The sequence below is a fragment of the Dermacentor albipictus genome, chromosome 5 (genome assembly GCF_038994185.2).
Source record: "Dermacentor albipictus isolate Rhodes 1998 colony chromosome 5, USDA_Dalb.pri_finalv2, whole genome shotgun sequence".
Taxonomy (NCBI): Eukaryota; Metazoa; Arthropoda; class Arachnida; order Ixodida; family Ixodidae; genus Dermacentor; species Dermacentor albipictus.
Window position 1 is genome coordinate 65,095,694 of NC_091825.1, and position 144,179 is coordinate 65,239,872.

At 46.9% G+C, this 144,179-nt stretch overlaps 3 protein-coding genes and 1 non-coding gene across 6 annotated transcripts in view; 2 read left to right on the forward strand and 2 right to left on the reverse strand.

Moving 5' to 3' along the window:
- The window catches only part of LOC135911731 (kell blood group glycoprotein-like), an 8,154-nt gene extending 3,304 nt beyond the window's left edge, over nucleotides 1-4,850 (reverse strand). Inside the window, exon 1 of the mRNA XM_065444080.2 lies at nucleotides 4,566-4,850. Coding sequence (XP_065300152.2) covers nucleotides 4,566-4,676 — 111 coding nt within the window. The 5' untranslated portion in view covers nucleotides 4,677-4,850. The remainder of the gene's footprint in view (nucleotides 1-4,565) is intronic.
- A 17,936-nt stretch (nucleotides 4,851-22,786) lies between these two features.
- LOC139060472 (uncharacterized) lies at nucleotides 22,787-24,120 on the forward strand. Its single transcript, XM_070539608.1, has one exon. It carries the CDS (start codon nucleotides 22,787-22,789, stop codon nucleotides 24,005-24,007), a length of 1,221 nt encoding a protein of 406 aa, XP_070395709.1. The 3' UTR covers nucleotides 24,008-24,120.
- A 10,886-nt stretch (nucleotides 24,121-35,006) lies between these two features.
- On the forward strand, nucleotides 35,007-35,079 carry TRNAR-UCG (transfer RNA arginine (anticodon UCG)). Its single transcript has one exon. It is a non-coding gene; the product is annotated as a tRNA-Arg (tRNA).
- A 7,051-nt stretch (nucleotides 35,080-42,130) lies between these two features.
- On the reverse strand, nucleotides 42,131-114,808 carry LOC135911746 (solute carrier family 41 member 1-like). Of its 3 annotated transcripts, none has more exons than XM_070538442.1 (13): nucleotides 114,679-114,808; nucleotides 104,924-104,969; nucleotides 103,837-103,985; nucleotides 101,463-101,694; nucleotides 100,425-100,565; nucleotides 89,480-89,728; nucleotides 85,418-85,562; nucleotides 75,848-75,994; nucleotides 72,233-72,377; nucleotides 71,395-71,468; nucleotides 67,062-67,196; nucleotides 55,695-55,843; nucleotides 42,131-54,264 (listed from the first exon to the last, which is right to left on the reverse strand). In XM_070538442.1, the coding sequence occupies exons 3-13, from the start codon at nucleotides 103,902-103,904 to the stop codon at nucleotides 54,016-54,018; spliced, it is 1,734 nt and encodes a 577-aa protein (XP_070394543.1). In that variant the 5' UTR covers nucleotides 103,905-103,985; nucleotides 104,924-104,969; nucleotides 114,679-114,808; the 3' UTR covers nucleotides 42,131-54,015. The 3 variants fall into 3 exon arrangements, with proteins under 3 accessions (XP_070394543.1, XP_065300175.2, XP_065300176.2); XM_065444103.2 differs by lacking the exon at nucleotides 114,679-114,808 and adding an exon at nucleotides 111,205-111,319; XM_065444104.2 differs by lacking the exon at nucleotides 114,679-114,808 and adding an exon at nucleotides 110,645-110,787.
- Between the last annotated feature and the right edge of the window lie 29,371 nt (nucleotides 114,809-144,179).

Here is a 144,179-nt window from a genome sequence, read left to right on the forward strand (position 1 = left end):
CTCTATTAATACTTTTCTTTCTAAACATAGATCCATGGCGCTAAACATTGTCGTAATCGCCTTCATTGAATCAGTAAATGTAATCTATTCGCATTAACATTTGTCTATTCTAGCCTTGTTAGCAAGCAGATGACGTAAGGAAACGAGCCGATATAATACGGTTCTTCAAAATACAGGTGGAAGGCAATTCAACGTCTAAGTGAGGTCAACGAAAGACTCTTCCTGCGCAAGTTGGGTGTGAGAATAGCGTGTATTAACGGTGTAATTTATTGTGAGAGTCGCGCTTAAGCGACAATGTTAAATGGTTAAATCGCATTCCAACTTTTCTCCTCAGTTTTCATCATCGTCATAATAACCGTGTCAATATCGCAATAGTCTCATCATCATAAGCAGTATCATATTAAATGCGTCATCGTGAATATTATTACCATCATCATCATCATAGTCTTAACATATCCAGTGGGTAGGGTTGTGCGCATAGTAGTTTCTGAAACCGAATCGAATAGTGGCAGGACATAATCAAATGTTCATTATTATTTTTTAAGGTACTGCCAGTCCAACATCGAACCTAGATAGGAGTGGTGAGCAGAACATATGAGTGCGTCACTAACCAGATAGTCCTGTTTACTTTCCGTGCAACCGTCAATAAATTTTGGGAGAAAAGTAACGCACAAGTAATCGATTACATTTCAGTAATCGCTGAGGTACTTTCTTTGGGCAATAATTGGTCAGTAATATATAGTTTTATTGGAGTACTTGTAAATGTAACTGGTTAATTGCTTTTCTGCAACGTGAACAATTCCGTCTGAAACTGCCGCATTTCGCTGCAACTCTTAAGGAAACACACGATGAACACTTGCGGCTTTCTGGTTGCGATGTGGGCAAAGCGCTCTTCTGCCGAACACAAGGTTACGGGTGCGATACCTGACGGCTGCGGCCGCCGCATTTTGATGGGAGCGATAAGCAAAACCATTCATGTACTTAGATTAAGGTGCACGTTAAAGAACCCCAGGGGTCAAAATGAATCCAGAGCCGCCACCTACGGCTCCCCACATAACCCACAGTGCAGTTTATAAACGATAATCCACCCCCCCCCCCCCACTTCCTATATATCTGCACCACCACCACAGATTGCCTCGCAAATGCGCAAAATTATCTGGTGACAGTGCCCTTAAAACCCTGTAATGTCCACTGTATCGTACATGATACGCTCTAAAGAAAGTTCCGGGGAAAACGAGAGTAACTGCACCGTTAGTCCTGTAGAGGGCACATTTGTCTCAAAATATGATATGAAGAGACGAGCAATTACGACATGTCAATTCAACAGCAAGTCATAGCCATATTCAAGTAATATGAATACCTCGGCGTATACATAAACGAATGAGACTTACTCAAGCACCTACCAACATAATTTGAAAGTGAAGGGGTAGCGGAAAACAGCAATAATCAAACATAGAGCGCATTGGGCCCACAATAACTATGGGGTGGTGCGTCAAATTTGGAAAGGAATAATGGTGCCAGCGCTAACATTCACAGGTGCCATTCTATGCTTAAAATTGGACATCTTGTAGGGGTTGGAAGTTAATCAAATATCGGTAGGCCCGTTGGCTTCGGGAGCTCATGGTAAAAGCACAAATGAGGCAGTACAAGGGGACATGTGTTGGGCTTCGTTTGAAGCCAAAGAAGCACAGAGCGAAATTAGTTTTGAAGAAATATTCAGGAACATGGATGGAAAATGGGCGGCTAAAGTGCACAAGTATCTGCACCTGAAGAGGGTGGACACAGCTTGGAGGAAAAGGTCAAGAAAGCTGGCAACTAAGTACAGGGCAAATAAAAGTATGAATAGGCGACCAGGACTCATCAGAAAGAAAGTGACAGAAGCGGAGACAGCGAATTGGATGCAAAGAATGGAAACAAAAAAGACCATGGAGAATTACAAGAATGGGAAGAAAGAAATTATAAGGGAAAATTTGTACGATGACACAAACGCCGATGTCTTGTCATTTGAGGCTCGAGCTGGTTGTTTAAGGACAAAAAACATACCCGAGCAAATATACGCAACAACATGAGACATGTGTACGCTGCAGTAAAAATCAGGAGACCCCTCAGCACATCCTTATGGAATGCGAATGAATTCATCCAGTGAGACCTCTGGGTAACATACACCTTCCAGAAGCTTGGATTTAAAGTGGACGGAAGCATGCAGCGGTCGCCAGTCGAGATAAGCAGACATATGTTTTGAGTATTGGTGGGAAAAATTGCAGGGAAGATATTGATACGAATGGATTTGGTACAGGCGTAGGTAGCGATGTAATGCAAATAGAGAAGTTTTGAGGGAAAAATAGAATAAGGAGATGTCTACAAAAAGCTTAGGATGAAAAGCATGTTTAGCATACCTGATAAATCAAGCAGGCAAGGGACTGTCACTGCCCCGCCCCGTTTGAAAGGGGATGACAATAAATCATTATAGTGACAATTTGGACTATTGTAATGTTTTTTTTACTTTTTTGTTTCTTTCTATTCTTTTGTGACACTGCTATTTTGTTGTTTTAATTCTTGTTATCATGGCTAGGACGGAGCACTAGCATTCACCTGTTCCAAAGGGCGAAACGAAATCAAAATTATCGACCATCGACTAACTGGACGAGTATGCGTGCCATGTGCAAATTACGGAGGGCAAGGGTTAAGTCCTTTGTAGGAAAGAGAGCACTGGGAGTATGAATGACCGTAGTCAGTCGCCATGCACCACGCTGTCTTACATCGTGTCATCAAGTGAAGTGGAGGAAACGGAATTGCCATCCAGAAAACAAAGTTTGTGCCCAATCTAGGACTACATGCAGGGCAGCACTTTGTCTTGGTGAGAAAATTACACGGTACTAATTGGTACCTCAAAATTCTTATTTATGCGCAGGAAGCTAAACGCACGGCCTATAGTGGTGTTTATGATATACAGGAGTGAGTCTCCTCCCTCCCCCCTCAGTTGTGGATGGTTCAGCAAACCAATTAAAGTTATTGTACTAAATAGGTTCAAATAGAAATACCATATCAGTGTATTCTTGTTTTGGTACTACCCATCACCCGAAATAAAGCTGAACGATTTGTTCTAATTTTCCTTGATGTCGAATTACGTTTGCGCCTTACAGGCTTGTAGGCTCCTGGAAACGATTTGGGCAAACATTGTAGACGTGTAGATTATAGCTACAGTAAAACATTCACGCCACAATTTCAGTGAAGCGTCTCCTATTAAGCGAGCTACGGACGATTACAAGTTACCCATGCTTTTCCTCCTCAACTCGTGTGCCGACCGATGGGGGCTAAGCTCGACCTTCACTCGCTCTGCGTCCTGATGTGATGTCGTGTTGTCTACTTCCGGTGTATTGGAGCCAGCGTGCGAAACTATATATGGATAGCGAAGTCTCTCCGACCTCTCCACTAGCCGCCTGGCCGTCGATCCCCAGCGAGAGCTATCCAAGCAGCCTGCGTTGCGAGAGTCATGTAGCAACGCCCAGCGTGTCCGGTATTCCCAATGCGAGCTGTGCGTTTTGGCGGATGGGCGGAAACAAACGTGAGTGCCCGGCACGGTGCAACCACCTAGTGGTGCAGAGCTCAACCAGCCGAACAGAGACACGGCCGCCTGGATTGACACGGAGATATTTTTATAGCATGTGTAAAACATTTTAAACATGTAAAAAGACAATGTGTTTCTGATTATGCTGATGCCAAAAATTTAGACCAGCAGCAAAGTAGAATACACTTGGTTACTGGTATATTAGATACGTGTTTGTCTCGTATCTAGACGCCACAAGGTTGCTGCACCCTGCAGGACGTTCAAGTTTGCGCTTCCGCCAATCTGGCAAAACGCCCAGTCCACCTGTGCTTACCGGAACACCAGACACGCTAAAACTCTCTATTGCGGTAGAAATCCTCCGGCGTGAAGTGACGGCCGCAAGCGTGTAGCTATCGGATACCTAAAGCCCGATGCGCTGCAACCACTCCGCTCGCCTGTTGCCTTGCAGATGGGCACGATGACGCAGCTTGAGAAGTCGCTAATTGCTAGGTTTGCAGCCCACAACGCAACAACAGTGATTCATGGTGCTCGCGAACAGAAGGCTCGAGACCAGCGCTGAGCGCGTAACTCGCGTCAGCACAGAGCACGTCACATGCAGACGACGCTTCCTGTGTGCCAGAAGTGCTAAAGTGTAGTGAGAAATTGTCGTCTATTCGCTTCAGGTTACATTATTTATAGAAACAAATTAGCCAACATTTTAACTATTACAAACAAAATTATTGATGACGCAACATGAGCAGCCAACCTAACAGCTCGATATAGCTCGACCGACCGATGTCACGCCAGACTGAATATTCAGGGGAGCGGCGTGCTCGGTAGACATACACATTTTTAAATATTCATACTAAGTTACGCGCTTTACGCGGAGCGCCTACATATGTGCCACTTATTGGAAGGGCCTACCCTAACGACTCAGCACGTTTGCACCAAACCTTTTCAGTGTCCCTTGGGCGCTCCCGGATCGAAGAGCGGTCAACAGGGGGCCGTGTGTACTCACGCTGGAAGACACTTCGTCGGGGCCAGTTTGAACTCGGTCGGACCTCTTGCGCGAGGAGTCGACGAGTATGGACCGCAGTGTGGCCGGAGAAGCCGGTTGGCCGACGGACATGGCGTCGGCAGCAGTCGCAGTTGAGGGTTCTTCCCGACGAGCCACGGGTCCTCTCGCGTTCTCCTTCCACGGGGAATCCTCGGGGGCACTCGAACAAGGGGGTGGAAGGGTTATCGCCGTGCTCAGCCACTGCGCATGGAGCTCGCGACGGCGTTTCTTCTTCTTCTGAGTGCACGCCGCACGCTCACGCCCGCATTTCGTTTCGTTTTCTTTCCTCGATGACGCCCACCCACTACGGGGGGATAGGCCGAGATTTGGGGTGGTATTAGGAAATCGCAGTTATTACTGAAATCGGTAAAACATTTCAGGAAGAAATAAAAGAAACATAGGTTATGAAGAACGTAGGAAAACCACCCTGAATCTAAAAAAAAAAAGAATTCATCCAAGGCTGAGCATACATGCCGTCACTAAGGCAGTTTCCAAGAAAAAAAAATTTGCAGCAGGATTAAAAAATAGACGTGTAAATCATGATTCTAGAGCGTATTTAATTAAAGAGGAGAAACGGCGACACAATAAGGAAACGAGATTTATAGACGTCTACACCACAGATTGGGCACAAAGGAGAGGGCACCAGACCAGCCCTGTGACGGTGAATGTTTTACACAGGCATACGACAACGTAGTCGGGTAAAAATTACTTCTTGTTTGCTGGTGTGTAAGAAATTTTTGTGCCAAGGGAATAGTAGGTGTCTCTATACACTGGAAACTTACGTATAGCTTTGTTTGGAAAATCATAAATAATAGCATGTCTATTGAATCTAGCAGTCGTCAGGTAAGCTTACGTAGGTAGTGTTGATAGTGCAAAACCACTGAGGGCGAGACTGGCGTCCGCGTTCAGCGCGATATCTTTTCTTGCAAACGATGGCTTTTACCCACTATTGGAGATTGGCCAAAAACTTGTAAAGTGTTCGTGGGTGTATATCGATAGATGGTATTGTCTTGTTGTTCACTGTTCTTATTTTATTAATGCGTTAGCATTCTAAGGGTACATCACGCACTACCCGGTGCTATCTATCTATCTATCTATCTATCTATCTATCTATCTATCTATCTATCTATCTATCTATCTATCTATCTATCTATCTATCTATCTATCTATGTTGATGTCTAACCGTTTTCCCGCCTATCTAGGTCACTGGGTGTCAGTGCCGAACAGATAGAGCATCGGGCTACTGTGATGAGGTAACAGTGTTCAAAACCAACCATCGTGCCTACTTGAGTCAGTGGTGGTGGTGAAAACTTTATTGAAATGCAGAAGGTTAAAGGGGGACGTGGCTGAGGGATCGGGCTCAAGTAAGGCCCTGGGCCTGCTTGGCCTTCTCCACCCAGTACGCCAGTTCAAGTTGGCGAGAGGTTCATTGAAGAGCGGCACGCATGTGCACATTGGCACGTACATGCCGCTCTTCAACGAACCGCTCGCCAACTTGGGTTACCTTGTTTGTGCCACTGGGTGTGCGGCAAGCAAGGGAACAACCCTCAGCGTTCGCACGCACCGCTGCCCCACGCCTCTCGTCTCGGAGGCGACGCGCGTGCTTCGCGACAGTGACACTAGATGGCGCGGCATGTCAAGAAAGAAGCGCGAAAGAGGAGACTCGTTGCCACATGGCGCTTTGCGCAGCGTTTGCATGCATTGGTGCACCATGCATTTCGGAGGCCACATGGTGGCTTCGCAGCGGCGGCGCTGGGTGGAACCGAGTGTTCATAGGTACGGCGCGAAAGAGAACTCCCACTGCAGTATACACGCCTCTACACACCTCGTTTCGGCAGTGGCAATACGCTGGGTCGCTATATTGATTCAGCGCTAATGCATTACCGTCGACAGTCATCGTGAGGTGGGTGCTGTCGCAATTTTTTTTAATTAGTAATGTATTTGCAATCTTAGGTTAGCCGAATATGACGAAGCATAGCTTCCAACTTTTCTGGGACCCGTAAGCGGTATGTGTTTTCACGGCATCCTGAAAGAAGTGGGTCACACACCGAGTTTATAGTTAGAGCAAGTGGGGGACGCGTTAGAGGTTATGCGCAAGGAGATTTTAAAGTGTGCGGGCTACTTGGGGGCGCAATTAAAATAAAATATTCGTTTTCTGCTTGTTTAGAGATGTTATGTATGAAACGCTTTCAAGTTTTCCCCGCTGCCATCAGAGAACCAAAAGGGGAATCAATTTTATATTTGCAACCAAGGGGGTTCAAGATATGCGTCACGAGCCCTGATGGTTCGAAGTGTGCAGGTTGATTACGTGCCTCGAAAATATTTACTGAATGCTACTTTTCTCATTATTTTCATGTGTTATACGAGGCCGTGTGTTCCTTTTCCCAGTCCTTCTGGTGAATTGCACCACGCAAGTTGTTTATATTTCGTATATAGTGTATCGGAGAGCGTTGCCAGACGACATACTTCTGGAGTCCTGGTGCATCCCAGTAAAGGACCCCAAACATTAGCTCTTCGGAAGCTCGCCCGAGAATTCGTGTGCAACGTCTGAGACAGATCGCCGAACCCCTGCCGCCACCAGGAGCAAGCAGGAAACACTTATAAGCACCGCTCCACCTTTAGACACCTCATCCTTGAGGAAGGAGCCGGACCGGCTCCAAAACGTCCGTTATTTAATAAATATTGACTGGAATTCTACATGAGCTTTAATTCATATATACACGGTGTTTCTACGAACACGTCAACTAATATTTAAATATAGCCGTCTGAAATAAAATGATCGTTCCTTCGGAGACTTGCCGTCAGTAGTGGCGACCGCGGGGTTACGGGTGATACGTGGTAATTGACGTTAATTAACGAAAATTCATTCATTTACTTTTAAACTTTTAGTTTCACCGGGCTCACCGTGATTGGGAAATTGCAGTGAGCTATGCCCCCGTACAAGGCAGATCAACTTTTGGATACCGAGAAATGGGATTACCCGGGGGACTGTGGCGCGAATATATGGGGTGTCAGTGTGCGCGAAGACGAAACACTGTGAGGCTGCAGCGAAAGCAAAGCCGTGCCCTTCGACGCGACGTTCTGCTTACGTCGCCCAGCAGCGGGCAGCAAGCGCGCTGCGTTTCCGTGCCCCGGCCTATAGCAGAACACGGAGGAAGGAAAAAAAACTGGAGAGGCCCTACCCAGTACGCTCGTTAGGAGATAAGTGTGTACGAAGTAACGTGATATTTGTTGTTGTTGCTGTTGTCGTCGTCATCGGGGCACAATGGCGGTTTTGTTATGGTGGTGCGAGCTCGTGTATGGGTTGCTCCGGACATCTCGTACCACGGCAAAGGCGTCGTATGTGTAGGTTTGCATTAGCCTCCGTGTTTCGTGCCGCCGTGTTAGCCAGACGGTGCTCTCCCGGCTGTTGCGCGTCCAGAAAGTACGACTGGAAGTAAAAAGACGCAGTTTCGCCCGAAAGGCGAAGCATCGATTGCGAGAGCAAGTTAATGGACACCTATACGAAGTAAGCATAGTAGTTTTATCGGCCGTATACACTTGTAAACATGGACATATACTAGCTAAATTAACAACCATGGTGTCCCTCACGCACAATCAAACATGAGCACATCTCACTCGATGACCGTGGAAACTCGCTGCTAAAACGCTGGAGCAACGAAGTGCGGCAGCAACATCGAGCGAATTGACCGTCGTGCTGCGTCCCGCATCAACGCGAACTAAGCCGCGGAAACAAAGCGCGCGGTGATGTGATGAAATTTCCTAATTTCGTCACACCACCTCGTTATCTGCCTTCCTCAACTGCATTTTCATTCTCTTGGCACCCATTCCGCAACTACACCACCGGCTATCCCCCCTACGCATTACATGGCCTACGTAGCTCTTCACTGGACAATCGCCCCTTGACGGAGGAACATACACGCAGAAACTCCTCTGGGGAGCAATGCCATGGCTAGGGAAGTTCTGAACAGATTCTCAGGCTGGGGAAAAGCAGCTTTCTAGATGTGCACCGATTATCGCAACGACTAAAGTATGTGTAGGCTAGCAGTACAGAGTGTCATAGGCATATATGCACATATACTGGGAGGAGGGTTTCCACTTTTGAAACTGAGCACTGTTACGAACGGCCTGCAAGGGTACCGACCTACAAAATTTTCCCAGCTAGCTGCAGCTGCGGAGGTGGCGAGCTTCCCAGAAGCGACCATGGAACCCTTTTCCACCTGCTGCGGCGACTCGTACTGTAGGGGTGGCGATGTGCCGCATCAACACCTCCTCGGCGCCGCTATGACTAAACGCGGTCGGCGGACCATGTATTGTTAGTGGATTCACCGTCGCCGTAACAGCTTGTTAGAAGCGGTGGAAATCCTGCGAGATGTCTTGCGGCCGTCTCATGGGGCTTAGAAGTCATGGACAGACATGGCGGTCATTGTCTCCAGGGTCAACACTGGGATGAAGAGGCGCCTGCTCGGGGCAGGACCCGTGTCTGCGAGAACCCTCTCACCTCGGTGTGGTCAGTGAAACCTGTGCGGAAGTGAGTGCGTAAACCCTCCCCTACTATAACTTTGAACGCTCCGTTTGGTCGAGTGCAGGTCGTCCGTTGTCTACTGTTTGCCCATATCATGTGGAGAAGTATACATCGGCCACACGGTTCGGTGTGTAAACACAAGAATTTTGGAACACAAAAGGTCACTGGGGGGAAACACTCATTCCCACATTAAAGGGCATTGCTCACAACATGGGTGCTGGCCGCTTTACAATGACACTACAGTTTTATCGCACCATAAGGATCAGCTGGCCAGGGAAATAACCGAAGCCTTTCACATTCACAACAGGGGAGAGGGTTGTATCAGTCAGCCATCTGTACATCTAAGCCATGGTGAGGTTGCCTTTTTGGAAGTACACTAAAGGAAAAGAATTGTGTAAAAAAATGTGTGTTAAGGGGTGCAACAAATACGATAGGATATCACACCACGATAGGTAAGTGCCATATCTTTGACGCTCGAGTATGCGCGGGCAAATAATTTTTCTAAAAATGCCTTTAATCTGGCCTTGATTTTCTTTGACGCCTGAGGGTGCGGTGCTCAAGTATATAAATATGAAGTATGTGTTCTGAAGTAAAAAAAAATGGCTGTGGCTTAGCTAAGGTTAAGCCCAGGATGCGAAGCATACTAGCCTTTATTTTAGTTGTTGAACCACGGTTTAGGCTGGTGAACTGCTGTTGCTTGGCTATATTTGGTTCGGCTAGACGAAGAAACAACTCATGCGTTACTCTGCTTCGCCTTCAAGAGTGGAACGCGACAGCGTTCCCGTCGACCCGCCAAGGGGTGTAAGACAATGGGCTACGGCGCAGCGACTACGCGCCCCGCATTGGACGCGGCGAGCGTCGAGCAACGCAGCGTTCGGCGCGGCAACGAAATGTGCGCCTGAGCAAGCGACGCACGCCTGAGCCTTAGAAACAGCTCGTTTCTAAGGCAACACCGCATTCACTAGAGGCGCTTTTGTACCGCTTTGAAGCATCGTACTCGTGGCTCAGTGGTAGCGTCTCCGTCTCACACTCCGGAGACCCTGGTTCGATTCCCACCCAGCCCATCTTGCAAGAGTTGAGCCAAAGCCACCCAGAAAATCAGTCTCTGTAGCACGCCGCAACCTTCGCTTCTCATTCCAACGAGCAGCTCTGTCTCCAGGAGGCATCTCACCTCGTGAGTGTCTAGCAGAGGCAAGCGCAGCTGCTTATATACCGCCGCGACGCCGCAAGCGACGGCGCGAGTTGGAGCCCCGTTTCTCCTCTGTCGTGACGTCACGGTGTCACGTGGTATTGAAGGCGACACCGCCGCGCCTGAGGAGCTGGGTTGAGCTCTCGTAATATGCTTCGCATAAAAAGTTACGAGTGCAAAGAGTGTCGTCTTGCGTGTCTTCTATGTGTCCGTGTCGGTGAGCTGCTTCGCCGGCAAGGTATGATGATCAATCACCAACTTTCCACATTACTGAAATTCTCTTTTGCACTTTCTCGGGACGCACTGTTAAGTACGACACGCGGGATTTGCCGTACACGCTCACATTGCAGAGGAAGCCTGGCGCTACACAGCTCGCGCCCTAACAAATTTCCGCTTGCGCTACTTGGTAAACTGTGCGGGTTACGGTGTTTATATCTGGTCAAAGTACGAAGCAATGTTTTGAGGAACGGGCGAATAATGTTTACTCTGTGTAGGTTCATTAAATCATTCGCAGAAAGTTTCTCATTCAAGCGTTCCAGGGTGTCATACTGTCAATTTTCGAAATGTTTCCCAGACTCCTAAAACAACAGCACGAGATACGGACTTGAAATTGCGTGAAAATAGGGAAAATATTAAGCGCAGTGCGTTGCAAAACTTTCATTTTTCCGCTTTAGGTGCACGTGCTGCATATTAATTGGGAAACCATCGTTTTTCCATGTGCATTGGTGGGAATGGCCAATAGCGTTTTGTAGAAGACATTGTAGCAGTAAAAAGAATGATTTAAAGCGCATTTTGTAGCAATCAACAATGATAATTTTGAATGTTTGCCGGCCGGTCACTATTCCTGAGTGTCAAAAAAGGCTCCAGAGTACCAGCGTACATCATTGCAAATATCGCCTATCAATCTCTCTTATTATTCTATCTTAGAGACATAGTATGTGCATATGCCTTTTCAATATTACAGTACCTCTTCTGATTTGTTTTTTAATTCCGTTGTACACGTATTAGAACTACCTGCCATACTTCCCAGCCTTGCACACAAGCTGTTGCTTATGCGGGCTGGATATGTAATCGTGAAGAAAGTGGATGTAATAAAGATTATTATTATTATTATTATTATTATTATTATTATTATTATTATTATTATTATTATTATTATTATTATTATTATTATTATTATTATTATTATTATTATTATTATTATTATTACAAAGGATAACCTACGTACGCGACCACATACGAACAAATTACAAACGTGAAGCAGCCACACTGAGTCTACCAGAACGCTCGCAAAAGAAACTACTACTGCGCGTTCCCAGCGATAAAGCGAGCCACACAAACGCACAAAAAAAACTCACCGCAGTACAGCCACGTGGTATGCGGCCTAAACATCACATTAGTACTGAATACATATACCCTAGTAAAATGGCCAAGCTACAAATCCGCTGCCTTACGAGAACACGCATGCAGATAAACGCGACACCACAAAGCAGCTAATAACGCGCAAATGGATAAGTTTCACTTTTTCCGAATGCCCCGTGACACATCTACCTTACCGAATGCGCGAAGTTCGCATCATCAGTTTAAGATCAAGACCACGTACACCAACGGTATACAAACTGCGAATGCAGTACATGCCACCAATGCCTAATAGGCAAAGCGCGCACAACAGGTCCGACGGAACGTCATGCTAAACGTATCCCCACAAACCGCGAATAGACTTTCCATACGACTGATCGTGGACACGCGCGAGCTTGCACTGGACTGGACTAGCTCAGCGACCCTTAAGCCCATTTACCTTTACGAGTGGCAGGAGATGCAATGGCACACTTCGCATTAAACTTCGTAAAGTAGTGCTACGCTTTGAAGAATGCCGCATCCTCCTCGCGCGCTCTGGCCGAGGCCGACGCCGCGTCGCTATTGGCCTAATAGCATCACGTGGGCCCTCGCGCCATGCATCAGCGCCATTTTTGCTCGAGAAGCGTCTACGGAGGGGCGAGGAGCACATGTTGGCGCCGTTGCTACGCTCGAGCAATGTAGGCGGCGCTACGGTCGAGGAGGGAGCGTAAAAGAGAGGAGAAACGAGGAGGAGTGAAGGCCGAGGAGGAGAGTGTCGTTACTTTATTAATGTTAAGGGGCTTTAGCATTAGGAGGTCACGACTGCCAACAGATGTTCAGTACAACTCCTCTTCGCCGTGGCCTGAGAGATTCCGAGGCGTACGTGGCTCCTCCTGGAGCAGTTTTGGAGCAGTATCTCTCAATTATGTGGAAAGTGTGGCGAGTTGGTGATTAATTATCACACCTTGGTGGTGAAGCAGCGCACTGACCAGGGCACCGCGAGGACACACAAGAAAACACAACACGAGGGTGCGCATATTGGTATGTAAATATGAAGTGTTTGTTCTGAAATAAAGTATAGTTGCGAGTGCAGCGAGTGTCGTGTTGTGTGTTTTGCGGTTTTCTTGCCACTGCGCTGCTTCACCACTAAGGTATGATGATCTCTCATATTTAAGCATGAATTGAGCAACTTTAACAGAATGTAACAGATATTCACACCACTGCATATGTTTTCTTGCATCATACGAGATTCGAAGTTTGTTTCTCCGGTGTCCTCGGTGAGCCAAGCAATGTATCTTATCTATATCTGGGGAAAATGATGGGCACGGTATTGGTAAAGCGTAGGCAATGTTCCAAATGGGTCGCTTAAATGCGCTTTCTTTTTCAGCAGAATACATATCCAAGCGGTCCATAGCGTTATTAGTGTGTTTTAAGACCGGTGTAAAGCGCAGACTGGTGCGTTGGCATATTAACAACTACAACTCAGTTGAAATTTCGGGAACATTTCGTACGATGGGAAATGCGTGTTAATCAAATACAACATTAAAGAAATCATACGCAGGTGATCGAACATATATCATGCTGTTGTTGTTAGCCAGGTTTCCCAATGTCCCAAGAGAAATCTTCTTTTCAGAAATTTTATACTTTGAAGGAATAGGCAGCATTTTAAGTACAACTTGTCGCGAAGTTTTTACGTTCCCGGCTTATTTAGATGCGGTACGAATAATTATTGAACCCTCAATCTTTTCTTCTTTTTTTCATTTTTAGGTGTGATATGCCAAGGCTGTTAGAAAAGTATCCGACCTTTGGCCGAAGAAAAAAAAAACTGGCATAACTGGAGCGTTGGAAACCTAATCGCCCTCAAAGTAGTCTCCATGGGACTCCACACACTTGTCCCAGTGGTGCTGCCATTGTTGGAAGCATTCCAAGAGGCTTCTTTCGGAATGGAGTTTAGTTCAGCTGTCGCTGCAGCCATAATGTCTTCTCTTGTCTAAAATCGCGCTCCTTTGAATGGCCTCTTTATTTTGGGAAACAGCCAGAAGTTGCAGGGGGCCATATCAATAGATTAAGGAGCCTGCTGAACTGCAGGAGTCTGCTTTTTCCCCAAAACATGTCTGGATCAAGTGCGAGGAATGTGCAGGAGCATTGTCGTGATGGATGATGCCAATTTCCTGTTGACAACAATTCCGGTCTTTTGCGCCGCACAGCATCACGTAGGTGACGGAGGACATCCCTGTAGTACTGTTTGGTGACTGTTTGACCCTGTGGTGCGTACTCGTGGTGTACCACACCGCGAGAATCAAAGAAAGCAGTCAGCATCACTTTGACGTAGCTGCGCACTTGGCTTTGGCCACGTCGCCAAGACCATCTTTGGTTTTGGTGACGTGGAATGCTTCCACTGTGACGGCTGGGATTTGGTTTCCGGGTCGTACCCGTACACCCAAGACTCGTCACCAGTGATTATGGTGTTCATGAAGTCGGGGTCACTGTTTGTGGAATCCAGCATGTCCTGTGAGACTTCAACACGAAGTTGCTTTTGCTCCCCCGTGAGCAGCTTCGGCACGAATTTCGACGCAACTCTCTTCATGGCGAAATATTGGGTCATAATGGAGTGTGCGGAAAAGGTACTGATGCCCACCTCTTCTGCAATTTCTCGGACAATCACACGATGGTCCCGCATCACCGCAGCGTTCACTTCGGCATGTTGATGGTGTTAGGAATGGCCGTACGGGGTGGCAACGTGCCAGCTTTCAGCCCGCTGCACGTGTTCCAAGCCCACCAGACGAGGCGCCCTTCCGAGAACTGCGGATGACCGGCAGCCACGTGGCGCGCGGTCAGCTCAGGAATGTGGTACGGAGCAGAGTTCCACGAAGCCCTCTGACGTCAACACCGAGAGCTGTGCGGCACTGAAACCTGTGTGGGTGTGCAGGCCGAACATTTGCGTCCACGGGGCACTCGAACGTGTGAGCCTTTGTGTGTGTAGGCTCGAATGTGTGTGCCTTTGTGTGTGTGGGCCGTACTGCGGGGCGGCGGCTAGTTTACAATGACAACACGAACATTTCCGTCCACTCCGTCCACGCCGTCCACGCCGAACGATGACGTCGAACTATGACGTCAAGCGAAGAGCTTGTAAGCAGCGTTTGCCGGTGGCTAGAGTGTGCTCGTGTCGTGCTCGTCGTCGGGAGCTGAGTGCTCGTTGTCATGCTCGAAATGTAGTAGTGAGCTGTGTGCTCGTAAGCTGTTTGCTGTATGTTAGTCTTGCGGGCTCCGTATGGGAGTCGCGCTAGACTGCCAATGTATGTCTTGCCTAAAATGTAAAATATGTAAATAAATCCTGTTCACCGAGTTTCTCTCTACGACCTTCAACTCCTTCAAATGGTGGCAGCGGCGAGATAGTCCGACGAGTCCTACATCTGCTTGACAGCGGTGGGATCGTCCGACGAATCTTACAATGGCCGACCCGAGCGTGGCTCGCTCTTCAGCGATGCGCGCCGTCTTTAAACCGGCTGTACCACTCCTTAATCTGTGTGCTGATCATAGCATCATCGCCAAAAGCCGTCTGAATCTTCGCAATGGTTTTCATTTTGCTGTCGTTCAGTTTCTGGCAAAATTTGATGCAGTAGCGCTGCTCCAGTCGGTCGGTCATTTCCCTTGCAATAAAAAACTACCTCACACAAACGCTGCGTCCCAGCGACTGACGCTATCGGCAGGCGGGAAAGAAATTCGCGCATGCGCACAAAGGTTCAAGGTCGGCTGATGCAAGCGCGCTTGTTTCATATCCATTAGGCGTTTGCAAAAAAAAAAAAAAGTCGGATACTTTTCTAACAGACCTCGTATAAGGTTCGCCTGATATTCTCACTGAACTAAAGGAGGCATCTTCTTTATGTTTGGTGACTGTAAGGACCAGGTAATGGGTGATCTGTAGGTAAAGTTCGAAATGGATAAGTAATTAGGGCTTTGACACTAAATCACGTATGCAAGCGCTCTATAGAGCGTTATGAGCAGGTCTAACGAGCGGGGCAGGGCAAATAAAGCCCGCTGCCGTGGTGGAACTGTAAATGCCACAAAAAACAAACTAAGCGAACATTTGGTGGTACACTATGCAAACTCTCTGCGCGAAGTTAAATGCGGGTGGTTCAAACACAGCCTCTCTGAACAATCCTTATTGAAGTGCTGGAGCGTGTGATGTGACCGCTATCAGCTATGCTTCCCTGTGTCGCGATATCGATGTAGGTGGTTACAACAGATTTATATTTCGTGGAAGGAGGAGGAGGTTGATCTCAAGTACAATGTGCGACAAGATTTTTGCTTTCCTGCATGGTCCAGTTAGAAGCTTTGCGAATAATTAGTCAGCCATCGTTTTTCCCCCTTAATGTCATATGCGCCGTAAGAGTTGGTTTCAGCGATGTCCTCGGTGAACTACACACAGCACGTTATCTTCGGCGAAAATAAAGGGAGCCTTTTTACAAACATAGGTAAACTTCAAAGTCAGGGGTCTAAGTATGACATTCACAGTGTAGCGAAGAGAGACGCTAGTGGGTTCAGCGCTACTGGCTCTAAACGCTAGTGGGTCGAGCGCTCCTGCTCAGCAACGGCTCTCGTGCTTGAAAGTTCTGACTGCCCTGCCCGTCGACGTTGCGCTGCTCCCGAGCTCTGCCAAATAAACACCTTTAGAATTGGTGGAGGTGCGGGGTAAAGTCAGAGGCAAAAACAACAACGTCGTCGAGATAACATAAGCACGTGTTCGACTTCAAACCGCGGAGAACTATGTCCATCATGCGTTCAAAGGTTGCTGGCGCATTACAAAGTCCAAACGGCATGACATTAAATTCGTATAAGCCGTCGAGTGTGACAAAGGCTGTCTTCGGCCTACGCGCCGTGGTTGCTCAGTGGCTATGGTGTTGGGCTGCTGAGCACGAGGTCGCGGGATCGAATCCCGGCCATGGCGGCCGCATTTCGATGGGGGTGAAATGCGAAAACACCCGTGTGCTTAGATTTAGGTGCCCGTTAAAGAACCCCAGGTGGTCAAAATTTCCGGAGCCCTCCACTACGGCGTGCCTCATAATCAGAAAGTGGTTTTGGCACCTAAAACCCCAAATATTATTATTATTGTCTTCGGCCTATCGACGTCAGCCATGGGCACTTGCCAATAGCCGAAGCGTAAATCTAGAGATGAAAAGAATTCTGCTCCTTGTAGGCTATCGATGGCGTCATCGATTCGCGGCAGAGGGTGTACGTACATCTTTGCGAGTGATCTTGTTCAGGCGCCGATAGTCTACGCAGAACCGTACCGAGCCGTCTTTTTATGCGAAGCATATTACGAGAGCTCAACCCAGCTCCTCAGGCGCGGTGGTGTCGCCTTCAATGACCTTTGACCCCATGCCATACCACGTGACACCGTAACGTCACGACAGAGGAGAAACGGGGCTCCAACTCACGCCGTCACTCGCGGCGTCGCGGCGGTATATAAGCAGCTGCGCTTGTTTCTAGGTAGCTTTGGCTCAACTCTTGCAAGATGGGCTGGGTGGGAATCGAACCAGGGTCTCCGGAGTGTGAGACGGAGACGCTACCACTGAGCCACGAGTACGATGCTTCAAAGCGGTACAAAAGCGCCTCTAGTGAATGCGGTGTTGCCTTAGAAACGAGCTGTTTCTAAGGCTCAGGCGTGCGTCGCTTGCTCAGGCGCACATTTCGTTGCCGCGCCGAACGCCGCGTTGCTCGACGCTCACCGCGTCCAATGCGGGGCGCGTAGTCGCTGCGCCGTAGCCCATTGTCTTATACACCCCTTGGCGGGTCGACGGGAACGCTTTCGCGTTCCACTCTTCAAGGCGAAGCAGAGTAACGCATGAGTTGTTTCTTCGTCTAGCCGAACCAAATATAGCCAAGCAACAGCAGTTCACCAGGCTAAACAGTGGTTCAACAACTAAAATAAAGGCTAGTATGCTTCGCATCCTGGGCTTAACCTTAGCTAAGCCACAGCCATTTTTTTTAGAGCGCAGCTCTTTGGCGTCCGTTCCTGGGTTTCGCGTCGTCGTCGGCGTTGTCGTCGGCCTCGTAACCAGCTCCGCCCCCCTTTCATCCCCCCAGCGCTAGCAGCGACCGACTGATACCGCTGGATGCCGCTGACGCCACTAGAGAGTCAAGATAACGTGACTGCATAGAACACCGTCGCCGCCATGCAGAAAGAGGAGGAAAGGGTCCCCCCCCCCCCCCTGTTCTTGTGTGGCGGATAGGGTGCTCTTCAGTTGCCGACGCGCCGGTTATTTCACGTAGGCCCCGGCACGTCGACGAATACGTGACCACCTTCCCACGGCTAGACCTGGTTCTTAGCGCTGCGGAAGCGAAGGTATCATATTGTTTGTGTCGGCATCGGCGGCGTTGTCCCTGAAACCAACTCCGCAGCTGGGGTTGACTCACTATCGGCGTCAGCGGCATCAGTCAGTCGCTGCTATCTCTTCCCTCCTCCCTTTATCGTGTTGTCCGCTTGCTGCGCGCGCTTCTGCCCCCATCGTTTGCCGCTGGGTGTACACGCCGCCCCCCTCCCCCCTCTTCCTGCGAGTCTCCGGTTGTCAAAGCGCCGGCTCGAACTTAATTCCTTTCTTCGCTCCTCCTCCAATGCAACCCCTGTGCGGTGGCAATCAGAGAGCCAGATCGGTGGCGGCGGATCTGTATATGTGCACCGCCCGAGCCGAAATTGCCGCTGCCGTTCGCCCTGTGCGGTGGCAATCAGAGAGCCAGATCGGTGGCGGCGGATCTGTATATGTGCACCGCCCGAGCCGAAATTGCCGCTGCCGTTCGCCACTGCGAAATTATCTGCCAGTTCTTTCTGAGCCATGAGCGAGACGACCGATGGAAGTCCTCCGTCTGCTGCTGCTGCTGCTGCTGCTGCTGCTGCTAAACGAGCTGCCAGAGCAGAGGCCCAGCGCCGTCGCCGTCAGAATCCAGAGGTGCGTGCCGCCGAAGCAGAAGCTTACCGTCGCCGCCGTCGAGATGATCCAGGAGTACGCGTCGCCGAAGCAGAGGCTAAGCGCCGCCACCGAGAAGACCCTGCCGTTCGCGCCGCCGAAGCGGAGGCTCATCGCCGCCGTCGAGAGCAACCAGCAGTAAGCGAGGCTGAAGCAGAAGCTCATCGCCGCCGCCGAGAAGACCCTGCCGTTCGCACCGCCGAAGCGGAGGCTCATCGCCGCCGTCGAGAGCAACCAGCAGTAAGCGAGGCTGAAGCAGAAGCTCATCGCCGCCGCCGAGAAGACCCTGCCGTTCGCACCGCCGAAGCGGAGGCTCATCGCCGCCGTCGAGAGCAACCAGCAGTAAGCGAGGCTGAAGCAGAAGCTCATCGCCGTCGCAGAGAAGACTCTACCGTTCGGGCGGCCGAGGCCGAGGCCAAACGCAAACAAAGGCTCGCAAACAGTCAGGGTGCAACAAATGCTTTCCGGCGACAGTTTACAGACAATCCGTTTGGAAGTGTGTGTTCAGTGTGTGATCGGCTCTGGTTCCAAAATGACGTGAAACCGCTTCCGGATACGTGCCGTGAGAATCTCCGGTGTGCGTTTCCCAACTCGGACTTGTGTCAATTCAGACTGTGTTCTTCATGCATGCAATCTGTGCGGAAAGGTGACATTCCTCATTTTTCGACAACAAACGGTTACAAATATCCCTCGAGGCCAGCGCACCTTCCACAACTTAATGCGGTGAGTGTAAGACTCGTATCTCCGCGAATCCCATTCATGCAAGTGCGACGACTGATGCACGGCGGAGGCCAATATGGCATTAAGGGTCCAGTTGTGAACGTTTGCGTTGACGTGGACGAGATGGTTACGTCGTTGCTCCGTGCCATCGAACAAGACCGCGCTCTCAATGTGCATCTGAAGCGGCGTATTCTCGCGAAGACGACCTACTTGGCGGGGGCAGTGAGAAAATGTGATTTGCTGCCGTGGCTCAAGGTGCTTTGCGATAGCACACTATACAAGCACTACAACATCAAGTGCGACTTTGCCCGTTTGGGTGATATCACTGAAGTGGACAAGCAGGACGAAATTGAGTCGCTCCCGGAATGCGCGGACCTCAACGATCCCATCCAGGCGGCCACAGCCATGACGTTGGCTCAGCACACCTTGATATGGGATGAAGACAAGTTTCTTGTCATTGCTCCCGGTGAGGGAAAGAAGCCCCTGAGCATTCTTTACGACGAACATGCGGAGTAGCTCTCATTCCCACAGATTTACCTCGGTGAACCACGCCGAGTGGACGCCAGTGCCAAACCAACCGTCTTCACGCACGCCATGAGCGAGATCCGCAGGTCTGATCGTCGAGGTGCCACCCCACAACACGTACTGTACATGGCCATGAAAGTGTTTAGGCACCGAGTAGCCAGCGACATGTCTGTGGCCTTCCACAACGTCAGAGCGGTGGAAACCCTAACGAAACAACAGCTACTCGACAAGGACTTCGTTCAGGAAGCGGTAGAACATGACATGGCTTTTATGCATGGCATACCCAATACCGTGCAGTACTGGGCCAGGCGCAAGAAAGACCTCTTTGCCATGATCCGCCAACTGGGTAAGCCTACGGCGTTCCTCACACTGTCTGCCTCGGAATTGCACTGGCCCGAGCTGTTAGTGTTGCTTCAGCGACTTCGCCTACAACCTGATGAGACTGCGCTTGCCGTAGAGGAAATGAACAGCATTTATCGTGCCCAGCTAGTAAATGACGATCCCGTAGTCTGTGCCATCTACTTCGACCGCCTGGTGCGCATCATTCTAAACATACTCCAGAATACCCGGATATCCCCCTTCAGACCATACGTAGTGGTCGACTACTTTAAACGCATCGAATTTCAACATCGCGGGTCGGCACACGCGCACATTCTTCTCTGGCTTGATAATGCCCCCGATGAGGACCTCTCCATGCACATGCCCCGAACTCTGGAAATGGCCACTACTCTGCTTTCGCTGGACACCACGTACTTGAAGCGGGAGCGCACGCAGGTGCACCAACACACCCACACCTGCTACAAGCGCAACAGCCCCAAGTGCCGCTTTAACGTCCCCTTCATGCCCATTGATGAACCCATGGTCGTAGTGCCTTTCCCGAGTGTGGAGAGTGAGGCGCAGAAGAAACTCATCGAGATGCTCCAAATCAAGTACCAAGCCATGCACCAGGCTTTGGAAACGACCAACCATGATTCACTACAGCAGTTCTGGGAACATCACGGCATCACGGACAGGGAGCAGTACATTTCGGTTCTCCGAGCAGGTACACCTCGTCCCACCGTCATGCTACCCCGTACCGTGCAGCAAAAGCGGGTTAATTACTTTAACCCATGGGTGGCGTCCGTTCTAGATTCAAACATGGATCTTCAGATCGTGCTCGACACGTACGCGTGTGCTGCCTACGTGGTAGAGTATGTAAATAAGGCCAATCGAGGTATGTCCAATCTGAACCGTGTGGTGCAAGAAATTGTCAAGGATAAGGGGGACATGGATTACACGCAGGCACTGAGACACTTGGGCGTGAAGATGCTCAATGCGATCGAGCTCTCAGCACAGGAGGCCGCCTGGTGTTTGCTCGAGCAGGACATGTCGCAGGCTAGTCGCAAAATTGTCTTTGTAAACACTGCCTGGCCTGAGGAAAGGACGCGCATCCGGAAGTCTAACGCTCAAATGGAGGAGGAACGCTTGCACGAATCTAGCACGGCCGTTTGGAAAAGGACGAGCGCTACGAAGACCGCGCGCCTGAATTGGAAGCCGTCACTCTGGCAGAGTTCGCTACAGACTACAACATCTACACCTGCAAGAAGAGAGTTCAGCGAGTGATACTTCGCTACCGCGGTTACTCCATCGACGATTCAGTTAACTTCAAGAGAGAACATGTCCTACTCTTCTTTCCGTTTCGTAAGGAGGTGGACATCTTAGACCAAAATTGTTTCGAGCGGCTATACGAGGAAAACACTGACGTCATTCGGGAGCACAAATCACGCTATCAGAGTGATGTAAATATTGAAGACCTCTGTGCGGTTTGTAATTTCGACCCAATAACGAGGAACGGGAGACGGCTTCTGAGATTTCCGATGTGACCGTGCACCCGGCAGCCATGGAGAACGACGACTCTGATCTCCTAGACATTGGTGCAGTCGAGTCCAATGCCCCGTTTAAACAATGCCCCGCCATGTGCACGCGCCAAGACGTCATGAGCAGAGATCAGTACCTGGACACCATGCGGAAGACAAATGATGAGCAGTACGAGATCGTCCGAGAAGTCCTACACCGACTGACAACTCCGAACTCTCCACCACTGCAAATATTCTTCACGGGAGTGGCTGGATGCGGCAAAACATTTGTACTGCGCCTGATCATGGACCTCTACAACAGGTACTGTAACCCTGCTGGCCCATACAATCTAAACGCATATGTGGCTTGCGCTACAACAGGAAAGGCGGCGGTGGCACTAGGCGGAGTAACTGTGCACGCAGCGTTCAAGCTTAGCCTCAAGAAAGACAGCGGACTCAGGGACAACGAGTTGAACACCTTCCGCTATGCTTTCAGGAATGTCAGATGCGTGATTATCGACGAAGTTAGCATGATGTCTGCTGATATACTTCACAGAATCGACTCGCGGCTCCGCTCCATCACCTGCAAATATCTGCAGCCCTTCGGAGGGTTGGACGTCATTCTCTGTGGGGACCTGCGTCAGCTTCCCCCCGTTCGTGCAGCTGAGGTGTTCAAGGGCGTCAAAACAGACGACGTGTTTAACACAGAAATCGCGTGGCACCATCTCGCCTACTTTGCACTCATTAAAGTGGTACGACAAAACAATCTCAGGTTCTCCACGTTGCTTTCCAAAATTGGAGATGGTGTCGAATTAGACCCCGAGGAAATCTCACTTATCGAGAGTCGGTTCGTTCCACAGCAGGAAGCAGAAGCTTCTTGCCCCGGTGGCATACGCTTGTTCTACTCCAACAAGGAATCTGATTACTACAACACAACAAAGGCCATAGTAGCACAGGATAATGCTGTACCATGCACGGCACAGGATACAATCGTTGGGTGTAGGTCTATGCAAGAGCAAACAGAGGCCATGCGTAAGGTCGAAACGTTACCCAAGGCCGAAATAGGAAATTTGCCAGCAAATATAATGCTGTGCATTGGCAAGCCTTACATGATCACCCTCAATGTGGATGTTTCCGATGGCCTTGTTAATGGATCGGTGGGAACACTGAAATTCATCGAAAACGACACCCATGGGAAACCGCTACGCATATGGTTGCAGTTCGGGGAGCTTGGCTCCAAACTTGCGATCGGAACCGTAGCGGCCGCAAAATCACACCAGTTACGCAAGCTCAACAGAAACATTCAACCGAACTGGATGCCGATTGAAAGGCGTACCGTCACCTGCGTTATCGATAAGAAGACGAAGGTATCGGTAAGAAGATGCCAGCTTCACGTTGTGCAGGCGAGCGCCATTACCATTCATAAATCCCAGGGTGGCACATATGATGAAGTCGTGTACTCCTACGCCAAGAATCATCCACAGAAGTTGGTATACGTGGCACTGAGTCGCGCTACAGACATCAACGGACTCTACCTGACCAATGTTGACAACGACTTCACATTCTACCACGGAAAAGCCAATCCGGACAGAAAGCTAGCCGATGAATTTCGTCGGTTGCAGTCCCACAAACTTGACACCATCACCGCCAAGTGCCTCGCCATGACTGAACAGCCGCACTACTTGTTGATCTCCGCTCTTAACGTACGCTCCCTTGCCGCACATGCCAAGGACGTACACCACGATCACATTCTGCGCCATTCCTCTGTACTTTGCTTTGCTGAAACCTGGATGGATCCCGAAGAGCCTCTCGAAATCATAGATTTCCTATACTGCTGTGGTGCTCGCAGAGACCACAACAGAGCGGCGGGAGTCGCTATCTACTTGCGCACAGGTCTCTCTGCAATACCAGTCGAAATGTTTGGCACGTCACATGAAGTTGTCGAACTGTGCGCCGCAAAGTTGCCCAACGGCTTGCTGGTAGTAGCTGCCTACTTCGCCCCTACCGCACTCACGAAAGACGTCGTGCACTGCCTGCAACTCGCATTAACCGTCCATCGATCCACACCGATGTTAGTAGTGGGGGACTTTAATGTTGACATAAAGACAAACAGCAATTTCCTAACACTTATGCGGGAGAACATCCCGTTCCTCTCGCTCGTAACGCGTCCCACGGCTGTGACAACCTCGCGAGGCACTTGTATAGATCTCGTCTTTGAGAATCAAGCATTGGTGTACCAAGTCGAACATATATCAGTCTATTTCTCCGACCACAAAGCTTCCTTCATGACTGTCAAGAACTGTTAGTGGAGTCTTTGTTAAAGGAATACGTGTGAAAAATAAAAAAAAATTCTGTGATAGCGCATACATGTGTTGCTCGATTTCTTTGCCTCAATCTATCGAAAAGGTGAAACAGCTTATTTGCTGCGCTCAAATTTCGCATTAGGAAGTAACGTAATCGTCGGTAATTTTTTGTAACAAGGACGACAGGGGATGCCCATGGACTGTTCGAGGGTCGGATCACTTCGCGGCGAATACAGCCATATCGTCCACTTGCTCATTAATCACACTGCGTTCTGCGGCAGAGCCGCGATATGGTCTGTTGCCGCAATGGCGGTTGGGAGTCAGTGTCGATATGGTGCGTGACAGCAGACGCCCGGCCCAGGGAAAGGTTCCCGACATCAAAATAAGAACGAAATTCTTCTAAGATGCGCAGAAGCTGCGAACGCTGAGGTGGGGTGAGGCCATCGGCAATAGATGAATCGAACACACCTGTGGGCAAAGGGTCCGACGTAGAGATAGAACCGAGCGTGTTGTAAATGGCGCAGGACGTGTCTTCGGGAACATCCGTAATTTGTACGGCGTCGATCACTTCCACGTGGCCAAGACATTCGCCTTGAAGCAGCATCACAGGGTATATGAGAAGGGGTTACAGACAAAAATAGCTGTGGAGCCCTGTTTGACGATCAGTCGCAAAAGGCAGCAGCAGTCCTTTTCGAGAATAAAAGTGGCCCGACGGAGAAAGTAGTGCGATGGCGTCACAGAGGCTGCTGCAATGCATTGATACAATTACTGACGAGTTGGGAGGAACGTTTGTGTCGTGCCTGACGAGTAGTTTGTTCGCAAAAGAAGCACTATCGGCAAGCGTCATATCTGAGATAAGCGACAATTCTAGTTCGGCCCGTGCGCAATGAATGACGGCATCGTGGCGGGCGAGAAAGTCCCACCCCCAGCATAACTTCGTGGGAGCACGAGGAAATCACAATAAATTCGACGGCGTATACAACGTCCTCGATGAGAACACGAGCGGTGCATGCCGCAATCGGGTGAATGCGCTGTGCTCAGGGGCGTAGCCAGGGGGGGGGGGTGGCTTATGGGGCTTCAGCCCCCCCCCCCAAATTTTTTCGTGCTGTCATGCGCCGCCGACCAAAACAACTCCCGGCGCCAGAAATCATGCTCGATTTTGTCTAGCATGTCCTTCATTCACGCTCGAAAAGACATTTTAGCGCGAACACTGCTAAATCGGGCTGGATTTCGGGGCAACGCCCATGCATCGGGAGTCACATATCGTAACGCAAGGAGCCCCACCGGGCACAAAATTTCAAGGGCGTTTTGAAGGCGAGCGGGCTCGTCTCGGCATCTCGCGGAGGCCGCGGAATCTACGGAGCGCTTGGATTTTAATTCTGAAACGTTGTGGGTATAAAGTTCTCATAACATTTTGATGCGAAAGGTCCATTGACATTTTCAAAGTCGTGCTCTAGATTTTCAATTCCGGAACTTTTTGGGTTTAATGCTGTTGTAAACATTTGACGCCAAAGGTGCATCGACTTTTCTAAAGTCGTACATCGGGCTATACAACGAGACAAGCCAAATCAACATACTATCAGACAAGTTGACAAAGCACGCAGCGATGTCCGATGAGACAAAGCGTTGTGGTGGTTCATTTGTGCCGTCAGGTCACAGAAAAGAATATATACATTTTTTTCACCTGCGCCAAAGCATCCATGTCAAGACACTAAAGCCACCATTGTAACTAAGTTCTTATTTATTTTTCTACCTGGACTTTTATTCGCGAGGATATATTGAGCCTCTTTCTCATTTCTTTTTCTTTTTTTTTTTTCTCGCAACCCGCGGGCTGCCGATCCAGCCAGAGTGCATGCGTTTTTTTCGTGCTGCATCGATAACCGCGCGGCCCACTTGGATGCGCGTTTGTTTTTCTCTGGCCGACTGCATTTTCGCTTGGCAGAGTTTTGGACGCTTTCTGGCTAGCAGACGAGAAAAAGAAACAATGCATAGTCGCTCGCCGCCAGCACTGCGGGGACTCGATGGATTGCAACGCGTTCGCTTGAGCTTGAGCGCAATTTTGTCTCGCCGGTCTAGGATACCGAGCAGTACGCGTATGGTTTTCTGTGGACCAAGCGTCACACATTTTCTTCGATATTCCTTCGGTAGCCACACTAGGGTGCCCAAAGTAGGCATTCGATTGTAGCTAACATGCTTTCCTTTGGGTTATTCTATTTCGCCGCCCCCCGCCCACAAAAAAAAAGAAGACATTGTTGCGGCGCAGCGAATTTTAGCATGGTGAAAGTTCGATTTTGTTACTTTTTTTGCGGAAAGTAATGGGCGACGGGACGCTTCAGTTGCCGGATACTATTTTATTATTGCAATAGCAGCTCTATGAAGAATCCAGGCGCATTCCTGTCGTTGCCCTCATGTTCCGTATAAATAGCGGCCAAGGGCGATAACATTGTGACCGCGCGCCGCATGCTCTATGTGCGAGTGAAAGCGTGCGGGGGGGCAGGGAAGGGGGTGAGCCGACGATGGTGGCTGATGAGTCTTGTGTGTGCAAGGGAGAAAAGCGGGTAGGAAGCGCGCCGCCTTCCGTCGCACGCGATACATTTTGGGAGTGGAGGGGGGGGGGGGGGGTGCTGTGATCTGTGAATCTATGGTTGCGCAAACTGTTTATTTGCCTTGTTTGACGCATTATATATAGTGACTTTTTCTTAGGTACGTAGATTTATTGGTGACTTATGCGTATATTTAAATATCTTGTTGCGAGGTTTTGTGCATATGCGCAGTGAACATTGCTTCCAGTGACAATTTTTTGCCATCAAGCTGTATCTTCACATTTGTGTATTCCATTGTATCTTCGCATTTCTAATGTGCGAAGGCGAGTCAAATGAAAGTTAGACAACCCGCCCAGCGCAATAATGGTTCAGTTCATTATTTTCGAGGCATGCGCGTAGCACATACGCATCTCATTTACAAGTGACATGCAGATGTGAGGTTAAATGTTCTTTAATGCTCTCATACACGGGGTTGAACATGGTTGCGTGACATAATGGACACTTCAAAAGTTGAACAGCTTGGTGCCGTGAGGTTTTTGACAAATGAAGATGTTTCCCAAAAACAAATTATTCGCCGTATGGCTGCCGTATGCGTTGAACATTGCGTGTCATTGGCTACTGTGAAGCGTTGTAGCAAACTGTTCAAAGAAGCACATAAAAGTTACAAAGACGATCCATGGCCGGGCCAAAGCCACCGTGCAATCACCCCCAACACAGTTGAAAAGGCCGTGGTTGCTCAGTGGCTATGATGTTCGGCTGCTGAGCACGAGGTCGGGGGAATAGAATCCCGGTCACGGCGGCTGCATTTCGATGGAGGCGAAATGCGAAAACACCCGTGTACTTAGATTTAAGTGCACGTCAAAGAACCCCAGATGAGGGTGACGACTTTTTGTCTGCAATTGTGACCGGGGATGACTCATGGTGCCGCTACTACTTGCCTGAAACACTACGGCAAAGCTTACAGTGGAAACATTTGAATTCACCACTCCCAAGGAAAACAAAGGCCGTCATTTATGCCGGAAAAGCACTGACTTCTTTTTAGATCGTTAGGGGCCACTATTGATCGAATTTTCTAAACCTGGAGAGACTCTAAATCGTTTCAGATATTGTGAAAGATCGGATCGGCTGCGTGTCGCAATTAAGAACAAACGACGTGGAAAATTGACCATTGGGGACATCTTGCTTCACGACATTGCCCGTTCCCACGTCGCTGATGTGGTTAATACAAAACTGGCAAAGTTCAAGTGGGAAATGCTGCAACATCCCTCATGCAGCCCATACCTGTTGCCATGCGTCTTCCACATTTGGTAAAATTTGAAGAAACTGCTCAAGGGAACCAGATTCATGGCGGAAGATGACGTGTAGTCATTTACAGATTTTCGAGGCAGCAACTCAAGGAGTTTTATGAGACGGGAATTACGCGACTCGTTAGTAGGACATGTGTCTAAATACTCATGGTGACTAATTTTAAATAAAGTACCCCGTTTGTCATATATTCGCATTGGCTCACTTTCATTTGACTCGCCCTCGTATATGTTGCAGAACTCCTGCTTTTTATATGTGCTCTCTGTTGCGACTATGATTTCGGAGCAATTACTCTCAATGCACAACCGGTGACAGCTGCTCCTGCGCAATACATTCTAACAAAGAAAAGCGTCATTGAGATTTTCCCCTGGTCGTTGCATATGTACCAAAATGTAAACAAGGTTGTTGAATGACAGACATATATATATATATATATATATATATATATATATATATATATATATATATATATATATATATATATGCTTTGCAGCTCGGCCTGCTCCTTATAAAATTAGTCGAGGGATCAACACACACACACACACACACACACACACACATATATATATATATGTGTGTGTGTGTGTGTGTGTGTGTGTGTGTGTGTGTGTGTGTTGATCCCTCGACTAATTTTATAAGGAGCAGGCCGAGCTGCAAAGTGAGCCCCCCCCCCCCCCCCCCCCCGAACGAAATTTCTGGCTACGCCACTGGCTGTGCGCTTGCTGTTCGGAGGGCGAGTCCAGCAATGGGCGTCGTAACCTTTCGAAGGAAGCGACGTAGCTTTGCGTCCATAACTGATACAGCGGCTCCAGTATCCACGAGGGCATATGTACGCACACCGTCAACACGTCTATCACATTGGTCGGGCTACGTTGAGGACTTCCGCGTTTCGACGGGGTCGCAGCCCTTGCCTCATGGACTGCGACGATTAATTTTCCTCATACCGAGCTTCGGGACGAGGCCGCATCGGTGATGGGGAGCGTCGGCGTGGAGAAGTTGAGCGGCGGATGTTGGCGGACCGGCGGAATGGTGGTGACGCAGCCCGAGGTTCGTCGCCGTAATAAGGGCGCGGAGAACCCGCCATAGAACTTGGCCCATTTGGTGTAGCGCTAGGCGACTGCAAGCGACTACAGTGGCGTGCGACGTGGCCTGCGTAGCCGCACGCAAAACATATCGGTCGATTGTCCGCTGTACGCTACCGAGTCGTTGCGGCAGGTCCCATCCATGTGGAAGGACGCGTTCGACGTGGTGGCTGGTGAAGTGATTGCATAGCAGGCTGTTGTCGGGGCATAGCGAGGACTTCGGCGTGCGTGAGAGGTCCCCGTTGAGGGAGTTGTTGAGGCTGGATGACGACTTCCGCGTAGCTGAGTGGCGCAGCTGTCGGGATCTGCTGGGGCCTGGCCATGACTTCGGCGTAGCTGTGAGGCGCAGCCGCAGGAACACGCTGGTGGTGCTCAGGCAAAACCTCGTGCAGTTCTTGCGCTGTGACGTGGCGAAGCGGAGGCACAAAACTTGGTGTATGCGCGTGTACCGACTGCGGCTGTGCAAAATCCATCAACGAGAGTTGCCGGGCAACTTCTTCGCGGACGAACGCCTTCATTTCTGCGAGCAACGCTGCCTGGTTGGGCATAGCAGCCAAACCAGCGAGGTGTTCGTCACGCGGTAGAGATCGACGGGTCAGTGACCGCTGCCTGCGGAGTTCTTCATAGCTCTGACACAGTGTGACAATTTCAGCTACAGAGCGTGGACTTTTGGCCAGCAACATGTTAAAGGCGTCGTCTTCTATGCCCTTCAGGATGTTTCGGATTCGATCAGACTCCGCCATGGTCGAATCGACTTTCCTGCATAGGTCCAGGACATATCTTCGATATAACTGGTGAATGTTTCGCCTGGCTGTTGAACTCGTTCTCGCAAACGTTGCTCGGCACGCAGCTTGCGAACAGCAGGGCAACCAAATACATCGGCGAGGGAAGTCTTAAATTCCGACCATGTCTGGAACTCTGCTTGATGGTTGTTATAGCACGGGCTGGCCACTCCAGCGAGGTAGAACAGAACATGGCTCAGTTTGGCCGCTTCGTCCCACTTGTTATGGTCGCCTACCCTGTCGTACGTCGTGAGCCATTCGTCCACGTCAGTGTCGTTCGCTCCAGTGTAGATAGGAGGGTCGCAATGACGAGGCACCTCGGGACACGTAGTGGGTGCAGGAGGAGGCGTTTGCTGGGAGGCGTCTTGGGGCATGGTAGATGGTAGGGTACGGGACCGGAGTTCCAGGATGATCGTCTGAGGGTACCCCGCACACTCCACCAATTCTAGTTCGTGTGGCTCCACTGAGAGCCACACGAACTGGGACGCCGTCCTGCCATTCGTCACCTACGCGTATAATACCGCTACGCAGAGCACCACTGGATTTTCACCCTATTTCTTGCTGTATGGTCGACACCCTTCGCACACCATGGACACCATTCTTCCGTACCGGCCGGATGCATCCGAGTGCGTGCCTATTTCTGCCACGGTCAGACATGCAGAAGAGTGCCGCGAGCTCGCACGGGCCTTTACTCCCGCTGATCAAGAGCGCCAGAGGAGCACTTGCGGTGACGCCACTGCCACGGTCACCTTCGATCCGGGAGCGCTCGTGCGGCTCTCAGTTCCTTTAACTGCCCCTGGCCTCTCATCAAAGCTGGTCCCTAAGTATGAAGGCCCTTATCGTGTTCTCGAACGCGCATCTCCTGTGAACTATGTCATAGAACCAGTTGAGCCATCTTCAGACATGCGCCGCCGTAGACGAAACATTGTCCATGTCGACCGTTTATAGCCTTACTACGACCCGCTCATCGTGACGAGCTGTTAGGTCGCCGGACGGCTCCCTTCTCGCTCCCGGGGGGTGATTGTAGCGAAGAGAGACGCTAGCGGGTTCAGCGCTACTGGCTCTAAACGCTAGTGGGTCGAGCGCTCCTGCTCAGCAACGGCTCTCGTGCTTGGAAGCTGTGACTGCCCTGCCCGTCGGCGTTGCGCTGCTCCGAGCTCTGCCAAATAAACACCTTTAGAATAGTACATTTTTCGTGCCCCCATGGTTCACCATTTGTGATTTATAAATAGGTCTACGCCTGTTAAATGTAAAAATAGGTGACAGACGCATTTCCAGGCCCTTTCACTCAATATAATAATAATAATTATTATTATTACTATTATTATTATTATTATTATTATTATTATTATTATTATTATTATTATTATTATTATTATTATTATTATTATTTCCACAAAATATACAAAACAACACAAGTAGGCCAGTCTAAGCCTCAGTTGGCTTGTAGGAACGTGCCTATGAATATGATAGACAAGGCAAAAAAAATATACATAAATTGATGAGACATGAAAAAAAATAAAACGAATGGCAAAAGAGATATTGAAAAGAACAAGATAACATTTGGTTATCTACTTACAACAAAAGAAGTTGAAGAGGTAAATACTGCGACGCAAAAATGTTCTAGAGGTTAATTTTACTATAGGTGCTTTAATAAGTGTTTCAGCGTGCTTTCTGATGTGGCGTTAAAAATTTCTTCTGGCAATTTGTTAAATATGTCAGGCACATACGCACAGCGTCTGGCCGTGTCATCCCTTGTGGCTGAACGAGGAACTACATAACGGACATGTTTTCTAAGTGATCTTGTGGCGGCACTTTTTTGTTTGAAAGCGGAATTCCAGAAATGTTTAACGACAACTGTTTCTACAATTAATGAATGAAAATACGGTAGACCAAGTACGCGGAAGATATTCGCGGATGTTACTATTGGGGAATTGTATGCAACGTACTTGAGAATGTTTTTTTTTTTACTATTATCCGGTCTACCTTGCATCTCCAGCGATCCGAACAGAAGCCAAAGACTGTAGTGCCGTATCTCAACACACTGTAACCTAGTGCGTGTGCTATAATCTTTTTTACAGACAAGGGTGCAATACTTCTGATGTTAGACAACAGCCAAGCTACTGACCTCAGTTTAGAACAAATAAGTGATAAGTGATGCTGCCACGATAAGTTACTATCGAAAGAGATTCCGAGATACTTCACATATTCCACGTATGGAATAGGCGCACATTTACAATAAACGCAGTCCGACTCATGTGAGTAGGGAGGCATGTTAATAACAGCAGTCTTGAGTGGGGAGCGAAAACAAACAAGTTGTGTTTTTTGGGCATTAACAACAATTCCGTTATTAGAGAACCAAAGCATTGCCTTGTACACGTCATTTTGCAACATTTCCGTGGACCTTCTGTAAGAGAGGTGTTTCGCCAATAATACAGTGCCGTCAGCATACTGGAATACTGAACATTTCGAAATTGCCAAAGGGAAGTCGTTAACGAAGGTATTAAACAACAATGGCGATAAAATGTACCCCTGAGGAACTCCAGCTTTCAGTGACAGCTTAGAACCAGAAACGCCCTTATCATTGGTAGCGACCACCTGAAATCTGTTGCTCAAGTAATTTTCGAGAACTTTGTAAAAAGGCACACGAAATCCCCAAAAATGCAGTTTAGTGAACAAGATATTTGATGATTCAGGGTGTCGAACGCCTTCGCTACATCTATGAACAGCGCACATGTGAAAAGATTCTGATCGAATGCCAAGAACAGTTCATCGGAAAATTCCTCAAGCAGTTCCACAGTACCACGCCCTGAAACAAAGCCAAACTGTCGATTGGTCAGGATAGAAAATTCGTTAAGAAAAGAAGGCATAGTGTGGAAAAGAATTTTTTCTAATACCCGAGAAATAACCGGCAATATAGAAATTGGCCGATAGTTTTCAATACTATCTTTCTTCCCTGACTTGTGTAGTCGTACAACAACTGCAGTTTTTAGGCATTCTGGAGTTTCGTCACCTTCCGAAAAACCATTCAATATATGCAGTATAATATCTGACAGCGCATTGAAATTCCTTCTGATGGTGTGTAAAGAAATTCCATCATATCCAGTGGGCTTGTTAGGACGGAAACTGAAAATAATTTCTTCCAGATCAACCCTCAGAATTCTCGGAACAAAAACTGACGCAGATACGGAATGCCCTAACGGCCGAGCGTTTGTGGATGGAGAGACAGCCCTCTGGGACGCTTTAACAAAGTGCCTGTTGAAAGCATCAGCCACTTCTGTGGGAGGTTGCTGAAAAGCACCGAAAACAGGTCGTTTAATTACTAGAATTCACTCCTCTGAGATGATTTACCAAAGACCAAGTTTTGCTTACATTATTTGAAGATTGTTGGAATTTTAAAAAAGATGTAACGGTGTTTGGCACCACGCAGAAGATCAGCAACTCTATTTCTTGCCGACTTGTATTCTAATCGCAGTGCTTGGTTTCTGGGATTTCTTTTGCAGCGTTTACACAAGCTGTCCCAATACGAAATGGAAGCAAGAATTTCCGTGTTCATCCAGCAGAGGCCCTTTCTTATCGGCGTAGCTATCAGCTGCGTGCAACGTAATTCAAATTTTTTCACTTGCGTACAGAACCTTTCATACACTTTGCCCGACGAAACTTCTTTGGTTAAGCATACCCAGTCAAACGAAATGATAAGGTTATCAAGCTTGGATTGATTAACAGTAGAGACGAGGCATTTACGCTGCCCAGATGCAGTTTTCACCGATGGCGTTCCAGACGCGTCTGGTAAAACAAGACGGCATGCTACAAAGTAGCGGTCAGCCCATCTTTGTAGAATAGTACATGACCTAAATGAGCAGCTGGGAGTTCTGACCGCTATGTGATATCTAAACAAGATTGCACTAGGGTATTATTAACTAATTCCGATCTAGTAGGAGCTACCATTGTACATTCCAGACCATAAGCGGACAACGTAGATAAATAGCCTTAAACGGTCACTTTTTCAGAGCATAAAATGTTGATATTCAAGTCTCCGATCAAGCAGAATTGGTCCACTGAGCTCCACAGACACAAAGTTTCATCAAGCTCTACAAGAAAGCGTGAAAGACTGTATGAGGGTGTTCGATAAATCGATAAGATATGCACATAAAATGACCTCTTACAAACTTTCGCCATCATAGATTCGGCATGCACAAAAGATGCATCAGCACAAGAAACTTCACATTTGTCGTTTATAAAGAGAGCAATATACCTCCGCCACGACGCCCGCTTCGTGTAACAAAATGTGCGGAAAAGCCCCGCAAGATAAACGTATCGAGGCAAGCCTGGGAAACATTGATTTCTGTTATTACAAAAACGTCAACAAAGCCAGCTGCCGATTCAGCCAGGAATTTAAATTCGTCCCAGTATTTACGCAGACTTCGAATATTACCGTTCACAACGGTGAAATCATTATCAGAGCTGCATGGAAATTCTGTTTTAAATGAATTGAAGTCCGGCAGTTCGGTGAAAGAAAAGGGAATGTTGTCAAGGCAGTCTTTTCCAGGTCTGTTTGTTTCCCGATTCGAACAAGAGACGCTGTTTCATTCTTTTTCACGAAGATCTTGCCTCCTTTCGTAGTTCTTGCCTCCTCTCTCTCAACAAAACCGATAACCTTTCTCCTTTGCCTTCGATCTAGCTTTCGAGAAACGATCACGGTTGACTTTGGTCAAGTTATCATCGAAGTAGATCTTTGGAAATGATACACCTTCACGTAGTTGCTTCAGCTTTCCCCGAGCTTCGAACCACTTTTTTCTTCGAAATGACAGATTTAAAGCGCACCAGGGTGACAGGTGTACCACCGATTTTGACTTTTAAGCGGTGTAGTGCCGCAAGATCGTCAGAGGAAAACCCCGACAGTTCCAGATTTGCTGCCATTTGCGTGATCGTTTGTTGAAGGAGATTGAATTGCACACACACGCGCTCTTATCCCACCGTGTGTCTGCTCCCTCCCCCTTCACCTTACTAGGGCGGAGGAAGTTTTGCTTAGGAGGCTTCGGGCCGGGGTGGCATAATTTATTTTCCCTGCTGCATAGCCGCATCGCTTTGTGGAACTCGGAAGAGCGCAATCGTGCAGCACGTTTCGGCGTCAACACAATTGTTGAGCCAGATGTCGTCCCTCTCGAAAAAAAAGAAATATATTAGGGTGAAAATAAAGAAAAAACCCAAAACTCGCCGAATAAATGCCGATCACGCTAACCACAGACATGAGACACGTGACTGGTCCATAATGTCCATCTCGCCAAGCGTCCGCGTGGCCTAATGGATAAGGCGTCTGACTTCGGATCAGAAGATTGCAGGTTCGAGTCCTGTCGCGGACGAACCTATTTTTTTTATTCTTTTTTTTTTCTTTTTTTAAATTCAGCAATTTGGACATCGTGCGCAAGCGAGAACGCGAAGTCTTTTCTTGGTGATGTTCAGCAGTCCTTCAATTGTGAAAGGCATGTCATTTTACTGGGTGATTGTAATTGTGATATGCTTTCCAGAAGATAAATCTAAGCTGACCATTGTTTGTGATAAAAGTGCCGTGCTTTTAAGTTCGATTGTAAGGGAACAAAATGCTGAAGACATTGGTTATGTGTTGTCTAGCAAAAATCATATGTATACGCACTACCAAGGTGATTGTCATAGCAGACTAGACAGAATGTATGTTCCATTAACCTTTGTACCTTCATTTTCAAATGATCAATTCTTACATGTTAGTTGTAGCGATAATTGCCTGGTCATGTCAACCATAGGAAAGAAACAAACAACATCAAAATTCAGCTGGGACTTATGGAAGCTAAATGATAAGCTTTTGCAAGACTAAAACTGTTTTCCAAGACAAGACTGTTTTCCAAAAGACAGTGCAAGAAAAGCTCGAAAATTTGCTCAGCACAACTACGTCAGCGTTCTTGATTTCAGAATGGGAACTCTTCAAAAGAGACGTTAAATTCACCGCAATTGAAAGAGCATGCGTAGTCGAGCATAAAGAAAGAGAGCATGAAAAGGAATCACACCATAGGTTAAAATACATGCTCTGCGCAGAAAGCTCTAATTATTTTCGAAAGCAATCAAAGACAAGTCTGAGCTTGAAGTCACGGATAAAGAAAAGTGCAGGGGTGCAGTATTAAGGGCATGGGGCCAGAGTTTATGGATGGGAGAGACACCTACCAAGCGAGCAATAAGCGACGAGAAGAAACAAGCGATTTACAAAGAAATAACAGAAATAAGGTATTAAGGGGAAGTAACTAATGATGTCGGAATGATAGAGCATGCATTTGAGTCTTATTATGAAAGTTTGATGGGGAAAACCCCATGTGATATTGAAAGCTTTAGGACTGACTTCTTGCCATTAATGCCAACATTTTTAGACGAGGTCTCTGAAGTGCTCAACAGACCAATAAACCTTTCGGAACTTGAGGATGCAATTGACGAACTTAGTCCCTGCAAGTAGCTGGGGCCTGATGGTCTTGGAGGGGCTTTCTATAAGAGCTTTAAAAGTGGAATAGATGTAGCATTACACCGAGTGATAAGGGAGATGTGCGCGAGAACAAAGAAGTGCCTCCTTCTTTTCGGGCATCGCACGCTATTTTAATACCTAAAGCGAAAGACCGTGCAAGACTTTTGGCACTTGAAGCATACAGACCAATAAGTTTGACAAATAAGGACTATAAGTTTACGCTGAAGTACTGGTGCATCGATTGCAGACTGTTATAAAAGAACTTGTGGACCCCCATCAGACATGCGGTTTCAATGGCAGATCAATCTTTTCGAATATACATACTGCAAGGGCCATACTGGAATGCTGCGATGAAAAGGTCACAGTCACCATGATATAAATTGACCTCGAAAAGGCTTGTGATAGAGTCGTCCATTATGTCATATTCTGGCTTTTAGCACATTTTAATTCCGGTGCAGTGATAATGGATAGAGTATAAGAATGGTGTACAAAGGTTACACTGCAAAGTTAGTAATTGATAGGAAATTAGGCGCCAGTATAAAAGTGGAATCATCAGTAAAATAAGGATGCTGTTTGTCGTCTCTTTCATTTGCCTTGTATTAAGAGCCCTTTTATTTGAAAATAATTAAAAGCCAACCTATTCATGGGTTCATCTATGCAGAAATTGAGACTAGTTTTGGCTCATGCAGATGACGTGGCAATTTTCTGCTGTGATACTGACAATGTGGATAAAACTACGAGAGGTTGTTTCTTTTTACGCCACAAGTGGAAGTGACATTGTCAGCTGGACTAAGTGTCTAGGTTTGTGGCACGGCAGCTGGCACCAGGCACCCGAGTATTTTCGCAACATGAACTGTACCCCTGGAAAATATCTTGGGGTGCCCTTGCAACATTATCGTGACAGTGCAATGTATAGGATCGAAGAACTAAAAAAAGTTAAGGATCAGACAGGGGGTGGGCGGGCATAATTCTTCGATGTGTTCGAGTTAGTGCTTGCAATTTGTTTTTAGCTACAAAAGTGTATTACGTACTGCAAGTGCTATGCATGGCAAGTATTTTGGTACAGAAATTTCACAGAGTGTGTGGGGTATACTATATATGGGGATCCACTTAGGAAAGAACTAGCCGGTGTAACTTGTTTCATTCGGTGAAGAATGGGGGACTAGGGCTAACACATTTGTTTTTGAAAGATTGTTAGTAGGTTCTTTTTCTTAAGGGACCAAAGCAATATATTTCTGTGTGCTGTTATTCAAGTGAGATTCAGTTCTTCCTTGCCTGAGTGGGATGTCTCATCAACAAATGGACAAACACCAATTGGTTTTCTGTGGGAAGTTATGTCCTTTCCTTTACTGAAAGTACATTTTGCAAACAAATTTTTTCTTCTCTGTGACGTGTAAGAAACTATTGGGATCTGGTTGATGTTTTCTTGCCGCTTCCTGTGTACTGCACAATGTATAACTTAAGACATGAACACAATGTGCTGAAGTGCGTTAAGATTCCGGTTAGATCTTCAGCGAAAACCTTCTTTATTCAGTTGCGTTCTAGCACTCTCCTTGTGAAGCCATGGCTAAAAAGCAAGAGCTTCTTTGTTCCATGGTCTGTTAAGTGCATAACATGTAAGAAACCTGAAACTATTGAGCACATCTTCTCGGATTGCCATGACTCCGTTTTCTCGTGGGATGTTCTCAAATGAACTCTGAAGAAAGGACTGCCGATAAGTCCTTTCGGTATTCGGTTCTTACCATGCGCAGATGCAGGCGAAGTGCCGGCTTACTTGACAATGCTTTTGTGCATGAGCAGCGTGCAGAAAATGCACATGGATGTCAAGAATACTTGTGTGGATGAAAGGACTGCGAGGCAACGCCTACGTGAAAGTACAAAGCCTTTTAGTACACTGTAGTGAAAGTCTTAGGTACATGCCTGATGCCCTCAAGCACATGATTAAACTGCCAGAGTAGTTTCAGGAGCTTGACACTGCTGTTTGGTGCCTGTGATATCCTCTCTGAAGGCCGTTTAAATCAGTGCAGTCTCTCCAAATGATGTAATAGTACTGCTCTGCACCAAGTGGCCAGCTTTGTACACGTTTACGTGGTGCTGTAATGAAGGTAATAAGAGACGAGAAAAAAAAGTCTGCACGGCCTAATGGATAAGGCGTTTGACTTCGGATCAGAAGATTGCAGGTTCAAGTCCTGTTGTGTACATATTTTCTCTCTCTTTTTTTTTTAATTAGCAACTCGTGCATCGTTGCCATGTTTGCTAACACCCGCTGTAGCAGGAGCACACCATTTCGGCTTCACAGATGTGACGACTACGTGGACAAATTTGTTTTTACCCAAACAGGCTATACAGAGAGCAGCGCGTCCAGGTTTCCGTATGCTGTAAAATCTGCCCAGTTTCGGTGATTTAAGCAGCTGCAATGCTGCCACACGCCTTAGTGTGCACGGTCTGGGTACAGTGCATTAGTCGGGGCGCGTGCTCGACTACGAGTGCTTCGTCGAGGAAAAGAAAAAATGCGGCATATATATAAGCACATCATGCCCCCGGCGTGCTTGGCAGAAAATTATACAAACGTACCCGAGAATAGGACCCAATCGGTGAGGAAAACAACGTCTATCTCGTCATAGAATACTATGGCCTCGTATGCTGCTATTTTAATTCTGGCATTCCTCTATATTATCCTCGTCTCCAGCAGGCGAGGAGGACATCAAGGCACCCTATACGAATCTACAGTTGCTCTCTTTAGGGACTTCCCCAAAGTAACTCTATTTGAATGCAGTGCCACTGTGGCGATTGTTGGCGTAAAGCCTGTGTCCATTATTCGCCACCACGCCTACCCACGCATGGATGGCAGTGGCCACTATAGTGACCGACACAATCGTCTGTACGCGGTGAAAAAAATCAACTCCTGCCTGCAGTTCATGTGTGAGCTAGGTTGTCACGATGGCTACAAGAGCACCACCGAGAAGCTGCCGAAGGTGGATCTTATCGATTTCCCTGGGAATTGTGCGAGGCTGATATTGGCGCGCACGCTAAGGAATTCTGGGGTTTTTACGTGGCAAAACCACGATTTGATGATGAGGCACACCGTAGTTGGGGTTACCGGATTAATTTTGACCATGAGGGGAAGCTTCAACGTGCCCCCAGTTCACGGGACATGGGTGTTTTTGCATTCTACCCCCATCGAAATGCGGCCGCCGCGGCAGGGATTTCATCCCGTGATCTGGACATCACCGCTTATGCCACTGTGGCAGGTGGTGCGCAAGCTATGAACAAACATTTTTTTTTCTCTTTGCACGCTTTCTTCTGCTTGCTCCCACAGGTATATTATTAGGACATAGTAATGTCACTCAGTTGTTTTCTGTTAGCGACACTCCAGCCACTCCATACGCAGCTGCAACGAGCAAATACCTAAGAGCTGAGCCGGCTGCACCTGCCATTGTTTGGTCTGATATGGCGCCATGAGCTCACTTTTAAGCTGAGGCTCATGCTGCAATTGTTTGTAATCGAAAATTCCAGCCAATCCTGATGTCATAAATAGAGGAACACATTATTAGCGACAGCAGTTGCCAGTGGCAAAGAGCACCGGCGAACAAGAAGCTTTCTTGATTTTCGATCAGCCTCGGTTCATCGTCGTGCCGGGCTCTTTCTGCTAGCGTCTGGCCCGAGCCTGGCCGCGAAACTATGGTGCTTACAGATATACTGCGCCACGCGCATACCTTTCGACCCAGCCACTGCGTGCTAGCTAATGCGTGCCAAGTTGGCGATAACTTTCTAAAATGCAGGCACCACGAACCAGGTACGTGTTGCGATAATAACCGGAACGCATAGATAAGAACTTGTGCGCATTACTCTAAGCGCCCGCCGTATGCAACGCTTTTCATTCGTGCCACGCACATTCCGAATATTTCTGACAGACAAATGGCACTGCCGATTTCTTATTCCCTCATGCAATACACGTTATTGATCAGCTGCTAGCTGTGTCAAGTCTGCACTCCACACGAAACTGCTCCGTTTTAAGTGCTCGTCAACGCTGCTTCTCCTTCTGGACAACGGACTGGGAAGGGAGCACAGAATATACGCGCGACCTCACTCCAGAAGTTCACCATACACTTCGAAAACTGCCATAATTTAGAGATGAACACTGATTAATTTTGGCCTATATATTTCGCTTTCTTTTTATTGCGAGAGCAATTATATGGGCATTCCAAGCGCATTTCTGCCACTAGCGTCGCCGTGAGATCCTGTTAAAGTCCAAGGGCGATAACACCATTGCTGCACGCCCTACGCTGTACGGGCTAGTGAAAGCTTGCGAGGGGAGACGACGATTGCGGCTCAATCTCGCCCGAGCGATAGGGACGGAAGCGGAGAGGAAGCCTCTTCCTTGGCGCCCAACGTTGCGAGTCACCAGGAGAGCATTTTACTGTGGCTGCACGTGGTCGCGAGGCTGCATCTTGACGGTGATCTGCGTTGCGGGCAGCGTCTAGGTGCGTCGGTGGCTCGTTGCTTTGTGCGCGCAACGAAGATCACTTCGGTTGCTGCTGCTGCCACCTCTCCTCACGCGTTTTGACAGCAAGTGTCCTCAGCCATCAAGTGTGATGCATTCATGTTTGCTGTGCGCGCGACACCGTGCTTGTTAATTCAGTTATCAAGCGAATGTTTACATGTTGATACGGCTGATAAAAATGCTATCCTTACTTCGCATGGCTGTCTGCTAATTTGCTATCGCAATCGATGCTTCGCCTTTCAAGTGAAACTGCAACTTTTTTCCCTCATCATCCGTGATGCAGTGGCCGATCCTGGCGAAAACAGCGGCGATTTGTTGCACTCCGATCCGAGATAACAGCAGCAGGTCTTCGACTGGGTGATACATATGACTGCATGACTGCATGGATGTACTAATGCGATGCCACCAGAATTTTATCTTGTCATGATACCCACCTTGTTAGAATTCATTGTGCATCTAGACGTCGGCGTGCCGCTGCTATGTCTGAAAACGGCATCAATGCGAGAGATGCAACTTGTTGTGAAATAGAAATTATCAGGGCAATGCCTGCATTACTAACTTGCACTTTGTTCATTCAAACCGGTGACGACGAGTCAAAAATTGAGCAAATTTGTTTTTTACCGCATCATAACATATCTCTGCTGCAAAAAAAAAAAGGAATTTTCATTTATTCTTTTTTTCTTCAAGGAAAAAGAACGTTATAAGAAAGGTTACTTAGGCAAAGGGTCATTAATATTCAGAACAAGTGATTTCACTTGTGTCTAGTCGGGAATGTGCGTTACGACATCTGCTGATTGGTTGACAGCTTAAGGGAACTCGGCAAAAGTCGGTCATAGAGATTTTTTTTCTTTTTTTTTAGGTAAAGCATACTGCAAATACAATCTCATTCAGAACAAGGGGAAGAAGGTTAACATATCTATAAAGTGTCATGTGTGTCAGTGCTGGCTTAGCAATTCTAGAAACACACTCAGCATGCAAGCCTTCAGATATGTAGTCATTTTATTTTTAATATATCGGCTGAAAAACAAAATACTTATAGAACATATCGTATTTTGCTTGCAACACCTCTGCATTCGATTCTCTTGGCCCTTAGCATGAAAAGCCAAGAGTTTCAATGAGTTTAGCAGAGAAGGATGTAGCAAAACGTTTCTTTTTTTTCATTTCCATGGTGGCAGCGCTACAACGCCGCCGCCTAGAAGCGACTACCGCACCACCGCTGGTCAAAACCGACATGGCGCACACCTCTACCCTTTGGCCCAACTTCGCATGCGCTGTCGACAGCAGGCAGTATCTTTGTTCTGCTAAAATATTCAAGAGTGCCTAACCAAAAAGGTGGTGATAATGACGCCTATACTGCAAGACGGCACAACAGGTGAGAAAGAGCAGAACGGTATGTGCATGCAAAAATAAATGACAACAAAGTGCATACGCACGATCAGCGGCATTTATTGTAACTTTTGCTCAGCCACTGTCATCCCCCTCCCCCTTTCTTCTTTGCACTGACTCAAAGGTCACATGAATCGCAACCACCACAAGGCAGACTTTAATCAGGTGGTGACGGGTGCGCTGAGGGCATTCGCTGACGTCATGCATGCACCCGTACACCACGTGTAGAGCAAAAACGCTGACACCAACGAAGAAACGCTAGACGTGTACTCGCATCGCGTATCACACTTACAAGGAACACTTAAAACGAGATTCTGACAGGCTGCCCATTTATTACAAAGGTCAGCAGGCCAGCTTTTAACTTTTGTATCGGTCTGCCATATACTAGGGTCATTCTCAATGTTGCCTGCTAAATAACTGTTGAGATGCAGAAGCCACACTCCGTCTGAGCATATAATTTTTACAAAGATAGACATTTTCTAAAAGTAACAACCTAGCTGGTTTTGGATGCTTTTCATGAGGTCTAAAAGCATAATCACATTGCAAGTAAAATTTCCAGAAGCAGCTTTTAGTAATTGCGGCAAGAAACAATGCCTGGCATCGTGATGCCAAGCATCTGAACCTGGACCTATCAACATATGCCTGGCATCACAGTTACTAACAACTTGCTCCTGTAAATTATGGTGAGGCTGAAATGACCTTTGGAAATGCAAAAAAAAAAGGCATTGCAGCTGAATACAGTTATTAAGCACATCGGCATGGTTCCTGTATACAAGTGTAAAAATGTGATAAGGGCAGTCTCAGCCGAATGTCAATGAGGTGTTCCTGTTAAATGCGACACGCACTACACAACACACAGACACACAAGGTATAAGCACAGGTAGACAGTTGTACGACCACCACGTCCGGTACACCGGGGGCAAGGGAAAGCAGAAATGACCGACTCAGGCTGTACAGTTGAAAGACTTGCATTTTCATATCCCTCCCCTACACTAGGCCATCCATCTCTCACGTCCTCATCCTATGCCTGTGCCGCAAAACGGGTGAAGCAATATAATGTAACAAAGCGGCTGCCATCACAGTACAAGCACACACATACATACATTGTTCAACAAGGACCAAGAAAAAGGAGGTTATCACCGGGATGACAAGATAGGAAGCTGGCATACTTGAAAATTATTTCATTGGGAAAATAAACAAGAGTTGGAGGCGCGGAACCCAACACATCGGCTCCACCAGCCATCTCGAAAATTCAAAGAAACCCAGATAACCAGCCCGTACCCTCATCAGCAGATGTCAGCCCCCAGCTTTCCCCCATGTTCTTGCCTCAATTTTACAACAGCTAGCAAACATTGTTTCTACTTGAGGGTGTTCTCGTGTGACTCCACGTTAAACAAGAATGAAATGGAATTGTTTCAACAAGTGATGCACAATTGTGGTTCGAAAACTGCAGGGGGATCTGTTACATTTGCAAGCGACGATACATGTAGTCTTCTTCAAAAACTTCGAACTCACTTTATGGATGATCGGAATGTCTGTTGTTAGGTGTTGCTTTGAAGATCCAGAGAGAGAAAAACACAAATATTACTCAGCTTTCGTGAGCCTCTGGCCTGAATCAGGAGCCAAGTGTCTGATAGAGAAGGGTTTTCTGGAATTTGATCTCCATGTACAAGTTACACATGGTAGACTAGAAAATTTCGAGAAAATTTAGAGGCTGAAACACTTCCCTTCTGCCTCTGCCATGCGCGAAACAGGAGCGTAGTTGAACGTTCCCATGGCATATCCAAATGGCAGAATGGCTTCGAAACTCCACGCAAAGAGTATCTCGCAAGAGCACCACATGTTCAGATATGTCCACCTTCCTACTCAATTCGCGAGTACAGCATAATGCGAACACAAGTTTCTCTCTGACAGTTAACCTGGGTGCTCCAGAGGGAAAAGCATGCATGTGCTGAACACAAAGTTTATCAATAAACCGAGCCAACGTGTAGCTGCACCCGACGGTCACAGCAAGTGTTTCCTGCAATGTTGAAACAGCCATAGCTAGCACATGTGCTGGGTAGCTCAGCAATCTGGGGAATTCTAGGCACCATACAACACATGCGCAGATTCCAATAGAGATGTCCATGCCATAAGTGCAGCTGTTGAGCCAAGACGCCTCCATTTGGTGGGTTCCAAGCTTAACTTTCACTGCCTGCACTGAAATACCGATACATGGATGTTTTCCAGCTGCCACAGCAAATTATTACTGCAGCACAGAATTCAACAGATGTCAGTAGGATACCAAACCAATTTCCAGCAAGAAGCAGTTAATTGGTTTAGATAACCAGGTTTTCGAACAATGGATGTCGGCTGAAAATTTCTTGCCTCGGTTGTATTGCACAGCTCTCAAGCAATGCCATGTGGACTTTTTCACATGACTACCTTCACTGCTTCCAATTGGCAGCAACACTATTAGGCAGGGGTGTCTGCACTAACAGCCTAAAGTGGCATTTCATCTTAAGAGTTATTCTGTGCGGCAACGCAAGCGAATAAAAAGCAGCACCCATGCTGTTCAATTCAGGTCATTTGTAGGGAGTTAGGAAGTTTCCGCAAATCGCGAGGAAAGCCCGTAACAGAATAACGGGTCTGCAGTGTATGGGAAGGACATCTTCCACATGAGCTCCATTAGCACTGCCAGTGTTGTTGCACCTTGTACAGAAAACTTGCACATTGCAAGCTTTCTATAAGACTGAATGTGGTCGAGCCACCAGAGGGCGCCACTGTTGTGAGCTGCTACTGCCACTCTCAGCGGGCAAAATTAGTCGAGGTAAATCATCTATTGCAGCAGATGAAGGTGCACTTGAAAGGTGATGAAAAGATATTGAGCTCCTTTCGAATTCAGTCTGATAACGAACTTCACAAGACAGCCAACAGATCGAACCAACACATGGAGCATTAGATTCAAAGTTTGTAAGTTTTGGGGCACCACGGAGAACATATTTCACTCCCACATTGCTTGGACACCTAACATTCCATTTTTCCAAAGGAAGAACATGCACTGTGTACGATACATTGTGATGTTGCCACAATAAATGTATGTGTGCCACATTTCTATTTTCGAAGGTTAGTTTCCATGTTCGTTGTGTGTCACTCACAGTTTACAGATTAATGAGAAAGCTCCTGCTGCCAAACAGCCAAGTCTGAAGTAGCATTCAGCATTGCTGTTTCCCAACCTCTTCCCGGTTTCATATGAACTGATGCACGTAACACGCAGATATACTTTTGCAAATGCAAAACCAGATGTCTCACTCACTGTTTAAACAGATAATGCTCAGCAACGACTGGCACATGAACTTTTCAGGCAGTCAACCACACCATGAGGAACACTGCTAAGTTCTTTCCATAAGCTCTACGGCACTGTTAGAATGCGTCCCAAGACAGAGGCTCGGTTAAGGACATTATTTAAAGGGCCACTGTCTTAGGGCAGAAACTTCAGCACGGCCTGTGCTTGAGACCCCTGCATTGTACTGGCATGTTCGTATCGGATGCTATGCAACACAGAAACACATTTTGCAACCTATTTCCACACTGCGTCCTTATGATCCCCCTGCATGTAATGGACGATCTTACGAACTCTCACTGCGCAGAACAAAGAAGGCAGAAAGCACAGTTGCCAAGTATGCTGACAGTCTTTATACAAAACCCTTGCAGCAGAACATGGCTTGACAAAAGTTGCAAGCAACTGTCACTGCTGCCAGCACAGAGAATTTATAATGGAAACAGACAAAACAAGACCTGAGCTGAGGCAACACGCTGAAATCTAATTCAACACTGTAACAGTGACAACTAAACAAACCAAACTTTAAAAAATACACCACAAAGCTAGCCACAAGACTAAGCCTGCCAATTCACGGTGCATTATAGCTAAGAGACGCAAGAGCTTTGGGATCCTTGTGGCACAATTGCCAACACAAGCCTTAGTAGTAGGCATAAGTAAAACGACAGAATAAATCATTAAGACACGTGCACACAGGGCAACTGACATTAAAAAACATTTGTAAAAACACCAGGGCAAAAGTTTATGTTCCAAGTGCAACACTCGCAAAAAGCATAAAAAAATAGGCTGGCGGGGGGGTGTTGACGTGTAAAATGAACAATACATTAGAGGAGTGGGTACACACACAATATCTACAAGAAAACAAAATGACAAGGGGCAGCTCTGGGCAATAAATAACACACCACACAAAAAACGAGACGACCACATTCAGCGATCGGTAGATTTGAGACCAGACATTGCGCATGCATTCTTTGGGAGACAGGCTCGAGCAATCAAAACAGCTATCGCGTAAGAAAACGCGGTGCGTGCTGTTGCGGTTCCCAAGTTCACCTAGTTAGTCAAAATAAAAGCGACCACAAATATCTTGCGCTTTAGGCCTCGGCAGTGAGACAAAGGCAGAGGGTGCAACAAGTTACTATGCAACCATCTCATGCATGCCATTGAAAAATTAAAACTTGCACAACATTTGCGATAACGCAAGTCCCAAAACCAGGCACATGAAGTGCAAAAGTACATTTGCCCACTTTAAATTGAACTTAGTTTTTTTTTTTTACAAAAGAGATAAAAAGAATAAGTGTCACGATGAAACAAGTTTTTGGCTGCATTCAAAAGCCTAAAAAAGTGCCAACACCCAGAAGCGTAATACCAAAGTACAAAACAATACTTGTCTCCTTCCAGGCTACATTTAAAATAACAACATTCCAAAAGGAAATACTAAATAAGTACTCTGTGCAAACAAAGCCTAATAAACACGACAATTCACCGGCCAAGAGAAACAAGGTGTAATGACATTCCGCACAATAGCCAACACTGCACGTTCGAGAATCTGAGCGACCTATCCCCACAGCAGCTGAAGCAATACTTGAAAGGCAAGAAGTTTTCGAGAGGGAATGCACCGAGTAACAATGCTTGCTTCAACAATTGTTCCCAGTGGTGCTGCACACACCCCGTGTATCCATATTCTTGCCACATGCTGTAGCTTCCTTGCATGGAACTAAAACACAGATTCAGAGAAAATGTCACCTTTAAAAGAGCAGTTTAAGCCAACGGTACAGTTATCAAGAGCACTACCTCAAGATGTGCTCACACAATGGACCAAATTGCAATATGGACAGCAGAGCATTTCATCACACATCTTTCTTGACTGCTTTCACCTTATATGAGCCAACAGATCCACGGTAAAATTGCAGTAAAATCGCACCTTAAGATCCTTTGCAGAAGAACTTAGAAACTTAGCTCTCAATGTGACAGTAAGTCTTGCCTGTTCCAATATCTGCTTTTCTTCATCGTATAAATGCTTTCACCAGGCAAACTGTTTGTGTGCTTGAGGTTGTGCGACCAATCCTTATGCTGTTCGGTCCACTGAGGGAATCCAACTTTCCCTCTGACAGACCCTGCTCTGATCAAGCAACACTAGCATGAAATCTGTTCATTGCATTGCCAGATCAAGTCGTGCAAAGCTGCACGGGACAGAGAGTGTGGCACTGCCGAGGACAGCGCTGGGCATGTGGGAACGAGATTTCTGAAACTAACGACAAATCGCTGCCACAGTGAGACGAGCAGGTCTTGGGATATGTTACTCCTTCACCACCTTCAACAGGATAGCCCCAAAATAAGATTATCGAAGTTGCATTGCAATCTATTGGAGGAGTTTAGCCAGTGGCTGTTGAAAACCCTTTCTGTACTTATTAACAGAGCAACAGCATAAAAGCACAGATTCACACAGTACAGAACTTGGCCATCTGCCCCGCAACATTCACCTGCTGCAACAATCCACACACAAAGCAATTCCTGGGTTCTGCTAGAAGTGTCTTATGCATCCACTTCTCTTAAATCTGAAAATCGATACCATCACTACATTACAACTTGCCCAAAGAGGGCCTGTGAATATTCACTTTAATGATTGCATTGCATGATGCCTGCACGAAAATTTAATGAGGCACGCCAATGTGTACCAACCCCATTTTAAGAGGATCGTCCAGCAACGTCGGGGGAAATAAAAAAAGCTGCCGACATCCATAATGAAAAGACATGCACAAGCACAGGAAGCGTTTCACACACTCACACCTGCTACAGCGCAACTAAAGCAGACGGCGAATGCAAACTCCGACTTTGCAAGCAGATGGCTGCACAGCGGTGACCAGAATGTCCTAGTGATTGACCAAACATAAAGCTCTCGTCTGTCTACACCGCTCAAACTGGCAGCAACATGCCTGACTTGAATGGCACCACTGAAGAACTTATTAGGATTGCCTGGCTTTCTATCAACATGGCTAAAACATTCACACATTGAGGTACTGGACTCACTCGCAATGCAGAATGCTCAACAAGCACAACACAGCAACTTGGTGAACCACCTATACAGAGCTTGCCCCCAAAGATGCGGCAGCCGCTGATGCTCAGATTGTCGACCTCTCTCACATCACACTGACAGATGGCATGCTGATGTCGCAGCAGCCGCCGTGTCACACTTCACTATGAGCAACGAGGCACTCAATAACGGGACGTGGATGCACGGCATCCACCATTGAAAGACTTCAGTTTCATGTATTGACTGTTCCGAAACCCCATTACGCATTCTTTTGCGGTATTCTCTAGCACTTCTGCTCCACAAAATAGCTCTGAACCATACTGCAAGGTTGCTATCACACACCAGTTCGGTGCAGGGTGTGGTCCTCTTCGTGCGAGCCACCAACGCCGATGTTTCTGACCTTCCGCTCCATCCCAAAAAGCATGGCACTGTCTGCAAAATTCCATTACCCTTCCATCCATGACATCAGCAGTCTTATGTGGTGCTCAATCACTTGTGTCCCTATTAGATGTTCACCGGTGACGTGCGACTCACACTGACAACACCACACATTCCATCGACCGGATTTGTTGAGCTACTGCTGTTTGAGGACCATTATGTTCAATGCCTTAATGTGGGAAGTTGGCTGCACCTTTGCACAAGAGTGGAGTTGTGGAGTGACCACCCCGAAACATAACACGCGGAATAATTTAGCCTAAAACTGCAATGTCTAACGATTTCCTTTAGACAAGCAGAAAAAGAGGTTACAGCCTTATTTAATGATGTTTTGTTTCATAAAGCTCAGTTTCCTTTTTTTGAACCTAGCACAACATCACAGCATTGCTCTAGCTCAACAGGAACACACTACAGAGAAACGGCAGGAGAGAGTGCAATATGGCCTACCCATTTCTTAGAAAATAGACGAGGCACGCTAAATGCAATAGAAAGAGTTCAACGCAAGATGTGTCTGCCGGACAAGACTGACCAAAAGCATTTGACCGCAATTACAGCAAATGTTAGACGTGCACAGTTATGTACTGGAGAGAAACTGTAGTTGGCAGTGGTGACCCAACAAATGCATCTTTTTTTCAACTTGCGCTCAAAGATTTCACAGCACTTGTGGCGGACTCTTACCTGGCAAGAACAATCACCATCCAATTCCCCAGGTGATAATCTCATCACGATGCCTACGAATTACGATCAGCGAAGCTCAGATTATATGCCATGCCAGAGAAAGGACATAACCACAAGGACGGTGATGACAACTGCTGTGCGACAAAAACAAAGCTTGAGAAGCTCAAGTGTTCCAACGTGTGGTATCCAGAATTAGAGTTGCTTTCAAGTTTTTTTTTCAAGCGTCACTCCTCACTGAAGAGCCAGATAGGTCCTCAAACAAGATCTAAATTTCCTCAAAGATACCTCATTCCAAGAAGCACATACCGCGTGTTCAAGTGCACCTCTCAGATTCACTGGGCAGCTGTCTGTACGAGCACATCAATGACCCTGAGACATGACCGCAGTTCGAGCATGGTTGCCGTACGGAAGTACAATGTGCACTGAATAAATGGTTACAAACAACAACACACTTCTTTTACTGCATTTAACCTAGATGCAAGATCCACAGACTAATAAACTGTGCCTACAGAGCGTATCATTAATCCTCTAGCATCAGCCACATTTTATCTGTATGTAAAAATAAGCTTTGAAGAAAGCCACAAATAAAATAGGATAGCCACCACATTACTGCATACAGCACATGATCGATAAATTCGACTGCTTTTGAAAAGCACAAGCGCAAGTGTGAAAACTTAAAAAATACAAGAAATTATGCTTAAAATTCTACCTTAATTACAACACTGCACAGGCAAGTATAACATAGCAGCCTTGCAGCTTGAGCTCTTAGTTACTAGCTTCTTTGCATTACTATATTTGTTCTTAACAACGTCCACGCAACTGAGAAGCTTATTCACAATAGGTTACTCACAAAAACTGAGTAACGATACTGCTATAACTGCTTCAAGAAAATTGCAGAAAAGAAAAAAAAAGAAAGACGGCCTGACGCCTCTTGAAAGCACGGGACGAGAAAAGTCCTGCTATGTTCTCAGGGAGCCTATTCTTGAGAAGACCAAGGACTTGGAGAAACAAGTGCTCAAGGAAGAAATAATCTATCACTTTTCATACCAACGAGCGCACACCAGCAGTACACGGAACGAAAGAACACCGCAATAGCCCGAGCACAAACACAAAGAACTCTCCAATGGGCTAGACACACCAGTTTCCTAAAGGCTAAGTTTTGTACATGAGGAGCACACATGGCAGGATAAATCTTGTGTACCTCGCCATCAGCTTACGGTCGAGCAGCACACACTTTTTTTTCTCTTCTGGATAAAAGGTACCGAAGCTACTGCTTCTTTAATGCACCCATGAGGTGAAGCTAAACAGCCCGAATATGGGTGGTTGGTAGCTCCATCACCGGTATCACTTACCTCACCTCGTCTTACAAGGAATCCTAGAGGAGATTAACTGAGCAAGCCTCGCACAGACATAATTTCTAGTCACTCGTCCTCTGCCACGCCACAGCACCAGAGCCAAAGCAGCCCCAGATTAGGGCAAAAGATTCGACCAGCCACCTGAGCCGACGCTTTGGTCAGTGCAAAAGCAGTCTGGCACTCACTTGCCGCAAAACCTCTACAATGCCTCAAAATATTTGTGCATCAAACTTCAAGTGATCCATATACCTACACCATTTGTTCTGGGGGGTGGGGGTGTAGAAGGGGGTCTGCAGAAGCCTGCATCGTAGTCTTCCATGCAGGTTTGAGAAGGCAACTCACTGTCATGAGAACATGGATGGTGACACAGAAGGTTTAGGCTGGGCACTGATGACTCGCTGATCAGCCCGCCTCTCCAATTAGGCTTTGGGAGACCAGGTTACACGAAAACTGAGCAGAATAGCTACCATACTTGCACAGACACATGACTGATTTCCTCCACTTCTGAAAAAGGTCTGACAAGAAAGTGACAATCAGCTGGCTTCTAAGACCAGACAGACGCTTCCTATCTCCCATGTAGGCCACCCTGATAAATGAAATCTGAAAGAATTGCCCTGCTTTCTCCATTAAAAGGTGCTAGTTGGTAATAGATACTCTAAAAGCAGCATGCTAAAGCAAAATGCCAACCAAGCCATTCAATGACATCAAAGGAGAAATAAATGGAGGGAGGTAGACGTACCTGTGCTCCAGTGAGCCATTTAACATATGAGCAATGTTCAGCAAAAAATTAAAGCACCAAACTCAGGAGCCACCAGCACTCTTTTAATACAACTGTTGCCTATGGGTTCTAAATGCTGGGTGCCGCCACAGGCTAAAAATGAGGCCCACCTCGCGTCCTGCCTTAACTTCCATCCGAAAGGTGTCGACCGCGGCAGCAGTATTTCTTAATTTGACGTACCGTGCTAATGCTTGCACATCTGTGCTTTCCATCTGTCCTCTTTCCCAAAACTGTGAAATTTCAAGATTTCACACATATTCCTGAACCTCCTGGCTTCACACTCGCAAACTGCCTAGAAGTTTGTGTCATGGGTGGCCACACTTATTATGGTTCGATACAAGAGATTACGATCGTCAGCAGTTGGCCACGGATTCTTCCTGGGCCACGTGCGGAATACCAGCATGCTTCAGAATTTGCTGCAGATACAGCTGGACTCGAGACGCAAGGTTTGTGTCGCATGACATAAAAGCGTTGCATGCTTGGAAAACCTCCCGCAAAGGTTCGCAAAACAAAACTAAAATTTAACTTGAAAACATGGCGGCAAGCTGGAAGGCAGAGCATGCCACATGGCAGTAAGGACATAAAACAAACATAACGAGCTAAAACTTGAGTCTCTGTTCCCGCTTTGGCCTTTTCAAGCACAGCACACACATTTACATTGTTTGCCACGCTCTCATGACCGCACAAAATTTCTGTGTTTTCATTTAAGCTTCCAGGTTACACATCCAGTAGTCGTTACTAAGAAACCAAAAAGCGTGAGTCAAGTTTTTGCCCCGCATGTAAAAAAAAAAATTAAGAATTATTTGTACTAGAGAGCTCAAAATACTGCCATTCATGGCTTTTTTAGGTGAATTTAAAATAGGTCATTAGTTTTTGTGTGACTGCTATATTTTTTTGCGTTATGTCCTACACAACTGCAAACTATAGCGAAGCTTGGAGGCACTCCCTTGCATATAAAATTTTCGCAAAAGGCATTGTGCTGTAGCTTATTTAGTTCGTTGTAGACTGCAAAGTGTCCATATCTATCCAAACAGCATGTACAACTACTGGAACCATGCAAAAGAAAATTAGGACACCTTAATTAATTTTTGTCACAATCCCATGAAATATAATCTTGTACTTTCGCAGCTACTGCCAAGAGATATTGCAATTTCATGTAGATATCGGCATTCTACACATCTTGAAGAGTATGTGTGCCACATTTCATTAGTACAGGACAATTATAAGTGCACAAAGTCATTCTCACGAAATTGCGAAAAAAATTTGATGAAGTTTACTCATCTTTTTTTTTACATAGTTCCAGTAATTATACCTGCAGTTTGGATAGATATCAGCACTTTGCAGTCTACAAAGAGCTAAATAAGCTACAGCATGATGCTTTTCGTGAAAATTTAATACATCAGGAAGTGCCTCTAAAGGTCACTATATTTTGCAGTTGTGTATGGCATAACTAAAAAATATAGCAGCTACACAAGAACTGATGACGTATTTGAAATCTACATAAAAAGAAACTTTATGAATGAAAGTATTTCCAAATCTCTAGTACAAATATAAATTTTTTTTTTTCGAGTAGCATGTTCCCTTGTCAAAGATGTATAGAACCAGTGCCTGTGTTCCTGGATAACAACAAATAATTTTTGACCATGGAGCATTCAAAACCCGACACTAAGCTATCCACACCAGGGTCAAGATTTTGCACCTCTGAACATTTTTCATATGTTTACAGTTGGAATTCCCTGAAACCCTCTGCCTGCCTTTGGCTAGCCTGATGGAATCATCCTATAGTGACAAAGAATTGCAACGGAGGCTCCAGGACGAAAAGACCACGGTACCACGGTATCATTCTTAGCAGGGACCTGGACTCCGAACTTGCTTTGAGTGCTCCCTGCAGCACAAATCTGTCCCACCGGTGACAAATCACAGGGGTTGGGGAGAGTTCCTACACTTTAAGTGGAAGCAAACAATGTAAAACGCCTATGCTAGCATCGGGACGACAGCCTTCTTCCGAGAAGCCGTCTCACTCCGCCCAACGCAGAGGCTTCAGAAAGACCGAGGTGCCCAAGCCACACGGAAAGCCGGGAGCACACACGCTATGCCGGCAACTATGGTTGCAAGAAGCCGCACGGCCGGTTTTAAAACATTCCACGCTTGCACTGTACCGCCACGTCAGCCGAGGCGCCACAGATGTGCGCAAAGTTGTTCCAACGGATCTGGAGCCGCCTCGGTGACAGGCAGGCGGACCAGAATGGGCAGATATGTGTTCTTATGTGCTGTTTTTTTTTTTTCACTGTTGATCTACTCTACTTTTGGAGGCTGCGAGTCGTCTTCCCTAGTCGACAGTTCCCACGGTGGTGAACGGAGTGGAGACGGTAACGGGTGCGACGGTTGTGGTGGTGGTCGGGTGCACAGAAGCCGCATCGCCGAGTGCGTCCAGCAGGCAGAAGGAGGCAGCAAGGAGTGCGATCCCGAGCAGGTCGCCCAGGGCCGTTAGGTAGGGGATGGCTGCATTGTCTGGGTCCACTCGACGGCTCCACATCCAGTACACCATGCAGCGTGCCGTGTACAGCAGCAGTGCCACCTGCAGACATTGCACGGGACTTTGCATTGTACAATGCTGATAACTTTCAGAGTAGAACAACAATGCATTTCATTAGAGACTTGGAAGATGTATTTACCAGAACTGGGGCTAAGCACGGGGTTTCTGCATAACGAATATTACTTCAGTAGTACTCAGATGAAATTCCACAACTGGAACAACAGAACTAATATGATTATTTACTAAGCGAATTAGCCATAACTTGTTCTACATTGAATGTAGTTCTCCCGTTTTCGACTGTGAACACATCAGAATGGTACACATGCTGATAGGATGTTGCACAAAATTTCAGTATAAAAAAATAAATTAATTAATTAATTAAATTTTTTTTCAGAATTTTGTTGAGGCACACGGGACTGAACCTTTTGGTCAAAATGGTGCCCGCACAGCTGGCAATTTGTGTGCACCTCGGATTTTGTGCACACCCTTTCCCTAGCCATCTAGCAGTGGCATGGGGAAATGTGCTGCATGCGAAAATTCACCTATGTGCGTATGTGGCACCGGAGCGCCAAACATAATTGCTTCTCCATTGGAAATTTTTTTTCCCCAAATTTTCCCTGTCAATATGGGTGCAGCCCTTATACGAGTCGATGCAGTGAATTAGTGAAATTTAGCAATTTAGCTAACACTATTCCATAACTTGTTTTGCAAGTACCTTTTACCTCTTAAAGCAATCCAGCTGATGTGACAAAAATGTGATATCTACCACGAGGGATGTTCCCATAAAGTCTGTTTTTCTTGATTTAGATAGCCCTGCATAGTGAAAAACTTAGCTTTTCCAGTAACAGAACAGGTCACGCCTGAAACTGTGACGATGAAGTACAGTAAGCACCATGTTCTGCCTGAAATGTGGATGGCACCTATCCCTGTGCCACAAATGAACCCAACAATCTTTTAAGCCAGCATTGCCGCAGATTAATAGCACATTCTTGTAAGAGCTTTTATGCCAAAATGGTGCAGCTACAGCTTTTGTGGCACATCCTCTTTTATCGAATTACTGCTTTAGATCAAATTTTTCTGCCATTCTGTTCCCTTTGTACAACCATTTGATGCTCTGATGACACTCCAGTTAACTGCTACACATAAGTTCATAATGCACGCATGACTGGATAATACCATGGCAATCTTATTGACTGTGCCACTTTTCCTCTGACAAAGGTAAAACTGCCCATCTTTGTGCCACATAAGTGCACTGTACTGTACATTTAGTGGCCTCGCATATAGCCCTTGTGCATTGCAAGGACAGATGCAAACAGAAAACGGATGAGATCGGCATCAAGTGCCGTCCAGAGACGGCCGTCTACTGCGAGAAGAGAATGTGGGGAGATGATAAGATTACAAAGAGATCACTGCGAGAGGCCGCCATGCTGTAAAGGACATGAAATAGGATGATGATGAAGCAGACTCCTCACCTGAACGAGAGCAGCTGTCATGTAGCAGGCCAGGAACATGGGGGTGATCACAGTGTTGCCAGAGGTCAGGAGCCGAATGGTGTACACGAAGATGAGGTGCCCTGGCAGCACCATCAACATCAGGAGCCGGGCCGTACGAGCATGAGAGTCTGAAAGCGGCCCACAATGATCCCAACATGTAGATAAGAGGAAAAAAAGCAAAAAGTGTGCAATACACAATACTTTTACCTATGATTAGACTGATTAGCGCTTAACCTTCTTTGCGAAAAGCCTGCACATTTACCAGCCAGATGCTGAAGGTCTGCATTTCTGGCATTGCCACTGATTCGCTTGCAACAGACGCACACGGAGACAACACACCGCACACACAGATTTCCCCGGCTGTCATCAGTCGTCACATTAGTATAGTGTGTCAATTGTTATCTAATCTAAAACTCTTACACAGTGGTAATGACTGCTGAGGAGGCAAGCAGCCGTTGAGGCAGATGACAATAGACAGAATTTTAAATGTTTGTTTCATCACTGCTGGTAGCATATGTGTAGTGTTTTCTTTCCCTTTCCTTCACTCAATCTGCAATCTTAACACTACACAAACGGAACAAAATTACAATGATGCCGTATGGTTCGATGACTGTTGTGTTTTTCCTGCTAATTTTTCACCACCAGCATGTGTTCAACTCTTGAAGTACTAACATTCAATAACTACTATGGTACAGGTGCCGTATTTGCATGTAAAAAACAAGACTTCAAATATAACGTGAGGGGGACTTTCCCTTTAAAGAAAAATTAAAAGTACACATTACGATTATAAAGAAAATCAATGCCACAACGAAACTGGAAATGACAGGTAAATGTGAATGCCCAAAGGGCATTTTATTCATTGTCACTGCGAATTGTCATCAAAATATAATGAAGGGCAAGTGCATGCACAATTTAATCGTCACTACTAACGTCTTTGTCACTGCCAGCGACAATGGCATTGCCCTCTACTCCACCAAGGTTATTAGACATACAGCACTTAATATGTGACCACGACGAAATAGAATACGGTTCCATATGTGGTAGCGATTGCTGTGGTTGCCTAGTGGTTTAGCCCACTGCAGCATTAAGCATAAAAAAGAGAGAAAGAAAAAAAAAACATGTAATACAGCTCGGACCGCTTGTAACGTAACCACGTAAAGTGCAGGACCAGATATAATGCAGCCTTTTCTGACTCGTTTATCTTCCCACAGAACTCAAAGTATATGCATAATACTTATAATGCAGCCGCATGAGACGAAATGCCAGTTATACTAAAGTTGATAAAAAATCATGCAGACAAGCCAGGCAGTGAGTGCACTTGATTAAGTGATGAAGTGCATTAATTAACTGATGATGACAGTGATTAAGTGCACTTCTTAATGAGGTCGATCAGACGAGGGGAGAGTGACAAGGCCAATGCAGAGAGGGAGACGTGGAGTGAGCGAACGAACAGGGAAAGGAAAAAAAAAAAGCAGGGGAATCGTGCTGGCTCACTGAGTGCGCAGGAGTTGCCTAGGCAACGGAGAAGCCGTTTCCTCCATCTGCTTGTCAGCGGTGCGCAGTCCACACAGAATGTGTACACACTGTCGCTCTCTGGCTCTTCAGTTGGCGTGCAGAATACAGTCGTCAACTGATATTTTTGCACACAGACGGAGTTGCAAAAAATGGCAGTCATCAGGCAGGCCGGAAAAACTAATTTCAATGTAAAATTAATTCATCGTTTTTTTACCACTCAGTCGAGTGGTAAAAAAGATCAGTCGATCAAAGATCAGTCGAGGCCCCGAGCGCGTGTTGTGCTTGCCCGTCACAATGCGTGTCGCTGCAAAGTGCAAATACCATGCCTGCAACCTTGATATCGCGACGCGGACAGTTTTAACCGTATTCTGCAAATTTATCAGTTTGGAACGTTGTCCGCTTGTGAGATTTTGCCGTTCTCACCAGTATGTGTACATACAAACTCTTGCTAGAGTTAAACCTGGATATAACAAACTTCTATGTAACAAATTCCTGAATTTAATTTAATTTTTTCATTCTCGAAGGCCAGCCCCATAGAAACCTATGTATTTCGGACCTGTAAGTAACAAAGGCATTGTGGCTATTGACATTGTAATAATTGTCTATGCTTATCATTTATTATCATGAGTAGTAGCTCTACCAAAAATTCTGGTAAATAACGCATAACTGTTGTAATTGACAAATAAGGCAAGTGGCCAATCCCAAGAGGAATGCATGCGATCGCAGCGAGCGAGAGCAATCGATTCAATGTGCCATGATGATGATGATGATAGCTGCTAGCTCCCCTAAAGTCAACTCTGCAGCAAGCCATAGAGTTTCCTACAAAATTACTAGAGGGAACTCTGGCGCTGCCGTCGTTGTCCTACCATGGGAATGATGGGAAGTACATGGATTTGTCTGATCTTCATGTTTGTGGATTCAGACGTTCTTGTGGCTTTGTATATTACGCTATATAAACCTTATTGTCGTATATTTCGGCGCAATCTATATTCTTTGAAGTGCAGAAGATGCCGGGAACGCGTACAATTGCTATTAATTGCAACAATTGAGCTTGTCCAGATGGCCAAATCGAAACGCGCCAAGCGTCTCAACGCACTGCCATGCCCGCGATAAATTCATAAGGGCATTTCATTCGCTTGTCGATACGTGCGTCCGTGGCTTAATGGTTTCAATACCAGGCTTCTGTGCTGGAGTCCCTTTGTTCGAATCCTGCCGTCGGGCAATCTTAATGATGTTTATTTAATTATTTATTCCGCAATATACTGTTGAAAATGACGAGTTAACAAAGTCACAATGCCGTTTGAAGCCAAAAGAACGAAGTTTAGGCAAATCCATGTACTTCCTATAATTCCCATGCTGGGACAACCGCTCCCACTGCAGCTCCCATAGACACTAGCGCCAGAGTTCCCTCTAGTAATTCTTGTAGGAAACTCTATGCAGCAAGCAGATCAGCCTCTGTATTTCTCTCTTATGTGTTGTGACAACAGGTGTCAGCGCCGTAGTTTTTTCCTTTAGGCTATACATGTTGGCGTGGCATGGTGGCAGATGTATCAATGTGGGAGTGGACGCAACGTATGTGTTCACTTAGCAGGGTATCGCACGTTTCTGACGTTGTTTGCTCACTTCGAAAATAAGTTCAGCGAGTAAGTACAAGGTTTTGTCTTCCAAGGACAATCTTTCAATTGTGAATGCAGTTGCCTAGGGTGTGGAGAAGAAGAATGTCACTGCCCAGTTCAACATCCCAGCTCGCCCCCTAACGACTACCCTGAATGTGAAAGAAAGCATTGGCAGTGCAGTGGAGTCGGGCACAAGTTTGAAGAAGAAAAGGACGAAGTTCTCGACTTACACCGATGTGGACAAAGGCGCGTTTACATGGTTTTTGGACACATGGGCACAAAATGTGCCCAAAAGTACTGCAATCTTGCAGTAGGAAGTGAAGGATTTTGCATGCATCCTAGGCCATGAGGACTTCAAAGCTAGCAACGGCTGGTTGCAAGGATTTAAGAGCCGGTATGAAGGCGGGAAAATCATTAGCAGCGAGTCTGCCTTTGCATACAGCAAAGCTTCTGCATTCTGGGTTGCCGAGAAGCTGCCTTGATTTTTCAGCCACTACTGGCCTGCTGACAGCTACAATGCTAATGAGACGGCTCTGTTTTATCAGATGTTGCCAAATCGCACGCTGGCGCTTAAAAGAGAAGACTGCCGCCGTGGCAAAGCAAAGCAAACTCCGCGTGACTGTTTTGCTTTGCACCAACAGCGATGGCAGTGACAAACGAATCCCGTTAGTTATCAAGATAAGTGCCCAGCCCAGATGCTTCAAGGGAACGAAGCAAATGCCAGTTACCGTATTTACTTGAATCTAATGCGCACCTTTTTTTTGATAAGACGGGTCCAAAAATTGCATGCGTGTTAGAATCGAGTACGACCCTAAATCGGCGTTACTATATCGCCATCGGCATTAGAAAAATGGCTGCCTCATATGCGGTTCTAGCCTAGCTGCCGTAGCTTCTTCCATGTGCATACCTCTATGTTGTATGTGTAACCAGCCACTGGTGTAACCTAGTCTACTGCCTGTCTTCCCGTTTTCTGCGTTTATTCAATCAGCATGGAAGCACCGACTGCGAAGACACGCCGAGTCCACCATGACGCCGCATTTAAAAGGAAAGTCACGAGCGTTCGGAGTTCCCAAAACGTGCGTGTGGACTGGCGCAAACGGAAAGAGAATATTTTCACCAGCAAAGCAACGAGGAAGGTTTTCAGTGGACCGAAGCAGGGCCGCTTCGCTGAAATAGAAGAGCTGCTCGCAGAATATGTGCAAGAGCAGCGAGCGGCACAGCGGCCTGTGACGACTGATCTGCTCAAAGTATGGGTGATGCAGTTAGCCCTACAGAGAGGATAATGCGGAGCGACTTCAAAGCGAACAGGTGCTGGCTATCAAATTTCATGAAAAGGAAAGGCTTTTCTCATCGAAAGCGGACAGGAATATGCCAAAAATTGCCCGAAGAATATGAAGAGAAATTGCACAGTTTTCAGCGGTACGTTTTGAAGTTGCGCCACAGAAACGGCTACCACTTCGGACAGATTGGAAATGCCTATCAGACGCCGCTCTACTTTGACATGCCTGCCACCACAACCGTTGGAAAGAAGGGCGCGAAGCAAGTGCGCGTTTTGTCTTCCAGCCGTGAAAAAACTAGAGTCACCGCAATGCTTTGTTGCACTGCGGATGGGCACAAGCTGCCCCCGTATCTTATCTTCAGACAGAAGCTGCTCCCGAAAGGAATTGTGTTTCAGAGTGGCGTGATTGAGTGCACAAATGAAAAAGGTTGGATGACCACAGACTTGGTTGCTGACTGCATTGATAACACTTGGTGGAAGAGACCCGGCGGCAGTTTGGGTCTGCGTGGGATGCTTCTGCTTAACACATTCAGGTGCCATGTTGACCAGAGCATCAAGGACAAGCTGGCTGCATGCAACACCGACCTTGTCGTGATACCCAGCAGCATGACATCGCAGCTCCAGCCGCTCGATGTTTGTTTGAACAAGCTAGTGAAAGGTAGAATTCTGGCTCTCTACACCAAATGCCCTGTCAGTTCCTGCCACGAGTTCAAGCCCGCCAATAAAATGAAGCGTGCCTCGCTGTGGGACTTTTCTGGATGGGTCAAAGATGCATGGTGCACGATCCGGTCTGCCACGGTCAACAAGGCCTTTAAAGAGTGCGGGATTTCGAATGCCATGGATGGCACCGAGGATGAAATGCTTTGGTCTGTTGATAGCGATGAGTTGTCTGATAGGGACGGTTAGTGATACCTATTGCCCCACGCGACTCGTACCAGCACAGTGAAAATCTTGGCAGCAAGGTACGCCGCTTCCATTTGTGTTTTTATTCATCGCAACTTTACCGTATTGGAAATAAATTTATTTTTAACAATGAGAGAAAATAGTATTTCTATATGAAAGCATGAGGTGTGCGGCATAGTACTCTTTCTTTCTGATCGTGGAAAACGGGTGTGTGTTACAATCGAGGGCGCGTTAGAACAGAGTAAATACGGCAAATATGTGGCCAATTCTAAACCATGGATGTCGCTGGCAATCTTTTCCGTCTGGTTGAAAGAGTTCAACACAGACATCAAGCGATGACGGTGCTAAATCTGCTTGCTGCTCGACTATTGCTCCGTGCACCAAGTCGATGGCCTTCAGCTGTCAAACATCGAGTTGATGTATTTTCCTCCCAAGTGCACATCCCTGACACAGCCATGGCACAAAGGAATTATCAACAGTTTCAAATACTGCTACCACTGTCGGGTGACAAAATCCTTCTCGACATCCGTTTCGAATGGAGGACAAAGATAAACATATATCAAGTGATAGAGATGCCTGCTGCGTCGTGGCGGGAAGTTGGAACCCAGACAGCTTCAAATCGTTTCACCAAGGCGCAAATAAAGGCAGTTTAAGCTGGAATCTGCGCCAATGAAAAGGAGCCTGAAAATCCACCTGATGTCACCAAAGTGTGGGATACGCTACGTGTGAATTGTGGAGTGCTCGCCAACGTCGAACTTGGAGTATTTTTTGTGTGCTGACAATGGCGCCATATGTACTGAAGAAATTTTAGATGCAGCGCTTGTTCAAATCATGCAAGATTGTGGCAGGTAGGTGCATCAGAGGCAGATCCGCTGTTTGCAGTGCTTGCTGCGAGAGAGGTGCAGGACGCATCGGGCGTCTTGCACCGTTCCATCAGGGCACAGGATGATGGAAGCCGCATTGCATGATTTAGCTTCTTTGGAGCACTGCTTGATGCCATCAATCATGCAGAAGAAACGAGCTAAAATCATGCAGCTTTTTTCTCCTGAATAAATGTTTGAGAGGTGCACTCACCTGAAGTGAAACTCATTTTAGTTTTGTTTTTGAATGATACTTTCCGGTTTTCTCGTGAAACTGCATGCAACGAAAACCTGTTATAGTATAACGAGATATTGCATGATCGCCTATTAACCCCATTTCACGTGCGCTGCCGTCAGTTCCGCCTGTGTGTGTGAGCTCATGCCAGATCTCCGTGCATTCTTCTAAGGGTACGAACATTTATCAAGGGCAAGCTTTCCGTGACAGCATACCGCTTCACATCCCTGCAGACTAAGCCTAACCAGCGGTGTCCCGTCAGGAGTCGGGATTCGGTGCAGGGTTAACGAAATGCTTTGCAGGGGCTGTGTGAGACTCGGATGACGGAGAAACCACATAGCCAATGAAAGTGAAGGCACTTCCCGGTTGTATGCTTCAATTCCCCGACATCGCGGCTGCTTGGTTAACTTGTTTTGCATGTGCAAAACCTTCGAAAGAAGTTTGTTTTAGTTACAGTGCGGTACCGTTTATAGCGCGAAAATTCGCAACTTCGGTGACTAACGTTATAAGTGGTCTATGCTGTATTTGTTTAACGAACCCAAATGTGCGGGGCATGTTTGCAGGCGAGAAATTCTGCAAAAGAACTCGCGTTATATTCCTGAAGGTACGGTATATTATTTACATACAGTTAAACATCAATATAACAAACTTCAATATAATGAATTTCTCGATATACCTATGTATTTGCCTTTTCATAACTTCTTGTTCATAGAACACTATGTATATAGAACTTCAATATAACGAGGTGTGTTTATAGATGATTTCATTACAGTTGACTTCTTCTAATTCGACCCTGATGGGACCAATGAAACTGATCGAATTATTTTGCAGGTCGAATTAAACAAGACGCAGAACAAATATCAGTAAATGCAGCTGGTTTGCCCAATTCTATCACACCCGTGAACCAAATGTGCGGCCACATTTCATGAGACCAAAGTAGAACACTAATATAGAGATAAGATTAATTAAAGCTCCTAAACAAAGTGGAAATTTAAGACGCTTTGGCTGCCTTTCAGGACTCCTTCAGCCGGTTTTCTTCATCTAGCTGGGCAGCATCCATATAGACCAGTGTACAGTATGGTGGGTGCCGTATGAACATGCACTACTACAGCCATCTTATTATTATGGCTAGCATCGTCTTCAACCAATCTGCTTTGCCAGTCGCCATTTCATGCATACATCTTCTTTCGACTATGGGAGAGCCAGCAATTTTTTTTGTGAACTATCTACGAAATTTCACATTAAATTACATAAAATGATACAATTTAGTGAGAAAGAAATTATTGTTCAGCCGCACTTCTGCAAGGTGCAATAGTCCACCATACCTAGGTGTCTGCATAGCCATAGCTATACCATAGCCATAAGCATAGCTTTCCTCAGTCGCCATTTTCGTCAAACGTGTGAACTGTCACATGTGATCCGTCGTACAATGAGTCAGAGCCCAACTTGCCGTATACGACAATTCGTGACATACGGTACGAGTGGGTGAGTGGCACATAGCTCTGCCCAGAACCAGCACCCCTGCATGGAAGCTCGGAATACTGCTTAACTTCGCAAAGAAAATTAAAACACAAGTGTTTGCACAGTTCTCTCATTTTAAACAAATCACGCTTATACAGTTAAACCTGGATATAACGAAGTTGACAAAAGCTCGCAATTTTTCGTTACATACAGGTTTTCGTTACATGCAGGTTTCGCGTGAAGGATCGTACGAATGATGCAGAAACGAAACCAAATAGCTCAATATATCCGCGAAGGTGAACTCACCCTTCAAGCATTTATTTTACACCAAAAAACTGCGTAATTTCCGTTTGCTTCTTCGGCACAAGTGACGGCACAACACGCCGCTCCAAAGAAGCTAAATCGTGTAGAGCTCCTTCATCGTCGAGCGAGCCGACGAAACGGCGCATAACGTCCATTGCGTTCATCACCTCCTTTGCAGAAGGCACGTCACACGGATCTGCCTCACAGGCACCATCATCACCGCCATCGGGATTTTGCATGCTTTCAGCTACTGCTGCATCAGACATTTCTTCTGTAGCCACGGCGGCGTTGTCGGCAAACAAAAAGTCAGTCAGTTCAACGTCGTCGGGTACGCCACCGTTAGTGCATAGCTCGTTCCACGCTTCGGCCACATCGGACGGAGTAGAAAGGTCTTCCTCCTCCTCCTCGTCGGCACCAGACCGTGCGTTTTTGGCTATTCCGGCCTTTAAAAAGCAATTCGCGATAACTTCTGCCCTGACCTCTTGCCAGGAGGCAGCAAGCATCTCGACTGCTTGATAAATGTCGATCTTCATCTCCCGTTCTAGACGGATGTCGAGAAGTATCTTCTGGATTAGTCGGCGCCGGTAACAGCATTTAAAACTGTTAATGACCCCTTTGTCCAGGGGCTGTATTAGAGATGTGCAGTTGGCCGGGAAGTAATGCAGTTCGATGTTCGACAGCTGCAGGCCCTCGACGTGGTGCGCCGAGCAATTGTCCAGCAGTAGGCAAACTTGACGGCCTTGCCGCTTGACGTCCTGGTTAAATTCCTTCAACCACTCAGAAAATATTGGCCGAGTCATCCAAGCTTTGGAATTCGCCACATACTTCAAGGGCATACGCTTCGTCCCCTTAAAACACCTGGGACGGGCACTTTTGCCGACAACTAGCGGGACTCGCTTGTCTGTGCCGTCGAGGTTGGCACACAGCAGAATCGTTATGCGGAGCTTGCTCTGCTTTCCACCGCGGCAGTCATCGCCTTTTAACGCTAGCGTGCGGCCCGGAAGCATCTGATAAAATAGAGCCGTCTCGTCGGCATTGTAGACATCAGCCGCCTCGAAGCGACTCAGGATTCCAGGCAGCTCGTCAGCCACCCACGAAGCAGCAGCATCGCTGTCTGCGGAGGCAGATTCGCCGCTGATTACTCTTCCGACGACACCATGCCGGCTCTTAAATCCCTGCAGCCACCCGTTGCTTGCCTTGAAATCATCATGGCCCAAGATACACGCAAAATCCTTTGCCTTCTGTTGCAAGATCGCACCACTTATGGGTACATTTCTGGCTCTCGTGTCCGAAAACCATGTGACCACTGCCTTGTCCACATCAGTGTATGTGGACAGCTTCAGTCTTTTTTTCTTCGAGCTTGTTCCCGACTCCACTGTGTTTCTGATGCTGTGTTCCGCACTCAAAATCGTTGATAGTGTGCTCGCTGGAATGCTGAAACGGGCGGCAACGTCCTTCTTCTTCTCGCCCGCGGAGACAGCATTTAAAATTGCGAGTTTGTCTTCAAAAGACAGAACTTTTCGTTTTCTGGCAGCAGAACTCATCACGACCAACCGACGACGTAGTTAGAAGCGGAGACGCACGACTACACGCCGACAGGCAGGCCTAGCACCTCCAAAACAAGTCGGACAAACCAGTACCAGGGCACAGTTGACACACGCACACGTGCAGAACGCAGGACAACACTCAAAATGGCGAATGCAACGCATCCACAGAGAAAGAAAAAAAAAGTGACGCATGTCGTTCGTCATCGTCCCTCTCCCTTCTCGCGCCCTGGCAATGAAAGAACCGGCTATCAGCGTTGCTTTTCAAGTGAATTCTTACACATAAGTGCGTCTAAGCCGTTGAAACAAATAAAAATCACTAAATAAGAATGCTTGTCCTCAAATCCATACGAAACAAAATAAATCTGAAAGAGAAATCAGCTGCCGATACCAATGCCACCTGGCGTCACGCTAGACAAGCAAAGCCTGAAAAGACTGCTACGTTAGGCACGGAGCGGCGCTAGTTGCCGCCATCATCATCATCATCGCTAACTTTGCTCCGTCGCGGCAATCCCTGGCGTTCGCGTAGCTGCTGGCTCCTTACAATATTAATATTCAATAATCTAGAGCATTTCTTCGGCCGAATTTTCCTTAAAAGTGCAAAACGTAATGACTGATCAGCTTTGGGAGTTCGTTACATCAAGGCTAACCGCCGCAACGCGTTCGTTACATCAAGGTCGAAAATACATGGGCTTCAATGGGGGCAGCGTTGGGGAATTCAAAAATTTCATTAAATCAAGGAATTCGTTACATATAGGTTCGTTACATCCAGGTTTAACTGTATAAGCATGACTATGTGAGCAGCATAGAGGCATTTCCCCAAGGCCATTTCCGCAGTGTCAGCTCCATTGACAGTCACTAGCAGCTAGCTAGGAGCTGGCAGGCCTAGCTAGCTGGGCTGTCGAATCAGGGACAGGTAGAGCTTGCGTCAAGACTGCACACGGCTTGTAATAGAGTGCTTATGTTGGTCAGCACAACGTGTAGACAATCATGTAGCACTGACATTGCAGTACGTTTGGTTCTATCAACACCGATGGAAGCAAACAAGCAAGCCAGGCGAGCTTGCGATTGCTGGGAGCTCGCTGGCTGCGAGGCCGACAGCACTTGAATTTGGGTCCGCAACCGAGCAAGTGCTGTATTTGCCACTTGAATTTTGATCCGCTTTCCCCCACCCCTTTCTTAGATTATCATTCACCATAAGGGGAGGAAGGGGGGGCTTGCTTGGGATTTTACAGCAAGTATATTATGTACTCGTATATTGGACCTGTGCTTGGGAGCAATAAAGAGTTGAGTTTGCGCACATGTTCGTCCATGTCCTCTGCATCAACCTTCGCGCGGAATACCAGGGTAGTAACCCAGAAGAAAATTTTCCAAGTACTGCAATGACCTCTTTTTGTTTCTGAGGATTTACCCGCAGCAGTGAAGAAGACAACAGGGAGCCTTGGTCATAATTGAGCCAGAGTTAGCAAACAAGAAAGTACAAGACAGTTCAGACTCTGCACGTGCCCTCCACTGTCACTGAATCAGGCAAAGACTACACTAGGCTCTCCTTCGGCATACGCAAGCAGTTTGTGCCTGTTATTTCTAAATTTCTTGGACCATGCAGCACCGGTGGCAGAGAGAAACTCACTCTTGCCGCAGAAAGCGGAGCAGGGGTCGATGCAGCTCTGGCTGTCTGAGCTCGGGTGGCTGCCGAGCTTGGAGCGTTGGGCCAACAGGGTGGTCAGCTTGCATGACTGGATGGCCACCAGGTTGCCCCCAACCCCTGCACGTACACACATGCAAGCAGTCAACATGGCATTTTGGAGCAGCTTGGAGTGCTCTGATAAATTCTAGTTTTGCAGCAGTCTGGAGCATGACATCATAGAAAAGTATACAGCAAACAACTCCCGTTAAGATGAGCTCGGTTAATTAAGCCGAATTCTCGGATATACCGAACAACGTGGGAACATCTGGTTAGTTTTCCAGACTCACTGTAAAAGGAAAAATATGCTTAAGAAGAAGCACTTCGTATATGTTCTACGGTTAAGACAAACTTTTGCAGTGACCACCACCACTGGTGATTCCACACAGCGAGTATTGCAGTACTGGCGGGGAATCTGCGGGACACGAAAGAAGAAAAAACAATATTGCCCCCTGGCACAGTGGCACAATACGAATCCACTCTCCGGAGGGAAGAAGTGATATAAGTGAAGAAAAGAAAAAAAATCGCAGTTCCACCCGAAAGGCAAAGCACCGGCTGCGATAGCAAATTAGTAGATAGCCGTACTAAGTAAGGATAGCAGTTTCATTAGCCATATAAACTTGTAAACATTCACTTACTAACTAAATTAACAATGATAGAATGTGTAAGCAAGACACAACGAGGACGTAGAAAGAAACAGAAACACAGCAACAGCGCTGTCTTTGTGTGTCCGCTTCTTTCTGCGTCCTTGTTCAGTCGCGCTTACACATTCTATCATGGATTCAAACCAACGAGCCTGTCAACATGTTTTAACTAAATTGACCAGCACGGTGTCATGCACGCACAGACAAACATGACCACATCTAGCTTGATGACAGCGGAAACTGTCTGTGAAAGCACTGGAGTTAGGAATTGCGGCAGCAGCCACGAGCCCATTGACCTCTGCGCATCTGTCACTTCAACGTGAACAAAACATCAAAAGCCCAGCGCATACGAAGGGGTTTCAGACCGCTTTGAAGATGAGGCTCGCACAGGTGCACACTTTGGCCACATTGCAGATCGCTTTCAAGGCACACTAGCGCTGGCAATGTATCCCTACGGCGCCTGCCAAAGACGTCTGCTACGGGGTCCGCGATTCGCGTGGCCTATGCCATAGTAGACGCCGTGGTTGCCTTCACTCTGTACGAAGTGGCGGGCGAGGAGGACATAGAGGCACCCTGGCAGCCACCGGAGAACGCCCTTCCTCCCTTCTCTGACCCCTCTGCCTCGCGCACCACAGGAGGGGGCACGCAGCTGGGCGGCGTTCCTCGCTCGTGCACATGAGATTGAACCGCATTCACCGGCTCACTTTCACGGGCTTTCACTCATACGGAACCTCATGGCGACGATGATAGCAGAAATGCACCTGGAGTGTTCTTATAGTTGCTATTTCAATATAGAAAGAAGAAAAAGGAAGAAATAAAAGAAAATACTCTAACGCATTGCGGCGAGTCTCTCAGTTGAGTAGAAAAAGCAATAATTTTGTTTTTATAAGTCGCCAGCATGGTCGCCGGCCATGTTGTTGGTGCCTCCTTGAGACCGAAACTAGCGAAGCCTAGCCGATCTAGTATTATTCACCAGCTGCACTCAAACTGCAAGAAAAGCCAAGCTGAGCCACTAAGCCGTAAAGGCTGCATTTGTGATCTGCACTATTTGTCACGCGAGTTCCATTTAGTCTTATTCACTATTAATGACTGGCTGGTGCCATTAATAACGCAGGCAGAGCGTCACTCTAACCACTGACAAAGAGCAAAAAGGATGAAAAAGAATAGCATAAAAGGTATGCAGTAGTCCCAAGTGGTCATAAAAAAATTGGAGGCTTATCAAGGTTAAGCCCAGTGGATGCGAAGCATCCACTGGGCTTAACCTTAGCGTATCCTTAGCATTTGGAGGTATCTTGACCGCATACACGCCCGGCGCAAAGATGCTGGCGCGGTTGCGGGCACAGAGACTGACGCGACGGCGGGCGCGCGCCGCTTCATCCCTGGCGTGACGTCACATATCATGTGATGCAGCGATGGTGGCGCCGCCGCCGCGTCGCGCGCGACGCCGCGAACCGAAGCGTGGAGGCCGCCGCCGGGCGACGTCCGACGGCCCGATATGAGGCCCCATCTGCAGCCGGTGTGACGTCATGTCACGTGACCTACTTGAAGGTCACTTGAAGGTCAATGGTGGCCACCGCCGGGAGGCGACCGACGGCGCGATATGAGGCCCCATCTGCAGCCTGTGTGACGTCATCACGTGACGTCATGTGACGTGACCCCACTTCAGGGTCAATGGTGGCCACCGCCGGGCGTCGCGCGAAGGCCCGAAACCTACGTTAATATGCTTCGCATAAAAATGCCACGTGGACACCACAACCATCACGTCTCCGCGCAGTCGGTGTGCTGAGTCCATTTGTGCTCCAGCACCCACTTTTTGCCTGGCAGGTATGTGTAACGAAGCTCATGAGCTGTGACCTGCTTTTGCTAAACCCACGAAACGCACAGCTTCGACACACTGTTCAGAAGACAACGGCACGCCATGAGAACATGAAGTCTTACGTACATTACAACAAATAAATCTCGATACAAAGAAGTTGCTAAAAGTGGCAATGTGCGTCATCATGTAGAAATATCATTTTGGACTTGTCACGGCATCCTGTGGCAGCCGCGGTATCTAGCTATGTAGCATACGACCTCTAAAACCGAAAGTGACACTCAAAGTTCCCATAACGCCCTTGGCACCACAAGTGCCACTGACTTCTCTAAAGTCGTCTATTGTGCAGTACTGTGCGCAAAGCCAAAACTGTTACTGGGCTCACACTGCAAAAGTCTCATCTTTCCTCCATTAGAATGAGACAATGCACCAGAAGAGGCCTAGGTTCCGCGTTAAGTCTAACTGCATTAAATGTGCGAGGGTGAGCCGAGAAGGATGGTGACTTGACGCACACCGTGCTCCCGCGTGCCCAATGTTGGAGATGACGTGAAAGAGGGCAACATAGGGGAGTGCGCACGCAGTAACGTGATCAAGCGCACGCTGGGAGCGCCTTCTTGCTACCTTTCAGCCGAATGGAAAAGAAGGGTGTGCGCTGCTACGCTTGCTCCAGTTCAGCCTTGGCTGCCCGCACGCCTTTCGTCATTTTTATGACACGCAACATTATGGTAGCTAGCGATGCATCGAACCTTCACCTTAGGCTTGGTTTCGACCGAAGAGTGGTGCACGGGAGCGAGAGATTTCGTTCAAAATAACCATTGCATTGTTTTTGAAGTTCAAATCTGTGGGAGTTTTTCTCTATTCAAATACAGTGAAAGCTCGTTAATTCGAACTTCAATAATTCGAATTTATGGATAATTCGAACTGTACGATTTGGTCCGGCCAAGCTCCATAGAAGTCTATGTATAAAAAAGTCCGTTAATTCGAACGCGAGAAGGTTTCCTCACGGATAATTCGAACTACGCTCGCCTGGCACACGGCCAGAGAAACGCGCCTACTGCCTACACACAAGGCTGTATTGCCTCCGAAACGGAGAGAACGGCGAGAGAAGGCAAAATCGGCCAAAAATCTAACCGACGTGGGGTCAGCCAGAAGGCAGCGGTGGCTGCCGCCTCTCCGTTCTACGTAACCTCCGAGACTTCTTGCCCGTTGCGAATCTCGGAGGCTTTGCAAATCTTGTACAGCTGTTATTGTTGTGCGGAGATGGCACGGCAAGCTCCAAAACACAGCGAATCAAGTACGTCGCAGCTGCGCTTGCAATCAAGAACCAACGAATCAGGGCCTTGGCCACCTTCACATCTTCAGCGTTTTTGTCTCTCGGCAGTCTTCATCGGTTGTGCGCCTCTGTTTTCAGCTTAGGAGGTATCGGCCGTCGCGATTCATTGTGATGGTGTTAAGTCTCGGCTAACGTTCGTTTCGGTGGACATCGGTGGTGTGGCACAGTCGGACCCAGAGCTTCGACTTGAAGATGGCGTGTGCCCGCGGCACACGCCATCACTTTCTGACACGCCTAATTTCTGACATGCCCTACTGCTTCCAAATCGCAATGTACTGTTGCCCTCCTTCACTTTCGTTAGTTCGAACTTTCGTTAATTCGAACTGAAGCGGCTTCCCCTTGCGGTTCGAATTAACGAGCTTTTACTGTACATGGGATGTCGCTGGGACCAATAGAGCAGTTAGAATTACCCGCCAATTCGAATGAAGAGATTTCGAATCATCAAGATTTCACTGTATAATTACGCATAATTAACGACTGAATACCCACCATTTATCACAGGTTGAAAGACTGCAAGGCCATGGTACGTGGTGACAGCAGCGTCCAAGATGCAACCACCAACACTGCAAACGGACAGCAACAACAAAAGAGCTTGTTTCAAGGACATGAAACAGTCAATCACTATTAATAGCACAAGAAGTTTGACTTCAAAATGCTTTTGTACGACACTGGTCTGACAAAATTGACACAGTCACTATGAAAAAAAATTAAGGAGAAACTTTCCCTGCGGAAATATTATGTCCACAAAGACGATGGATGGCCATGGGGGGTCATACGCTGCTATGGCTACGAGTGGTGCTGCTAGACATTCCCATGGCTGAATCTAGTACACATATTGTGAACATCCAAGATGGTGGACGTAAAGACAATCGCTGCTGTCCCAATTGGTGGCAACATGGGCACAACTTGCACTGGCAGATAGTTATGTTATTGTCCACATTAATCTATCTTTTCCTATTTGTTCCTACATTTCAATTATATGCCACAATTATTTCTTCTATGCTTTCCTTGGCGTCACTGTCTGTTGGCTTCATACGGTTTATTATCAAGAGAACATCTCTAGTGCAATATATCAAGCACTTTTATAGATGTTTTCATTGGGGAGGGTGAGAACCTCCTCTCTGGGCTGTGGCGCGGGAGTACAGAGGAACACGAGGCAGCGTCTGCAATGCTCATGTACAGGGGTTCATGCACAATTGGCACAGATCTTGGCAACGCCCAGAATATTCTCGTTTAAGTCTATAGAAATCAGTAGTTTTCAAAATCTCATTAAATGTATACGGTCCACCGGCTAGGCAAACAAAAGACGGCCACCCACGAGTCTCACCTGGAGATTCCCATGGCACAGATGACGGGGACCCATCCGGTGCAGAGCACCTCCCGGGTATAAGGGTTTTGCTTGGACAGATACACCCAGATGGGGACGCCCGCCAGAAACAATGAGACCACCAGCGGAGACAGCCACACCACGTCTGCAATGAGGGACAACGGCAACACAACGTGAACCCTTGCAGCAGAGGCCCAGTGTAACGTGACATGAGCAATGCAAGCTGTTGGGCAAGTTGGTACATGTTCACAAACAGGTAAAGAGACAAGTTTAAAAAATGGAAGACTACAGTAGACTTCTGTTAGTTTGACTGCAGTCAGTTCAATTCCAACTGAATATCGTGGCCAGTGCCCATGCATGCCTATAGGCCCAAAGTTTGGCTATTTAGATAATAAAATTAGTCCTTGCTGGATAACTCAAATGTGACTCATCAGAACACATGTGCCTGACAACAGCAATGGTGACCCCAGTAGTGATCCCAATAGTGGCAGCGTCTGTATTGGCAGTGCTTAGGGGACAGTGAATGTGTCAAACACATGTCCCCGTCCAAAAATGCCTATTTTCAGCCTGCCCAAACAAGATTTTAAAATGAGCGTTAACTCATGATGATTGACTACAGCATGTTCCCGATTATTTGAGTACATTTTTCCCCCCGTGAAAGCTGCTCCAAAAATTGCATGCACAGTGCAACTGGATATGAAACCAAAACCCCATTCACAGTGTTGGCAACAGCCTACTGTATGAGTGAGCCTAGCCAGCCTCCCAATCACTGCCGTCACAAGATGGCGACAGAAGGACAGGTCTCGCTTTTCTTGCATTTCATGTTCACGTAGTGCAATGGCAATGAGGTGCCGCTATCAGCCTTCAATTACAAAACCTCCTTCCAAAGATAAGTTATTGAACATGGGAAGCTAGTGGCAATACGTTGCGTAACGTCTTATTGACATTCAGAACTGCATGCGTCGCAGGATGAACTTGTAAAGTCGTTAGTCTAAGCATGGACCATTTTCTTGTTTGCGACTGTTCCGGAGTCGTTTGATAAATACAGAACCCAGAACATGCAATGGACCATACGGAGGACATGCGTTTCACAGAGAGAAATAAATTGCTGTCTGATAGCGATGACGATGGACACTGTGAAATTAAATTTCTACTTTGTGAAGGTCAAATTTGCTGGTTGTGGCTTTTCCTTATAGCCAGAAATGGAAACATGCTACATTCTTTTGTGCTAAAATATCGGAAGCCCACTAGATTTATTCTTTGTTTATTAACTCAAATATTTTTGCTATAGTTTCCTATTTTGAATACACAGAAAGTGGGTGGGAGTTCGATTCGGAGGCGTGTCATAATCGGCCAATTTCACCCAAATGAACGAGCCGTGTGTTTTGGTGCTTTTCCTGCCTCTTGGTTAATGGGCCCGCTGGATAATTCAATTATTTTTGTCTGTCCCATCAGGATCGAACTAACGAAAGTAGACTGTACTTATACATTTCAATTAAACACAATTAACTTTCTCAATGCTGTCACTGGCTTCATTGTTTTCTTCAAATGGTTGTAACCAACAAAATTTGAACCCCTTGGATCCTCTTATTCTTCTAGCTAATTAAAGAGAGAGAGAGAGATAAAAAAGAAAAGTCACAGTTTTGCCAGTTTTTGTGCGATAGCAAATTAGTAGACAGCAATACGAAGGACAGTAGCTTTATTGGCTGCACACTCATAAACATGACCTTACTAATTAAATTAACAAGTGAGGCATCACGCGCCCACAGGCAAACATAAAAACATCTCACTTGATGAGCGCAGACACTCACTGTTAAAACACGGATGTGAAGAAGAGTGGTTGCAGCAACGAGTGAATTGACCTTGGTGCTGCCTCTTGCTTCAATACGAACTAAGCAGCAAGAACACAGTGCACACAAAGCTATAAGCCCTTGGAGCGCCTAGGTTCTGTACTCATTGCAGATCACTTTCAACACAGGACCCGTGCCGCCACGCTAAGTTGCACCATACGCAGTCGCCACCAGAGCAGAATGTTACCTTCCCCCTCTCCTACTCCCGATGCCTTGTGCGAAGTGAAAGATTTGGTGCGCTTCCTCCCCACCTTTCTCCCTTGCACGCGTGAGATCAAGCCATCGTCGGCTCACCCTCGAACGCTTTCACTCACACATGCAGCATACGCACGTGGCCACGGTACTATTGCACTTGGATTTTATGCGGGACGTCATGGCAGCGGTGACGCCAACACCAGAAATGTGCCTGGAATATTCATTTAATTGCTATCAGAATAAAAAGAAGAGCACAAAAAATATATAGACAAAACCCAATAAAGATGACAGTACAAGTTCACATCCTGTTGTCATTCTTGCCTTACTCAATTTCTCCTGCTAGTTCTTTTTTCCTATTTAAAGTGAGACAGTCTGCTTTATTTATAAACCTTCTCCACGTTGAATTTTCACAGCTATATGATGCCTGCCACTGCGCACCACCACCAACGTATCACGATTAAATCCCGGAAAAAACTGCTCCCTTTGAACAGCCTGCAACATTTTCTTGTGGCAATCTTCATATAAGTAGAACAAGTCTGGTTAGGTTATGATCGGCCTTTCCGTTGCAGTAAGAAAAGCTTCCCAAGCTGCACTCAGTAACATGACCAAACAATTTTGGGATAGCCCAGTGGTGGTCCTCAGGTTAATTTTGAACATTCAATGCCAACATTCTGACATGCTATGGTCACTCTTATGTGACTGTTATGCAACCAAACTGTTTGCACATAACATTCACAACATCACAATATGAAAACCTGTGTGCACCAACACTTCCTCAAAGAAAAAGTTGATTCCACCATTTATTGCAAAGAGAGATTGGGCAAAGATCAGTGCCAAAACTTGTCAACATAAGTAAATAACTGCACACTTCTAGAAAGCTATGTGCTTTGTTAACAAAATGAGGCATTTCAAGGCACACATGTGTTGCAGTGAGGATATTCAGGTAGCGTTTGTCATTTCCCAGCATGACTTTGTAGACAACAGAGCCGTTAACCACATCTGTAATGGTACCAGAGCCCTCTACTGCAGCTGCCACAAGGAGAGGGGGCAGAGGGAAAAAAAAAAAAAAAACAACTAGGGCAATGATTTCCGAACGCTCCACCACAGCATCTAAACCTTCAGATGCCCTAAAGCTCTTACGTGACAGCACACGCTGGTGGGCTTGGCGACTCGCTTACACATACAAGATGGTGTCAAGAAAGCATGTCTGCAACGGAGCAGAGTTCTACCTTCGTATTGTCGCCCATTGCCTGTTTTCACAACCTCTGGTTGTTTAACAAAACTTGCCAAAATGGTAATCTTAATGTTGCAGATGCCGTAGCTATAACTATAACACTGAGAGAACTACGTTTGTATAAAAGGTTTTTTAATCTTATACATTTTTTGCTGGCATTCTGTTATGAACACGTCCTGCAACTTAGCTGCGGGACAGCGTGTCCCCAACATTGTCACCTTTGTATCCGTGGTGAAAGTTTGACTACCGACCACTAACCACCAACGGAAATGGGCAAAAGAGCAAAAGAAAGCTATCTGCTTTGAAAAAAGACTAAAGGAAAACATCAATGCTTACTGATTTGTTGAAAGAGCAGGCTGCTGACGCCCGCAAGCAGTGCCAAGGTGGTGAGGTCACCAAGCGAGGCTGCGATGGGTGTGGCCACGTTGTCCGGGTTCAGATGCCACTTCCGAGCCAGTATCACAACACCTACCATCAGGGAACCTGCGAAAGCAGACGGAAGATCAATTGATTGATGGATGGAGGGCCTAATTCTGAAACCTTCAATACCTCAGGCCACTTCTTAACCTTACGTGAGCAACCATTGATGCCTCCTTACCATGAAATTATGGATGGAGGAAGCAAGTAAATTCTGAACGCTCCCTTCACCCATCCTTGACATAATTAACGTAAGGCGGCCTAACCTTAATGATGGCTTCTTTACCGAGGTAAGGAACACTTCAACCCTGATGAATGATCAGGTTTAACGTCCTTAGAAGCAACACAAGAAGGTATCCAAGATGCCATAGTGGATGGCTTTTCATTTTCTGCCATTATAGGCAAACTGCAACAAAATTTTCGACTGTGTAAAAAGGCCAGTTTCATGTAATTTAGACATACAGTAGCCTCTGTGCAAAATTTTAAGCTTGAAAAGTGAGATGGTGCATCACAACATACTCACAAAAACCGATGTGTTTTAACACCAAAACTGAAAAAAAAAAAAGTGCCGTTATTACCAGTTGCCAGAAGTGACGTTCGACTTAGACTGTAGAGCACCATTGCACGTCTTGTTTGCTTCGCTAGCTTGTACCTTGTTCATGTATCAGCAGACATGTCCCACACATTCGCTAGCAGTGGAGTTATTATACTATGCTAGCTGCTTTGTCCGCTGTGCCCGTGCTGTGGTGCACTAGCAATTTTCTTCTAATGTGAAACATTCTTTTTTGAGCCAAGCTGGTCTTCTGTATCTGGCTGCCTAGTACATTTCATGAGCAGAGCCTCGATGCGTTCCAGCTCTGCTCGGAGATGAAAAGTACATTGGATTGACCCAGCTAAGTCCGTGGATATAGAGATATGCAGGCCTTGGACATACAGTCAAACCCACTTATAACCATATTCAAGTGCCATGAAAATTGCATTGTTATAATCGACGATTCTTATAACCGGGCTGCACGAAAAAAAAAGGGGGGTGGGGGGGAGAATGGCAGAACTGTTGTGCAAGAACTATAATGGCGGGGAGGCCAGTGCCCCTCTCCAGCACCTTCCTTTATCCGACTACTGATTGTGCTAAGAGGAAGCTTTAGCTCAGGCTCAACTCTGACACGGCGTATTCAAATACATGTAAAATGCTTAAAACGTTTATCCAAGATAACCCCTGGACCCATTTTAATAAAATATTATTTATTTATTTATTTATTTATTTATTTATTTATTTATTTATTTATACATACTGCAGCCTCAATGAGGCTATTGCAGGAGTGGGGTGAACAACAAACATACAAACATTTATAAACAAGCTTGTGTGAATTGTTTCAGTGGTAGTGAACGGATGTTGCCCGGTAATGGATTCCAGACTTCAATTGTTGATGGAAAAAAATTGTTTTTAAACGAATCAGTGTGGGCAAAGAAGACTGAGATATTCAGAGCATGGTGACTTCTCGTACATGAGGGTTTGGAAAAGTCAAATAGTTTGACTGACTGACTGAATAGTTTGATCCACAGATCTCCGGTCGCAGACAGCCAATTATGCGAACACCCCCTGGCACGCTTCGTACCCCGCAGCCCCAACCCACGGGCCGCCCTGCTTCCAGCTTTGATCCCTCCGCTACCCCTTGGGTGCCCCGAAGATCCTGTGCCGCCTGCTTTATTATAACCTCAGGTGCTGAGGCCTCCGTTTGCCAGTTACATGTGCCTTCCTGGAGCAGTGCTTGTAAAAAATACAATCTATCGTCGCGATGAAAAAAGTGACCTGTGGCTTATACAACACCAGTCAGTACCTTGCCCCTTCAGATACAGCGATCACCAAATGGGGCGTCTGTGCCCACTGCCTCGCTGCACGGGCAGCCAGCGGCGGAGCGTAAACAAACTCTACTGCACTTCGTAATTCCGGCATGTCTAGGGGACAAACGCATGCAATATGCACTTAGAAACCTCCTCTGTAGTGCCTAGGCAGAGTCCCATATTCAAGGAGCAAAGGCCCCCAGATTTTCTCCCTCACACCTGCTCATACTAGCGCCTGCGCATAAACGTATAGCTCTGCAAAAAACGCCCCGCCCCGCTGTACCTACTAGCAATTGTAAAGTTGGGTGTGGGACTTGCATAAACAGAAGCTTTCTACTCTGGCGGCTGCTATGTACCGTATTTACATAATTGTAAGTCGACTCGAATGTAGGTCAACCTCCCCAAAATCGCATGCCTCAAAGGTAAAAAAAAAAGAACATGTGAGCGCATTTCACACAAGAGAAATTTATTGATGCGGTTGATGAAGACTACTCATCGTCACTGGAGTCGTCCTCACTTATGCTGTCTGCCGTCATAGCTGCTGCAGTCCCACAGCATGTCGTCATCAAGCGCGAGTCCACATTTGGCAAACGACTACACCACAACATCGCGCGGTGCTGCCACCCACGCAGAGAGGACCCACCCGCACACAGTAGCCAAGGAGGCCCTCCTCACACGCCCGCTTGGGGCAAGTTCGCGGTTTTCTCTGGATATCCACTCGTATTCGCAGTGCAGCAGGTCCTTAAAACGCTTGTTGACCCCCACATCGAGAGGCTGAAGCTGCCCCATCAAACCACCGGGGATTACGAGCATGTCGGAGCACCCCTTGAAAAGCACCGCTTTCACCTTGTCGATGAGGTGGCCCCGGAATGAGTTTAACACAAGCAGGTTGGCGATGTCTGTCCTGAGGGATGCCCCCGGCCTCAGGAGCCACACCAGACGGTACCACCCCACTACCATGTAATCCGTCATAAAACCCTTTGCATTCACCTGTACCACAACACCTTCAGGAAGTACTTCTTTAGCACTGTCTTCCGTTTGAACGCGATGTACGGGCAAAGCTTGGTGCCATCCGCCAAGCATGACATGACAGTAAAACACAGCTTTTCATTACCCATTGTTAGTAGACTCACTTCGCATGCTCCTTTAACGCTCACTGTCATATTGCTGGTCATGTCAAAGTATACAGGAATCTGGTCGGCATTGCCGATGTGGCCGAGAAAATACCGTCGGGAGTCGCAAAGTTTCAGGAAGTGCCAATGGAAGACGAGGACCTTCTCCTTGTATGCGGCTGGCAACTTCTGGCACACGCTGGTGCATCTACGTAGGGTGAAGGCAGCCCTCTTCATAAATTTAGATGCCCAGGCCCTGCTAGCTTTGTTTTGAGTCCTTGGTATCCCTGCTTCCAAAGCAAAGGAACGAGCTTGTTGCGTGATCATTTCACACGCGACCAACAGTGATCGATCGCGCAACTCAGTCACGTATGCCGCAAGCTTCAGCTCCAGCTCCAGAAAGCGTTCCGACTTAGGCCCGCGAAAACCACGGCGCTTGGAGTGGCATGAGAAAATTCCCTCGAGCTGAAGCCGCCACTGCCGCACCACACGTTCACTGACACCAAACTTGCGTCCTGCAGCACAGTTGTTAGTTTCCTCGGCATGGAAGATAGCAGCTTGTTTCAATGCTGTTGTGAACGAGCGCCGAAAGTTCTTTGGACCCAGGGCAGTCATGACAGGCCCAACGATTCAGCACAACCAGCACAACCAGCACAACAGAAGCACAGAAGTGACAGAATCACGTAGCCGTTGAAAAAAATCGTATCTCAAAGAGAAGCTCTTCCGTCAACTACCAATACCCCCCAAACAGCGACTCTTCCTTTAAAGGGAAGCTGAAAGGTTTTCCAGAAAAAATGAGTGAACATGTGTACATAATGGTTTTCAACCCTCCGAATTCGAATATCGTATCGAAATTGAGCGAAAGAAAGCACAAATATATTTTATTTCGACGAAAAGTGCAGCAGCGGACCCGCCCAGCTCGCGCGTCTCGTTTCCGCCTGTGATTGGTCGGGCGACCCGTGACGTCAACTTTAGCGACCGACCGCTGCCGCTCCACATGAAGCGCGGTGTCGGGTAGTTTGGTGCCGTAATGGAAAATTAAGAGGTAATAGAAAATTTTGAGAGACTGCGTTTTTCTGAAGAGTTCGGCGTTGCTCCCTACATGTACAAGCCGATTGCAAAGAGCCGGACTCTCGAAGAAGCAAACGATGCTGGTGCGAGCAGTGCTTTCGACGAGAACGAAAGCGAAGTCTTGGGATCTCCTCGTGTTGGAAATACTCTTTGGTGAGTATGTTTTTTGCAAAGCGATCTAGTGATCTCGCCGATCTTTCGCCGATCTAGTGAGCTCGTTTCCGGTCAAACAACTGCAGTGTTGTGTTCCTGCATGCCTCCTCGTGGAACGTAAGCGGGGATGCGATCGTCGGCATTTGTGCGCTGTCCAAAGCTGTCGGCAACCTACAAAGACGGTTCAAACGCGTGAAAAGCTTCCCGGTTCATGCAGTACGGTTTCATGCAGTCGGTTTCTCGCTGTGCACGAGAGACGGGGGGAGCGTAGCGTCCTGGCGTGCGCCGGCTTTCCAGCACATGCAAACTCTACATTTGCACTGCGTTATGGTAGCTGCGTGCAGGCTGTTTTACAACACACGTGCAAATAGAAAATTCGCGGCGCTTTGCGACGGAACCTACGTCGAGGGCGGGAAATAAACATGCACCTTCCGTTCAGCGTGCTAGCATGAAGGAGCTCGCAGTAGATCAAAATCCAGGTTTGGGCGAGTTCGTGTATTCATAAGGCCTTCCAACACCAGTTATCATCAGTCAGTCCGCACTCGTGCCGTCTTTGTTTTCGTTGCTCCGATCTTTTCGCGCTGCGTTTAGAAAGCCTGCTAGTGGAAATTCTGGTGATAATCGTCGTCACGGAAGTGGTTGGAGCACAGCAGTGTTGTTCTTGAGGGCTTGAAATTCTTTCGCTTTACAGCAGCCTCCCACTTCCTTAAAAGCTTCTTGTCTTGTGGGAAGCAATGGAAGACAACATTGTCGCGGCCGCTGGTGTTCGTGCAACCGTAGGCTGCACGGAAAGACGGCATGATTGGCCCACCACATCAGTTGATGCTGCGCACGTTGACCACCACTCTACATGCACACAGACACGCCAACAAAGAATCGCAGGGTCGATCGAAGCAGATTACGACGGCACGCACGCAGAAACAAGCACGGTCAGGCACGGTCGCGCAGGCTGCGAAGGAGCAAAACACTAAAGTTGACGTCACAACACCGCGGTTTCCGGTCTCCGCTCGCATCGTCAGCGTCAGCAGCAGCGCGCGGCATTCGACGGGGGGCGGAGCTACAGCGCAATTTCAACCGACGATTACGTCGCTCCTATTTAAAAAAAAAAAAAAAAAAATTTGACCTACATGGTTTATAAGGTTCCCGCATCCGTATATGAGCGTCTTATTGAATTCGACAGACTCTTCAGCTTCCCTTTAATGATCGATGCTACCACAAGAGCCTTGCACTTGCGGTGCACGCAGTAAACGATAAAAAAAAAAGACAATAAATTCTGTACCAGCTCGTGGAATAACCATATGCTGTGGGTTGAGCGTGCAACTTTATTCGCAAGAACACATTCACTACGAGATGACGACCATTCAAGCAACCGGAAGCGGCCACTGCCGCACTGCAGCATACCAAAAGAAACGACATGCGGCTGACGAAAGCGGCCGCGCACCATTTCCTTTACCTTGCGAGTGCATTACTCGCATTCAAGGAGTGTTTTGTTGGTCTCTAATAAACAAAATGAGCCTTAGCGAATCCATTGAGTCAATTCACGGTGCTAACGTAGCCACGATTACATCACACTGTGCTATACATTCCCGAACTCGAAGGTGGGAGGTTTGTCGCTCTAGGTACGGTGGCCAATGGGCACAGATTGGGAGCGCCAACTTTCAAAGTGGGCATCGCCTGTATTGACACCAAAATGTATGCGATATGGTAACTTAAAGGAACCATGGAAGCGTAATTAATGGAACCGTAACCATGGAAACGTAGGTGAAAAGTTGTAACCATGCCGTAGCGTCCCTGATTTCTCATTTCTCTAGCCGTTACTAACAGTTCTTGGTCAATCGCGTAAATACGGTATGGCGCAGCCTCGTGGCCCCTATCTTGAAAACAATCTGCAATCGAGACAAGATTCTACACAGCTAGGCACAGCGCGATGTGTTCTCGTCGCTTAGTGCGCGTTGAAGCGAGAGTCCGCACAAAAGTCAATCTGCTTGCTCCTGCTACTGCACTTTCCCACTCCAGCGTTTTGATAAAGCGTTTCCGCGGTCGTTGCGTGAGACGTGTTCATGCTTGCCCGTGCGCGCGTGACACCATGCTTGTTAATGTAGTTAGTAAGCGAATGTTTAAATGTTTATAGGGCCGATAAAACTGTTATCCTTACTTTTCGTATAGCTGCCTACTAATTTGCTATCATAATTGATGCTTCGCCTTTCGGGCGAAACTGCGACTTTTTTTCGTCTCAACTTTAGCGTATCGGGAGTAAATCTTTGTTTTTCCAAATGAGAGAAAGTTGCATTCCTTAATGAAATAGTGAGGTGAGTGGTACTGTAAAAAAGCTTTTCTTTTTTTAGGTGGCGACAAACGGGTGCATGCTAAAATTGAAGGCGTTTTTCTTTTTCTTTAATTTAGTCATGAAAAATGGGTGCGTGTTACAATCGAGGGCGTGTCAAAATTTAGTGAATACGGCATCTTTCAGTGATGTCAGCTGCTGCACACGCAGTTTTTTATATACGTGATACCATTGAAAATATAGTCATCCCATCCGTTCCTTCCCTTTCTGTTTGCTGGTTTCTAGTTTACTCCCTAGCAGCAGGTGAGTACAAGGGAAACTTATGCCTGTAGCTCGTGTTTGAGAAGGAATTTCTGACTTCATCAGCAATTAGCCCATTCGAGTCTGGGCTTCTTCGATTTTCCACTTCTGGCTACCCGCGGGCTGCCAGAATCTGCCAGGACGATTTCGGCCTGGCTGCTCTCTGGAAGTTCTCTGGCTAGCAGATGACTAAAAGAGGCAATGGGAACTTGCCGTCATCTTTGCAGGGACTTCACGGATTGCAACGCGGGCACTTGAGGACTTAAATTTACCTCGCTCAGCCAACTGTCTATGATCATCTTTGGATTTGCTTACTTGTAGCATTATCTTTTTTGGTGCTAACGCTCCGTTCCGCATTGCGAAGCGGTGTGATACGAGCCGTGGTGAACCGTTTGAAGCTTTTGTGTGTTTCCCCTGCTGATGGCTTCTTCGCGGCGGTGATTAGCGGTGATCAGCACGCCGCGCTCTCATGCGTGCATGTTATCTACATCGTGTTCCACGCAAGTTGTAGACGCTCATTCACACATTGCGGTACATTGTGGATTCGTCTTTCTCTGGTGGCGTTCCTTTTCACATATTTCGCGTATGTATGCGGAGATATCTTCTTCTGCAGTTAGCGAAGGCTTTGCGGCAAGCCCGTGTTCGCTCCGGCTCTCCGTCGTATGCTCAGGTGGCAGCTCGAAACCGATGTGTGTTCGAACTGCAGGCCGTTGATCTAAGAATGCACTGATTAATAGGCACATGTACATTAGCCACACGTACATTGGCTAATTGCTCTCATGATCACGACCAATGTTTTTCGTGTGGAACATTTCGCTGGTCACAAGTGGTTTGCATTTTCATGCGCAAGCCGTGTCCCCAGCTCCTAAATTAGGATCAAAATGAGAAGCACCCTCAGTCAACAAACTTTCTGAAATCGAAGATCAAGGAGGTCGGCACGAAACTTTATACGTATGAGACGTACCCGATAACCTGCTTTTTCATGTCTTGTGATGACAACGCTAACTCATCAATGTCGCTGATGGGCGACGTGATCGCAGCGAGCAGGGATCCTTGGGCTATCGTTTTCGAGTTTACAACCACTTACGCACGATTTCGCATCTTACCATCAGCCGTGTTGGAGGCCATCTGTTGCACTGCGCAAGGTGAGGTTGGCCCAGTGCGTGTCCTGCGCCGAGTCGCGCGAAAGTGATCGTATCCCTGAATGCAACTATATATTTTCAAGCTGGCAACGCATAAATGGGCCGACTACGCCGAGCGTGCGCCGGACTCGCCGGGCGCTGCCATGCTGGTGGCATGTTTACATTTGGCCAGCTGTACCGGCGTTCGATTTGGAAACTTCAGACAGGTTTGGGTTGTCTTGGGATCCCAGCCCACGTGAATTCCTATCAGAACCGGAACTAGCTGGTTGCGAGCGGGCTGCCAGTGGGCTGCCAGAACGCCGAAAATTGAAGAGGACCTCTGTTTCCTGCTGTGGCCCTTCTGCCTAGTTCAAATACATCCAAAGGTTTGGAGAGTTGGTTCACAATTTTTACCAAGATGTAGCACTGCAAATAATGTACAGACAGCTTTGTGCACGTGCCATCATCATGTACCTTTCTTTCTGCCCCGTGGTCATCCTCAGCACTCCTTTTTCAGTGATTACACAATTTGTGAAATTGAGTGAATCCCATTCTCTGCTTTCTGTCTTCCATCATCAACCAGCCAATCAAGGATGCAGGAAAGCCAGCTAAAGAGAGACAGATCCCCTTTTTTGACCAAAGTGGTGACTGTGCTTCTAAGAGTCTCCACGGTGATTCTTGGAACAAAAGTGTTGGCAGCTTGGATCTCACAGCGGCTACATAAATGCACCACACTGAATGTGCGTCCTCAAGCAAGTCCTCATTGTAGGAATTACTGAGGAGTGTTTTGGGAGTTTTGGAAGTGTAGCGTCTTCAGTCAAGGCCCAGTGAAGCCATTGTAGGGCAAACAAAACAAACACAAAGAACAGAAGACTGGACACCACAGGTGCTACACTAACAAATGGTCTTGAGACAAAAAAAAAGAAGGATGAAAAATAAACAAGTAAGAGGGCCCCCTGTAGGAGAAAACTAACTCTTTTGCTCCCAAACGTTCTGCAGCAATGAAGAGAAAGCTAGAGGGACTGCGCCTCTGCATGCGTGTTATTGCGCCGAGTATTCAGGCTCCATTTGACAGCAGTTTCGGTGTCTTGGAACAGACAGTGAATAAGCACACCTTTCATTTGTGACTGCATCACATTTGCCCTGGACATGAAAGAGAAAAGCAGAAAAATAACTCAAATTTAACACTAGGTGATCCGCTTTGCGTTATTTTGCAGCTGTCGATAACATGTTTTGTCTTCTCTTCCCCTTACATACACTAACGAGGATGAAAGTGTGGCCCTTTTCCAGAAGTGCCCTTAGGTGCATGTTGCCTGTACAGCTTTGTTTGCACTGCCACAGAATGTTGTCCACGATAATGATAAGCTAACCTGTCTTTGGGCAAGTTGGTTGGTGAAGCCATTGTAGAGCAAATAAAACCAACTGAAAGAACAAAAGAGCGGACGTGCAACCATGGTGTCCGGTCTTTAGTTATTTGTTTGATTTATTTGCACTACAACAACTTCATGAAGTATCAACCAACTCGTCCAAGGACAGTTTATTTTGAGCCAAGGCTTGTTTGTGAGTACAGGAGAGAGTGGCCGCAGGAAACGGGGACAATCCTCACCGAGCAGCAGGCTGGCCACGCTGGCGGTGACCATGCTGCTTGCACACAGCATGACTGCCTGGGCCGAGTCAAAGTGGCTCTCAGTCAGGTATCCCATCAGGACAGCAAACAGGGACGCTAGGAACGCCACCACTGTCGCCTGGCACTGAAAACATACACAAGCACAGAGAGAAAGCTTACTATAATGCAGTGTTACTTTGTAAACATCACCTAAAATAAACATAGTGAAACCTCGATATAACAAACCTCAATATAACAAAGTTCTCAATATAGCAAAGTATTTACCTTTTCATAACCCCTTGTCCATAGAACACCATTTGTTTAGAGCCTCAATGTAACGAATTGTGTTTGTATGCCATTTCAGTATAACGAAATTCCACTGACGTCATAAAGGAATGCCAAGACAATACAGTTAAACCTGGATGTAACGAACCTATATGTAACGAATTCCTGGATTTAACGAAGTTTTTGAATTCCCCAACGCTGCCCCCATTGAAGCCCATGTATTTTCGACCTTGATGTAACGAACGCGTTGCGGCAGTTAGCCTTGATGTAACGAACTCCCAAAGCTGATCAGTCATTACTTTTTGCACTTTTAAGGAAAATTCGGCCGAAGAAATGCTCTAGATTATTGAATATTAATATTGTAAGGAGCCAGCAGCTACGCGAACGCCAGGGATTGCCGCGACCGAGCAAAGTTAGCGATGATGATGATGATGGCGGCAACTAGCGCCGCTCCGTGCCTAACGTAGCAGTCTTTTCAGGCTTTGCTTGTCTAGCGTGACGCCAGGTGGCATTGGTATCGGCAGCTGATTTCTCTTTCAGATTTATTTTGTTTCGTATAGATTTGAGGACAAGCATTCTTATTTAGTGATTTTTATTTGTTTCAACGGCTTAGACGCACTTATGTGTAAGAATTCACTTGAAAAGCAACGCTGATAGCCGGTTCTTTCATTGCCAGGGCGCGGGAAGGGAGAGGGACGATGACGAACGACACTCCATGACGAACGACATGCGTCACTTTTTTTTCTTTCTCTGTGGATGCGTTGCATTCGCCATTTTGAGTGTTGTCCTGCGTTCTGCACGTGTGCGTGTGTCAACTGTGCCCTGGTACTGGTTTGTCCGACTTGTTTTGGAGGTGCTAGGCCTGCCTGTCGGCGTGTAGTCGTGCGTCTCCGCTTCTAACTACGTCGTCGGTTGGTCGTGATGAGTTCTGCTGCCAGAAAACGAAAAGTTCTGTCTTTTGAAGACAAACTCGCAATTTTAAATGCTGTCTCCGCGGGCGAGAAGAAGAAGGACGTTGCCGCCCGTTTCAGCATTCCAGCGAGCACATTATCAACGATTTTGAGTGCGGAACACAGCATCAGAAATGCAGTGGAGTCGGGAACAAGCTCGAAGAAAAAAAGACTGAAGCTGTCCACATACACTGATGTGGACAAGGCAGTGTTCACATGGTTTTTGGACACGAGAGCCAGAAATGTACCCATAAGTGGTGCGATCTTGCAACAGAAGGCAAAGGATTTTGCGTGTATCTTGGGCCATGATGATTTCAAGGCAAGCAACGGGTGGCTGCAGGGATTTAAGAGCCGGCATGGTGTCGTCGGAAGAGTAATCAGCGGCGAATCTGCCTCCGCAGACAGCGATGCTGCTGCTTCGTGGGTGGCTGACGAGCTGCCTGGAATCCTGAGTCGCTTCGAGGCGGCTGATGTCTACAATGCCGACGAGACGGCTCTATTTTATCAGATGCTTCCGGGCCGCACGCTAGCGTTAAAAGGCGATGACTGCCGCGGTGGAAAGCAGAGCAAGCTCCGCATAACGATTCTGCTGTGTGCCAACCTCGACGGCACAGACAAGCGAGTCCCGCTAGTCGTCGGCAAAAGTGCCCGTCCCAGGTGTTTTAAGGGGACGAAGCGTATGCCCGTGAAGTATGTGGCGAATTCCAAAGCTTGGATGACTCGGCCAATATTTTCTGAGTGGTTGAAGGAATTTAACCAGGACGTCAAGCGTCAAGGCCGTCAAGTTTGCCTACTGCTGGACAATTGCTCGGCGCACCACGTCGAGGGCCTGCAGCTGTCGAACATCGAACTGCATTACTTCCCGGCCAACTGCACGTCTCTAATACAGCCCCTGGACAAAGGGGTCATTAACAGTTTTAAATGCTGTTACCGGCGCCGACTAATCCAGAAGATACTTCTCGACATCCGTCTGGAACGGGAGATGAAGATCGACATTTATCAAGCAGTCGAGATGCTTGCTGCCTCCTGGCAAGAGGTCAGGGCAGAAGTTATCGCGAATTGCTTTTTAAAGGCCGGAATAGCCAAAAACGCACGGGCTGGTGCCGACGAGGAAGAGGAGCAAGACCTTTCTACTCCGTCCGATGTGGCCGAAGCGTGGAACGAGCTATGCACTAGCGGTGGTGTACCCGACGACGTTGAACTGACTGACTTTTTGTTTGCCGACAACGCCGCCGTGGCTACAGAAGAAATGTCTGATGCAGCAGTAGCTGAAAGCGTGCAAAATCCCGATGGCGGTGATGATGGTGCCTGTGAGGCAGATCCGTGTGACGTGCCTTCTGCAAATGAGGTGATGAACGCAATGGACGTTATGCGCCGTTTCGTCGGCTCGCTCGACGATGAAGGAGCTCTACACGATTTAGCTTCTTTGGAGCGGCGTGTTGTGCCGTCACTTGTGCCGAAGAAGCAAGCGCAAATTACGCAGTTTTTTGGTGTAAAATAAATGCTTGAAGGGTGAGTTCACCTTCGCGGATATATTGAGCTATTTGGTTTCGTTTCTGCATCATTCGTACGAGCCTTCACGCGAAACCTGCATGTAACGAAAACCTGCATGTAATGAAAAATTGCGAGCTTTTGTCAACTTCGTTATATCCAGGTTTAACTGTAAATGGAAGCTTCCGCAGACACAGATGGTCAAATGATTGAATTGCAAGCAGCTGTTTGCAAATGCACCTCTCAAATCGCGCCTTGCCGCAAGAGTGACTGCTGAAGGGGAGCTACATCATGTTCCACGTAAAGTCCAAGTGCGATGGGCGAGGGGATGTTGGAGCGCATCTTGGCCGTCGCTGCGTATGGATGTAAGCACGGCTGAGTGTGTACGCAGGCCGTGCACTCTGCTTTAGAGGTAATCTGCCGCATATGCAAAGAGTGGTCGTGCCAAGACAGCATGGCACCATGTAAGTTGCCTTACCACATGTTTAGTATTGGAGGTTACATAATTTCGAGCTTCGGCGATCCATTAGAGCAAGAGGCAGACGAAGCATTTGTTCCCCACTGCCGGCACTTTTCATGATAGCATCGTCCCAGTGCGGGTGAGGCTATCAGCCACGGGGGGTGGAGTACACATGAAAGTGTGGCTGGCTTTGCTTAATTTGTACCACCAAGAAGATATCATCGACGTACATGGCATGAAACCAACGCAGTAGTTCTGCGGAAACCCGCAAGGTGGAGAGAAGTAATGAATAGAGGGAAAATCGGACATCCACCCGTTCGTAGCAATTGCTACAAAGGAAACCCATACGGGTTCCTCGAAAGAAAAGCCTCATCATTCATCACCGACTCCCAAATTCATCAAAATGAATTGTTTTCTCATTCAGCTTTGCTTTTTCCGATCGTCTGATAATTTGGAAAATTCTGCAGCCCCTTTCCATGCAAGAAAAATTGATCACCAACTGTACTTAGTTGCATAAAAAGTTGAATTTCAATAGAACAAAATTTCAATATAATAAAGGAAATTTCTGACTTTACAGACTTTGTTATATTGAGGTTTAACTGTATAATGTGCCTAATGATTCATCTATTAACACTGCCATCAATTCAAGCTGACATGTTCCCTCCCTGCGTAGAAGCGCATTGCCAAAGTGACACCCGGTGTGGGAAAGTCAAGGTGACACCGAATTTGCCCATGCGGCCAGGTTACGAGTGAGTGAGCAATCAAGCAAGTTTATGTGTGCGCGTGCATGTGGATGTGTGCTCGTCAATCTTGGTAAGAGCCGTGCTGTGCAATTCCCCCACTATGCAACTCTGCACAGGAAGGCAGGGAGCGTACCTGAATGAGGGCCATGTTCCCGGCGGCCATGGCCACGCATTCGGCAGCGGTGTCCATGTTGCCCAGGTTGGCCTGCGTTGAAAGGCGGGCGGCCAACGTCATCTCCAGATTGCCCTTGAGGCCCAGCAGTGCCGGCACCAGAATGAACAGCTCAGTGACGTGCTTGAACGCCGGCCACTGCTGTACCGCATCCAGCACTAGGCCGGCGCCCACCGTGCCAAAGCCAGCCGTCAGGAACGGAACAAAAACCTGCACAGCACACAACAGGTCAACCGTGTGAGTACTGAAGGCTTGTTTGATTTCATTTGAGAGACTGAGATGAGATAATTGAAGACTAGAAGGTGTCACTAATTACGGCACTATCCTGGATCAAGAAATGCTGCTGCTTGTTTCTGAGAATGGTTGCGCACCTAAATGAATGCACTAGTCTAGGGCACGTGAAAAGACTCGTAATGACAAGAAGAATGCAACAGATTAGGATCCTTTGGAATGTAACACCATGAATGCTAACAACCCACACATCTGCGAAAAACAGCTCGAGAAATGCACAAGTGACTCACATTACGCACACAATATGCACACTATGCACACAATACAGTGAAATCTCGGTACAACGAACTTCAGGGGACCGCGGGAAAATGTTCGTTATTCTGAAAGGTCGTTATAGTGAAAGCCCAAAAATTAGCCATAACAATAGCATTTCAGTAACGCAAGCGTCCTACCTTTGAAACGGTACCTCCTTGAACTCCTTTCTCACACAATGCACACGTGATCGTCAGACAAGGCACATTTATTTGAAATAGTCCGTGATCGTCTTCTGACGGGTGCAGCACAGACTCTGCAGCACGAACGATTCCAGACCGTCCGCATTCTTATGCACGCCTTCGGCCGCTGTGCCGCTTTTGGCTATAAATATGCGGAGTTTTCGCAAGCAGTCCAACGCATCTGTGGCCGACACGGACTCGTCGCGGTCTTCGGGTGCTGCTGTAACGTGCAGCAAGATTCTTGCTGGTGCTTAAAGATTTTCTCCTTATCTTTGAGAATCATGGCGATCGTCGACCGCACCACTCCACGTTCTTTAGCCACGACGGTTTGTTTCTTCCCGTCTTCTATCTCGCGAAAAATCTCTACTCTCTCGCTCAAAGAAAACTGCTTTCGCTTCTTCGCCGTGCTTAGAATTGTTGAGCTCATGGCAACGCGAACGCCGGCACGCACTTCTAACACAATAATATAACCAGAAGAAAAACAAGATGGACAGGCCTGATACGGGTGACAGCACGCGAACAACTGAGAAAACAAGCAAGAAAAACGTGATGCGTCGTCACCTCCGCAACAGGAAAAAAAAAAAAAAGGCCCACTTCAGCGTTAATTACTACTTTTTTTTTTCTTCTGCCGCACCGTCTCAGGTTTTACGAGCCCATGCTCCCCGCCTCTCCACTCACAAAACCTGGTGCGTCGTTGCCTCCACAACGGAGAAGGAAAAAAAAAAAAGTCTCCGCCCGCATCTTTCTCCTTCCGCGCCATCTCAGGTTTTTGCAGGAAGCAAGTTGCAAGGCGGCCCGCTCTTCGCGCTGCGTCGTCTGCTAGCTTAGAGCTCCGACTGCCGTGACGGATACACGGAAACCTAAGAATCCTCGCATTTCGGGATATGAGTTCGTAGTACTGAGGTGTTGTTAAGATGACACGGAAATTAAATAACGATCGTTATTCTGAAATGTTCGTTATTCTGAAGTTCGTAGTAGTGAAATATTTTTACATTGAAACTATAAGCAGTCGGCACGGGATTTCATAAAAGTTCGTTAATCTGAAATGTTCGTTAATGTGGTGTTCGTTGTAACGGGGTTTGACTGTAACACCAAATCTGCTGTCTATAAGTGGAAATGGTCAACAGATGTGTTTCACTACTGGGGAAAGCAGACAACTGAGCCTTTCATGCCTGGCTGCATAGAGTTTCTAAATAAATACCCTAGAGGGAAATGTGGCGCTAGTGTCTACTGGGGCTCTCATGAGCGTTGCCTCAACCTACATGGGAATGATGGGAAGTACAGGCTTCGGATTGACTTCGATCTTTAGACTAGTGGCGTTTGCTTGCGGCGCAGTAAACGAAGCTATACTCAAATATTATCGTGTAAAATCTAATTTTATTTACGCAGTGTGTTATATAATGTACAGCACGCTACATAAACATTGTATGACTTTGAGATGGAAACGTGGTTTACTATGGTTTATCACCAGGGTATGCATTCTTGTGCAATTCTGTTCCCAATTTAACGCCAGAGAATAATTATTTATTTATTTTTGAAACAGCAGTAACAACCGTGCATGTACTTACATAAAAATACTCATCAAGTATTTATGGAAATAAAAATGTTGTATTGTGGGAAAGTGTTGCACCCTTGAGCGGAATGCTACAAGTGTCGTCTGCTACGACGCCTGCTCGCTGCAAGCGCGAGACTTTTCTCGCAGACGACAGGCACTTGCGAACTCTCTCGCTCTTTCGAAAGGCAGCGTCGGCTGTCACGGTTGCTGAACGTCTTCAAGTACACTTAAGCACATCTGCTGCGGTGCTAGCTAGGACGCTAGTGGCCTCCTACAAGCATGCTTCATCATATTTTATATTGACGTACCGCTTCCGAAGCGTTACGGCATGGCTTTGCACGTACACATTTTGCGACACTAGACTACAGCAAGGAAGCAGCAACCCTTCCTACCACAAGTAAGTTTGTGTTCTCAAAGTCCTAAAACACGCATTTCCATGAGCACATAAACGAGCAATGCATAATAAAGCCCTCAATAAAATTTGATTGTCAAGCCACTAGAAGTACAACTGTATATGTGTTGTATCAGTAGTGCCTTCTTTTTTCCTATTCTCAAGTTTCATATAGCACGTAACGCTACAGCGCCAACCTAACACACTTACCTCCAGAAGACGGTTATAGCGCCGAAAAAACACAACACACAGCAAGCGAGACGGGACAGCCCGTGAACTGTTGGAGGCCTACTATATTGAAAGAAACTGTAGCGATTGTGTTAGCGCCCCATCTATCTCCATTTATAAGAATGAAACTGCTTTTTTAGATACACGGGCGTGAGATACGTGTGTACCTCACCTATCTTTATCCGGTTTTTGTAAAAACCTCATGCGCATGTGTGGTTCTTGCTACCCATCTTTGTTGTCCTTATATTCATTCGCATACGCGGTGAATAAACAGTTGGAAGTAGTGGTGGTGGTGGTGGTGAATTGTAGCAACAGGCGGGTTTAGCCTGGCGAACAAGGCCGGCAATTGCTCCGCCCGAGTGTCTCGCACAATACCGCTGAAGGGTTTCACCATATGTCCATCAGACCGGTCTCCCTTAAAAAGTCAATGAGGAGACGTGAAGTTTCTTTGCGGGCTATAACTGATCCCTCGGGAAATATAAGGTCTTGCAGGCGTGCATGCGGAAGGTCCTTGGTTTGCAGATTTTTCAGGAGAGTGTCTCTTTCATCTTGGAATTGCTGGCAGGACCACAAAAAGTGCTCAATGTCTCCTGTCTCGTTGCATGCCGTACAGTTCGGAGAACTGATTCGCCCCGTTTTAAATCACCAGGCCGGTGTATAAGCAGATCCTGTCCTTATTCTATATAGAAGTGTGGCTTCCTCTCGGTGCAATCTCTTGGTTACGCAGGGCATATGCGGTGGAATCCAAAGCGACGCAAAGTGATTTCGAACGTCAGATTTTTGCACTTGATTACTCTTTGGAGCCTTGATTTTGGGAGGATGATAGAGTGCTGCGCATGCAAGCGCATCAGCTTTTTCGTTTCCTGAGATGCCAATGTGGGAAGGAATCCACTGAAACTTTACGGTGAAGCCTTTGTTGTTGAGTTCTCTCACGATGGCTAGTGATTTGCGTGGGAACTTGAGGGATGGCAAACCACGGTATATTTGCTGTAATGCGGCCTTTGAGTCCGTAAGGACCACCACATTCTGTGGAGGCAAAGTCTTTAGTTTGCGCAGAGCAGAAGCGATTGCTACGCCTTCCACAACTGTCGACGAGGCTATACAGTCCAGACGGCCAGACCACGTATATCTTAGAGAGGGAATATAGAATGCAGCTGCACAGCGGTCTTCGTCTGCCTTGACAGAGCCATCTGTGTATACTTGTAGGTGATTCGGGTAAATCGTGCTCAGGTGCTCCAGGACCAATGACTTGGCTTCTGCAGATGGAATGCAGCTCTTTGATTGCAATCGTGGTACACCTAAGTTGCATGTGATGTCCTCGAATGTCCAGGGTGGTTCTATCCTTTCCCTCTGTCTCGAGCAGCGCAATCCTAATACGCGAAGCGTGTTCAATGCTGCATAAAAATGTGAGCGTGGCCTGTTACCTATACGTCTTAAGAGGGCTCTACCGGGCGTAGACTCACTCAGTCGTAGGAGCTGGATCATCAGAGCCTGGGAAGCCTGAAGTCGTAGAGGGCGTGTCTCAGCTTCGTAGAGCACTTTCTCGTTTGACGCTGGCTGAGGGACTCCAAGGCAAAGTCGGATACCTTTTCTGTGGATGGCTTCTAAGCGCTCGTATTGGCTGTCTGAGGGTGACATCAGAGGTAGCTGATACAGGATTCGACTGGTAACCAACGCTGTATTTAGTCGTAGCATCGACGTCGGGTGGTTGCCCCAGCGTATGCCAGCGACTCGCTTGAGCACGTGTAGCCTGGGTGACGATGACGCCACAACGTGGTCAACACCGCGGCGCCAGAGTAGCCTGTGGTCTAAGGTAACGCCCAGAAATCGGACGTTGGTGACTTGTCGAATCTGGTATCCGTCCAAATGCAGCGTCAGGCGTGTAGATTTTCTTTTCACTCCAGGAAACAGTACGAATGATGATTTCTCTGCTGATAGTGATAACCCAATCGTTGCCAAGTGGCCCTGAATGGCTTTTACTGCTCCCTGGGCTATTCGTGCAAGGCGGCGATGCTGGTAGCCGGAGACCCATATGCAGATATCATTGGCATATATGGATATCTTCACTGGTGTGCGATGGTTTAGTACTCTTGGGAGGCTACTCATGGCAATGTTAAATAATAAGGGAGATAAAACACTCCCCTGTGGCACACCGCGAAATATACGTATTTCATCACTCAAAGTGTCGCCAAGACGAACTCTGATGCGACGATCATTGAGGAACGTATGTATAAAGTGCAAGAGATGCCCCGTGACGCCTATAACTTGCAACTCGCTGATGATGGCTCCTTGGGACACGTAGTCGTAAGCCTTAGAAACATCCATGAAAACAGCAAGTGTCGACAGGCCATCCGCACTGTAATGTTCTATGTGGCTTAGCAGGTCCAGCACATTGTCTTGAGCGCTTAGACGCTGCCGAAACCCAGTCATGCACGATGGTAGTTTTCGACCCTGCTCGACATACCAAGTGAGTCTTGTGCACGCCATCTTCTCCATTAGCTTCACTGCACACGAGGTCAGTGATACCGGTCTGTATGAGTCCAGAGCTGCAGGATTCTTTCCAGGCTTCAGAACCGGTACCACCCATGCTACCTTCCATAAATGTGGAATAACCCCACTGGCCCAGACTTGGTTAAAAAATGCCAGCAAATCACGCCGTCTCTCAACCGGTAGGTTAGTCAGCATCTGATTACTGATAAGGTCAGGTCCCACCACACAGCGACGTCGTAGGCTGCTCATAGCTAGTTCCAGCTCTCTGAGTGTGAAAGGAGCATCCATTAGAGACGATAGCAGCGGGGGTGGGTTGGTTGTGCCGGCTGACCTTCCGGAAGAGTATATTTCAGCGAAGGCATTCGCAAGACAAGCGAGTGTCTTGCCTAACTTCAATGCTAGGGCTTCAAATGGCTTGTTTGGTCGAAAGGTGCCAGCAAGGTTATTAACGACCCACCATATCCGTGGAACTGGCGTGAAGACAGATAAGCTTGCACAAAATGATGCCCATTGATCTCTTCTTAGTTTCCTTGTATAACGTCGAATTACTGCGTTAATCCTGTTATATATAGTCTTCATTGGTGGGTCGCCCTTCGTCCTCATCAGCCTCCGTTCCGCTCTTCTACGGGCAGCGCATAGATTTTTGAGCTTTAGATCCGGAGCGGGGAAGTGGTCGGGTAGCTTCAGCTCAGCGGTAGCCAATCTTTTGCTACGTAACATGTCCGCGAACAGGTCTCCAGATGATTCGCTTAGGCCGTCCCTGTACGTATCCCAATGCGTCACAGGACAGGATCTTCGGCCGTTGGTTCTATATCCAGCAATGTTAACGAAGACAGGAAAATGATCACTGCCCATTCTATCTTTGCTAGTCGTTGACGATGCGAGGATGTCCGTTGAGTGTAACGTCAAGTCAATGACACTGTAAGAGGCCGGTGGTCGAAAAAACGTTGGCTGTTTGTCATTTGCCACGCAGAGTCCCTCGGTGTTTAAAGCACTAACAATTTGCTTTCCACGTGCATCAATCGCCTTGTCGCCCCAGAGAGTATGGTGCGCGTTGAAGTCACCACATATAATCCTAGGAGCTGGGCAGCGGCTGCAGAGGTCTCGTATAAGTTCTCGCATCGAGACCTTCAGGCGAGAGCTCACATACACGGAGGCCACGCTGAGGCTTCGGTTTCCCAGCCGCACTTGTACAGCAGTGACTTCCAAAGCACTGCTGCAAAGGTCTTGCACTGGTAGAACGTAGTGCGGTATTTCGCGTCTCACATATAGCATGGCGCTTCCGTTCGGAAATGTCGGAATACTTTGGTTTCCATGTGCGACATAACCAGCAATTGATCTTGAACTTGGAAGACCAGCCTCGGACAGGGCCAATATCGGCACAGGCATGTTACGCAAGAAAAGCGACAGTTCAGGTAAATGGCACGCAAGACCCGCACAGTTCCATTGCATAATAAGTGGCACCTGTGGACGAGATGGTGAACATTCTGTCCTGACCGCATCCATATTGATAGGTGCTTTAAAGAGAGGCAGAGCTGAGAATCACTGACTCGAGAGCCAGGACTACTTCGAGCATTTCCTTCATCGAGCTCGCCGGCATCTTCTCTATGTGTGATCGCAAGGCCTTGAAGAGAGCACGTAGCACCTGCTGACAGTCCTTCTGTGGTGTGTTTTCATCGCAACGCGATTGGGGTCGTGCAGTACAGACACATAACTTCGCTGTTCCGGTTGTTCAGCAGTCTTCTCGTCTACGGGGCCTCTGTTCATTGATTTGTCTGTTGTACCCGGTCCGCTGCGCGATGGCACCACTGTGTCCTGGATTCCTGGAGAAGGCTTCAGGCTTGGAAAATCAGTTTCACTCTTTGAGCTCCATCTCATTTCGTCTGACTCTCTTTTACTTTCTGTCTTTTTCTTCGTCGTATTTTTCTCATCGTTTCCTATTGGCCCCAAGATAAACGTTTTTTTACGCTTTATTGCCGCTGCCCGCATAGGACACTTGCTATAGCTAGCTGGATGACCACCACTACAGTTTGCACATAGAAAGTTCTCTCTGCACGCGCATGTTTTGAAATCGTGGGGTCCTCCACATCTCTTACACCGCTGCTCACCACGGCAGTACTTGGCCACATGTCCATAGCGCTGACACTTGAAGCACCGAGGTGGTGTCTCAACGTAGTCAATGGTCTCGTGTCTTGTGAAGCCCAAGTTGATCTTCTCTGGGCGGTCTGTATTTGGAGCGAACGTAAGAACCACGGAGCTGGTTCGCCTGGACTCCCAATCGGTTTCGGAAATTTGGACGCGTCGCGTGACTCTCCTTGCATGGTAGACTCCTTGTGGTTTTAGGTATAGCAGCAGTTCCTTGTCAGTGTACCACTTCGGTACTCCTCTAATAATGCACGTGTTTTGCAGGTACGAATTGGGCACTCGTGCTGAGATTGCAGTCCCTGAGATTGACTTGCAGCTGAGAAGGGAATTCACATGCTCTTCTTTCTGTACATCTAGAAGCAGGGCTCCTTGAGCAGTAAATCGGCTCCTAACTGGCGATGCGCCAAGAATTTTTTCAATTTCTGTAGACAGAACAATCGGATTTACTTTTTTCAGGTCGGCTCCTTCTGTGGCAGGCGTAACAATCACTGGGATTCCGACGGTCCTCTTCTTGCGGTGACGCACAAGCCTGAAGCCTTCATCGTCCAGATCTGTGATGTCAGCTATGTCACAATCGTCAATAAGCGTAGACTCGTCGTCTGTTTCTGCAGCCTTGTATCGCTTACAGTCACGGTTGCTCTCGGGGTCAGTCGGTGGCCTCTGTCCCGGTGTCAGGTCAGGCGTAGTCATGACGGAGCTCTCGCCGCTACCAGACCAGGCTCTTCTGCAGGCTCCTATCGAAGCGGCGGGAGGCGAAGGTCCCCCCGGCCTCTGGTAGGAAAGGTACCTTGGCGAGTCGTCCGACGTCTTCGACAAATCTATTTGACAAAACGTCGAAAAAATTTAAAAACACTATGGAGCGAGACAGCAGTGCGACTGTGTCGAACCAAACTTCTTCTTCCTCCTTCTGTTGGAAGTAAAACTTGCTGTGTGTTGTCAGGGTGTCTACCAAGTTGACATTTCCAAATTCCCTGAGTTTTCCAGGTTTTCCCTGAGCACCTTTGCGAAATTCCCTGAATGAGCCAGAACTTTGTTTTATGTCAAGACAGGCTGACACCACGTTTCCCGATGCTGTCACTCTGTAGTAAGCATGCTGAAACAAAAAAAATGACTTAATCCAGTTTGAATAGTAAGGAGTAATATCTATTTTATTTAAAAAGAAAACAGAAGGAAGGTGTTAGTAAAATGCACAGCGAAAGAAATGGTAAAGCCCATTCCAAATTGAGTCGAACATTTTCAAATACGAATGAAAAGGAGATGCATACATAAGTAAATATTTTTTAATATCAGCTATTTCTATCAACTGATAGCAAGCTCATCTGTATGAGGTCCTGAACTTTGTCACAACTAAGGTTCTCTCTCAGCAGCTGGGAAGTCAACCTCAACTGTCCTGACATACTCTCAGCCCGTACACAACATCTCAGTGTTGGGTTTCACTGCTTAAACAATTTATTTTGGTTTGGATGAGGGACACCTGCGTCTCAGCGTCAGCCAACACTTAGTTTTTTTAGCTCAAGCTCCTTCAAAAAGGCGGCGGCACCCTTCCTTTCCCGTTAATTCCTCAGTGCGTCGGTCCTTTCTGTTCTCATCCTCCTTCTACCACGCTTTCAACACATGGATCATCTGAAGCATCCTCTTGGTCAGTTGTACAATCAACATTTGATTTTTCGGGCTTCTGAGGGGCCGCAAAAACAGTTGAAAAAAAAGGGCAGTCTGAAAAAAATTAATGCATGTCTTTAACTGCCTTTAAGGGCTAAAATTACCACAGGCACGTCTGAAAAAGCTCTGAAGGCCTGCCAGTACGCTTATTAGGCATATTAGGGCTTGTACTGTGACAGGAGACGGGGTGCACGCATGTGTAATTAAGGAATACATACTGTGTACCGTGACAATTGCCCCCTTCCCACGCTAATTATGCTTCACCGCCTAACACTACTGCATTGAGGCGAAGCTAACTTTCGGAGACTGGCATTACGCAACGCGATGTGCTCTGCGAGCTTCAAAGCCAATTGCGAGGATTACGAAGGCGGGGTCGGTGCCATTGGTGATAGCGGCGAATTATTTCAATGAAAAACACGGCACCGCACGGCAAGAAGCTTAATAGCGAACATAGAAGCAGCTAGGCCTAACGTTACCGCGGTGGTGGTTACGGCTGCCAGCGGATCTGCCTGCGAGAGTGCCGGTTCGAGGCGGCCAGATAATCAAAATAGCGGCGGTGGCGGCTTTGATTAATGCCATTTCAGACCTGCAGTCAGGGCAATATACATTGACTATATGGAGTACGTGGTGGTGCCGCAAAACCGTGCAAATTATTGGGCATGTCCGAAAAATCGGGCATCTAGAAAATCGGTCGTTAACTACTCTGGCAATACATCGTGCCGATGACACGGCGTCAATGACGATTCGTTGCGATTCCTCTGTTACTTGAGCCAGCATTAACACGACTTCCGTTCCCTTTCAATAAAGTTACAGCTTATTTTCCCTGATAGAAGCACAAATTCCCTGAGTTTTCCCTGAGTTTTTCCAGACTGTTCAAATTCCCTGAGAATTCCCGGTTTTCCCGGTTTTCCCGGTTGGTAGACACCCTGGTTGTGTTTTTTTGGCGCTATAACCCTCTTCTGGAAACATGCACCAACTAGCCCCCCAACAAGTATTACTCAGTAACACACTTAACAAACCAAGGTCCAAACGCTCAAAACATGTTCTTTCAACGTTTACGATGCCGTCGCTTTCTTTTCAGGGCTTTGACACCACACCGCGACACAAACATTGTCCCAGTCGCTGGCCCAGCGCGCTATCGCCACTCCGAGCAACATAACAAAAGCAGAGAGCTTTGCGTTGCACTGTCCCACTGCAGGTTACAGCAACTGCAGTTGGAGCGAAACCAAAACTGCCAAAAAAATACTTGTAGACTAGTTCGCCAGTCAACAGAATGCCAATCCGAAGCCTGTACTTCTCATCATTCTCATGATGGTTGAACGATCGCATTGCCAGATTTCCCTCTAGGTATACTAATATGAAACTCTATGCCTGGCTGACAGGAAAAGCACCAAAGTGGTTTGACAGCCCTTACCTTATCTCATCGGTAGCCTTTATCACAAACCTATCCTTAAAACCTGATGCGGAATATGCAGTTTTACTTGAGAAGCTTCATGAAAAAAGTTTGCCAAATTATTCACAAAACATGAAGGGGATTGTTCTACGCTCTGTCAACACATATTTGTAAAATAAACATAAGTGCGTTTGCACATCAAGGAGAAGTGATATGGTCATTAACACTACCTGCGCTTCAGCCAAAATTGCTTTCTCCTTACCGGCTACAATGCCTGTCACCGCCCTTTGGTCTATCTCAAGTTGTTCTGTTGTCCGCACCTGAATTGCTACAACGCGAAGTCGTTCTTTGGTGATGGCAGTCTCTTCCTCGGTGGCTACGTCGGCAGCTACATCGGCCACGATGTCCAGGCAGATAGCTCCACCAGGGGACAGCGGTCGATCACCGCCACCAAGTGCCACCTGGTGTGAGCATAACAAGAAACCAGGCAATAAACATTTATCCAGTACACAAATCATCACTATTTTGCACAGCTCAAGCTCAATAGCATTTTTTTTTTATTTAATTCAATGCACTCGCTTTATTCACTGTCTAAAAAGACCCTAGTGCGCATTTTCAAGTAAACGTTTTCATGCACACAAAAGCTTTCTGGGTTCTTATGGTGAATTATTCATGTGAAAAGTTAAACAGTTCTTACATTTGTTCTTCATAGACATTCCCAAAAGTAAGAGAGAGCTTGATCAAGCATGAAAGATGAGTGCATGAAAATAGTGTGTGAATGGCTGCTAGCATACTGCACACCTGGTCAGAGAGTGGAGCTAGAGAAGATCCCCGTGGTGATGGAATGTGCGATTCCTTTCTGCAGCTCAAGGTCACAGGGTACAAATGCAGTTCACTTTCTTTAACTACAGCAGCAATCTTACACCTAGTGCCCAGTTTTTTTATTTCAATGAACAACCGGCGATCATAACTGATGCGTAAAAATGTACCTCAATTCATTTTATCAGTGGCATTGAATCCCACCTGCTGTTTTCTACACGGGAATAGAATATGTTGTGCTGGTATAATCCCCAAGCATCATATTTTTTACATCATATGAAACATTTGTTTTGTGTAATGACACTAAAGTGCACTTATTCATTACACTAAGTACTCCCAGTACATCCACAAGCAATTGCACATTTTCTCATTCAATGTCCTATGTCGTGTTGCAGGTGAACAGCATGTGGGTGGAAGGGCCAATGTGAAGCAGTGCTTTCCGCCTCTAGCTTTGTGTCTAAAGCAATAGGTGAAACGAAACGAAATGAAATCAGGTACGAGAAATAGGAAACCAAGCATGCTTTGTGTGTGCAGCCAACCTTGCTCGGTAGGCAGGAGGGGTCCTCTTCGTCCAAGAGCTCGGGCCGGGGCTTGCCCTCGAGGGTGGTGAGGCGCGGCAGTTGCCCATTGAGCAGGGTGGCACTCTCCGAGTAAAGACTGCCATCAGGGGTGCTTGCCGCCGGCACGACGGCAAACAGGGCCTCCGACGGGGTACGGCTGAAGCCCTCGTTGGCAACGCCTCCTCCAAGTGAAAGTCCATCAGGCGTCACCCTGCGACACCACAACAGGCAGTCAGAGCAAGTGGCATGACACAAACCCAAAAGACAAACACTGAAGCTTCTGTGACTGCGATGGCTGCAGCCTGCTTGGATTCAGGCAGAAGTGGCAAAGCTTGAGTGCCATTTCCGAAAAGGACAATGGTTTGTGACGAGGTTTTACACAGCCCGTTTCCGCTGGAACACCGCTCACAGGCGGGACACTCTTAATGCTTTCCTTTAAGCTTGGTCTGCAGTTTCCCAGTGGTCGCTCTTCAAAATAAATGTGAAGGGATCCTGGAAATATGTTAATTTGATCAGGTATAAGGCCTAATAGAAGCCCACTACGGTTATGCAAAACCGATCAGGGGTCCTAAAGCTGTTATAGTTATCACACAATGCTGCTTACTGACTTTCCTCAAATGTTGTATGTAGCAAGGCATTTCTGTTCCTACTAAAATGATGATGCCACGTGCTGCATACTGTATGTCACTATGAAGCGATCCGCAAACGTGAATGCGTGCCTAATGCCCACCTGCCAACTCTCCTGAATTTTTCGTAAGCTTTACCAATCTGGGCACATTCTATGATTTTACAAAATTACGTCATGCTTCACCTCCCCTGTCTGCAGCACTTTTACAAATTTTAACATTCACAGGTTGGCAGGTACGACCTAGTCACTAAATGTAACCATATTTCATTAGCTTTTGCAATGGATAATTCAGAATGCCTTTTGACTCAACAGTGTTCAAAAGTGCTCAACGACAAAGTGGCCCTTGCTTTAAACACGTCCTTTACGTAAAATTTTTAGATAGCTTAAACCTATATTGCAGTTCCTGCAGCAAATATATGTGCCTGCATTTGACTATTCCATATTCAGTATAATTTTCCATTCAATATGTAATAGTATTCATATTTGAAAATGTTGATATTAACCCACCTCTAGTCTGGAGTGAACATAGTGGCCTTAAATAAGTGTTGCAGGACCCTTTAAAGACCCTAAAGGGAAACAATATGTCATTGCAGCTACAGTATTCTCTGAAAATTCTATTTTCATCAATTTCACAGTAAAAGGTTGATTACTCGAACAAAAATTAAAGTCAAACATCCCTTTCTTGAACATTGCGCAAGAACCCCAATGACAGTAGTACTGTCACTTTCTCTCGTATTTGCACCATTGTGGTGCAATACAAGTTCTGCAATCTTGTAATGTCTGTGGCTAATTTCGAAATATGGAAATAAGCAATTTACTAGGCCCAAGCAGATGCCGTCAAAATCTACCCCCTCGCCCCCCATTGTAAGCTGGTGCGGGTATTTCAATGCGGAATCGCCTTTCTTTTCTGCATGGTGGTGCAAGACGACGACGATGGCAACTACACACGCGGCACGAGGATCGGTGGCAGAAGAAAAAGGAAGAGGAAGACATGAGTGAACGGGCAGCTGCAGCCATGAGGGCCAATCAAACGAGGGCCGAGCGAGGTTCGTGGAAGGAGTCCTGAGAGGGCTACCCAGGTGTCCTGCTGGGCAGCCTTGGATGGGTCGCGAGCCACCAAGCCGAGGTCCTGCCCGTGTCCTGTGCCTGGCCGGATCTTGAGATCTTGCAGTTCCTGTGCGCCCGGGAGTCTGGTGCTCTCGCAGTTCCGGCATCAGAATCTTGAGCCGCCAACCAAGCGGCTGTTGCTGCGTCCCCACGACTGCCTATGCAAGCCGGCTCCAACACATACGGCATGCCAACGAAAGTTCCTACCACACGTGAGCGACCACTGGGGCGGGGGGGCATATGCCGCGATGCCCGGACTTTGCGCGTTACTGGGCGAGTGACTGAAACTACGTAGTATGCCGCGTCGTAAGACTTTATACACAGTAGAAGATAATCTGTGCTAGAGAATTTCACTTGTTTATGTGTAAGAGAATAGTGTGAATTATATGTCCGCCTGTGCAACCCGTCCCGTTACCGCCTTCGAGTCTTTTCTCACCACATCGCACGTCAACAAACGTGACGGTCCAAGTGATTACTTACATGCATCTTTTCTGGCTTACCAAGCCTCTTTCCTATCGAGTTTTTCAGTATTGTAGAAAGGTAAATTAATTTTTCTCTATAGTGTCCCTTTAGACAGATGTTTCTTTGCAAAGCTCTTAGGCACTGCAGTGCACTCACCTTTCCAGGGGGTGCTCCCTAGCAGGGTTGACTTCACGGGGCGTGGTGCTCCCCTGACCTGCAGCCATGGTGGCCGGATGAACTGCTGTCTGGCAGCCTCTGCAGCTGGCTCGCCACACAGGTCGGAGGGAAGTAGCTTTCACACAGCCCTGCACAGGCCGGCCCATTCATCAACACACATACTCTCTCGAAATACTTGAACTAGGATTCCTGAACAACTAGACCAATCTACCACTTTGATGAGAGTTCTCATTCTTACCACAGACAGAGCCAGCATGGTATCGCTAACTGTGAAACAGCTCCTGGTATATCGACCATGAGCCTTCTCCTGGTTTACTCAAAGAAAAAAAAAATAGATGCTTGCAAGAGAACAAAAAGCAGGCGACAAACACAGACTCTCTGGTGCTTGTTCTCTGTCGTTATGTCTAACTACAAGAGCTGTTTCTTTCACTGACTGAGACTAATGCATCACAGATTTTACCTAGTTGTTCTAGTGTAGTTGTAACAATTAGGAAATTCCAATATGTTTTCACCATCATGTTTGACTGTGTGAAAGATTCATTCACCCTGCTAGAACTACAACTGGCCACAGCTTTTGTAGTGAAATTTAATTAATGCTGGAGATTTAAACCCTGCTACATGCACAGCTCGTATGACACCTGTTGCTAACAATAAGGTGGTATGGTGGTGGCAATGACACATCATGTTCAACATACTCGGGAAGCTCCACTAGCATTATGACACTAAATAAATCTATCCACTCTTCCCATCACGCAACTGTGACTCCAAAACACGACTCAGAAGTTAAATGCTTTCAAAGCCACTGTCACGCACACAATTTTCCCTTAATTAAACACAAATCAACTTCAGAAATAACACAGTGCCTTGACAAAACTGGAACGTAAAGAATAACAAGCCATGCTAACAACCAGTCCTACGCCTAGTGCGGTGAGTGGCTTCAGTCTTGGTTTTGACGGTAAAAAAATGACCCAGCATTTGTGTCAATGTTTTGTTCAACACTGCACTGAGTGACCAAAATCTACTCTGTTCTGAAGCAAGTTGAATGCAAAATGAGACGCTTACATACCTTTGGTGAGCAAACTGACGTACATTCTATGAAGCTCGGGAAACGTCTGCAATTCAGAGAGAGAATGAATCATCATAACATAGCTAATAACCCAAAGGCTTATAACGAACTGCACAAAAATAATAACATTAAAGAAAAACAAAAAAAAAGAAATGCAGCTGCGGAAGTATCCTTCCGAGAATGAGCCCCTGCTCTTCACAGCAAGAAATGCCAGCTGTTCGCCAAACAGCTGCAGGTACGAGCAGCAACCGTACACGGTAAAAAACAATGCAATGGCAGTCAACTCGAAAGCAACGTCACTTCCAGCTAGTTTTCCCCAGATGAAAGAATGCAAGTCACCGTCTCTTTTTAAAAATATTTTGCAACTGCGCTGCTTAACGTATGAGTTCACAGCACCAATGTGCTGCCCTTTCCACGTGCGAAAGACATGTCTCCACCTGAGAAAGCATTGCTTGAGAGAATATTCGATATGCTGCAGCAAATAAACACAGCTTCCAAAGAAGTATACATGCTGACTGTAAATATGACAGCTCCAGACAAAGCAAGAATGATGGTAACATCAGGATCGAAAAAGCCTGGCAAAATTAACCGCTCACTCCCACCTAGCTCATTTTACTGGCATTCTAGCATTTACACACATTACACACATGCCCATCCAAGTCCTACAGGGAAATTAACAAGGAAGCCTTAGCTTGGGGCCTAATTTGGTGCCGCCTATTCAGATACATGTAAAACGCGGAAATGCCTTTATGGTATAAACCGTGGACTGACTTGAATGAAGCTTGTTGGACTTGAGTGAGGAAGTTAAATTCTAGTGACTGCAAGAATCTGAGTTTGGTTTACTATCTGGGATTTTTTACACAAATAGACAAACGTTGGCAAAAGAAAAATAAATAAACAATGCACGAGGTTTACAAATCTACAACTGTGCTCCTAGAACATACATCGAAGTAATGTCACTTTTATCCATCAGAGCATCTAAAGCGGACAAATCCAATATGTGAATTTACAGCTTACGTTAACTTGTTATAATGTTTACGTGAGCTTTGCAAAAGTCTTGCAAACTAGCGATACACTTCAGAGCGGTGTACAATACACTGATTTTATCCACTTTAGATGTATCATTAGGTGTAGTTTAAAGAACTCGTATCGTTTTTCATTTGCAAAGTTATGACTTGTAAGCTCTAGTCCTTTCTTTTCTTTTTCAATTTTCAACAATTTTTATAGAAACATCGGTGCCCTGAATAAAAAATCTGCTTTCAACAGTGAGTAGATTTTGACAACAGTGAGTGAGTAGAATAGTAGAGTGTGAATTTTAAATAGCCAGCACAGAGGCCATTAATGCAGCCCATGGTGCCGAGTGTGAGCTGTCGCAATAGATCAGTGCTAAGGCTTTTTTTCCTGCATCTAATTCTGTCATGTCAACAGGAGAGGGGGGGCTGTGGTGGGCCGTCATCGCAAGAACAATACCCTCTTCACCTGTCAGTTACTAAATATCAGCCCTGTATATCATTTGCACAGACACATCAATGATACCGTTTTTGTGAGCTCAGTCTGGCTGCGTCTTGAAGTGAGACACATGGCACTGACAACATGGACGAAGCAAAGCAGTTGACAGACGGCACAATGCGAGCCTACAAAGTTAACAATATGTGCTTTATGCTCGATTCATTTACGTAGCTTATGGGGCCACTGCCATACGGAAGTCAAAAACAAAGTGCAAATGCAAGTTCTTGCTCAACATGTGCCATGCATACCTGACTTCTTAAATGCAGAAGTCAAGTTTCAACACGGATATCTTTCTTCAGTGCACTTTCTGCCTCAAAAGTTTTAGAAGTTCCATTGATCAAGTGATTGATGGTAGCGCATACTCTTGATGTTACAGTCAAACCTCGATTTAACGAAAAACAACTAGATGTATTAGATTTAACAAAGTGCTTGCATTTCCCTGACAGATACTCATAGAGCCCAATGTGTTCAAATGTTGATGCAAAGAAAGGAACATCTCGCTTGATTCAACGAAGTGTTGTTGAAAGATATGCGTAAAAGAACATGTCACAGGAAACCTCTTGAGCTCAATATACCTTGAAATTTATTTAAGTATTACTATAATAAACTCATCAAAAGCTGGTTTGAAGTGAGCTGCTCTGCCACAGCCGAGCCAAAATTTGCGTCTGTGAAACCTCGGTCTACCATACCTTAGTTTGATGCAGGCAAAAATTGCATCCTTTTTTCCACTCCTGAACAAATATGTTATTCAAATGAGTGTTTTAGAGAAATATGTCTTCGGTCCCATTTAATTACTTAAGGTTCAATTGTATAATGACTGTTAAGTGTTAAAGATGTCTCTTGCTTTTTCCTTTTTTAACAGAACTGGATTGCCTAGCAGAAGACTGAAAAGTGCAAGAGAAATCAAACCACCTTACTTCAGGAAAAAAAGAAAGGATTTCAACAAGGTGATGGTTGGTACGAGCTAATAACTCGTGATTCCTGCACTAAACGAAAGGTTTGACGAGCTGAACTAACCTTGCTCTGTGTGTTTCATTTGCTTTGAATGTGGAAAGCTCCACAGAAGCTAGGTACGGTGAAAAACAGCTCGCAGAAAGGAGTCACATCCATTACTCATGTGGTTCATTCTAATCTGCAAAATTATAAGCATTATTAGAAGGCCCAAGGTCCCAGTCTGTTTGCACAATTCCCACAGACAAAGGCTGCCTGCTGGAAGAAGTCACTTTCCCCTTTCAGTCTCGATAAAATTACTTGCTACATGGGAAACACTGCACTGGAAGCAAGCAACCACAAGAGGTCACTGATATTAACCACGCAACCTCACTAAAGAGATAAGATTGATTGTTGAGTGAGAGTGTTATCCTCCAGCAATAAAATGCGCATGCATATGTTGCATGTATGCACGCAATAACTTCACCAAAACGCTCGTAAATGCAATGCATGCCAAAGATCTGTACATCGGAGGATGATGTTCGGTCTTTTATCTTAAAAGCAGCCTTTATCTTTATGTCTTTACGACAGTATTCATTGCTGGAATGCAATGACAACCTCTGTTACAAGCAGCACATCCCTACTAACATGTGGCGCTCAGCTCTGGCATGTGACAGAAGTCAATAAAACGGCTTTGCTAAGACAGGCTGAATGGAAGCAGGCAAAATTTGTCTCTATGAAAATGTGATGCACCCAGTATATTACTTACTTAAGTTTGTCCTATCACTTTAGTGATGATCGCAAGTGACGTAGTGTATTGGGACTACAATTAAGGCTAATTCAAGCAGCCCACAAGCTCGTCGATAGATGCGGTCAAGACCTAAAAGCCCACCTGTAGCACTACCTTTAACTATGGCAAAGGGCACAGCAGCGATGCAAGTTTGTTTCAGAGCAATTCAAATCACACAGCTTTCTTTGACAGGCTTGATCTGTTTTAGAGGTCCTCATGATAAGGTAGCAAAGAGATCTGCTTAGGTGTGAAGACAAAAGATGCAGGCTTGCATTCAAACACATGTTAATTTTGTCCTCTTCCTATAAATGAACTTCTGACAACAATGCATGCACTTTTGAGCATTACACAGACAGAACTCCAAAATTGGATTACACATATCAGGAACTCATCACTAAACTTTTGCTAGCTGGAGTTAGATTTCTTTTATGCAATGCATTACTATGAATTACATTTTCAAATTTGACTTGAGGCTCTAAATACAAGCTTGAACAAAGCGTCTTAAGCTGTGATACTGCAAATGCACCTCACAGAAGTGGGCTGTAGAGGGTGCGGAAGGGTCAACAAGCTAGAACAACGACAGAATGAGATGAACAATGACAAGCAGATTTCGACACACTGCCGCAAGGATTCTTTAATTCATTCCAAAAATCAGTGTATTTCTGACTTTTTAAACTTGCACGTAAGGCAGCCGGAAGGCCTGAATTTCTGAGGGGTCTTCACTGTATGTCAGCATACTTCATACGACAGCATGCCCACTTTTTTTTTGCCAGCATTTTAGTCATCCACCGCTTACTCCGAATTCACTGGGGAAAAGCATATGGCTAAGGAAAAAAAGTGGTTACGAGTGACACATAATACGTGAACAGCGGCTGAAGGACATGACAACGTTGACTCTGACGTAACTCCTGCGTGTTTGAAATAAACAGATGATCTTTTTTTTTTTTTAAGCACCAAGGTCGAAGACACCCAGGGCAAGGCCTCCACTCGGTGATAACCTTCGAGGAACTATATGGGACGCGCGGCGCATATTCCCGCACATTCTGGGAAATAAGCTATTGTTGGAGGCACGAAATTACGGCTGCGATAACGGCGCCGTGTGTGCCCAGTGATGTTGATGACCAGATTGTTACACGGTCCTTGACGCGTCACCCACGCTCATGAATATGCGCTTTACAAGCAGGCACCGCACAGCTGGACGACCGCGCACTGGCGCACAATAAGACTGCGCAGCTGTTGGCAATCGGCCCAGTACGCATAAGATGCCCTCTCCAGTGAAACACCAGGTGGAAACCCGCAGAGCCCTCGACTCGTGAAGTCCTCGGCAAATATAACGACACGAAGACGATAAGACGTGTGCCAAAAAAGAAGCACAATGGAAACGTCGTTGACGCCACCCGTACCTTTCTCGGAGGAAAAGAAAAGAAATCCTCTCCCCAGAGCTGAACGCGTCTTCGCACTGCGCGCAGTTTGTTTTATTTTAAGCGAGGGGGAACGCGCCCCAACATATGTGGATCAGGGCACGAGCAAGACTTCATGCCGTTACGCAATGGCCCGAAACCAAACGCACTTATTCGCCGGCCGCGGAGCCTGTCACGACAGCCAACAAGGCTTGAAGGACGGGCGATGTCGACTGTTTTTTAGCGCGCGTGCCGCAAGCTTCTTCCACAAACTCGCGTCATCTAGGCACCCTCGTTTCGTGGTACGAAATGAGAGAAGCAGCAAGCGCCATGCCAGTTTCTAGTTTCTTTCTTTCCCCAAGTCTCGATCCACTCCTCTCTTCACACGATTCATGCCGGCCACTGAGAGAGAGCGCACCGTGCGAGCGAATGAATGAATGAACGAGAGACCGCCGCTGATGAGGAGGCAGACGACGCTCACGCGCGCTAACTACGCGCAAAAGGGGTCAACTCGACGCACGACCGAGCCCCGTCGAAATTCTTGCGCGCGGGAACCGCATCACGACGGGGTGTGCCAAAAACGCCACAGGAAATGTGGACAAACAGTGGTCTCGAAAGCGTGAAACGCGGCTCCGAGACTGATGAATTCTGATGACGCAGAAAGACAACGTCGCCACTGCGACGCCAACACGCAGACATCGCGTCGCGGTTTTCCATCTAAGCGAGTCTTCATCAGCCAACTTAGTCCTTTGTTTTGTACCAACGAAAAAAAAAAAAGTCAGGCTGTTTGCGCAGCTGTGCAGTCGAAAGTTCTCACGTGAAGCACGGCAAGGCGGCCGAGCCACCCGACAAAGCGGTTGAGAGAGAGAGAAAAAAAAGAAGCGTTTTCTTTTCTTTTTCCGCTACCGTCGAGGCTCGATTTCAAAGGCAGCGCCGTAAAAAGACTCCGCTTAGGTACGCCAACGTCAAAAGAAAAACGCAGCAGTTCACTCGATCCACGGGAAACTTGCGCAAATGCACCTAGACGATCAGCGCGACACGACCCCAGCGTGTCTGGGCAGGCCACGCGAGAACCCGAACGAGACAACTTACCGGCGGTTTTTCCCCGCCGAGGATGGGCATGCACCTCTGACCTCCGCGGCGACGGCACACCCCAAGTACCAAGCGAACGGATGACCACACGGCGATTAAAAAACAAAACGAAAAACACAAGATATGCGAAATAACTGTAGGGGCACGTCGCACGCAGAGAGAATCCTCAAAGGTTACCACGCGACTGGTGGTACCGTTAGCTTGTTTCCATTAGGTAGCGGGAATGTCCACGACTTCCAATTGTTGGCACATTCGCTGCTTCAGAAACCAGCGTCCAGAACAATTCCAAGTCGTGGTTAGTTGGGGCGCAGTTAGCCAAAATCCCATTCAATCGCGTTCACGTCACCGTCCCTTTGAGGCAGCAGTCGCACGGAAAGACGAGCCGGCGCGGCGCACCACTTTCATCTTTCTTATTCCCAACAAAAAAGCGGTCATCGTTCACAAAAACTGAGCACGACAACTCCCAGAGTTCTCATGTCGTCGTTCTATATCCCGTACGATTAACGAAATGCAAAATTCAGGGAGTAAAAGCTAGAAAAACGATGGAAATGCGGACTCACCGAGGCCTATCCGAACGGACCGGTTGCTTCAGTCACTTGGCCATTGACGGCGCTGACAGCCGTAGCCATCGCAACGCGACAAACCCTACGTCACCGACGACCTGCAACGCGATAGGTCCTTACGCTGCGTCGTTTGTGCGCATTTCTGCTATTGGTGGAATCGATTCAGAACGTCACCGGAAAAATAGTGATGTCACGTTTAAGGGAAACAACGTATTAAAACACTAGTGCGTCAAAAAAAAAAAAAAAGCCTACGCGAGTGCCAATGAACGCCCTGCGGCGCACAACAGTGGTTTTTGAAACTAGATTGGAAGAGTTCAAAAACATCCTACAGATATGAACAAGCGTTGAACAACTTTCAAGTGTTTGTAGTGCTGTCAGAATTATCAGTCATTTAATTGCAGCGCTTGCGCTCCAAATGAGGCAGTCATTCGAAGTGTCACCAACGTTGAGTACAGCTAGAAAAACATATCTGGATTTATTTGGTTTGTGAAAATTTATAAGTATGATGCCCTAAGGCTTGCTCGATGTAATATATAGTAATCTCCCACAGCATTTGTTGTAAAAATGACAAAAATCTGCTCAAGAACAAACTTAAACCAACCTTCCATTCTAATATTACCACTAAACGATTGTCGCGACACCTGTGGCCAAAAAAAATAAACATTTTCCGTAGTCCTGCAAAGTTGAAAAGCAGACTAAAACGATAACAGTGTGGATGTCCATTTTCTTATCTGCATTTCCGTAGTTGTCTTTGACGCCCACGGGTCACTGCGTGTGGGATTTCCGCAATTAAATGCAATTACATTCTAAACAGGTACTGCGAAAATCGCTAGCGGTGTGGGTGAGCTACACCTTCCTCTTATGGTACGTCTGCTTTCCAGACTCCGCCACTGCTACATCAAGTTATGGGTGCACGCCAGAGCCTTAACCGGCCGGAGGGAGGGTTTGTGGGTTCTGACGCGCCCTGAAATGATTATTGGAGAAATATACGGTCAAGATGTTGCAGCGATATAGCGTGCAAAATTACACGTGTGTTATTATATGCATATGTCAAAATGTATTCTAACATGTTTATTGTTGGTGATGTACTAATCCACAAGCAAAAGTGAATTAATATTTTTCGAAATGACTGCCGGCTGCCTACGCAAAATTCTTCCCGAAAATAATGCCTTCTTAAGGCCCTAACGGATGCCGTTTATTATATACATGTGGCAGCAAGGGCCTTGTACGGAAACTAAGACTTTGCAAAAGCTTTTCGCCTCCTTAGGGAAACACGCCGAACGTAAGCATTTTTGCGAAGTGCGCCTCCTGTGAGTGCGCTTTTCCAAAATGCACCTTTATCACATGAAGCCCCCACACATGCAGTAAAAATGGGGTGCTGGCCAGGGAGGTTTGCCGCGTGTTGCCCGCTACCAACGGCCAACCTCCCTGACCGGGTGCCTTCTGCAGCTGCCGGCATGTGGCGACACAAGTTTATACTATCGCCGTCGCTGCAGCAGTTCGCATAGCCAAAAGTATTCTAGCCACTGTACCAAAAGTGAAGGCAAATCCACACTTCTTTCTTTAAAAACACCATGCAGTTAACCAACAAGTATCTAGTAGCGATGCAGTTAACTGTGGTAAGGCTATACTAAACGAAGTAGGGTCAAAAATGTGATCTTTCAGCGGATTTGAGCAAGAACAATGCAGGAGTGAGCGCCAAACCTTCTTTTTTTTTTTCGAACAGGCGCAGCGAAATGTGCAGGACCCTGTATAGTCTTCATATGATGGAATGATTTTTTTTTTGTCCAAAGACAGAAAAGAACACCGCAACTGTCTTCCAAATGCTCTGCGAGAATTGGCAAGCACCATCGGAAAGGCCAGCGCCAAGCGTGGGATGTTTAAATTTTGCATTTGTGCTTCCGCGAACATTTCAATAAATAAATAAATAAATAAATAAATAAATAAATAAATAAATAAATAAATAAATGTTACGTAGCAGTGATGGCAAATAGCACCGCAGCAATACTCTGAATGTGGAAACTTTTATTGGGCGAAATTGTGCCCTCAAAAACAGGCTACACTTAAGAGGAAGCTTTAGCTCGGGCCCAACTCTGACGCGACCTATTCAAATACATGTAAAACGCAAAAACGTTTTTCTGATTTAATGGACCGATTTAATGAAATTTGTTGGATTTGAGAGAGAAAGTTATATTCTAGTGACTGTTGGAAGCGGAATTTCGATATATGGCCTGAATTTTAAAAAAAAATATTTTCAAGAATTCGAAAATTTGAAAAACATAGAACCACGAAGTTTACAAATTCATAGCTCTGCATCAAGAACAGATATCGCGGTTCTGTAAACGGCCTCCATTAGATCATTCAAAGCGGACAAATTCTATATGTCACTCTATAGCTTACGTGAATTTGTTACGTTGCGTACAAGGGCTCTGCAAAAGCTGTATTTTCACATTACTAAATTTTTTGAGATTCATGTGTAACATATCAATTTTGTCCGCTTTAGATGTACTATTAGATGCAGTTCACAGAACTGTGATATCTCTTAAAAGGACACTAAAGGTTACCATGAAGTTAAGGTAAAGTGATAAAGCAATGCTCTAGAACGTTTAAGGCGTCAATATAATCGCGAACAGAGCTTTAGTAACCGAGAAATCGAGGTAAATGCATGACACGATTAGAGACCCCCCAGCGACATTCTGGTACTAGCCCGATGACGAAGGCACTCCCCATCACAATTTATGTCACTAGTACTCAACTACTCGTATTAAGAAGATCATTTCATTAGATTATAAGGCGGAAGAAGATGCTACTTGTCCACTTCTATTAGATTCTAAGAAAAAAATAACATTTTGACGTTACCCTTGAGTAGTATGGGCGGTCGAAAGGTTTTGTTATCGCTCGACCCTGCGCCGCGCGCGCTTCGGACTTTCAGTTGTTTCGTTATCGCGTCGTGCTGCGCTGGTTCTGCTGGCTCGCGAAACTTGCATTTGGAACAAGCAGCGAAAATGCCACGTCCATGTGACGTCGTTAAATGCGCGAACGGTCCGCGGAACTTGGCCAAGGGCAGTTGCAGCGGCGAATCCAACGTTACTTATCACCGTGTGCCAACGAGTGAACCTCTCCGTTCGAAGTGGTTAAGTGCCGTACCTCCGCCACAGCGCGTTGGCAAAGAACCGAAAATAACATAGTGCGCTCGCTGCACTTTCGCCCAAAGGATTACGAGTTCAACGCCGACTTACTGAAGTCGTGTGGAGTGCCTTTCAAAGCAGGCAGCCGTCGTAGTACAATTTCTTTCTCTATGGTAGTACTACGCAACGACGCCGGCAGCGCGAGCCCACAGCAGCAGGTCACGTTCATCAGTGCTTAAATCGCTGAAATCGAGCCCGGCATCGCGAGCCAATGTGTCGTTGTCAGGGTCGTCCATTGCAACGAGCGTCGAAGTTGGCGTCATAAAATAAAGAACCAGCTTACCGACGCGTGCTTTCCCTTCCGCTAGCCACCGTAGTTCCGCTTTCGCGCTGCTGTCGGCTCTGTCTTGGCTCTGTTTCTGGCCGCGCGTTTGCGTTTTGCGCAGAAAAGCCATAGCGCCGTCTGCGGGCGCCATTTTACTCACTGACGGCGTAACGTCACTATGAAACCACGACGTCAGCGCTCCTCGATCGAAGGGCGGGCGATTTGAACTGCGCTAGTGACACGCAGACGCTTCAGAACGCATTTTCTCTTAAAATAAATCTCTTCTTCGCACGAAACAAGCGTTTCGAGGCTTCTGGGATGGTATTTCAACAGTCCACATTGACTTAATATTAACCTTTAGTGTCCCTTTAAAGCTTCCTTTTAAATAACAACGCTAGCGGCGAACTCAGTCGGCGATCGTCGAAACTCAGATATGTCGGCCAAGCGCGTCGGCTTTTATACACGAGCCATCGAACGTTCCAGAGCTATCGCCGGTGCCCGCGTGTCTTCCAGAAAGTTCTACACCATTCGCGTCGCGCATACAAGCAATCAGATTACACAAGGTTCGGTAACAACAGACAGCGGATAGAACTATCGATAACATTCCAGAAACTTCCAATACACGCAGAAGCGTTCCGCGCTGAGCGATAACATTTGTTAGACGGTGAAAAGCGCTCACCCGAAAAAGATAAGTCCACATGTCAATGCCACCCTTTCAATAAGCATCGTCCCAATGCTACAAACAGGAGAGCAAAACACAAGAGTACACTCATCAAAGAAACAATGTCCAAAGTAACACTGTCCCCCCCCCCCCCCAAAAAAAAAAGAAGTCCGAAGGTCCAGCTACGCAAAGTCCCAAAGTTCATTAGCAATAGTAAAACGGCTTTAGTCGCACAGCGTGGACTATTTCAGGTCGTGAGCGGCGCCGCTGTGATAGTGAAGTGCCGTCTGGTACGACCTCATAGTAGAGTGCGCCAATACGTCGGATGACCTTGTAGGGTCCGAAAGAGTGGCGTAAAAGCTTCTCGCCAAGTCCTCGTCGGCATACTGGGGTCCAAACCCAGACACGGTCGCCGGGCTGGTATTCGACGTAGCGTCGTCGAAGGTTGTAGTGCCGGGTGTCGGTCCTCTACTGGTTCTTGATCCGCAGGCGGGCGAGCTGTCGGGCTTCCTCGGCGCGCTGGAGATAGATAGCGACGTCAAGATTCACTTCGTCGGTGACGTGTGGCAGCACGGCGTCGAGAGTCGTTGCTGGGCTCCTGCCGTAAACTAGCTTGAACGGCGTGATCTGTGTTGTTTCTTGCATTGCCGTGTTGTAAGTGAAGGTTACGTACGGCAGGATGGAGTGCCAGGTCTTGTTTTCGACGTCGACGCACATTGCTAGCATATCGGCGAGGGTCTTATTCAGGCGCTCCGTCAGACCATTCGTCTGCAGGTGGAAGGCCGTTGTCCTCCTGTGGCTTGTCTGGCTGTATTGCAGAGTGGCTTGGGTGAGCTCCGCTGTAAAGGCCGTTCCTCTGTCGGTGATAAGGACTTCCGGGGCGCCACGTCGCAGCAGGATGTTATGGGCGAGGAATTTCGCCACTTCTGCTGCACTACCTTTCGGCCGAGCTTACGTTTCAGCTAAGCGGGGGAGCTAATACGTCGCCACGACGATCCGCTTATTGCCTGATACTGATGTCGGAAAGGGTCCCAACAAGTCCATCTCGATCTGCTGAAATAGTCCGCAAGGCGACTCGATCGGCTGTAGTAATCCCGCTATAGGCGTTGTCGGTGGTGTCTTGCGTCGCTAACAGTCTCGGCATGTCTTGACGTAGCGGTGGACGTCGGCGGTCAGGCGCGGCCAGTAATACCTTTCCTGTGTCTCCGGTAGTGTCCGAGAGAATCCGAGGTGCCCAGCGGTGGGATCATCGTGTAGGGCGTGCAGTACTTCTAGGCGCAGCGTTGAGGGAACAACAAGAAGGTATTTGGCGCGGACTAGTGAGAATTTCTTTGCGAGTTTGTTTTGAAGCGAGAACGAAGACAATCCTCGCCGAAATGCCCTAGGGACAACGTCGGTGTTCCTTTCCAAATTCTCGAAGAGACCTTTTAGCTCTGGGTCTACTCGTTGCTGTTCCGCGAAGTCTTCCGCGCTTGTTATTCCAAAGAAGGCATCGTCACCCTCGTCATTTCGTGGTGGCGGGTCAATTGGGGCGAGTGATAGGCAATCGGTATGACAGTATCTTCGTCTGGATTTGTAGATTACATCGATGTCATATTCTTGCAGTCTGAAGCTCAACCGCGCCAGGCGTCCTGAAGGGTCCTTCAAATTCGCTAGCCAACACAACGCGTGATAATCGCTGATGATTTTGAATGGCCTGCCATATAGGTAAGGACATAATTTCCCTGTAGCCCAAACGATGGCGAGGTGTTCCTTTTCGGTCGTAGAATAATTGCCTTTCACTTTTGCTAATGACCGGCTAGCGTAAGCTATATCACCCGTTCAAGTCTGTTCTGCCTCTCGACTAGAACGGGACCGAGGCCTAGGCTACTGGCGTCAGTATGGATTTGTGTATCGGCGTACTCGTCGAAGTGGGCAAGTACCGGTGGCGGCTGCATGCTTCGTTTGAGCTCTTGAAATGCGTCGGCCTGTGACGTTTCCCACTTGAACTCGACATTAGATTTATTTAGATGTGTCAGTGGCTCAGCGATGCGTAAAAGTCCTTGACTAAGCGCCTGTAGTAGGCGCACATGCCAAGGAATCTACGCACTGCCTTCTTGTCAATGGGCTGCTGGAACTTTGCGATGGCAGCTGTCTTCTGCGAGTCGGGGCGGACTCCGGATTTGCTGATGACGTGGCCCAAGAACAACAGCTCGTCGTAAGCGAAGCGGCACTTTTCCGGCTTCTGAGTGAGCCCTGATAACGTGATGGCTTCTAGTACTGTCGAAAGCCACCTGAGGTGATCATCGAGATTTTCAGCGAAGACGATGACGTCATCCAAGTAAACAAGACAGATCTGCCACTTCAATACTGCTAACACCGTGTCCATGACGCACTGCTACGTTGCAGGCACCGAGCACAGCCCGAATGGCATGACCTTGAACTCATAGAGGCCGTCTGGCGTGATGAAGGTGGTCTTTTCACGATCCCTCTCCTCGACTTCTATGTGCAAGTAGCCATTCTTGAGGTCCATTGATGAGAAGTATTTAGCGTTGGAAAGCCGATCCAATGCGGCGTCTATCCATGGGAGGGGGTATACGTCTTCGCGATTTTGTTCAGTCAACGATAACCGACGCAGAACCGTAGGGTTCAGTCCTTTTTCGTCACCGAGAGAACAGGAGATGCCCACGGGCTTTTCGACGGCTGGATGATGTCGCGAAGCATTTCGTCGACTTGTTGCCTATATAGCTTCACGTTCTCTTGTCGAAACTCGGTAAGTGCTCTGGCGGAGTGGTCGAGCGCACTCTTCGGTTATTATGCGATGCTTTGCGACTGGTGTTTGTCGAATCCTCGATGACGTCGAAAAGCAGTCCTTGTATCGTCGCAGAATACTCCTGAGCTGCTGGGGCTTACTCACGGGGAGACTTGGATTTATGTGGAAGTCTGGTTCGGGATCTACGGTCGTCGGGATGAATGCGGCGGAAACTGGGAGGACAAGCGCATTGCTGGTTTCTTCAATTTCCTCGATATATTCGATTGTCGTGCTCTTGTTGATGTGCTTGAACTGCTGTCTGAGGTTGGCTAGCATCAGTTCTGCTTTTCCTCCATGCAGTCGAATGATCCCTTTTGCGACGCAAATGTCACGACCGAGCAGTAGGCTTTGATCGCCCTCGATGACGCCGTTTACGTCGGCGGGTGTTTTGGTGCCGGCGGAAATAACAATGCTGGAGCGAGGCGGGATGCTCACTTGATCTTCGAGCGCACTCAAGGCGTGGTGACTACGACAGCTCCCCGGCAGTGTCGCTTGGTCTTCCGACAGCGTCATCGACTTCGACTTCAGGTCGATCATTGCGCGGTGTTGGTTCAGGAAGTCCATGCCGAGAATGACACCTCGTGAACGATGTTGGAGGATAACGAAGGTCGCAAGGTATGTCCAGTCATGAACCGTAACAACTGGGCTGCGATGGGTCCACTCATCACGGAGTAGCCGGCTTCTGTGTCCACTAAGGCGGTGGCTGCGGGGCCGTCGAGAAGCACGTCGAGGTCTGTGGTTCTTTGTTTTGCGTTGCACTTATAGGTCTTGGTGTCGGATCACGGCTGCATCGCGTTGACATGTGGCTGGAACGTCGCGTCGTCAGGCCTTTGGTCGGTGCATTCTTCGCTCACAGGCTTCGTCGGGATGGCGGCGTGCCGTTGTTATGTCGCCGAGATAGTGTGTTCGACGTCTTCATCGGCGGCGGAGGATTTCGGCCAATTCGACGAACAGCAACCGCACCTAGCTCCATTGGTTGCTGCTTTTAGTTTTCCGGATATGGGCTCGCAGACAGGCCCCGGGCTGGGCCAATGTATGGTCGGCATTGCGGCGACAGGTAGCGGCCTGGTGAGGGGGAACGGGACGGTTTTAGAGAACTCCATGCACTGAGTGGCGGCGAGGTAGTCGCCGATGTCACGTGGGCGCTCCCCAAACTGTAGACGCGGCGCGTTGACGGCGAACCTTCTCAGTCCCAAGTCGCGGCACAGGCATCGGCGGTACACATGGCCGGCTTTCTCGCAGTCATAGCAGAGCGGGCGGTGGTCGGGGGCTCGTCAAATGTCCCGTCTTCCTCGCGTAGCTGCGCTGGGCGACGGGTGGACGTGCTGGCGGCGGCGGTGGCGGACGACGGAATTGCGGCGTTACAGGGCCCTGGCGCGGTTGCGGAAGGGGACCTTGACGGCGGGCGACGGCTGCGTAGGTCATCGCTTCTGGCTGTGGTTGCGGCGATAGGGCTTGCACCTGAGGAACACCAAGTGATCGCTATAGTTCATCCTTGACCATGTCAGTGACCGAGGCCACCTGGGGTTGCGACGAAGGCTACATCTTGCACAGTTATTCTCACACAAGGGGCGTAATGGTCTCTTGAAGGTCGTCGGAACCCACTGCTTGAATGGTACACTGTGGCATGAGCGCTTGGCTGTTATATTGCCTAGTGCGCATTTCTAGAGCTTTCTCAATCGTCGATGCCTCTGTAGAAAACTCAGCTATGGTCTTCGGCGGGTTGCGAATCAGTACGGCGAAAAGTTCTTGCTTGACGCCTCGCATCAGGAAGCAGACTTTCTTCTCCTCCGACATTTCCGGGTCTGCGTGCCGGAAAAGACGGACCATTTCCTCCGTGAAGATCGCTATGGAGTCATTGGGCAGCTGTACTCGGGTTTCTAGTAGAGCTTAAGCGCGCTCTTTGCGCACGACGCTTGTGAATGTCTGCAGGAAGCCGCTTCAGAAGAGGTCCTACGTCGTTAAGGTGGCTTCTAGATTCTCGAACCACGTCCTGGCGGAGTCTTCCAATGCGAAATAGACATGTCGCAGCTCGTCTTCGCTGTTCCAGCTGTTAAACGTAGTGGCCCTCTCATACGTCTCCAGCCAGCTTTCCGGATCCTCGAATGTTGAACCGCGGAACGTCGGCGGCTCCCTGGGCATGCTGCAGCACGATCGGTGTTGGCGACACTGGAGCTGTCATTGCTGTCGCGGCTGTGCACTTCCTGGTCTTCTCAGGCAAGAGTCCGTGCTCTGGGAGCAGTACTTGCAGCCTGCGGCTATCTCGCTGGCCGTTGGCGACGTTGGTGTTGTCTTTGTTGCTCGGGCTTGGACCACGGCTTTAGCACCTCCACCTCCAACGCACTAGCACATCCACCAGATGTCACGTAATCGTGACGGTAGAGAACACAGTAGCAATACTGTGAATGACGAAACTAACTTTTATTGGGCGAACCTGTGCCCACGAAAACAGGCCACACTAAAAGCACAACGATAGCGGTGAACACAGTCGGCGATCGTCGAAATTGGATCTTTCAGTCAATCGCGTCGGTTTTTATACACAAACCATCGAACGTTCCAGCGTTATCGCTGGTGCCCGCGTGTCTTCAGAAAGTTCTACACCATTCGCGTCGCGCATACAAGTAATCAGATTGCACAAGGCTCGGTGACAACAGACGGCGGATAGAGCTATCGATAACATTCCAGAAACTTACCATATATAAGTGCGCGTCCCGCGCTGAGCGATAGCATTTGCAAGACGATGAAAAGCGCTCACCCGAAAAAGATAAACAAGTCCACGTGTCAATAAATATCCTGGAAACTATACAGTGGGTAACATCAGACGTCTAAGTAAAAGGTTTCAGATTAATTTTGACTGCCTAGGGTTCTCTAACGTGCATTTTAACGTGCAAAGCACACGACACCTTTTGCAATTCGCCTTCATTGGGATGCAGCTGGGCAACTGAAGCCGCGATCTCGTGCCCAGCAGCAGAACGCCCGTAACTATCGAGCCACCGCGCCTGGTAGCATGCACTTGATTACCACATATTAAAAAACGCTCACTAGACATTACTGCACTTTCTTGAATATTTGCGGAGCTTGAGCGATCGGGTTTCCTCCCGCAAAGCGCTCGAAATTTTCTTATGGGTTATTGTACTCTTTGGTCTTAGATTCGTTACAGTATACGCACAAGCTGAAGCATATCTAATCTCGCTCTCTTGCGGCGAACATCAACTACGATTAACGATGACACAATAAAGCCTGGCTAAGGAGGAGGCGGATGGTGCGATGGCGCTAGCTACAGTGGATATAGACACGTGCGAGGATGGAGATGTCGCTGAGTCAACCGCGGCGTGAAGCAGGTCTATACAGCGCTGCTAAGACAATTTAAGCTGACTATACAGGACCAGAGGTATAGAATGACGGCACTCCACCAAGTTCGTCCCGTGCCCAATGAAAAAATACTCACTACATATGGCGACTGCTGATGTTCACCATCACTTTTGCGCCCCCGTTCGCCGAAGAGAAGGCGAAACAGCTCTCTCCCGAAAATCCATTGCCCCCCGCGAAGAGGTGACGTCTTCCACGGCTGCGCACGGACGCATTCTGTGTTGGAAGCTTGTCAGTGGGAGTCGCGCGCTTTTCCACGAATTCTGGGCATCATGAGCCGGGCACAACGAACACGTCGGTGAGCTCGGCAGACCTCGTCTCGCGTCGCCGCGCCGCCTTTCGAGCCGACAGCGTGCGAATACGGTGCAGTACGGCTTTGAGGGGCACAGGCTCAACTTCCGTACCATCTGCAGTACAGGCTTAAACCACGTCAAGTTAGACAACATAATTAAGTTGGGCACGCGTATAACGGAATGAACAAGGCGTGGCACAGTTCACCGCTCGGTTAAATCCAAAGTCAAAACAACTCAAGTTGAGCAATTGTTGGATTGAAAAAAAATTCTCCACACTTAGTAATGAGGACAACAGTTCAAATAAATATTCTGATGCGGAAGAAGAAAAAGATTATATTTAAATATCCAACCCGCACAGACATTATAGATGCACCTTGCGGTCCATCGCATTCATTGCAGTGAGCACGAGCATACTGAGCTAGGGGTGTGCGAGCGTTATACATTTTCGAATAACGAATTGAATAGAGTATTTCCCTATTCTATTCGGTTCTCGAATCAAATGACAGCTGTTCGAAAAGGTCAATGCTTTTTGAAGTTTTGGAATACTTCACATTGTCAACTGTGCTTGATAAAACACAAATCCGAAGCAAAAATGTGACAGCAATAATGCCCATTATTACGCGGTGGGTACAAAGCCTTAGTTAGATAAGAGCACGCTGCGTAGCTGAAAAGGAGCCCAACTTTTCAGGTTAAACTGCGATCATTCGCACTAAGATTTCACTTGCACAAATCATTCGGAATTTCCTACTCATTTATATTATTATATCCCTACCGGTTATATATAAACGAGCTTCGTTCCAATAAAACAGTGTCACCACATCCCTCACGACCCTTGCAAAACCTACAGAAAAAGAATATGCTACAGAAATTCAGAGAATTGTATAGTAATGCGCAATCATTCTTTGGCTCGGCTGCTACTTCGCTTTTGCTTACTTATTCAGCTAGCTCATGCATCTCTACCCTTGGCTACCAATCATCTAATATTACACTATGATAAAGATTACATGTGTTATCATTACCAATTATTTTGCAGATATATCGTATCAACTGAGCCGAAACGCCGTCACATCCGTTTTTTTTAATTTTTTTTTGCCACACCAAAGCTTTTTCTTTTATTTTACTTTTTTGGCACGACCTTGACGCGGTGACGGCGACCTCGCAAATTTTTTTATGGCTACTAATCCTCCACTATTACACTAATATCACATCTACCAATCAGTTATTGTATCGTTTTTTATAGACCAAAATACCAAAGTGGGCTTCTTTGCACGAATATCAGTAATGCGAAAAAGTAAGCTTTCAAGGAAAGTAAGCTGTCGAGGAGGCATGACGAGAACGTTTATCTCTTTCGTTTCTGCATTTTCCATTCCTTTCTTGTCAGTTCTAAAGCTACCAATCATATACATTCACACTATTATAGCGTTTATATGTCTTAACTTCGCGAATTATGTATTTCTGTTGCAGATAAAGGGCGTTACATTTTGCGCGTTATGGACAGATTTTGCACGAGTACTCGCCAAAGAATGCTTATATTCCGATTCAAATTTATTACAGTAAAGTGGCACATGTTAACATGAACAGCATAAGCAGCACGAAAGGGTGTCCCAAGGTTAAACAATTTCGGGGAGATACCCCAATAAAAATTAACTTGGAGGACGCTTAAAGGGAAACTCCGGCGATTTCTCGATGTCGACTGATCCTAACAAAATTTTGAACATACGTTCTCTTTTGCACTCTGATTATCTGTGCCAACCAATATGGCTGCAAGTCATTTATTTTTCGTGAAAAGGAATTTTAAAGATTGGTTGCGTGTTCCCCACTCATGACTTTTTACTGGCCACCCTTTGTTTGTGACGTCAGAGACTACACCGTCACTGTCGCTGTGTCTAGTTTGGAAGATTCCTAAAAGCTCCCTGTGTCGTCAGGAGTCATTAGCAGCTTTGCTTCATTGGCGTTAGATCCATGTGTAATGTGTGGTTAGCACACGCTCTGCGTATTTACATCATGGTAGTGTAGGATCTGATGTAATCGACTCATCGTGACGTCACACGAAGCAGCTACCCGTTTCGGTTTCCGTATCTCGTTTATCGGTTATTTAAAATCATTGATGAATTTCTAGGCAAACTGAGCCACCCTACCGGTGACAGGACTGTCAATTGCCATTTTAAAATGGCAATATCGTTTTAAAATAATGCAGGAGTTGCCCTTTAAGCTTCGCCTTTAAAAAAGGAAAGCGATAGTATTCAAATATCCCTGACTGATTCTCACGCTTCCCGGTCACTGCAGCTGATGTAACGTTAACGTTTACCAGGAAACACTGGCGGCGAACGCTATGCACGAATGCGAGCTTTCTGGTGGAAACGCGTCCTGTTCCGTGAGCCGATCCGGGAGGTAGTGGACAACCGCTCCCCCCCCTCCCCTAAAAAATAAAAAAACAAAACAAAAAACGTCATTTTCAGGTTTCTGTTCTTGTTTCGCACTTTTATTATTTGAGAGAGAGAGAGAGAGAGAGAGTGAGAGAGACAGAGAGAAAGGCAAAGGAAAGACAGGTAGGTTAACCACAGATTATCTCCGGTTGGCTACCCTGTACTGGGGGAGGGGCAAGGGGGCGCGATATTTGAAAATTTAACATAAAAGGCATGCACTATCAGTGTTTTACCCGCCGTGGTTGCTCAGTGGCTATGGTGTTGGGCTGCTAAGCACGAGGTCGCGGGATTGAATCCCGGCCACGGCGGCCGCATTTCGATGGGGGCAAAATGCGAAAACACCCGTGTACTTCGATTTAGGTGCACGTTAAAGAACCCCAGGTGGTCGAAATTTCCGGAGTCCTCCACTACGGCGTGCCTCATAATCAGGAAGTGGTTTTGGCATGTAAAACCCCACAATTCAATTATCAGTGTTTTATCTCGTGACATTTGTTTGTGGGCTGCCATTCTCAAAATTCTGAACAATAACTTTGTCAAGAATGTAAGACAAGGTAGGAGCATCTTTAGTGATAGAATGGTGTGACAAAATAGCCCGCGTTTACCACTATGCCATATAATAAGGCGTGGCATATACACATATCTAAATATACACGGGAACTTTCGTTCACGGAGACGTCGGCACCGGGCGCCGATGCCGACACCGGATTTTCTGCGACAAAGGGTCCTCAACGCTATCCCGTGAATATGAATAATGTTAAACGTTAACAAGAAACAACCATTTGCTTACTTCATTATACGCACTGAAAGTGTTCTTTTTTGTTTCGCTCTACCGTCGTGGCAGACAAGGCGCAATTATGATCAGTCTCGACGTCTTACACAAGTGCTGAGTGGCCCACAAGCGTGCAAGCAAACTCGGTATGCGAACAAACTGCTTACGTGTCCCTAATGTTTCATGTTGTCACGCGCACAATGCTTTTGTTTTTGCGGGCGGCCGTTTTTCACTGGATTAATTGCCACTGTTATCAAGCTGTCGCTGGCCGTCACACGTGCGTGCTAGTAGGTGCGCGACATTTCTCGAATGCTGTGCGGTATCTGCAGTACATGAATGTGCGGCACACGATGCATGTATGAATAGTGGACGAGCCGACCCATCAGATAAGATGCGGCGACCGACGACTGTGATCGCCGCTATCATTGCGCTTTGAGCGTTGCTGAATTGTTTTCTTGGCTCATTAGAGCTCGTTCAACATATTTAGATTCTGAACTCGTAGTTCTAGCAGTGTTTGATTCTTCATCGTGACCACAACGGGACAGTATGTGGGCTATCCATAAATAGGCGTGTGCAAATATTCGAAATTGAGGATGTGAACGAAACAGTCCTTGCTGTTTGGATGTTATTCTGTGTGAGAATTCACTGTTCAGAGTTGTCGAATATTCATTCCTGTTCGAGCATAGTGCAGGTGAAGGCTTACTCGAGCCTCGGGGGAGACGTAGCGATGCAAGAAGAGACAGTACCGAATGGTTATGCGGCACATATAAGAGTCTCAGTGGCTATAAACAGAGGCGCCAGATCCTGAGCGAATGTATTGTTCCGCTTACTTACGCTCAATAATTTGCAGTCATTCAAGAGGGATGACACGCTTTTAGGCAGCCTTTTAATTGTGTTGTCAATTTGTTGTCCCTATTTACGAAAAGCAATATATCCTTTGGCCCCACCTCAAGCATGTTTGCATCCTTTCAATAGAATGTGCCGAGCAGTATGTAGGGTCACCTTCTCTTGCTCAACGAACACAACATTCCACGTGGACCTGGTAGGCGCTGTTCCCGTGTTTCATCACTGTGATCTTGATGATGCACCATCTAAGTGAAAGCAGCTATTTCTTATTTCAAAGCTCCCTGGTATAACGGACGTCCAGTTGCTGATGGCATTACAGACATGCGTGTATCAAATAAAGTAAATGAGCCTCCTTTTTTTACCAAGTGGACTCCACAAGGACTTCATACCTTACTTCGTTTAGGAACGAAAAAATATTCCACATTCGGTTAACTAGTTAGATGTTGTTTTTTCTCGAATATACTTTTCAGATTCGGAAACCTTAACTATATTCGAACAGCCCTATTATAAACCATGAGCATCGTAATGTGAAGTCTATAGTAACAGAAAACTTGCTAACGTTGCGACTGCTCGGATACGAACATTGATTTATTTGAATAATGGGAAATGCTCTATATTCACTGTTTGAAAATGATTCGATATTCGATTCGTTTACGGTACTATTCCGTTCCTTTTCCAATTAGTCTCAAGATAGATAGATAGAATAAACTTTAATGTCCAACGGAAAAGGTGATCTACCCACCCCCCGACGCACAGGTCAGGGGGCGAGTGCCGCCGCCTCAGATGCAGGCTGGGAGGTCTTGGGTCCCAGCAGCCTCTTCGGCCAGTTGGACGAGCCGGAGCTGGAGCTCAGGGTCCGAGCTGCGCAGCAGGGTCTCCCAGGTGTCTCTACTGTCTATTTTGTGCGTTCCCCCGGGAGAGTACGGACATTCCCATATTATGTGGTCGAGGGTCCCTCTCGCCCCACAAAGATTGCATTTATCGCTCCTGGCCTCGGGGAACATGTGGTTCGCCATAACCGGGTGCGGATATGTATAAGTTTGTAGTCGTCTCCACGCGACTGCTTGTCTGTTGTTTAATTTTGGGTCTGGCGGGGATACCAGTCTACGAGCCAATCTATAATGCTGCGTGATCTCCCCATATTTTAGCATGCGCTCTCCGCTCCCTCGGTCATCGAGGGGCCCCGTAGCGGCTCGGCGGTAGAGATCTCGAGCCAGCTCGTGGGCCGCCTCGTTGCCGGGGACGGCTTCATGCGCCGGAGTCCAAATTATTTGAATTTTTCTATTTAGCTTTCTCTGGCCTAGGATTCTGGCCGCTAAGGGCGAGATCCTTCCCTTGCTAAAATTTTGTATCCTTCCCTTGCTAAAATTTTGCAGTTTTGCTGTCACTGATCACAAATTTCGCGTCCGTTCCAGCGCAAGCTAATGCGATCGCAATTTCCTCGGCAACTTCTATGTTGCGCCCGCGCAGAGTGACAGCAGTCACGGGAATACCCCGGCCGCTGACGGCCGGGGTATTCAATTAGTCTCAAACATTCACACACCTTTAGTCATTCACCAATTAGTCTCAAACATTCACACACCTTAACATTCAGCGCTTACTCGGTTCTCTATGGATGGCAGCACGGGGTTGCTCCGGGACCCTAGCCCCCTCCGGAGTTTTCCAGGAAGGGGGGGGACTAAGACCCTTCCCCCCCCCCTCACGCACACACCTAAAGTGCCATTACCAGAGCTTTGTCACCCATGCACATCACTTGAGGTTTCTTGTGACTTTCCTCGACCTTTTCACTTGAAATTTTACTGAGGCTAATAGCTTAGTGAATCATTGTTGGCGCAGACGTGCACGACTTTTAGTTCATACTTTCGCGTTATTTCTGCAAATCCTAACAATAGGTGGACACGCACATTAGAAGTACGAGCGACGGCTGTCTCATCCGTATTTTCACAGTTCAACATTCTTTTAAATTTCCCTGTAGACACCACGAACATACACAATATATATAAATATACACACAGGGCAAAGTTTCTTAAATTTTTCAAAGAAATGGAGGTAGCCAATTAAAAATTATTTCTAAGAGTATGGATAGCCTGCGCCTAGAGAAGGAATATGTTGCTGTATGTTCGCCACGCTTCAAATTGTCTTGCGTGCTTTTTGATAATGAGAAAAAAACTATAGGCTTCCCTGATCCCTTCGACAGAGTCTTTTATCAATGGCGTGGGAAATGCACGTGAATGTTGTGTATCTTAGTACTGCTTCTCTTTCCAGTAAGAAATGCTGACGACTCATGAAAAAAAAACATTTCTAATAATTTACAACATTTATTAGGAATGGAAACATCGTCAGTTGCATGCACAAGGTTATAAATATAGGCAGGGTGTCCCAATTAACTATCATGCACCAACATTAAAAAAAAAAGAGCAATGGGTTACTCGAAGAAAACCTAGCGCATATTGTTTACAGTACAATAAAGTAGCTGCCCGTAATTGTTTCGTTACTGAGAGTTTATTAGGTAATCGTAATTATCTAACTCGGGACGTACTATCCTAATTATCAAGGTATCCGCGGAGCAATACTTGTTGGGAGGCTAGTTGGTGCATGTTTCCAGAAGAGGGTTATAGCGCCGAAAAAAACACAACACACAGCAAGCGAGACGGGACAGGCGCAACTTCCAACTGTTTATTCACCATATATGCGAATGAATATAAGGACAAACAAAGATGGGTAGCAAGAACCACACATGCGCACGAGGTTTTTACAAAAAGCGGATAAAGATAGGTGAGGTACACACGTATCTCACGCCCGTGTATCTAAAAACGCAGTTTCATTCTTATAAATGGAGATAGATGGGGCGCTAACACAATCGCTACAGTTTCTTTCAATATAGTAGGCCTCCAACAGTTCACGGGCTGTCTGGTACTTACTTCTGTTTAAAACCTTTGCTTCTTTCAGCCTTGCCACACACTTAATCTTCCTTTCTTCTCCGCAGGCTTTGTAATGATGCGGCAGATGAGAACCAGTGCCATTTTTTATATCGGTCATTCATACAACGGCCGGTTTGACCGATGTACTTCTTTCCGCATGTGAAAGGTATCTGATATACTACTCCCACGGCGCATTTCACAAGCGGGGCTGCATGTCTCTTTTCACAGTCAGTTTTGTTTACCTTGTTGGGATCAGTTTTAACGCACAAGCCAGCCAGTTTCTTTGGGGCGGAAAAAACCACAGGAACCTTATATTTTGTCGCTACATGCTTCAAATTGTGCGCTACCTTATGGATGTACGGGATGACAACCGGTCTACTTTTGCTTTTGGGGACGTCATCTTGGTCGCCCTTCTTTGTACTTTCTTTTTTCAATTTTCGCAGCAAGGCTCTCGCTACTCCGGCTAAGATCGAGGTTGGAAAGCCTGCTTTTTCCAACTTTCGAATCTGGGTGTGAAAGCTTTCCTCTGCCTTATGTCAACAAGATTTCTTCAGCGACGCTTCCAGGCACATCTGAGCAATGGCGCGCTTTACTGTCTTTGAATGGGAGGGATCATAGGGCATTAGTTCTTTTTGTGCGCGAGGGCGATACATCCAGCAAAAGCTTTGGTCATTAAGGGTGATGTCGATGTCTAAAAACTGCAATCTGTTGCCTTGGGCAAGCTCATGGGTGAAGTCCAAACCTTTTCCAAGTAGTTTAAAACCAGATAAAACTTCTTCCACTATTTGTGGGTAAGATGAGGAAACCTGTTTCTTTAAAATAATTAAAAAATCGTCAACATATCTAAAAGCTTTCAGCACTTTGGCTTCGTCGAAAGTATCCGCTGGTGACCTGTCCATCTGCGCGAGAAAGATCCGCGGAGCCTTTGAAGGCACAGCCAAGGGGCATCTAACTGCGGTATTTTCAGCGACGTACTAATTGCGTAGTATTTTTTAGGACTGATAAATAAACCCCACGAAATATGCAGAATGCTACGTGACTGCCCTCCCACCCGGATCATAAAGCAGTGCCCTCGAGCAGGCTCCCTCTGAGTTATCCGGAACGAAATAAAGGAAATAAAGAAAAACACTGGGATCGGGCTGCTGCCTTATCTGCTACGCTTCGGCCGAAGTAACACGTCGTGTTTGGAGTTGGAAACGAACTGTAATAAGTGTTGTCTTAGCATAGATAAAGTGCGCGGATGCTTTTTCTGCCACAAGACTTATCCCCACAAAAGTTAATTGACCAAGTCAGTGCAAAGGTATAAAGGTGCGTTTTGTTTCCTTCCAGTCGCCATGTCTTTCTCTAATGAGCATAACGTAAACATGATCCTTGCCTTGGGATCTGCAAATGGCAACAAGAGGAAGGCCGCAAATATATATCAGTCATGGAAGTGTGGCGGTGGACCTAACGCATCGACTAAAATCAGAAATTAAGAAAATCTGAGCCAGACCTCCAGTTTCCAGAAACAGCGGTGCAGGACTATACATACATCTTTGAGTCCTAGCGTATACATGCGGATGTTCTAACATTTATGGCCTCAAACCCTGATGATATTGTGTGGGACATGGCTGCCCAGATACTAATTTTCAATTCATCGGTTTGTAGGATTCTAAATCATTCAGCCTTTCACTCCTACCAGCTTAACCAACACCAATGCTTGGAAGATAGGGACCTGTATAATCGTCTAGATTTCTCGAATTGTGTCCTCAGAAAAGCCGATGAGTTACCAGAATTTTTGAGCAACATCATGTAGACAGATGAAGCCAATTTTCATAGGAACACCCACGTAATATTGCGTAATGCACACTATTATTGGAGGGAGCTCCAATCTACACTGGGTTAAGCGTAATCGGCACCAGTACCAGTGGTTGCTCAATGCGTGTTTCGGAGTTTACGCCAGTCCTGTAATCGGTTCGATCTTCTTCGATCACACACTGACTGGACAGCGTTACGGGGACGAAATCCTTAAAGGAGTAGTGGATGAGTTTCTCACCGAATTCCCGCTGTCACGTCTTCTACTTCTCTGGCATCAGCAAGATGGGGCGCCAGCACACAGCAGCAGCCGAGCACGAAACTGGCCATGCATGCGAATTTTCTTGTGAAATAAATTAGAAGTCACGGGCCTGTAAATTGGCCGGCTGGGTCACCTGACCTCTCTAAACTCGATTTCTTTATTTAGGGTTATGTGAAAGCTTGTGCTTACATTATCGAGACGGGTGTCAGATTACTTGAAGGCAAGGAGAACGGATGTCTGCCGCAGACATTCCGGTGTCGGTCATCGAGAAAGCCACTGGTGGGATAAAACGGACACAGTACTGCGCAGCTGCAAAAAACCAGGCCTATTCGAACACGTCCTCTAAGCTGGTGTTCAACGGAGCTTAAGAATTCATAGATAATAAGGGAACACTGAAATCTGACGTTTTTATTTTTTATTTTTTGTGCAAACATCCTGATTGCCAATTCGGCTTATTTAGAAGCGGTATATTTACTTTCTTGAACGCATCGGTTTTGCCTTTTTTCTACTCGTTGGTAACCCGCCGTGGCTGCTGCTGAGCACGAGGTCGCGGGATCGAGTCCCGGCCACGGCGGCCCCATTTCGGTGGGGGCGAAAACACCTGTGCGCTTAGATTTAGGTGCAGGTTAAAAATCCCTATAGGTGGTCGAAATTTCCGGAGTCCTCCACTCGGCGTTCCCCATAATCAGAAAGTGGTTTTGGCATGAAAACCCCATAATTTAGTTTTCTACACGTTGGTCGCTTCCCGGTCTATATATGTCGCTTTTATCTTTTGGCACGAATCTCTTTTTACAGCCCGTACAACTTTCATGAAAAATAAAACAGTCACTTTAATTTGGCTTTGGTCCAAAGCAAGTTTCTGGCGCGACATATAGCTTCGCGCGCACTCGATCTTTCGATGCGGTGGGAGGAAAGCTGGGATTTTGAAACATTCTATGCCTATAACACTGCTTTTCGCATTTCGTGCGTGGTCAGAGCGGCGATTTGGCCGCGTTATCAAGAGGCTTTTGTTATCAATGTGATCAGTCGCCCTTGAGAGACGGATAATAAGTGTGACGTAGAAATGAGAGGGAAGAAATAGCTGCGAAGCCGCGAAACCTGCCTTTGGTGCTCCTTCCGTGCCATTATCAAGGTGATGCGCTGTCTCTTCGGGTTTGCGACAGGTAATGCAGTGGCCTTCAATCAGCTTATTTGAGGGCACTGCTTTTTGATGCGGGTGAGAGCGCACTCACGTAGCACTGTTCATACTTCGTGAAGTTTCTTTGCCAGTCAGAAAAAAAAAATGAACGCAATTAGTACGTCGCTGAAAACACCGCAGTTAGATGTCATTTCGGGGGGCCTACACGTGCCCCATTGACACATTGAAAGTTAGGACAGTATTTATGGAGTTAGATAATTAATTGCAATTACTCAACTAAATCTCAGGAATAAAAGAATTACTGGCGGCTACTCCACTGTACTGGAAACAATAGGCGTTAGGTTTTCTTGGAGTAACGCAACTGCTCGTTTTTTGTTTAAGTGTTGACACATAAATGTTGGCATACCCTCTATAATTCAATCAGCAATCGAAATGAGCCCACGCCGGATTCAGTCTAAATAAGAATCAACAGCAGTCTTGCGCAGCAGTGCTTATACTCAGACTCATAAAAAAAAAAGTCAGAGAGAGAGAGAAGCTGCAGTTTCGCCGGAAAGGTGAGAAGCAGCATTAGTGATAGCCAAGTGTGCGACAAGTACACGAAGGAAGATGACACCACCGAGAGGAGTGGGGCTGTGGGACTGAATTGTCCTCTACTTGAAGGTCTTGTATATAGCGCCGTCATATAACTCATATAACTTACAACAGCGTTGAATTCTTCGAGGTCACACGAAGTTTCTTCAAGTGTGCTATATATATATATATATATATATATATATATATATATATGGGGTTTGGAACACTGGTCGGTCCCCAGGCACCTCCCCCCCCCCCCCCCCCCACCGGAAGAAATGAAAACTCTCCGCCTGTGAATTGAAGCGAATTGTTGTCCACAAGGGTTAAAGTCAGTAAGTGACCTCTGTTCTTGTCCACGCTGTATATTTACAGGGTGGAGCGGCAAGGGTGTTGCAAAGTACTTGACAGTCGTTTCCCCCTAAAATACAAGGTTCCGCAGGTCAATTCTTACAAAGGAGGTTTACACAGAAGGCCAGGAGAGTTGCTTCTGTTCCCAAAGTGACCCCCACAAGATGACCTATATGTGACAATACTATGGGCTAATTCTGGATTTTTACCGAGTTTCACGTTATTTATAATTATTTACGTTCTCTTAATTCTCTATACCCATACCGTCATGTTACCCACAACGCCGCGCAGAGTACTCAAGCGGAACTATTCGTTGTTTGCACACGGCAAACGCACCCGGTAGAAGGCGAGGCCGGAACCGAGGTGTGGCGTTCATCGCGTGAGAAGCTGACAGGCCAGCACGTGCATATACAGCGACGGTTTCAGGGCCGCGCTAGGGAAATCCGGTTGATATCAATTGAGGTTAGATTTCTTACATCCGGTTATATCGACCCATATAGGTATGTTTTCCTTTTCATTTTATCGTAAGATAGGTGCAGTGGCGTAGCCAGAAATTTTGTTCGGGGGGGGCTACGCCACTGGCCCTACGTGTGTATATATATATATATATATATATATATATATATATATATATATATATATATATATATATATATATATATATATATATATATATATATATATATATATATATATATATATATATATATATATATATATATATATATATATATATATATATATTTATATATATATATATATATATATATATATATATATATATATATATATATATATATATATATATATATATATATATATATACATACATATATACGGGGCCAGTGGCGTAGCCAGAAATTTTGTTGTTGCATTTAAAAGTTTAATTCTATAGTGACTACTGCTTTCAAATTTTTTATTTAGGTGGTCAATTATTTATTAAAAATTGGCCAAATCGAAAATTTTCAGAAAACGAAGCTATCAAGTTTAAAACTCCGTGACTCAACAATGAAAAATGATATCACAATTCTGTGAATTGCATCTAATAGTACATCTACAGCGGACAAAATGGATATGTTACACATGATTCTCAAAAAAATTTAATATTGTGGAAATACGGCTTGTGCAGAACCCTTGTACACAACGTAACCAATTCACGTAAAATACAAATTGACATAGCAAACTTGCCCCCTTTGACTGTTATAATAGATGCCGTTTACAGAACCACAGTGTCTGTTATTCATGCATAGCTATTAGTTTGTAAACGTCGTGCTTCTATATTTTCAAACTTTCGAATTTTTCAAAATATTTTAAACAACATTCAGGCCCTAAATCGAAGTTGTATTTCCAACAGAACTAGGATTTAACTTTCTCTCTCAAATGCAACAAATTTCAGTAAAAGCGATTAGCAGGATTATCTAAGAAAAGGGTTTCTGCGTTTTACAAGTATTTGAATAGGTCGCGTCGGATTGGGCCCGAGCTAAAGCTTCCTCTTAAACAATTTGTCAAGGGATCAAATACATGAATAACTGCATTGTCATTGCCAAAGATGCTGCAAACGAATTCTTGAACGCTACGCACAGTCAAAACAATAAAATGTGTATTTCTTCATAAAAGAATATACTCGTATGTGCCAAAAATATTGCCCAAAATAACTGATATCAATGCTTCCATATTTTTGTCTATTTAAGTAAAGAAAATATCACACGAACTTTAGAACTATATCAGTTCGAAACCAGGAAAGCAGTGCATGCCACTGATATGAAAAATTAAAAGGCAATGAACTGAACAAGTTGAGGACAAATATGTTAATGAAACTTTGTCATGCAAGAACCGTGCTTACATTCTTGTATATATGCAATGGCCAGTGAAAAATCTCAATGACGCTGTAATTTGTTTTAATGTATTACGCAGAAGCAGCTGTCACCGGTCGTGTATCGTGAGTAATTGCACCGAAATCAGTCGCAACAGAGGGCACGTATAAAAAGCAGGAATTCTGCAAGATATACGAGGGCAAGTCAAATAAATGTGAGCCAACAACGAGGTACTTCTTTTAAAAGTAGTCTTCATGAGAATTTAGACATTTGTCCCATTGACTAACGAGTCGCGTGATTCCCGTCTTATAAAACTCCTTGGGTTGCTGCTTCAAAAAGTCTGTATCTGGTTCCCTTGAGCTGTTTTTTCCATTGCCCCAAAATGTAGAAGTCGCAAGGTGACAGGTCTGAGCTGTATGGCGGATGCTGAAGCGTTTCCCACTTGAATTTTGCCAGTTTTGTATTAACCACATAAGCGACCTGGGGACAGCCATTGTCGTGGAACAAGATGACCCCATTCGTCAATTTTCCACGTTGTTCCTTCTTGATTGCGACACACTGCCGTTCTGGCGTTTCACAATATCGGAAACAATTGATAGCCTCTCAAGATTTAGCAAATTCTATCAGTAATGGACCCTGACGACCGAAAGAAAAGTCAACAACACCTTTCCAGCGGAAATGATGGCCTTTGCGTTCTTTGGGCGTGTAAATTCGAATGTTTCCACTGTAAGCTTTGCCGTCGTGTTTCAGGCTCGTAGTAGTGGCACCAAGGTTCGTCCCCGATCACAATTGCAAACATGAATTCATCATCCTCATTGTGATAACCGATCAGATGAGTCAAGGCAGCGCGAAAGTACTCCGTCTTCTCGCTATGGATCAAAATCTTGGGGATCCATTGCGCTCCAAAGAGCCGAGAACTGAGAAGCTCATGAATTAAGGCGTGAACCGAACCGTGACTGATGTTCAGACGGTCTGCCAGTTCATCGATGCTTATTCTCCGTTCTTGTTTCATCAGCTCCTGAACCTTTGAAATTGTGTGGGGGGTGATTGCACGATGGTTATGGCCCGGCCTTGGAATGTCTTTACAACGTCCTTTGAACCGTTTGCTCCAACGCTTCACAGTGGTCAATGAAATGCCGTGTTCAACGTAAACGGCAGCCATACGGCGATTAATTTCTGTTTCGGAAACACCTTTAGCTGTCAAAAACTTCGCGACACCTAGCTGTTCAACTTTTGAAGTGCCCATTATGTGACGCAACCATATTCAACCCAGTGTATGAGAGCATTAAAGAACATTTATCTTCACACCTGTGTGTCACTTTTGTAAATGAGACATGCCGTTCTCCTACGCGCATGCCTCGCAGATAATGAACCGAACCATTATTGCGTGGTTAGGGTAGGCGCACTTTCATTTGACTCGCCCTCGTACATTAGAAATGCAAAGATACAATGGGATATACAAATGTGAAAATACGGCTTGATAAAGGAAAAAAAAAGTGTCACTGGAAACATAGTTCACTGCATGTATACACAGAACATCGCAACAAGATATTTAAGTATACGTATAAGTCTCCGATGAGTCTATGTATGTAAGAAAAAGTAACTGTATGTAATGCGTCAAACAAGGCAAATAAACATGTTGCACAATCATAGATACACAGAATCCTGGATTCCGCCCCGATTCCATCCACTCCCCCCGATGTATTGCGTGCGACGGAAGGCGGCGCGCTTGCTCCCCGCTTTTCTCCTTTGCGCACACAAGACTAAGCCACCATCGTCGGCTCACCCATTCCACCTCCCCCCCTATGCTTTCATTCGCACATACAGCATGCAGCGCGTGGTCACGATTTTATCCCCCTTGGACTTTATACGAAACATGAGGGCGACGGCGACGGCAGGAATGCGCCTGGAGTGTCCTTATAATTGCTTTCGCAATAATATAATAAACGTATCCGGCAACTGAAGCGTCCCGTCGCCCATTACTTTCCGCAAAAGAAGTATCAAAATCGAACTTTCACCATGCGACAATTCGCTGCGCCGCAACAATGTATTTTTTTCTGTGAGGCGGAGGCACCGAAATGGAAAAAAAAACGCATAGGAAAGTATGTTGGTCAGAATCGAATGCCTACATCGGGCACCTAATGGGGCTACAGAATTAATTGGCGGCGAGGAGTTACGGAGTCGCCATCTATCGGAAGCGCCTCGCTGGCGTAGTATGAGGGATCACGTGGCGCGCTCCTCGTATCCGTTATGCTGTCAGCGCTCACTGAAAACACCACGCGCGAGCTCTCCCGGACATTTCTGTAAGTACTTTCGAAACGAGAAAAGTTTGTTACAGTCTAAATAATAATCGTGGGCAAACTAAAAACACACAATCGTTTACAGACGCCATCTCTTTACCGAATACGTAAAGTGAACGCCACTGCGCGCGGTCGCCGCGATGGAGTCTCCCGAACCGGCTTCTTGCGTGAAAGGTACGTAAACGCTGAGAGCAAACTATGTGAAATATGTTCTTATAGTGTTTGTATAACTAAATGGAGTGTAATAGAACGAAGCCTCAATGCAGCAATCGCGCAGATTCGCAGCGACCGACTGCGCGTCGGCATGCTTGTCCGCGCACTGTTTCACTTTCCCCGCGCGCGCGTTTTCGCACCGTGCCATGAGCTTTAGGCCGCAGAATATGAGCATTTGACAGTATACAAGCAACCATTGTTGCGTGGGCGCTATCACAGCTGTTCAAAAATAATTTCATTGTAGAGACTTCGACGCCTCTGTGCCGTCGCGACGATTCAATCTTTTTTTTTTCTTCTAAATTCTTTGACCTTTCAATACTATTTCTCGAGTTGCGTCGCACTGCATGTTTATCGGTGTTCTCAGCGTGCAATTTCCCGCTGCTCCTTTTTTGTAATCCAGTGCATTAATTCATAGCACAAACATGACCATATGCCATGCTTTTTTAAAATGTGCTTCTTACCGCTGCCTTTCCACTCCACTGAACTTACCAGTATCTATAGCATCGACAAGTTCATAGACCAAACCGTCACGACATTAGTCGGGCAGCGGACTCGGGCGAGCGTCTCAGTGCGCGTTTTCAGAACATCGCAGACCGGGCGCCGTAGCAGAAATCTTCCTCGCGTCTGTGCTTGCTGCATACCCGAGTTGTAGCCGATGACTATTTGCCGGTTTTATGTTTCGCGAGCCAAGCTTCACGCAGCTTCTTGTCCTGCGGCTACGTGTGAATAAGGCTGACACCGGCCTCCGTTACGTGCGTTCGGCCCTGCGGCACCGAGCAGTAGCCTACCATGTTGCGCGCCTTCAAAGGCAGCCACTACCTATTGTAGTGCTTTCAAGCGTTGTAAAGGAGACACTCGAAGCGGGAAAATTTCGCCACTAAATGAGGACCGCAGCGTACGAGGGAATTTAAACTCGTTTTCAGCTTGCTTCGGCGCGCCCGAAGCAGCCGACGCGGCCGCTATGTCCACGTGATCCCTCCTAGCACGTCACGCGGACGGTGGCGCCAGCTTTTCCAGTGGTGGAGCTCGAGGCCAATACCGAAGAAAACATGAGACGATTGGCCCACTGAGATCCATACGCATATTGCTCAGTATCATACACCGGCGAAACAAGACTTTCCGGAAAGGTTCCGCTCAAGGAACGCGGTGCAATCCTGCGAGTCCCCACAGTGATGGCGGCGAGCGACCATTGTTTTTTTTTCTCGTCTGCTAGCCAGAAAGCTTTCAAAACTCTGTCAAGTGAAAATCCGCTCGGCCAGAGCAAACCGAATGCCCACCGAAGTGCACCGCGCGGTGGTCGGGGCCGTACGAGAAAAACATATGCACTCTGGCTCGCTCTGGCAGCCCGCGGGTAGGGTAGCGAGAACAAAGAAATTGAAGAGGCTCAATGTGTTCTCGGCGAATAAAAGTCAAAGTAGAAAAAATAAATAAGAACGTAGTTACTTTGGCTGGCTTTAGTGTCTTGACATGGTTGTTCTGGCGTAGGTTAAAAAGTGTTGATACTTTTTTATGTGACATGACCGCACAAATGAACCACCCCAACACATCGTCTCATTGGACCTCGCTGCGTGCTTTGTCAACTCGTCTGCTAGTGTGTTGATTTGGCTTGTCCCGTTGTATGTTCCGATGTAAGACTTTAGAAAAGTCAATGGACCTTTGGCGTCAAATGTTTATAACAACATTAAACCAACAAAGTTCCGCAATTGAAAATTTAAAGCACAACTTTGGAAATGTCAATGCACGTTTCACATCAAGAGCTTATGAGATTTATACCCATAAAGTTCCGCAATTGATATCCATGCGCTCCATAGATTCCGTGGCCTCAGTGAGATGCCGTGGCGAGCCCGCTCACCATCAAAGCGCCCTTGGAACTTTGTGTTCGTATGGGACTGCTTGGCGTTATGTGACTGCCGGTGTATAGGCATTGCCACGAAATCCAGCCCGAGTTCGCAATCTTCGCGGTTAAATGTCTTTTCGAGCGTCAAAAAGACATTCTAGACAAAATCCAGAGTGATTTCCGGCGCCGGGGGTCGCTTTGGTCAGCGGTGCATGGACAGCACGAAAAAATTTCGGGGGGGGGGGGGGGCTGAAGCCCCATAAGCCCCCCCCCCTGGCTACGCCCCTGGATAGGTGCGAAACGTGATGTTGCTTTTCCTTGTCTCTGTTTTACAGGGAAACAGCGGGTCAAGGAGCAGATACCGGCCGAGGACAGCATCACCATCTCGCTCACTCGCTCGCTCACTCGAAAGAGAGAGAGAGAGAACTCTGAATAAAGGAAAATGAACGGAGGTTAGAGGAGTACTGAAACAAAATTTTTTCGGCTCTATTTCTTGCGCTTAATCAGTCGCTATTGACCTAGTAATCATGTTCACACTCGTTTGTTTCTACTCGCGACGATTGCTTAGTTATATCAGAGTCCTTCCATGTTGGAAGGACTCTGACATGGAAAAATAGAAGGACTCTGGTTATAGGCTCGTAACTCACGACGAGTCGCGGTTTCGACGTCGAAGAGCACTTCGTGCACCGTGACGAAAGAGGCATATGCTTGTAAAGAGGAATTATCACGTGAGCGCGTAGAGCTGTGACACATGCTGGTGCACCGTCTGCATCTGTGCTCCTGTTTCGTCTGCTAGTTTAGTGATAATTTGGTGGCAGGCACGTGCATTGCTACAACCATATGGTAATGCTTCTTTGGGCACAAGTACGCTACTTGGTGTGATCCTGGCATTAGAGAGTTTTAGCAGCGTTTTAGCAGTTTGATAAAAAGTTTGCGGTTTACTGAGGAACCGGTGATTGACACCGCAGAAACAACGCTGATAGTAACATCGGGTGAAGCAGTATCTAACCAAAAAGCAGAGGCAAAACTAATGCTGCAACTTACTTATTGTACCTAATTGTTGGTGTAAAGCGCGGGTAGCAACATCATCGTTAACGTACCGTACCTTTATGATAATTCCCTCCGTCAATAACACGGACGCGATAAAATAAATTAATCCGCATTGTAGTTTGACAAATTGTTACCAGGTCCCACCACCGGCTTTGCTACTGCCCGCCAAGGCACCGATAGCCTGTTAATCCGTAAATTGCAAGGAGTTTGCACGTACACTTCGTGCGCGCACGTACGTATATTCGTTTCGGGTGCGGCCAGTGCAAGACACCCAATGCAAATAGTGCTGAAACGTCTTCCGAATGGCGGGAACCGCCAGAGACATCACACGTCACTAAAATCAATCGCTGGAACGCGTGGCGTAACACTGTTTAGAAATAGGACCTACGTTGATGACTACATCGATAGGTGCTGCCACCTTATCCATTCGTCGCTTGCACAAACTTCAAAATTAAATTTGAAAGCCTTCAAAGCTGTGTTTGCTATTGATACCTTACAGATAATTTTTTTTATTAAATTTATTTAAGGAGGGGTTGGTGCCTATGTGTGGGGTCGGCTACTCCTCTTCTCTTACACGATAGTTGTCGTCGGAAAGTTGTCAACAATCACAAAACTTGACTAATAAGCACGTGAACGAACATTGACGTACTGTCTTAGTACTGCGATATAAATAAATCTTCGCGCAACGGAAGAGTTCACATAACATAAGTACTCAAAAAACCGAAGTGTTCACAAAACCAAGATGTTCACGGATAAAATGTTGGGCACTAGCAGATAGTATCGACGAGCTCGTAGCAATGTAATCTACAAGTTATTCGAAGTTAGAAATTTCGTGTCAGCACCCCTTACCCTGCGCTAGAAAAAGAAAAGAAAAAAAAGGGGGATAAAAGCCAAAGTAAGAGAGAGAGGGTGCCCCATATATGAGCGAGCACAGCACGCTCGAAAAAAAAAAAAAGATTGCCCTGAAGTGTTGCAGACGTTCGCACAGGCTGCAGCTGCCGAATGAAGTGCACCGCTTTTTGTGTTGAGTCGCTTAAGTTGCGACGCCTCTCTTCTGTGCACAAAAGGATGTTATCTTGTGGAGCATTCCTCTATTGGCCTCGAGGATAAAGTCCCTCAATGTGTATAGACCCTATGTCGAGGACATATGGTGGCGCCATCTGCCGGAATCTCTCCATGACGTAGAAAACGTCACCACGTGATACCGATTGCGAAGTGTTCACCGTCTGCAGTGTGCAACGTCTGCCCATTCAGCCCCCGTTGTTTTCGTGTTGCAAGCGTTGAATGTGTGCGCCTTAGCTGCAAAAAAAAAAAAAACCTGCAGTGTGCAGGCCAACGTAGGTACTTGGCGAGCCAAACGTGCGGCATCGTCCACTCTCGTCGGAGCGTGTCCGCAAGCGGCGCCATGGACGACGAACGTGAAGAGGCCACTCGCGCATATATGGGAGCCGTTACAAAATTTACCTAGTAATCCACAACTCGAAGCACACACACACATCTCGTGTGCAATTATGTTTAGTGAGGCAAGCGTGATTGCGCGCACCTGTCTCTTGCTTTTACGCGCACGGTGCGCGGACGAGAGGTATAAGATATCGGTTTATGTTGATTGGCGTGCATGATTCACGGCAACACTTCGCCCTAGTATTGAGCGTGCCATTAAATTGGCAACGCACATGGTGCTTTGACATTGGTTGTTAAGTTCGCATGATCTTTAATAAAGGTAGCCAGATACGAACTCTTGGCGCAATAACAGTACTTTTCGCAGCATTCGTCGTGGCGAGTAAGGCGTGCCACTTTTGCCAGAATTATCGCGGGACGATGATTTATCGCCGATATATTTTAATCAGCGGAACTTCAACCGATCATATTTTTTGTGTCCTCAATTCACGCTTCCACTATTTGCGCTTCTCTGCGCAGGGTATTTTTCAATGATGTGGTATCAAGTGAACGCGCTGCAAGCCCAGTGTGCATCGCTTGCTCGACCCTTAATTACGATCACCATATTTCGCTTTCGGTGACTCTGCTGGTTTCTAGCATCAACCATTTCGTTGACCAGCAGTTCAGCCCATCACGAGTGCTAACAGAATACAGGCAGTGTATGAGGCTGACCACGTTCGAATATGCAGCGTAAGGAAACAGCACGAGGACGTATTCAGCCTAATTAAGTAATCAGTTAATCAACTGCTAAAATATTATAATTCGACTAAAAGTGTCAATGGGGAAATTGTAGAGCAACGTGAAAAACTGCCGATACAGCTTTCTGTTGCTCAATACATGCTACGTACATAACATTGTTTTTTCGAGTGCGAAAGAAGCCTGTGAATACACGCAAAGTGCCTTGAGCGGCCAGACCCGTGGCAATTTCGCGTAATCTTGCACGGTGAGGGTGTTATGCCCTTGGTCTTTGCATGGAACTTCATGGCGACGGCGACAGCTGAAATGCACCTGGAGTGTCTATATATTTGCTCTCGCAATCACACCGAGCGCTTCACAAAGGCTAGCAAATCGTCAGGTTCCGCATTGCACGTTGCGCGTAACCTCCCAGACGTCACGCAACCCGAAGGAAATCAGCCGCGAGCTTATCTCCAGCTCCCGACTCCGGCGACGCTCACTGTGTTTTGGAAGGTCCAAGGACCAGACAGTATAAGGTTCTGCGACGGCACTGCTCCGGGAACAAGGCATCGTCTTTCCCAGCCTGGCGCGAATAAACGTCGTAAATTCTAATGCGTACAGCCCCGGGAAGTTGCCCGTCGTAGTAACCGAGCATTTCAGCTCCAACGCCGTACACAACATTTTCGCGGAAGTTCTTGCTACACACGCGATGATGAATGGTGGGCTGCTTCCCCATTCTCAGTTTTATCAAACATGCATCCTGCTGCTGCTTGGTTTTAAGGCACGCATGAAAACTCGCACTGGGCTCCGTCGAATAGGTTCGGCACAGCGGCACCGAGCAGTAAACCATGCTGAAACGATAAACGAAATTACTGCCTTCTGGATGAAGGGCAGCGAGCAGCGCTGGCGTGGCTGGCGGCGGGAAAGGCGAGTCATGTGATGGCGTTTACTACGTCACAGCGATAGCAGCGCCGGCCTCTCCTGTGGTGGCCCTCGAGGCTGCCAACATGCACTCAGTGTGGCAGATTGAGTCGACGTAGAGTGCTGGTTGCCTAAAAGTACGCGGAGAACGTCCATGTGAAGTGTAACGCGCAATATCCGTAAAAACTGATTGCGAAACATTCGCTCGTCAATATGTGATGCGTGTAGAGGGCGACAACAATCAAAAGAACAACACCATTACTTGTCCTAATAATAATATTTGGGGTTTTACGTGCCAAAACCACTTTCTGATTATGAGGCACGCCGTAGTGGAGGACTCCGGAAATTTTGACCACCTGGGGTTCTTTAACGTGCACCTAAATCTAAGCACACGGGTGTTTTCGCATTTCGCCCCCATCGAAATGCGGCCGCCGTGGCCGGGATTCGATCCCGCGACCTCGTGCTCAGCAGCCCAACACCATAGCCACTGAGCAACCACGGCGGGTATTACTTGTCCTGCTCTGGACAGTTATAAAAAAAAAAAATCAGAATTTGTTGTTTTTTGTCAAATAAAAAAAAACAATTCCTGTAGCCTTTAGGAGAATGACGAATGCACTCGTGATTAGAGAAAAATATATCTCTCCTGAAAAAAGCTATACGCAAACAGTGGTCAGAAAATTGGAGCAATTGGAAATTATTTTAGCTGTTTTCCAACGCACACTTCACTCAGCAAATGGCAAATACGACTGTAAGCCTTTTGATTTCCTGTCAAAATAGTACATCGAGCTTGTACTACTTAGTTTTGTTCTTCGGCGGGAAAGCGCTTTTAGGACCAACTGACTGTTTACCTCTGGCTTTACCTCGTGATGAAATAAATGAGGCATTCAAGAAATTTGCGGAGGTATCAGAATTATATTTTCTCCTCGTTTGTCAATAAGGAAGTTTATTTTATCATCTCGATTGTCAACTAGTTCCGGGCTACGAGTTTCGTCGGATGTTTTTGTAAAGATTTCTGTTAGAATAGGATGAGGTTGCGGGATGACTGCCAGCTTCAATTCTCAGTCCGGAAAGTGTAACAAGT

Coding starts and splice junctions, on each gene's coding strand:
- LOC135911746 (XM_070538442.1), bottom strand. CDS start 103,904: ATGGCTGCAGGTCAGGGGAGCACCACGCCCCGTGAAGTCAACCCTGCT. Junction 100,566..101,462: donor CCTCCTGCCTACCGAGCAAG/GTTGGCTGCACA, acceptor TGCTCACACCAG/GTGGCACTTGGTGGCGGTGA. Junction 75,995..85,417: donor CGTGGCCAGCCTGCTGCTCG/GTGAGGATTGTC, acceptor CTGCTTTCGCAG/GTTCCCTGATGGTAGGTGTT.
- LOC139060472 (XM_070539608.1), top strand. CDS start 22,787: ATGCTGTGCATTGGCAAGCCTTACATGATCACCCTCAATGTGGATGTT.